This window comes from Stegodyphus dumicola, chromosome X1 (genome assembly GCF_044657685.1).
Source record: "Stegodyphus dumicola isolate Sdum_Otavi_A_Nest chromosome X1, ASM4465768v1".
In the NCBI taxonomy this organism is placed as follows: Eukaryota; Metazoa; Arthropoda; class Arachnida; order Araneae; family Eresidae; genus Stegodyphus; species Stegodyphus dumicola.
The window spans coordinates 120,296,944-120,409,458 of NC_140780.1; the positions used below are offsets into that span (position 1 = coordinate 120,296,944).

General features: G+C 32.8%; 1 protein-coding gene across 5 annotated transcripts; it reads left to right on the forward strand.

The window, feature by feature from the left end:
- Window positions 1-8,220: 8,220 nt before the first annotated feature.
- Oga (O-GlcNAcase) lies at window positions 8,221-110,718 on the forward strand. 5 transcript variants are annotated; one of them, XM_035360576.2, is made up of 15 exons: window positions 8,221-8,441; window positions 17,692-17,743; window positions 61,206-61,303; window positions 71,017-71,147; window positions 72,708-72,876; window positions 80,747-80,845; window positions 83,627-83,908; window positions 84,023-84,916; window positions 91,143-91,196; window positions 93,367-93,452; window positions 96,984-97,088; window positions 99,649-99,740; window positions 99,820-100,018; window positions 102,593-102,755; window positions 102,996-110,718. In XM_035360576.2, the coding sequence occupies exons 3-15, from the start codon at window positions 61,207-61,209 to the stop codon at window positions 103,130-103,132; spliced, it is 2,508 nt and encodes an 835-aa protein (XP_035216467.1). In that variant the 5' UTR covers window positions 8,221-8,441; window positions 17,692-17,743; window position 61,206; the 3' UTR covers window positions 103,133-110,718. The 5 variants fall into 5 exon arrangements, with proteins under 5 accessions (XP_035216467.1, XP_035216462.1, XP_035216464.1 ...); XM_035360571.2 differs by having other exon boundaries at window positions 8,223-8,562; XM_035360573.2 differs by having other exon boundaries at window positions 8,223-8,562; window positions 93,379-93,452.
- Window positions 110,719-112,515: the final 1,797 nt, after the last annotated feature.

Consider the following 112,515-nt stretch of genomic DNA (forward strand, 5'->3'; position numbering starts at 1 on the left):
TATTGTCTTACGGTCGAAAAATTACTTCACTTTTCAATTACATAAAATTGCAATTTTGTTAAAATAAAAACAGAGTAAAGAAAATATAAAATTTCTTCGGTTACATTAAAAAATATATTTGTTTGTCCTTCCGAAAACGGCAGTGCATTTATTCGGAGATTTCAAATACACTGCCCTCCAAAAGTTAAGGAACAGCATGTTTCTTGTTTCTAATTTGAGAACGAAGGAATATAGAAACCAGAAATTTAGAGGATGCCATTAAACTAAGCCATTCTTTAATGAATGCGACATAGAAAGTTTCTAAAGTTAAACATAAGCATGAATTACAACGAAAAAAAAATGCACTCTTGGCAGAGAAATCCAGTCTTGGAGAAACAGTATATTACTGTTTTTTTAGAAAAAATGGAGGGAGGGTAACATTACAAAATGGATTCTAATAAGGAATATGTTCACCCCTAACTGCAATACTTTGGCGCAGCGACATTTCATGCTGTCAATTAAGTTGTCAGTCAGTGAAATGTGAAACAACGACCAGACTCGGAGTAATCCTTGTTCAAGCTCATCTAACGACCTTAGAAGTGGACTTAAAAGCAGCAACCTGTTTCATAAGGTAGTCCCAAAGACGCTCTGTCGGATTCAGGTCTGGGGATTGAGCTGGCCATTCTATCCGCTCTATACCGTGACTCTCAAGATATTCTCCAGCAACATGAGCTCGGTACGGTCGCACATTGTCGTCCATCAGAAGAAATCCGGGACCTATAGCAGCAGCATATGGGCGGACATATTGATGAAGAATATCGTCTCGATATATTATACCGGTAAAAGTTCCTCCATGGAACACATGCAGGTCAGTGCGATCACCGAGAGAGATCCTAGACCAAACCATTATTCCACCACCTCTGTAACTGTGTTTTTCCAGAATGTGGGATTGTTGCATCTCGTGCGTTGTTCACCAGATGAACCAATGCGTTGTTCACCAGATGCATTCTGGAAACCAATCCACATCCACAATCTCAAGATTAGCTGATGACCTGAATCACTCGCTAATGTGAACCTGGACTCGTCTGTGAAGAGAGTAGACTGCCATTGTTGACTGGTTGAGGAGACGTGTTCCCTTGCCCATTATAAACAGGCACCTCTGTGTCATCGGATCAAGGGGACACAAACAACTGGTCGTCTGTAGAACGATAGACCTGTATTGTGCAGGCGTTTGCGCACTGTAGTAGCTAAGATTCTTGTTCCTGTTGTCACTAAATGATCTACCATGAGCTGAGGCACAGTAATGTTACTCCTTCTTCAGGCCGAAAGAGATAAATAACGGTCTTCCGCAGATGTTGTAACCTTATGTCTGCCTGGAATATGTCTTCTAGACACAGAATCATCGGATTCAAACTTATTCCATAGTCGGTGGACCACACTACGAGACACATTGAGACGTCTAGCAGCATCAGCTTGCGACATCCCCATTTCCAGCCGTCCGATCTACCGCCACCTCAACGAATCGGGCAAATGACTTCTCCTGATCATTGATAGAATCTCCTGGATATTGTCCACGAAATTGTAATAACAACTGAAGATCAACACTCGTGAACAAAAATTACAATATTTGCATTTCTTCTCCAACTTCTATATAAGTATTCATTTCTATAAAATAAAAGTTGTAGCTACATTGTTTTTGTATATATTTTCTTAAACTTCGTTACTGTTATGAGTATGAACTGTGAATTTTAACATTACTGACATTTCTGTAGTGGTGAGCTTTGAAAAACACGCTCTTCCTTAACGTTTGGAGGCAAGTGTACTTGGGCGGACTCTGCAGGAATAGGCTTTCTGTTGCTAACAAATTTCCAATAGAAAGTTTGTTTGTTTGAATGCGGCAAAAACTCAAGATCCATCCTAACATAAAGACTTCCATAAAATTATCTGTGGACTCAAATTCAGTTTGTCTTCCGCTGGATGGTGGCAGAGACTTCAATTTAACGAATCAGTGTTTTAAGTCTTGTAAATTCGCAAGCTACCGCAATGAAATTTTTAAATTTCTACAGGAAAGATTCGTTTCTTAGTTTCCCTAAGCTCTTTAAATGCTATTGCAGAAATTAGATTTCTTTCGTTGTCCAGTTCTGCAAATGATGCATCAAAGCTAAATGAAATTAGATTAGGTATTTAAAGCAGATATAATTAGATGGTTAATTTTTTTTTACATTTCTAAGTTTGCTGACGTGTCTTAAATATGCATTTTGATTTATAGTAGTTTCCATTACATTTTAAAAATTTTCTACAGTATGTTGAATTCTATTAAAATACAGTTTCAAATTCAAATTTTTTGGAAAATGTAGTAACTTGCATTTTGGGGCACAATTAGTGTTAGTTTACACTCCTTTATTGCAAATGAGATTTTAATTTCCTTCATGTCTAAGTATCGAAGAAATTTAATTTACTTATTTATATTGTTATGGCTTAAATAATTAGTGTATCCATTTAAACTTTTAATATCATAATTATATTCCCTCAATCTCTCAACTAAGAAATAATTTTGCATGGGTAGTTTTCGTAATTTTCCGAACACGTAACGTGAATACGAACCAGTTTTCTTAAAACGTCCTCCACAAAGTCACTCCTCATCTTAAACAGATGATAAAACAGACATTGTGTGTTTTGTCATATTCAAGTAACCTAACCTAAACCAAAGAATGTTTTAGTCTAAATCTCTAAACAAAGAAACTGTTTTACTTTGGCAATACAACATGTTATATATGAAAACATGACATAATTTGCGGAAAGAAAAGAATTAAGGCAATAAATTTTAGAAACCCCCTCCAGAAATTTGCATAAAAGAAGCACGTGAAAGTATGTTCAGCATTGAAAAGCAATTCTCCATTTGTTAAATAATAATAATTGCAAGCTCCAGTTACTAGGATTAAGCATATTATGGTGATACCTACTTTAAAGTTTAACGACTTTGTTAAAAAATTATCTCTGGAATCTAAATCTGTATTTACTGCTGGCATAACAGAGGACTTTCTACAACGTTTAGTGAGAATGATCACAGAATTATCTCGAGGTATTTATCTGACAACAATGTTCAACATTATCTTGTACACTGAGAAAAAAAAGAAAAAAAATGGGACAGTTCTATACCTCTCGTTCTACTGGGCCGATTAAAAAAATTCAAATTGTGTTTTTCATGTCTCGAAAGCGCGACTTAGGATATATATTAGATTTATATATAGAATTGTTCTACTGTAGGGATTTTGACACAAAACCGAACTTTTCTGATATGACATACCAATTTTTTCTATGACTCAAATATGCCTAAATACTAAATTGTGTAAAATTTGGTGCCAAATTTACGGAGAAATCCAAAAACTTAACTTGGTGCATTTTGTTCGGTGTGCACCAAGAATAATTCACTTGGCGAACTTCTTAATTTACAGCAGCCTATTTTTCTTTCCGTTTTTTCATTACAGACGAGCAGGAAAAAAAGGTCATCGTTCATATATTCAAATAATTTTAACAAACTTCGTAAACAACATTTGGCGTTATTATCGCTTATAAAAAATATGCAAAATTTAAAAATGCGCCAACGTATAATTTCAGGTATATCTTCGGAAATTTTGAATAAAAACTCTAATTTTTTGCAGGTATACTTAAAAATACATCTACTTTAAAATGATGGTAAAAATTGTATAGGTTATAATTCAAAATCCTTTTCGAAAAATATATAAAAATTATTTAAAAATACAAATTTTAAAAATGAATCATAAAAAATGGGTGAATTTTATTTGGAATGAACCTAAATTTTGAAATGTGAAGGGAAGAATCAAATAAGTTTAATAAAAAGAGAGAAATTAATAAATATATACCAGACTCAATAAATATTGAGCAGCTAAAATTTTGAGAGGTAATTTTTGAAAAACTACTCATGCGATTTTACAAAGCTTGGTAGTTTGGCATAATTTGAGTTGCAGAATCGAAATATGGAAAAAAATTAGCATGTCATATCAGAAAAAGTCGCGATTTTTTGTCAAAATACCTATATTAGAATAATTCTATATATCCTAAGTTGCGCTATCGAGCCATGAAGAATACAAGTTGAATTTCGTCAATTGGCCCATTAAAACGGGAAATATAGAATTGTCCACTTTTTTTCCCCACTGTACATCCTAAAAGGTCAGACCCATTTAAGGGCCCTAGTCTGGACACTGTCGAGATAGAAGAACGGGTCGCTTTTTGCGATCTACTCGACAGAGAGCGAGTCTGGTGTCATCGTCTCGATCATTACAGAAATCGACGCGTCGAAATTTTTCCGTCAGCTGGACAGCTGCCGTTTAAGTTTCTGACTGTCGTTTTAGAGCTAAACTGAGGACGGCGGAGGTCACGGATTGTTTTTGAAAGTGTACGTAATAAATATTTTAATTTCTTAAGATTTGTGAAAAACTCGAGTATTTCGCTATAGAAAATAACAAATTTGATGCTGACGATTCTACATTATTTATTTATTCTACATTACCAATGCCTTAATTAAATTTTAGTGAAAATAATATATTTGGTGTTTTCTTATTTCGCATATAAAGAAGGGGTGCATACTTTTAATTTAAAATTGTAATTTTTAAACTAATGTATATATCAATGTACTTAATTTCATGTTTTGATGAGTAATTTATAAATTTTGAAATTTTGTGTTTTAAATTATAATGTATTTCCCTCTACTTTTATTTGAATTTGTAGTGTATAAAAAAGTAATACATTAGGCATGCATTAAAGAATATGAAGTATATAATTCAAACTATGCACATCCTAAATTCAACATTTACATTAAATTGCTTTGAGTTAAAAAATTTATTTAAGTAGTTTTAACTGTACCGATATCGGTGTCAATTTCCAATAGTTTCTAGAATCTCGTATATAAAACAAGTTAAATTTCTGTACAATTTTCGGTTAAATTCTTGTCAATATTATAATGCAAGATTTATAATTAGTTATCAGATTTTTTAATGTGGTCTACTTTTAGATATTACATCAGTTTTGTGTATATTTATTCAGATCAAAAATGTCCTTAGTTTTGGTTTTATGTAATTAAGGCAAAGCCTCGAGGGCTATCTGCCTAAAGTGGGGGTTGCCTTCGTGGAGGACATTCTAAGGAAAACACATGGGGAAAACCACGAAAACGTCCATGCAATCAGCCCGTTCGCGGGATTCCAACCTTGGACCGAACTTCTAGTGTTCAGCAATTTTACCGGCCGTTGGTGCAATCGATTTAAAAAGGGTATAAATATATATTTACTGTAATTTCTTTCACTGCATCTGTTAATATATTTATACAGTTATATATATATAACTATTTAAAACAGATTTTCTGTGCCTTAAACTTCTATGCTTCTGGAAGTTGCCAATGATCTGTCATTAACAGATACATTGGTAACAACGCCATGAGTCCAGCCCGTTCGCGGGATTCGAACCTCGGACCGCACTACCAGTGTTCGGAGATTTTACCGCTCTGCCACTAGTGGGATCGACTTAAAAAGGGCATAAATAGGAATATGTACTGCAATTTCCTTTCACTGCATATATTAATATATTTATAATATATTTGTATATACATATAGTTATTTATTTAAAACAGGTTTTGTATGCCTTAATTTTTTATGCATTTGGAAATTACGAGAAATATGTTGATAATGACAGATATATTGGTTATCAGAGATATGTTGGTAATGCAACAAACCCGTTCGCAGTATTTGGACCTTGGACCGAAGTACCAGTGTTCAGCGATTTTACCACACGGTCACTGGTGGGATCGATTTAAAAAGGGTATAAATAGGAATATGTATTGGAATTTCCTTTCACTGCATATGTTAAAATATATATATATATATGTGTGTGTGTGCAAGATAATATGTTTTATGATTTAACCTAGTTATTTAGTTTTTTTTTATTTTTCTTCCTATTACTTTTGTTAAAAGTTTGTCATAGTTTTACTCACTCCTTATTGGTATCTACGATACATAGTATATTTGTAGCTACGTGATAGGTATAATTCCTGAATAAATAAAATTATTGATATAGTCATGGGTTGCTAAAAATTGAAATGTGCGGTGCTATATTTCAATGATTTGACTTATGACGTTGTTGTATAACCTTTTCAGACAAAATAATGTATTTTAATCATAAAATTCCTGTTAACAAATAGTTTACAAACATGTAACCTTTTAGAAATTTCCATTTTGCAATAGATCACACGTAAAATTATGTTTACGTTTCTTCACATACCTGAAGTTTCGAAAAGGCCATTTCTTTCTGCGTTTAAAATATCCATTAACGTTCCCCATTTCTTTGTTCCATACTCTTTACTAAATCCAGAAGCGTATTTTTTCGAAAAATTTCACCATTTACTCGAACTCGATTTTTTTTTCTACCGCCATCCTCAGTAATAAGCACGTGCGAAACAGCCTCTTTGACAACAAACTACCCCCTTCCCCTGAGCCTGGAGCAATGTAGATGGGAGATATACTGGTTGCTATGCAATAAACGTCACTTCCGCACGGAATTCCACTTCACTTTCCGCCGACGGAATTTGAAGGGGCCAGACTCGCTCTTCCTTCTGTCGAGTGGAAAGAGAATCCCGACAGTTTTTCCGACATCGATCTCGACCGGTATCCAGACTAGACCCTAAAATTGTGATTAGGGGTATTCCAGCTGATTGTACTTCGGACAAAATAAAGAACTAATTAGTGATGGATGTAGCATCCTCAAGGTAACACAGATGATAAAATTCAAAACACGTGTTCTCATGCTTATGTTCCAGGTCCAGCTCGTAAATTAACCTTGTGTGGAAAAGATGTAAGATATGGAAACCTATCTTTCTTCAAAGTCGCTCTCGAGTCATACAAATTTAAAGGCTGCGTGGCCCGGTGCCACAACTGCCAATATTTCTATCATTTCTCGAAACAATGTAACTGGCTCAAAGGTGTGTAAAATGTGCTCACCTACACAAAAGTTCGGATTGTCAAACAAAATGGATTGAAAAACTGACCTGATGCAACTTTGGCGACGAATATGCTGCCAGTTTTCCAGTTGCCCCAAAATCCAATGCACATACACAAAAAGCATTCTGAGAAAATTATTGACTCAAGCAAAAACAGCTCTGGACCAAGTGGCGAGGAGCAACGAGTAAGTAAACTGGCATGGAGACTATCGCCGAGGAAATTGCACTTCGTGGTATTAAGTGTAAATCTAGACCAGAAGAAAACAGAAATATTTCCAATAATATATTATTTTCCGCTAAAACTTCTGAGGGTAAGAAAGCCTTAGGAAAGAAAAATGCTAAAAGTTCAGATAGCACATCGGCTACTTTCCCGGATATGCTTAAAGTTTATATTAAGGCAATTTTTTACTTATTTTCGATTCTTTATGTAATCAAAATTACCATTAGTAGATTTAATGAAATAAGGGAAGCAACTTCTTCTGTTGATAAGATGTTTGTATTATTTAGTATACTTGAAGAAATCTTCAATGGAGGAACTTCGGGAATGTTTTATTTCATTTATTTCCTCCCTTACTATCGTTACTTCACGTGTGCTGAAGTTGTAAATGTTGTGTATTTGGTACTTATGCTTTTTTATTTTACATTTTTAATCCGTTTATGATTTTGCGTTATTTTTAAATTTGTTACGATGTCCTTAAGACTTGCACTGCCTTTACAGATTTAACTTTACTTTTATTTACATGCTCACCAGTTCGACGAAGAGTGCTATGTAATGGCGCTATTTTTATGCTTAGAACTTTTGCCATTTTTAGTGCTTATTCCTCAGCATTTAGATGCACCTCTGCTACTTTGTAGTAAATTCTAAAGTACTTGTTTACTCGATGGAGATAGGTCGTCTTAAACCAGGTACTCCGGTTCTTGCATCTCTCTAAGAAGCACTTGTTGATCACAATAAGCGACGGATTTTCAGTGATTTCGTGTACGAACGGATGGGCCTTCACCGATCCTACAGCAATATCCGTAGATAAGGTAATATTGCCCATAGATCAATGACAATATTTCATATGTAACGTGTATACGAGCCAGTTTCCTTAGACAGTCTTCCATGAAGGCATCCCTGCCCTTAGGCAGATAGTTTCTAGGCTTTGTCGAGGTTGACGGTTATCTCCAACACGGATCGTCAAGGGCCGGTTATCTGAAAACTGCCATCAAACTCATAAACATTGTGATATTTATCTGGCAATACTCTTGTCTGTGTAGTGTAGTGCAATACTCTTGTCTCGCAATACTCAAGTCTCTGTCGAGTGAAAAAACGAATGAAATTTTGCAGTTGTATGGAGAAAGTCGAAGATTGCATATGTTATTTGTGTACCCGAATACTGCTATCATACAAAGCAAGTGATAGCACTGAAGTTTCTTTGTATTGCAAGTCGTTTAAATCACTGGGGAGCGTTCGGTAAATATAAGTTTCTCCGTTTACTCTGCATTAGAAATGGCGGATGCATGCGATGTGGCAGATTCTAGTGTTGTGGAGGGTAAACATGATACCAGAGACTTTCTTTGTGGCGTGGTTGAAGGTACAAAATTCTGTTTATATTATTCCTGGGTGTATATGTTAGTATATATTATTTTTATAGGAGTATATTTACTGTTTCAAGATAACTGCGGTAACTTCAGTCGACGCAGATGACTGCGTTTATTTCAATTCTGTTTCAAATTCCTGGGTATATATGTTACAAACAAAATTCTATTTATATTATTCCTGGGTATATATGTTACAAACAAAATTTTGTTTATATTATTCCTGGGTACGTATGTTAGTATATATTATTTTTATAGGAGTGTATTTACTGTTTCAAGATAACTGCAGTAACTTCACTCGACACTTCTAGTTTCGTTAAAAACGGTAGTTGTGTAATAGTACATACGTATTATTCTTGTTAACACGCCTGGATGGATGCATTGCTCCTTCATTTTAGTGGTGCGTTTATATCCAAGCTATGCTTTTTATATGAAATATAAAACTGTCCAATATTTCATCGGCTTAGGCATGAATTAATTTGTAAATTTTTGTTTCATGCGTACAAACGTAAATATAAATTCGACTGGTGTTATGAAGACCCAATTGATAAATTTAAAAAAATGATCGAATGAAAATCGGCCTGGATTTTTTTATGAGCCATAACAACGAGAGTCGATTATATACATAAGGGACTGTTTCCAACGGGTTCTTTGAGAAAGGAAAAAAAAGCTATATATATATGCTATATATAATAAAGTAGTACTCATAATTTAGTTTTTATCTCTCTCATTAACTACAGATATTAGTGCAACTCTTGCATGTAAAGAATTTTTTTCCTTTTTAAGTTAATTTTATTTTATGCTTTTTAATTTACAACATAAAAGGTTAGATTTTATATTTATTAAGCCCATTCAACCGTGGAGTTGAAAATATTAATGCTCATAACAGTGTTTGTAGAAATTTTTTGGTAAAAGTTTACAATTCAGTGTCCCCTCTCCTTTTTTTTTTTTTTTTTCGATTCTTTTTTGATGCCAAGATCAGCACCAGGAAGGCACAATTTCAAGATGGCCACTACATAAAACTAAAAGAAGAAGTCAAAGAATTGCACTAATTCGGTGTCCATGTTCATATTGATATATTTTCACTTTAAAAAAAAATCTGAGAATTGCACAAACTAGGGATTGCGTGTTGCCTTAACTTTGCCCATGTGCACATCGATCTATGTTTACTTAGGAAAAAATCAAGGAGGTGAAAGAAAGTTAAAACTATCATGGTAACCAGGAATGGGGTTTCATTGCTGAAATTGAACAAAATTTGTCACTAATCGATGGTGCACCTAATTCTACACTAAAGCCAGTTTTAACAAGTACAAGTCTAGCAGTAAAGATTTAAGAGAGGAAGATGCTTTTTTGAGCATCCGGTGTATATCTATATTTTTAAACTCCCACCTTGTTCATTAAAGAAAACTGCAGGGAATGTGTATGTGTGTGAAGTAATATGCATTTTTCAGTTTTTCTGTAATATTTGTTTTAAGAGATGTAGATTATCTTTTATTCTTGGAAAGCACAAAAGTGACTTTTGCTTTAGTTGATCTCTGCTATTTTATGGATTAATCAGGGAAGACACGTGTGGGGTGTTTTGGCACCCCTCGCTCAAAAAAATTCGCTGACAATCTCCCCCTATAATCCAAAATGCTTAGGTCCATCAGTAGCTGACTTCAAGGTCATTTTCTATATGTCTCGAGAGGAAACTGCAAATTCCAAGTGTTTATTGTTTAAATAATAGTTTGGGGTGTGCCGACACCCCACGCGTGCTTTCGTGTTACTATTTTTCAGTGTGAGCCATGGCGTGTGCAAGTCTCGCTGTTCGGTCTTATCCTCATTTGACGTATGATCAAGAAATGAAAAGACTTCAAAATTTATTAAAGGGGTTTCATCGGATGAAGATTCGGAACTACTCTGATATGCGCCCTCAAGTTGCCAAATTTCTCGCCAAACATTTTTGGTGAGAAACTCCATGCTGCCATATTGCTATCTAAATTTTTTGTCTACATTTCGAACTTTAAGCCTAAAATGTCTCCAAAAACGAGGTTTTCGCGAACGCAAAAACCACGTTTTGAACACACAATTTAAGCTAAAAATCCGAAACAAAAACAAAAAATTTAGATAGCGAAACCGTAAAGTTTCTAACCAAAATTATTTGACAAGAGTCCATGTACACAGTGATATGTTTTAACTTAAAAAAAAAATCTACGAATGGCACAATCTAGGCAACGAACGAATCTACGAACTACGCACACCTCGCTTTAATACATTAACATAACAACAATAAATTTCAAAGGGTACCATGTACACAGTATCCTGTTTAAACTTAAAAAAAAATCTACGAATTGCACAATTCAGATAACAAATGAATCTACGAACTACGCACACCTCGCGTTAATACATTAACATAATAACAATAAATTTCAAAGGGTACCATGTACACAGCATCCTGTTTAAACTTAAAAAACATCTATGAATTGCACAATTTAGACAACAAACGGATCTACGAACTACGCATACCTCACTTTAATACATTAACATAACAACAACAATAAATTTCAAAGAAACCATGTATACTGCGTTCTGTTTCAACTTTAAAAAACATTTATGCATTGCACAATTTAGACTGTGCGCACTAATCAACAAAATAACTAAAATAAATTTTAAAAAAACAACAATGACAGAAATTCATACTAAAAAAACAAGGAACATAACATTCTACAAAATAAGAACAAGAATAAAATAAAATGCACTTACCATGAATTAATCCTTTTTCGAACAGCAGAAATACCAATTTCATACCGCCTTTAACATGCCGCCACGTAATCACTATCGTATTTATATGACAGCCAGACACACTATCCAGAAAATTCATACTATGGTTCACAAATAAATAAAATAACAAATAATCACAAATCCCTACTTCTATCACGCACAGCCACTAAAAATAATCTCCCAGATCCTCTTTCCACACCTCCAAAAACCCACTGCCCCTCAACAGAATGGCCACGACAATATTTCCTTTTGCCGAACTTCAATTTAACAACTTCCACCATTTTATCTTTCACTCCTAGCTTCTCAGACACAGAGCATGATGCAAACCAACGAACTTCACCAAAAGATTTTTCAACGTCAACAGGGTTGCCATACAACATGCAATCGTGCCCAAAACCAGCACAGAATACATATCGCCACATTTGGTGAAATTAGGGCGTATATCAGAGTTGTACCGAAGATTCTATAGAAGAAGAGTGCGACTCTTCAGAAGACAGTCCTTGTGATCAGACTATTTTATATGAAAGGATAAAAATTAGGGTTGATCTTTGGATTATGGTAACTTGGCGATTTTTTGGCGACCAACTCTGCTATAGCAACCGTCTATTTTTTTTTTTTTTGCCACCATTTTGTCTTCACGAAGTAAAGACATGTTTCTTTTCTTTTTATTTACTGAACACTTTTTCCAACAATCTACTAGCCGAATTACACTTATGCTAGAAATTTTATGCAACAAAACTGCTTAATCATGACAAATATTAACTGCAAAATTGGGAAAAAGTGCACAATCACAAACTCCTTGCGCGTTTTTCAGAATAGCGCATACACCTAAACCATTTACACGTCGACTTATTTTTACTTAAAAAAAAAAAAAAAAAAAAAAAAAAATCCCAGAATTGCACAAAAATGGCATTGCACACACTCTTAACTTTATCCATCTACACTGCTATTTTCTCATAAATTACAAAAATTTGCACGAAAATGCAAAAAAGTTCTGTGAATCTTTAAACTCGGTAAAAAGCACATATATGGAATTACCTGATCGAGAAAAAGTATATACCCTTTCCAAGGATGAACATTTCCTCATATAAAATAAATAAAATATCCAAAGACTTTTACCTCTAAATTATCTATTATGTTATAAACGTCACCAACGAATTCATACCGCAAACATTACAAATGGTTACAAATACTTAGTGTCAAATATTTAAATTACTTCCATGCACGTTTGCACGTTTACTTCATCTGAAACGTATACCAAATTCCTACAAACATAAAATTCACAAAATAACTATCATTTAATTAAAATATCGCTAAACCATGTACACGTCGACTTATTTTTACTCAAAAAAAATCCCAGAATTGCACAAAAATGGCATTGCGCACACTCTTCCTATATCCATGTACACTGCTTTTTTCTCATAAATTAGAAAAATTTCACGAAAATACATGAAAATTTTGTGAATCTTTAAATCCTTAAAAAGAACATATATGAAATTACCTGATTGCAAAAAGTATATACCCTTTCCAAAGATGAACATTTCCATGTATAAAATAAATAAAATATACAAAAACTTTTACCTCTAAATTATCTAATATATTATAAATGTCACCAACGAATTCATACCGCAAACATTACAAATGGTTACAAATACTTATTGTCAAATATTTAAATTACTTCCATGCACGTTTACTTCATCTGAAATGTATACCAAATTCCTACAAACATAAAATTCACAAAATAAGTATCATTTAATTAAAATATCGCTAAACCATGTACACGTTGACTTATTTTTACTTAAAAAAACATCCCAGAATTGCACAAAAATGGCATTGTGCACACTCTTCCTATATCCATGTACACTGCTTTTTTCTCATAAATTAGAAAAATTTCACGAAAATACATGAAAATTTTGTGAATCTTTAAATCCTTAAAAAGAACATATATGAAATTACCTGATTGCAAAAAGTATATACCCTTTCCAAAGATGAACATTTCCATGTATAAAATAAATAAAATATACAAAAACTTTTACCTCTAAATTATCTAATATATTATAAATGTCACCAACGAATTCATACCGCAAACATTACAAATGGTTACAAATACTTATTGTCAAATATTTAAATTACTTCCATGCACGTTTACTTCATCTGAAATGTATACCAAATTCCTACAAACATAAAATTCACAAAATAAGTATCATTTAATTAAAATATCGCTAAACCATGTACACGTTGACTTATTTTTACTTAAAAAAACATCCCAGAATTGCACAAAAATGGCATTGCGCACACTCTTCATTATATCCATGTACACTGCTTTTTTCTCATAAATTAGAAAAATTTCATGAAAATGCATGAAAATACTCAACGTATTCTACTCAAGCGTATTCCAAAATACTACAAACATATAACTCACAAAATTACGATCATTAAATTAAAATATAATTAAATTAAAAAACACTACTTAAAATATAAATAAGCACATACATTAAATTAATAAAAATTAGATTACAATCCTAATTACTTTAAACTAAATCATTGCTAATAACAATTTTCCAATAATACCATATTAATTTATTTACGCCTTACATTTAGAACAATGCATAAAAATAATATCCTCAAATGATTAAAAATACTAACTTACCTAATCTTCAGAATCTTCATTACGTGGCACGCACACTTCCCTACAGAAAGAGTTCCAATCGGCTGCAGTACTACTGCTAATTTCTAAATCCGAAATCCAGTAGTCAACTGGCAGTCTATTCACCTAGTAATAAGAAATTAATAAAATTTCACCCATACTCAAACTACTTTCAGCAAACCACGTAGCCTTCCTTGCACTCCGTTTCACAAAATGTCCATTTTCACCAGATTTCTTGCACCGCCATTCAAACTTATCTGTAATATCCTTACTTTCACACAATCTCAACTTATTATTATTATCACATAAACACATTAAAAATTTAGAATTCACTTTACATAGCGCCATGCAATCCGAAAATTAATCAGCACTATTTCACACAACACACAATGAAGCTTAATACAAAATAATATAGTACAGTCAAAAGTCGTTAATTCGGACACCCATAATCCGGAATGATCTATAATCCGGACCTCAAAGCTAAAAACTTTCTGCGCATGCGCCGCGTTGACACATGCGCATAGGCGTTTACGCGCATACCATATGCGTGTGCGCAAGTGCAGAATACATTTTCGCGTGCGCGTTTAATGTATAACGGACGGTGCAAGCTAAAATTATATAATTATCTATTTCAGTTAATGTTGATGATTGCGTTTCGAATTGGATGCGGCTTATTATTTTTTGCAGACTGTAAGAGCAATTTTATAAAAGTAAACTTGAACTTTCGATTATGTCAATTTCCGCTTCTGGAGCTCCCAAAGGATCTACAAAACGAAAGTATGTCTGGATGTCCGTCAAACAAAGTGGAATTGCTGCAAAAAATGGATGAAGATATGAAGAAGGTGACAGAGAGGTTAGTGAAAACGAAAAAATTTCGATTGACAAGTTAGTTGGTATTCTCGGCACAGCAATTACGGGACTTGTAACTGAACAAGAAATTATGTCTGTTTATAGAATTAAAGAGAAAGTATTATCACATAAAACGAAACAACTTACATTGAAAGAAATGTTTAATAAAGTAAACAAATAAATATTAAGCTTCTTTTTTTGTAAATTTTGATACCCTTTAGATCATAATTGTTCTTTATTTCATAAATTACGGTTTCATATTTTTAATTTTAGAATTTGTGCATGCCATCTTACGAGATTTAAACTGATGATCTATAATCCGGAATCGCCGAAGTCCCGACGAGTCCGGATTAACGACTTTTGACTGTACTACAGTTTTCCAAATTACTCCCTTTTCCGATTAAAGAACTGTAATTCGTCCATTAATGTCACATAACATATCTCGTGATCTCTCGTTTCCCTCGCACAAAATAATGCGTAATCGGAACTGAGTACTTTTCACATTATTACCAAAGTCCTAGGTAGTAACCTTTATCGCCTCCAAAATGTCGCCAAACTACCAGTTACCATATTCTAAAGATCAGCCCAAATTAGCTCCAATAAGAGACTTATTTGAAAATTTTGTCAAGAATTGACAGAAATTATATCATGTAGAGGAATACGTGACTTTGAACGAAAGGCTACAACGTTTTCGAAGGCGATGCTCCTTTTGGCAGTATATTCCTAAGAAACCTGCAAGATATGGTATAAAGATATTTGCTATGGTTGATTCTAGAACCATCTATGCTTTCAACATGGAGATTGACGCATGTCAGCAGCCAGATGGGCCGTGCAAGAAAGTCAGCAGTTCTAGTGAAATAGCAAAGCGCATCCTAGCTCCATTATACAAATCTGAAGAAACTTTACCACAGACAATTGGTATATCAGTTATGAACTGGCCGATTTCTTACAAAAAATAATTTGATGAACCACAAAAAAAGAAAAAAAAAAAGTATAATACAGGAGATGTTACATGTGCTCAAGAGAAAAAGACAGAAAATCAAAAACTATATGTGTGAAGTGTAAAAAACATATGTCAAGAGCATTGTGAAAGAGATGTTTTATGTATATATTGCAAAATATCTAATGCTTCTTGGGCCTAATTGATTTCAATATTAAGTATATAACTCGTTGTTCATGTAATAATTTGGATTATAATTACATTCACAAATAAAAACATTTCTCATAGAAATCAATGATTTCTAGACATCTGAAAAAAAATTATCTATTTGTTATTAATTTTAAAATTAGCATTAATTTAAGCTGTTTTATATAAAAAAATGTTGCAATTAATACAGAATGCATTCTTTTACTGAATTGTAATAATATATTTAATTTTTACGTTATTTAATTGCTTGGGGTGCGTTGACACCCCATGCGCGTTCTCGTGTTACATAATACAGCACGCTTCCTCCCGGGTTAAAGAAGAAACAAGCTAATGCTGATGTGATTGCACAATTTGAGGGGCAATTGTTGCTTGCCTAAGATGGCAGACGAGAGTGACTAGTGCCATCTTGCGATTTTTTTACATTTCCTCTGTTTTAGAAATTTAAGACAGTTATACCTTTAGTAACTGTTTGAATTTAAATGCATTAGATAATGCTAAATGGAAAATATTCATGATTTAATACAAAAAATTTTATGTTCTTAGTCCTACTACAGGAACTTCCAGTTATTAAAATGTTATAGAATGTATATTTTCCTTTGGGGAGGGGCAGTGACTTTAAATGAAGAAAATCTGTTTTACCTCTATTACATATAACGAATTCTAGCAATATTTCAGTGTTATTTGGCCCTGCAAAAGCAGTCATGGATTTTTGTGAATAGCCATTGCCATAATAAAGTTAAAAGAACAAGTGCTAGCACATTTATGTCTACTGCATCCAAAATGAACTGCCTTAGCTGATTATCCCTCTTTTAAAGCTGAAATACTATTTCACTCAATTATACTGTAATTAAGATTTTCTCGTATGTATGATGGAAAGACTGATATTTGTTATATGGACTATTCATGAACTTCTCAAATTCCATATTTAATATTCTTGGTTCAAAATAAAGAACATTTTGTGTATTCTTAGCTTGCAAATTAAAATTTGATGAGCTATATTGCAGTTAAAGTCTGCCAAAAAGTTTTATCAAATCAGTTGTTCTATGCGGTGTATATGCTGGTTTAAATATCGGCATTAAAAAGCTTTATGTAGGTTCCATTATGGAAGGGAAAAGTTAAAAAAATGTGAAAGGCATGACTAAAGAGAATTTAGTACAATTTTATAAAATTTGTGGTAATTTTGCATTTTTGAAAATCCTGTCACCACAGATGTCAGCATTGGAGAGGATTAAAAAATATGATACTTGAGTATTATCCTGTCGACCGACCAAGTAACGTGATTTAATAGCTATTGAACTTTTTCACAAACAAGCCCTGCAGTATCAGCTGTCAAAATACATAATAATTATGTGGGTTAAGTGTGAAGTTGACTTAAAAAAAAATTAAACCCTCCATTGGGAAAAAAAACTAATTTACTTATCCGAACAACCCAATAAATGGGGCAGTGCTTCAAAAGCACCTTGTAATTTGTTCCGAACTCTTAATTTTTGGTATTCACAGTTACTCCTTATAAATGTGTATGAAGCTATAGCGTGCTTTATTCTTTAATGTGTTGGTATATGATCTTATATTTCTTATAAGTTTTTGCTCCATAATTTGAGTCGGAAATATATTTTCCTGTATTTCTACTTATTACTTGTAACAGAATGCAAAACAACCTCATATTTTTTAGTTATCCTTTTTAATGATTGAACAGAAATTTATTAGAACTTCTTTTTCCAGGATTTTATGGGAGACCATGGACACCAGAGCAAAGGCGAGATTTATTTATAAAGTATGTGAAAAATTGTATGCATTTAATTTTTGTTCTTTTTTTATGTATAATTGTTTTGGGTGCTTGAAAGTTAAAATGATCACTGCATATATTTTGTTAAAATTTTGCGATATTTAAAATTAATTTGGCGAATATTAATAAACAACATGGCAACCTTCAAAAAATGAAAAGACCACAGTAAAGGAACATAATAAGTAGCATTTATTTAAAAATTAGTAACATTTATTCACATTTTACCTGAAATATTTTACGATATTTGCACATTATCTTGTCGACGGTTGGCAGAAATTTTGACAGCAGGCGACGGTCATTACTGAAAAATTCTAAAGGAAGTGGTCATATATAATTGGCACTGAAATGTACTACTTGGCTGGTCAGTAGTATAATACGTAAGTACTTAATTTATTTTTGGAGAAACAACGTTCGTTTACATTTGTTGAGGGCATAATTCAGCAACTGTTATAAAAGAATCAAATATTTTGTCTCATCTTGCCTACTGCGACCACATAAATTCTCCTAAAGATGAAACTTAGTGTTGGCAAGCCCTTCCTGTCTGCCTTTTGTTTCTCCATTTGGCCACAACTTATGAGTCAATAATTTGCTATTTTTACACTTTTCTCTGTATACAAAATTCAATGCTCATATAAGAAAAAGGCTGCCGTTTTGTCAGTTGAACATTTTGGAATCAAAATTAATAATGCATGCAAAAGAATGATCGATATCACAAACAACCCAATTCTTATTTTAAAATTGACAGAAAGCCACCATTTAAAAAAAAAAAATGAATGATAAAACAATATCAAGTAGTCAAATGTGAACATGAAAATAAAACGTGGCACATAAATGTGACAATTTTTTTTAAAAAATTGATTTACAAGTTTAAAATGCTAATTATTTTAGAGGAGTAAAGAATTACTAAATCATAAATCAGTGATATCATACAGACAGCACTGCAATCAAAACAGTCTGAAAATGAAGTCTATTGAAGCTTAAAAATCTGGGGATTATATTTATCAAACTTGGTGGCCTAATCTTCCAATTTTACAATTGACCGAGGTGTCCCTCTTTAATCGTGAAGTACCTGGTTTGTTGTGTAAAACCGTTCTTCAATAATTTAAATGGCGAAATAGTAAGTGAGGACATGAATATATTATTAATTTGGTATATGTTAAAATGCTTTCAATTCAGCCCTCTATAATATTTAATGATACTGTTTGGTTTCGAGGGCCGTAAAAATTCGCCAAACTATTGTTGATGCCAATGCTGCCAAAAATAATTGCGGCAAGAAAGGAAGTATAATAGTAAATAACTATCTTAAGATTGATGTTTTAATTTAGATGAAAGGTTAATTTCATAAAATACTTTTTTATTATTATAATTTATATGAAAAAGGCTAAACATGACTGAATAGAAGCATGAGAGTAACTATTTCAGATCATTATTATAATTTATATAAAAATTGCTAAACATAACTGAATGGATGCTTGCATCGTTATTTCGCTACCAACTTATCGCTAAAGCATAATTTCATCTCGTTGCTTGTTCAAACGTAATTTTCTATAATGGTGTGGTTAATTATGGCAAAGCACACTAGGGCTATCTGCCTAAGGGGAGGGATGCCTAAGGAGACGTGGAGGACTTTCTAAGGGAAACTGGCTTGTATACACGTTACACATGGGGAAAACCATAAAAACACCCATGCAGCCAGCCCGTTCGCGGGATTCAATCCTCGGACCAAACTACCAGTGTTCAGCGATTTTACCGCTCGGGGGCTTTTCTATAATGAATGATGCCTTTTCTTTGAAAATATTCTCGGTAAAGTGCAGAAACGCTTACTTATTTGTTTGCCACTTTTTACAAGGGTAAAAACAATTGAATTTTTGTCAATTTTACTTTTTAAGTGAAAATAGGTCGATATGTACATAAATAAAGTCAAGGGTGTGCACAGAGCCATTTTTGTGCAATTCTGGGATTTTTTTTTTAAGTGAAAATAGGTCGATGTGCACATGGATACCGAGTATGTGCAATTCTTAAAAACGTGTCAAACAGTGGGTGATTCTGCACTTTACCCAAAATTCTATTGCCCACTTTTCGTCGTGGGCAATTCCCAAATTGTTAAATCCATAGGATATTAAAAAAGGATTTAAAAATTAAACTAGTATTTCAATGGCGTCTTAAGAAGTATAGAACTATATAAGCTTATGCAATCTGAAATCAGCGCGTACGCTAGATTTGATGCGCTGTTTAAATAGGCGCGTTTGCGAATACATTTTTGCTACAATTTTTTACGGCGTCAAAACGGAATACAGTCAAAAGTCGTTAATCCGGACTTGTCGGGACTTCGGTGATTCCAGATTATCGATTTTTTGGATTATGGATCATCAGTTTAAATCTCGTAAGATGGCATGCAGAAATTCTAAAATTAAAAATATGAAACCGTAATTTATGAAATAAAGAACAGTTTTGATCTAAAGGGTATCAAAATTTACGAAAAAAGCTTAATATTTATTTGTTTACTTTATTAAACATTTCTTTCAATGTACGTTGTTTAAGTTGCTTCGTTTTATGTGATAATACTTTCTCTTTAATTCTATAAACAGACATAATTTCTTCTTCAGTTACCAAGTTCCGCTGTTCAAGTCCTGTAATTGCTGTGCTGAGAATACCGACTAACTTGTCAATCGAAATTTTTTCGTTTTCACTAACCTCTCTGTCGCCTTCTTCATGTCTTTATCCATTTTTTGCAGCAATTCCACTTTTTGCTTGATGGACATCGAAACATACTTTCGTTTGTAGATCCTTTGGGAGCTCCAGCATCAGAAATTCTATTGACATAATCGAAAGTTCAAGTTTACTTTTATAAAATTGCTCTTACAGTCTGCAAAAAATAATAAGCCGAATCCAATTTGAAGATTAAGGAACAATGCAATCATCAACATTAACTGAAATAAATAATTAGATAATTTTACCTTATACCGTTCGTTATAAATAAACGCGCATACGCATATGCGCAGTAGTAAAGGTCTTACGCGCACGCGTAAACACCTGTGCGCACGTTTCAACGTGGCGCATGCGCAGAAAGTTTTTAGCTTTGAGGTCCGGATTATAGGTGTCCGAATTAACGACTTTTGACTGTAGTACCTAATTTATTCATAACTATTAGCTGGGTTAGGTTAGGCATAATGTTCACGATAAATGGTGTACAAAAGACTAAAAACGCTTAAGATATACATTCAAAAGTCTTTAATCCGGACTTGTCGGGACTTCGTCGATTCCGGATTATCGATTTTTCCGGATTATAGATCATCACTTTAAATCTGGTAAGATGGCATGCAGAAATTATAAAATTAAAAATATGAAACCGTAATTTATGAAATAAAGAGCAATTATGATCTAAAGGGTATCAAAATTTACAAAAAAAAAAAGCTTAATATTTATTTATTTGTTTACTTTATTATTCTTTCAACGCTTTTACTTTGTTACTTTGTGTTACTTTGTTATTCTTTTTGTTTACTTTGTTATTCTTTCAACGCACGCATGCGTAAAGCGTACATTACGCATAGTCGAAATTAGAAAATTTCAACCAGCAAACTATTTGATTTGTTAAGACACAATAACACTCCGAATAAGTACTAATTCAGAAGTCAAACAACAAAAATCAGCGTAATTTTTCCTATCTTGTTCATTTGCGGTTTTGCAGCTGAGGATGGTGGTTCAGTAAAACCATCGAAACTAGTCCTGTGAAAATTTTGAAAATTAACGCTGATTTTTGTTGTTTGACTTCTGAATTAGTATTTGATTTGTATTCGTGATATTTATAATGACGAGGAATTTGATTTAAATCATATCAAAGACGGAGTACATTGAGATCAAATACTGCATTATAAGCCGAATAAAATAACATCTGCCCTGAAGATAAGGATAGTGCTGACAGATAAACTTCCAGTTCATTGCGAGCCACGACATCCCCCCCCCCCCGTGCAGAGCAGCGTGAAATTGATAAATAGATTTCGGAATGGTTAGAGAAACAAAGGAGCCTTTATCCATTTTTTGCAGCAATTCCACTTTTTGTTTGATTGCATTGAAACATGCTTTTCCTTTGTAGATCCAGCATCGGAAATTCTATTTGACATAATCGAAAGTTCCAACTTACTTTTATAAAATTGTTCTAACAGTCTGCAAAAAATAATAAGCTGGTTCCAATTCGAAGATTAAGGAACAACACAATCTGCAACGTTAACTGAAATAGATAATTTTATCTTAGCGTATACCATCCGTTATACATTAAACGCGCATGTGTAAAGGTATTATGCGCATGCGCAGAAAGTTTGTAGCTTTGAGGTCCGGATTATGGGTGTCCGGATTAACGACTTTTGACTGTATTTAGTTTAAAATGATGTAATTTATAACTGGTTGGGAAACATGCCTGTGTAAAATTTAGATTTGACCCCCTCACTCCAAAAAAATTTAAATGGCATAAATTTTGATTAAAACTTGATAATTTTTTAAGGTGAGCTTATTAGGTCTCACTTTTTTACTAAGAAATTGCTCCGAAAGTGTATTTAAAACCACTAAAGTACTAGTAGTTCAAACCCAGGTAAGAAGACTGAATGCATCGTTGGCTTTTATGGTTTTCCCATGTGGAACGTGATTACGAGCCAGTTTCCCTCCTTCATGGAAGTATCCATCCTCTTAGGCAGATAGCCTCCCAGTCTATTTTGCCATATGCAAAATAACCTAAATTAATCAAAATAGTATTTAACATGTAAGTTATAAATGCAGGTAATAAAGAAATTTTTGTTGCATTGGATTTAATTTTTCTTTGTATTACAAGATGAATTTAAAGTTATTTCCAAATACCGCCCAACTCCAAATAATGCAGTTTTCATTTAATGATAGCCCACCGGCGGCCGAGCGGTAAAGTCGCTGAACACTGGTAGTTCGGTCCGAGGTTCGAATCCTGCGAACAGGCTGGCTGCATGGGCGTTTTCGTGGTTTTCCCCATGTGTAACATATTATACGAGCCAGTTTACCTTAGAAAGTCCTCCACGAAGCATCCTTTCCCTTAGGCAGATAGCCCTCGAGGCTTTGCCATAATCACGTGCACACACACACACATATTTAATGATATCAGTCATTTGATACTTTTTCCAGCCTGAAATATTGGAAACCAGAATTAAATCATCTGTTGTTTAGTGATAGATTTCCTTAATGTAATAATGGCAATTTTGGCATCATACAGCGTGTGGCAGAAAGAACTCCCTGATTTGGGTAGAGCATAGATATGAGACAGGAGGGGGTACACTGATGAGAATGTATCATTGAGCAGTGACTTGCATGCCATTTCAATTTAGAGCTTGTCTTGGTCAGGAGAGCATCATCCTGTTGTAATACAGCAATTTATTCTCCTTGGCAGGTCTTCGATAGTGATGCAATATGCCTTTCGCATCTACTTCGTACTTAATCATCAAGACCTTGTTCTTGACCCCTGCAAAAAATATAGCTATGTATCCACTTTCAGAAAAACTAGTTCTGTACTGACATAGAAATCTAGTATATATTGGTTCACGACAGGACTGGCAAATGTGGCCATCATCAGAGCTTCAGTTCAGCAGTCCACACTGTGTTTTGCTCTGAAGCACATAGCTGCGCTGATATCTGAAGCAGGGTTACCGCGCTACCTAGAAAACCGGAAAAAGTCAGGGAAATTGAAAATTGATAAAAAAAATTCAGGGAAAAGTCGGGGAATTTCATACGGCGATCCCCCTAAAAAAGCGATCGTGCCAATGTTGGAAGCGATCACTTTCTTGGCGAATTGTTTATCACGTGAGCGTCATTCGGGCAGCTGGCATAGAGCCAATTTTCACAGCTCCAATTAGATTGTCTTTTAGAAAGGTAAAGTAAGTTTCCAGCGGCTTTGCTTTCGAGTAACCATGAGAATTGCATGTGGAGTGCATGTTGAACTAAACAAAATACTTACCTTATTTGACGACATATAAGATGCACTTTTTTTCCTAAATTTGGTCTCAAAAAAGTTACCTGCGTCTTATAAGTGAAGGACACAGTCTTATACGTGAAGGTAATTGCATTCAGTAATTGTTTATTTGGCTTTTATGAAACGTGAGAACTAAAAGAAACCACGCTATTAGAAATTTTTTCTCTTGTGTGTGGCCGTCTAAATAAGGGTGCGTCTTATATGCCGTCAAATACGGTATTCTCGTATAAAACAAAATATGTTTAATCCTAGTATAGGGTACCATGGAGGTTAGAATCAAAGAATATGCATTATTAAGAAGGAAAAACTTCTCTGCAACAGGAGTGTCTCCGTTCCAACATAGAGGGAAACAGCTGCGTGCAAAATATCTGTCTCCAAAGCTCAAAGCCCATATTGGAGTTCGAAGGTCACTTTATGAAGAGTTCGTAAAATGAATATCGTTTAATATTTCTTTAAAGGAAAAGAAAATATTTTTTCGTGCAAGTAAATTCATTAATGGATTAGTTTAAGGGCAAGAAAAACCCTACGAAAATCCGTGTTTAAATTATTGCGAAAAATCAAAAAAAGAAAAGTTTTGTCAAAAAACATTTCTTCTTAACAACAGTTCCTCAATTTCCTGTACACATCGCAGAGAGGAAAATTCTGGCCGCCAGGTTCCGTCGCCAAATCCTTTAGCGAATTTTCCCTCCGCTTTCTAGCGTCGTAATAGCATTATGTCTATGAACCTCTCCTTCTTCACATAGATGTTCTTTGGTTAGAATAACCTCCATGTATTCTGTTCTAACCTCCATGTACGGTACGCACGGGATTTGGCGACATTATGATGAGCAGTAAAACGGGTCATTTTGGTGTTGGCGACAATTTTCAAAATCATGCCCAAGGCCTTACCGTATACTAGAATTTTACCCCAAAATGTTTTAAAACTTTTTTTAATAAATGCCTTATTTGTCATTTTGCAGTAAAATAAAAAAATATTAATCAGTCATCTAGGCTAACCATTTAATATAACTATATTCGCTAAAATATCGTTGATTATTCTAATTCAATTTTTAAGTAATTATCTTTTATGTTAGTCGTATCATTTAGTGTTGCTTCTTCCCTCTAAATTTATTTATTGTTAGTAAATAATACTTTCAAATTTCAGAAAATTTTCTCTGGCATAATCCTGAAATTAATTCTAGCAGTATGATGATATACCATCACGAAATTTAATGCACATATTTTTTGCATATGTGTGCTGCTAAATAATTATAAAATACCTGAATTTATTAAAAAAATCATTAAATAGATTTCTTTCTTTTGTTTAGCTGCAAAATGTCTGCAAAAAAACAAAAAAAATTTAAATCCAGATTGGGCAGATTCTAATCTCAATCTTCAGTGGAGAAAACAACTCCTATTATAGTTATAATAGTAATGCTTTGGGAATTATATATATATATTATAAGTCATATGTAATTGGCAAATTTGTGTGTTTTCAAGTAATACCTTAATTAATTTACCTCTTAGCACAACCAATGTGCATTACATGGATAGACTGGAATTTTCTTGAAAACACGCCGGGAAGAGTCAGGGAATTTCATTCTCCTGTTTGAGTGGCAACCCTGCTGAAGATATATCTCAATAAAATGGTAATTGCAGAAGAATTCAATGAAAGAGTTCATAATACCTGTGCAAGTGTGTGTCATGACTTTCTAAATATTGAACTGACAGGTGCGATGTTCTTAGATGAGGTGCATTTTCTAATTTCAGGCGCAGCTAACAAAATTTAAGACCTTGCTGTGACATTAACTCTGGGGAACTTCACCAACTACTTTCTTTCAAAGTTAATATGTGGGGGGCAGTTCATAAATCTGAATTGTTTGTTGGGTGTATATTTTTTCAAAGAAAATGGTGCATTGATGCTGTGAGCAACAATTTGAATTGTGCCATGCTACAGAACTTTCTTCACCCTCATTTGGATGGTATTTTCACTGAACATGGTACAGAAAATATCTGGTTCTAGCAGGATAATGGAATATCCCATACAGCTCATTGTTCTTGTGGAATTCTTAAACAAGTGCTTTCTGGAAATGTTTCATAGCATGGTGGTTTTGAGTGACTGCTGTGTTTACCAGATTTGACACCCTTCAAATATTTTCTCTGGAGCTGCCTAAAAGCAAGGTGTACTAACATTATCCTCATACTTTGGAAGCTCTGAAGGAGGCATACAACGAGGCTCTAAACGGAGTTCTTTCTGTTGCATCCTTCCCAATGTCCTAGACAACTACCAAGAGATCAAGACTCAAACAACACACCATTTGCGTTTTCGCAGCTAAAGATGGTGGTTCGGTAAAACCATCGAAACAAGTCCTGTGAAAATTTGAAAATATAATGCTGATTTTTGTTGTTTGACTTCTGAATTACCAAGAGATATAGTTCAATGCATAAGCATAGGAGGCTGCCACATGAGCGATTCTTTTGTTTTTAGCGATGTAAAATGACATGTACTTTCAAAGAACAAACAGAAAATGTTCATATATTAATTGGTTTAGATTTTAATTAGCTTCTCGAATCAGGGAAGCTGTCTAATGCCCGTCCTGGATAAACCCTAAGTATATCTGGGAATTTATTCGGGACTCGTCAGTCTTGACTTCCTCAGCACTTGAGAAAAGCTAGACAAAATTTAGCAGAGTTGTCTTTACTCACCAATTTCATGCTATATCGGCATTAATGTATAGTGGACGCTTGTTAAACTTTATGATGAAATTTGCGAATTTGAAATTTACGGATATCACAAATGGAAATTTTTCCAGTTATAAAATTTATGGAGAAGTGCTCCAGTAATCAGTCAGTTATTGGATGACAAAATCTAACTAATGTATGACAAATGTAATATGGCTCTAAATCCAGGAAATATTGCCAACGATAGAGAAAAAAAATGACACAGTGTTTGTTGAGAACGAAACATTTTCTGCTCACAATTTAGTGGTAATTCTTGACACTGCATTTACAAGACTTGATCATTAGAACTTAATAACTGAACAAAAAAAATACGTCTAATAAAATTAAAGTATTAGCAAAAAAAATGAAGCAACTTGAACAATATATATGGAAATTTTTAACAAAGCAAATACTGAGCCTTTTTAGCCCAAAGGGGCAATTTTCCCAGAACAGCTATTAATATTGTTTTGGCATTTTGCGTTGATTTATTATAAACAGCAAATCTCTTTTTAAATTGTTAGGCCATCAAATATTAGAGCCCTGTATTATATGTAGAGAAATTAAATAAGGAAGAATCTGCGTAAATGTACGTTTCTCGCATTGTGATAAAACAACGCTACCTAGAGCCATAAAATTTTAGATAACATACATCTGCACCCAAATATGGGCATCTGGAAGCCCAAATTTGGAATTTGTTTTATTATCCGTTTCACATTTTGTAAAGCATTTATGAGTTTTTGATTAAGAAACTGTTTTCAAAGCGTGCAATAGCAACACTGTATGGAGAGAAAAAACATTTTTATCTCCAGCACGTGCGATTGCGTATCGGAAATTTTAAAGATATGCTCTTTTAAATAGTTTGATATTGGTGATGAATTGAATTTTATGGTTCAGGTGCAAAGAACATGATATTTAATAAATAAAGATAACACACAAAACATTAAAAAAAGCCCTATCGGGCATAATATAAACGTACGCCCAAAGGGGCTTTTTTCTTTTTTTAATTTTGCTTCAGTTATGGTCATAAATGCTTCATTATTTCATAAAAAAACTATTTTGTAATTTCTGTATCTTGGAGCTTTGATAGGCAGAAAAGTCCCAAATCTGAAATCATTGATATCAAGGTGAGTCCATATCTTGGACTTAGTGCTGTAGTAGGATTAAATAGCATAAAAATAACATTAAAAAAATTATCTAGCCTATGATATAAGTGATGAAGTTATCTGTAAGTTATTCTGTACTGGTATATAAATGAAACATAAATTTCAGTAGCAAAAAATTTAAATTAAGCTTATGCATGGAAAATATGATATTTGGACATTCATGTGCTTTCAACTGTATGGAAGGATGTTTAAGAAATTTCCGGCTTTCAAGAAAATAGTACTCATAAAACAAGAAGTGATAAACTGTTTCTATTCTCTAAAATTCAACTGGTAGTTTATTTCCTATGAAAGTCGGGCTGCTTTACACTGAATTTTGTTCCTTAGATATTCAACTTTTCCAATTATTTTACCATTTCTGATTTTTGAATTGGCCTTGGTATTTCAACATATTAGAAATGTTGATAAAAAATAAACTAACTAAGCAATAACAAAGTAAATATGAGAATGTATTTCAGTGGGCACTCAGGTAGGCAAGTGAAAAATTATCTACACTTTTGTCATAACTTTTCTTACATTGAACACTTTGTCTTCAGTCCTTGCATATTTGATTGTCATACTGTTGTGGTAATGCTGTGAAAATTTTATGTTAATTTCCTCCATTTTTCTTTGTGAAAATTTTATGTTAATTTCCTCCATTTTTCTTACTTCTGTTGCAGATATATCATTGCTGCTTTGTTAGATGTTTGCACCAAAGAGGTATAATGAACAGTGATCCGATTCCCCTGGTTGGAGGGCTTCAAAAGGTCAGACATGAATAGGTAAATCACTGTTGATGAGGTAGTATCTGCTTTGAATATCAGTCATGGCTCTGCTCGTCAAATCATCCATGACGAGCTCGGTTTTCATAAAGTCCATGCACAGTGGGTACCAAGAAAGCCTATTGCAGAACACAAGCTCAATCTTGTTAGAGTCTGTCAAAGCTTTGTCAAAACACAGTTTTACATGATAGTGCACTCTCCCATATTGCGATGAATGTCTGACCCTTTGACACCCTCCGACTGGAAGAATTGAATCACTGCTCGTTCTTCCTCTTTGGTGCAAACTTTTAATGGAGCAGCCATGATATATCTGCATCAGAACAAAGAAAAATGGAGTAATTAAGATCAAACTTTCACAGCATTACCACAACAGTATAACAGTAAAATATGCGAGGACAGGAGACAAAGTGCACAATTTAAGAAAAGTTATGACAAAAGTGTAGATAATTTTTTGACTAGCTCTCGTATATAGGGTGACTATTAAGGTTGTTCTAACTCATGACAGATTCACAATTATTTTTAAGACTACCATTTGATACCATTGATCACATCTATCATTATCCATCAAGACTGTGAAATAAAGATATATACCAGTAGCTTCAAAACATATATTGTTATTTGTAGAATTTATTTATTGTTTATAGAAAGTAAAATTAATTTTAACTGTGCCCAAAATTAAATATTTAAATTTCTGAAATACAGAAAATAAGTTTTATAGCATTACTTGTCGATAGCCTCTCAAACTACACCAGTGTGATTTAAAAATTATTATTTGAGTAATTTTATTTCAAACTTGATTTATAATGTCAAATTGAGATGTTTATACTTTTACACTTTATCAGATTTTATGTCAGTTTCTTGATTAGTCTACACATGAGCATATATTTCAGCATTGTAAACTTTTATGGAATCACCCTAACTGGGCAATGTGAAAAGCACTAAATACATTTTAGAAGTTTATATTATTATTTTAAAATGTATCGAATACATATAATTTCAAATAATTTATTATTTAACCTTTCATAATTGTAAATATTTGCATCATTATTGTAATTAATAAAAAGTTTTTAATACTGTATATTACCTAACTATGTTCAAAAGCTTTCTTTTTTAAATTACAGTTGAATTATGCTAATGCAATTAGCAAGATCTGTATAAAATTGCTGATGTTAGTCATGAAAATCTGAATCCTAGCCTGTTCAGAAAGTAAGCAGAGATGATGATTTGAAGTGAAAAATAGTCACATAAAATTAATGAACTTTGCTGGCTTGAGTTGTTAGTTTTCAGATAAGATGTAGTTTGTATTTTATACATACTTTCTATTGATTTAATTTTTTAGCCACTAATAATTATTGTTACTTCTGTTTGTTGGAAGTGGCAACAGAACAACTTATAAGAATTAACAAAAACTATGTCCATGTAGTTTATTAAAAGAATGTTTTGTTATTTACATGAGTAATGTATTTATTTAAGATCCAAACCTATTTTTAACAGTAAATGAATGTAACAATAAATTCAACAATAAATGAACATGTTTATTGGTATTTAGAGTCCATGATATGCTGGTAATGTAATAATTTATTTTTATGCTTAAGCAAACTCTTTTATGACTACTGTTGGAATGAATATACAGTTGACAAGCATTTTTTTTTTTTTTTAAAGAATATAAGGTGAAATGAACTCTTAAATTATACCGCTATTGAATCATTGTTTGCCCTTATCAGCAATCTGACATCATTGAAAGAGCGTGGTTTTGTATTGGTATTGCAAGCATTATTTACATTATTAAAGAAAGTAAGAAAATGAAATAATTTATAATCTAATATCTACCAAGTGACAAAAATATCATGACCAGATAAAGGCAGCCATGCCACTTTGTATTAAAAATTAAATTTGAAGCAAAGAATGAAGAGTTAAAAAAAATATCTGTATGTATTCCTCAAAGTTTCATAAACTTTAATTTTGTATGTTACGTTATTCTTTCATTACTTCATGATGTGAATATTGATTGTTAAAAATTCAGTGCAAGGATATTAAAAACGTGAAATGCACCTTTGGAAAGTGTTGCCGTGTAATATTTTATGGTGTCTTTAAAAATGAGTCATTTAAGTAAAGTGAGGGAAAATGAGGCTTTTTTAACAACTTTAGAGAGATCCATTTGCTTGATTGGGAAATAATGATCGTTGATTTTAGTAGTGTTCGTAGGATTAAAATAGTTCTTGATTAAATTCATGGCACTTTTTCACACAATCTTACAAGATATAAAAACATACAAGTTTTGATCCTGTTTTTTTCTCATTTGTTTCCATCAAAAATGAAGTTAAAAAATGACTAAATAATGATTTGAATAAAAGGTCAAGTACCTTTCAAAGTTAGAAAATGAAAGCTGTATGTTTCTTAGATTTTGTACTGCGACAGTTATTTATCTCTCATTGGCAGTTATGCTTAATTAAAAAGCTGTTTAGTTGTTTCATTGTCTCCATCACATATGTTTGCTGAGAGAAGGAAAGCTAATAGCATGCAAAATGACAGTTTAAAAGCTAGGTAGATTAACTGATGCCTATATGGAGTGAATGCTTGCCATGCTGCTTCAGATGATTTAATGGTTTGTACTCGTCCAGCGGTACTATTTTGTGGTGCTGAGAAACTATAGGGTTAAAGTCATGATAAACTTCAGGATATTTCTTCCCAGCCGTCAATTATGTTTTCTTCGGATATTAACTCGCTGTTCTAAATAAAGGAGCATTAGAATGTCTTGAAGTCAGACTTCAAGAATTCTGTTTTACATGTAATGAATTTAGGAATTACTTTATCTCACTTGAGTCAGACTTGCTTCTGCCCCCTCCCAAATTCTGTCATCATATTCAAGGATTAGCTGTAGGTAATCTCCTTAGTTCGGTACTTGCTGACGTTACATGAATTATATTGAGATCCATCAATAGCTTATTTAAACTCGTAGTAAAATAAAAACACTTTACAGAAGAAACCACATTGGACTGTATCATTAATTTATTATTTATTCAGAGAGCTGAATAATTCACACCTCTTCACGCTGTTTCACTCAAAACACACTCTAAAAACTTAAAAGAAGTGACAATGTGAAACTACAAAAACTAGCATCTGCAATACAGTCAAAAGTCGTTAATTCGGACACCCGTAATCCGGACCTCAAAGCTACAAACTTTCTGCGCGTGCGTCTCGTTGACGCATTACGGCAAGACCTTTACGGCTGCGAATATGCGTGTGCCCGTGTGCAAAATACGTTTACGAATGCGCGTTCAATGTATACCGGACGGTATAAGCCAAGGTAAAATTATCTAATTCAGTTAACCTTTTCCCGGGGGCTGGGACATATATGTCCCGCACGTTCACTACTTTAAATGTGTCTCAAGAAATTTCAGTAAACTATGGAGATTTAAAATTTACTCCTTAATATGGATTAGGAAGAGCAATACCCTGTCGATTTGTTTTTCTGTTCTTTTCAGTTAAAATAAGTGATAAATGGCCAAAATACATTCGAAATTGGACCCTATAGCCCACGGGAAAAGGTTAATGTTGCAGATTGCGTTGTACCTTAATCTTCGAATTGGATTCGGCTTGTTATTTTTTGCAGACTGTTAGAGCAATTTTATAAAAGTAAGCTTGAACTTTCGATTATGTCAATTAGAATTTCTGATATATATTTACTAATATGTAAAAGATCTACAAAGCGAAAGTATGTTTCGAAGTCCATTAAACAAAAAGTGGAATTGCTGCAAAAAATGGATAAAGGCATATCCTTTGTTTATCTAAACTTTGTTTATCTTTAACACCACGGCGCGCAATGAATTGGAATTTGATCTGTCAGCACTATCCTTATCTTCAGGGCAGATGTTTTTATTTTATTTGGCTTATAATTCCTTACTAAATGTAGTATTTCATCTCAATGTACTCCGTCTTTGATATGATTTAAATCAAATTCCTCGTCATTATAATTCGCTTCCGATAGCAAAGAAAGTAACAGAGGTTATTGAAAACGAAAAAATTTCAATTGACAAATTAGTCGGTATTCCCGACACAGCAATTGTAGGACTTGAACAGCGGAACTTTGTAACTGAACAAGAAATTGTCTTGTTTATAGAATTAAAGAGAATGTATTATCACATAAAAAATGAAGCAACTTAAACAACTAACATTGAAAGAAATGTTTAATAAAGTAAACAAATAAATATTAAGCTTTTTTTTTGTAAATTTTGGTACCCTTTATATCATAATTGTTCTTTATTTCATAAATTACGTTTTCATATTTTTAATTTTATAATTTCTGCATGCCATCTTACCAGATTTAAACTGATGATGTATAATCCGGAAAAAGCGATATTCCGGAATCGCCGAAGTCCCGACAAGTCCGGATTAACGACTTTTGACTGTATCTCTTGCCATGTTTAGAACATGAAAATTGCACATTTTTTCACAGGTGAGGTGCTTCTTATGTCAACATACCGCCAGGCTTTGAATGTTGCAGATATTCAATAATAAATTTGCAAACACAAGCTATATCACTAAATTGTATCGATTACAAACACTACATTAGAAAATAATAGTAATAATGATTGTACAATAATACAGTAATACTCAAAACTTGATAATTAACTATAAATAAAATAAGTAGCTGGAAGTTTTTCATTAACAATAGGCAAAGGTATAATCTTTATCAATGGCATTTTATAGGTTCCACTTTTATCTTCAAGTGTCGTAACTCGAATAATATTATCTTGACTTGGGTGGGTTTTAATAATTCTTGCCAAATGCCACTTAAAAGGGGAATAGCTATTAGAATCCTTCACCAAAACTACATATCCTTCCTGTATTTGCCACCTCTCGTTTATGCCATTTAGGTCTATTTGAAAGTTTAAATATTCAGGGCAATGCAATTAAAGATGAGTCAATAAGAAAGTGAGCAGGTGTCAATGCATCTTAGCATCATTTGAAATGGGACAAAGAGGGCAGGAATTAAGAACAGATTCAATTTGAACAATTAGAGTAAAAAATTCTTGAAAGGTTAAAAATGTTTTTCCCATTCCGTGTTTCAAGTGAAGGGATTTTACACTAGCTTACCATAAACCTCCAAAGTGAAAAGTAGAGGGAGAATTAAAATGCCAATTTATGCTTACAGTTGTTAAATAAATTTTGACTTCTTCCTCGTTCTCACCTTTAAATATAAAGATTTTAGAATTGTTCTTAATTCTTTATGTGCATTTATAAAATTTCTGCTGTTGTCAGTGAAAATATCTGAGGATTTGCCTTACCTGGCTATAAAGAGTTTTAAGTGCTGCTATAACTGCTGCACATGTGAATATCATTTACAATCGCCAAGTGCAAGGCCTACGTAGCGAAACAAAAATACATACAAATACCTTTCTTACCTGTTTACTTCTACGTCCAAAATTTTTTATCATAAAAGGATCACAGAAATCAAGTTCTGTACTACCAAAACACTGGATATTGTCACTCTCGCACCTGATAAATCAGCCATCTGTTGCTGCGCAGACTTACCTATTTACAAATCGTGAAATAAGTATAATTTTTCTAATTACCATAGTTTCTGGTGCATAACGCGCATCTATAATTTCAAACTATATTTAAAAATTTTTATGTATATTTGCCATATAACGTGCACCTAATTCTTTATGAAGAAACCTTGAAGATACATGTGTGGTGCTCTTATCTTTTGGGGTCACTTATTTGAAGATTTGTCCTAGCCTTTTTAGAATAGTAGTATACTGAACTGACAAATGATAAGGGGAACAATATGTGTGTGGGTTAAATGCTTAACACGTTGAGCGCGGCGCCAAATTTGCTGTCCTGTCCGTTTAGCCGGCAGCGAGCTAAGCTGTATTTTTGTTTAGAATGTTTCAATACATTTCATTAAAATTAAATTTGATCACATTTCACTGAGACCATATTTATTTTTTAACTTTAATACTGTTGGTCCTGCGGACCGACGGCAGCCAAACGAAAATTCAACGCCGGCCACACGGAAAGTTCACTGCCTGTTCCCAGGGCCCGCCGCTGCACTCAACGTGTTAAGGGAGTAAATATACCTGCAAAGAGGGTGCATTGTATTCAGTGCAAGTATCTATTGTGTTATTTAACTAATTAATCAACTTAAAACAAAAGATGCTTATCTTGTTCTCAGCGGAGTACGTGCTTGGTCGAGGGGTTGATCCTCCTACCATCTGCAATCCTTCAAGATTAATTAATCCAAAATGATCAATACTATTTTGCACAAAACACATTTAATGTGATGAAAAGGTGACGTAATATTAACAGATGCATAAAAAGGATTAAAATTCTGGCACGATGCAGCGCGCAACCTTTTCCTTCGAAGTTCTTGAGCAATCTGCCCACGAGTTCATAGTTCGTAATTATGTCACACAGCAGCAGTGGTTGAGTTGCAACATCCTCTGGCCCGGGAGGACAGTTGCTGCAATTGTCCTTATTACATTCCATTTCCACTGGATATAATAGTTGAACTGGTCTTGTAATCATATGGCCATTGGGCAAGTGTACAGCACAGGCTGTCACCTTGCCATCTCTTCCTGGAAAGATTTCCATTATGATACCCATCTTCCACATCAGCCTTGGAATTTTATCTTCATGCACTAATACAACAGTTTCCTTTTTCAAACAGGTGTCTGGTTTTGCCAGTTTGGAATGATGAGTAGATTTTAAATTCATCAAATAATCCTGTCTCCATTTTTTTTTTAAGATTCTCTATCAGTATTTGATGAGGTCCAAATCAACATGCAAGACTCTCCTTTGTTGAAGTTAATTTAGAGCTTTCCTGTGGCAATAATAGTAACCGCCTTCCTGTTGAGAAGTGACCAGGGGTCAAAGATTCTGGCTGTACTAGATCCGAGTATATAAATGTTAAAAGTCTGGAGTTCAGCATAGCTTCCACTTCTATTACCTGTATGACAGTCTTTAATTCCATAAATGTCAAGGATGATTTGTATATCATTTTCTTCATAAGACTTTTTGGGGACTGAACCATATGCTCCCAAAAGCCTCCCCACCAGGTCGCCCTCTCAATTATAAATTTCCATTTGATTCCTTGTTGTCTTGAACTTTGTTTTTCATCACCTGTTTCAATAACTAATTATTTTTTTGCTCTTTTAAATGTTTTGGCGTTGTTTGTATACACTATTCGCCACAAACCTCTTCTCGCTATGAATCGTCTAAATGCAAGCAAAAAACGTTTCTGTGGAAAGCTTAGCTGTAGGTTCTAAATGAACGCCTCTAGTTACAGCACAGGTAAACAGTAAAACTTGTGTTTTACATAATACTCTTCCATTTTTGATGTATGATGGGCAAGTGTAATCTATTCCTGAGTTTTCAAATGGGAAGGCTTCTTGTCATTTGTCTGGTGGGAGGGGTGCCATATCTTGCATGACAGCTTCCGTGTGAAATATTTTGCAGATATTGCAATTGTACAGAGCACTTTAAGTCTTCCTATGAGCCTTCAGCAAACAGAATTTGTCTCTCATTTGATTTAAAGTGTCTGCTTTTCCTCCAGGCCCTACCACCTGATGACCGTGAAGAATAAGTCAAATGATGTGTGTCAGGCAACATGATTGGATGTGCTTGTTTGTAATTAAAATTTCAATTTTGTAATCGTCCACCAACACACAAATTATGCCATTTTCCAAATGGATTGAGGAACTTCAGTTTTGATTCTGAATTTAATTGTTCATTGTTCCTTAAAGCATGTGTTTCTTTTGGGAAATTTTGCTCCTGAACATGTTTAATCCAATAAATTTCTACCATTTCCAATTTGCGAACCTTCAAATATCCAGACAGTTTCGAGGTATTTTTAACATTGTTAATGAACCTTTTAATCACCACACAGTAAACACGATGTAAATTGCTGTAATTTTGGGCTTTAACTCATTCACGACGAGCACCTCTGTTACCGAAGTGTTCTCTTGGGACGGCGCATTAACCGGATGCGTCGTCTTGTGGGGACGGCAATTTGCGCCGCTAAGCTTAACTTTGGAAAAAAATTCATATAAATTAAATTTGCCATCCAATTATTCCAATCTTTGGTACATTATGAGAAGAACATTCAGGTAGTTGTCAGAATTAATTTTAAACCTTTATTGTTATATTATCCTTAAAAATTTTATAAAATTCTCAATCTAGAATAATATAATTTTTCCTTTATCCCACAATTAAATATATATGGAAAAATATCCAAACAATCGCAGATTTTATTTAACACAACACATAATTAAAATTAAAAATTATTAAAACTGCCTTTCATAAAAAATCGATGTGCAAACAACGAAAAGGAAGCAGTACTTCAAAAAAGAGACAGTGTATGATATTCTTTGAAACATGGGTGTACGCGAAGTCCAACATTGCAAATGTCGCAGGATTTTCAGCAAATTTGACTCATTTAGCATTTGTGCATCTTCTACGGTCAGATAGCGCTTTCATTTTGCCATTTAAAAAATAGAATACGAGCAATAAAACATTAAAATAACTTTTCGCTAAGCCATACAAAATATTCGTCTTAATGCTGGAAAAATCCAAGAGTTATAAAAAAAGTCTCTAATGATAGAACATCTACTCCACTATACGGGGATATAAAAAAATAATTAAATAAAAAAGTATTCCAGATCATTGAGAACATGTTCACTTGTTCATATGAAATGATGCGGTAAGAGCCATCACGTTACTCAACACTAACGAATTAGCATTTGTGTATATTCTTCTATGTTCAGATAACTATATCGCAAAAATAAAAAGTACCTCGAAGCGTCGAGAACATGAACATTTGTTTATATCAAATGACGCAGTTAAAGAGAAGTTACATTGCACAACAGCCCCCCCCCCACGAATCTCTCTCTCATTCCAAAACAATACCAAAAATAAAAAAACATTGCATAGGAATGAAGGTACACATAACTTAACTTTCAATATATTTCCCCATAACAGACATACAGCTACATATAGTGGTAACAAAAAATACTAATTAAACGTTCTATCTAAAAAATCAAATGTGGTACGCCCGGCCATAGAGTCAATTAAATGGCGATTCAAATGTGACACACCCACACCCGGCCGTGAGGTAGTGTTCGCTGCTAATGCACATATGACACGCCCGTACTGAACGGGTTAACTAAATCTTTGGGCAGGTTCTATGACGCATGAATTTACGAATACTTCCTTCCACATTTTTCTCAGTTCCTTGTTGGAATCTTTGATGTTCATTGTGGAACACAAATTCAGTTTTGGCCAGTGTTCCATATCCTCTTTTAACTACATGGGCCCTTTCCACTTTATACTATTCTGCTTCCGATGTTTGACATTTTCACCTCTAGTAAGCAAGTCAGCTAGATTATCTTCACCAGGGTATTATATCTCCAGTTCAACACATCTGAATTCTATATTTCCTTTACTGTGTTCTGAATGAATGGCTTCCATCTTTTTACATGACTTCGAATCCAGTGGAATGTTATACTATAATCTGTCCACAAATATACAATTAAATCAGTGCCCTGAAGTTTCTTTTGGATGTATTTTGACAAGTGGGAGCCTATCAAAGCAGCCATCAATTCCAATCTGGGGAGTGGTAATTTTTTCAAAGGTACCACTTGTGATTTTGATGTAATGAAGCTTCTATGAATGACGAATGACTCCATTTTTCAAATAACAAATACAGAACAGCCCCATAGGCCTTTTGATTCATATCTGTGAAACAGTGTAACTGTAAAACATCCTTCATTCCTCTTTTCCCAGCGGCCTACAAACTGATGTCTTGGTATTTTAAAACTAGAAATATGAGCTAGTTCATCACGCAGCTTTGCCTTTCTGGTATTTCAGTGCCCCATGCTATCTTTTGTTCCCATAAATCCTGCAATAAAATCCTAGCTTGAATTATGTATGGATTTAAAAACCACAGTGGTTCAAAGAAACATTATATAAATCTCAAGATTTCTCTTTTTGTTGGTATGCCATCTATCCTTTTGGTATCTTTTACCAAATCTTCAATTTCTATCAAAAATCTATCATTTGACTTATTCTATGTATACCCTAATACTTTTGTTTTCCATCTTGGCAAGTTAAATCCGCCTTCATTTAGTATGTGTTTAATATGCTCTGATTCCTCGAGTGCTTCTGATTCTTCATCTGCTCCAGCGATTAAGTTGTCAACATACATATTTTCAGTTAACATTTAAAATGCATTTGGATACTGTGACTTGTATTTCTTAGCGTGTACATTAAAAGTTGCTCTAAGACAAATTGGATTAGATGTTGCTCCAAAAATTACCCCTGTCATACAAAGAGCTTTATTTTGGTTCCATTTAACTCACCATTGTTCCATGGAAACTTTATTGCATTTCTGTCTTCATCAGCAAGAGAAATCTGCAAGAATGCTTGCTTGATGTCAGCTGTAAATGCAATTTGATTTTGACAGAATTAAGGAGCAATTCTAGTATGTTTGGACACATCTTTGGACCTGAATGTAAATAATCATTTAATGATAAATAATTCTCTGCACATGACGAAGCGTCGAAAACCACACAGAGTTTTGTTTCTCATAGAACGGCTTGATGTGGCATAAAATACCACATCAATTGTAATTTCAATTAATTCAATGAAATGGTGTTATTTTAGTGTTAGCTTCTTCTGCAATTCCTTCTTTTAAATGTTTATCAATTACTTTGCAATAGCTGTCTAGAATTGTTGATTATTCTGAAATCTACAAGTTAAACTCTTAAATCTAATTTTAACAATCTTCAAATTATCTCCAAGTGTGTTTGAATTATGATTCCAGGAAAGGCTAGCAATATAATGATTGTTTTAAAATTTTGTAGACCTTTGGAAATTACCGAAAACTGAATTATCTTCTAATTCGAGTTCCTTATTTGAACCGTTATTTATTCCCATAGATTCGAGCTGCCAGGCATTCCTCGGTAAACTAGACATTGATTCATTCTGCATATTATCGTAATTATGAACCACAACCTTCATAGTATTCACTTCAATTAAAGAAACTCCATAAGCTCTTTCTGTTCCACAAACCCTCCGAGAGGCACAGGGTTTTAGATATGTCATGAAAACCAGTGTTTAAACAGCATTTATTAATATAGTTTGTATAATTACTATTTTAGTCTGTATTTTCATAAACTTATATTCATTAAGATAATATTTACATTATTAAAGAAAGTAAGAAAGCAAAATATCTTAAATTATAAGCTAATATATTACAAGTAGCAAAACTTCTGATGACTGGGTAAACCCGGTCATAACGCTCAGAGGGTTAATGATCCAAGCTAATTTTGTTTCAACCCCTACTAAGGAATTACACAGTCGAACCTTATCCGTAACTATTTTAGAGTAAAAATCTGCTCCTATCAGGAAAGAAATTTTTTATTTCTATTTGCTTGTTTTTCCCCATTCATCGGAAAGTCATTTTCCCTCATTTTCAATAAGATCAACTATTTCATTTCTAGGGAAATGAGTGTGTAATCCGTTGATGACTGGAGTAATTAAAGGTTCTATTTTGATTTCATATCGATACTTTGAATTATGCAAAATGAGACTGGTTCTTTTCACCTTCTGTGCTGTGGTCGTCGTGTACTGGAAAGAGATTTTTATTTTTTCCTCTCCAGTCACTGATAGTTTTAATTTCTATAGATGTCCTGTGTAATAAATGTTTACTGCGATCATAAATCTAACAGCGCATGAAGCTCTGCTGGTGCCGATTGCCTGTGTGTATAATTCAAGCTCTAGAAGAGTTATTTATTATTGCGCAATCAGAAACAGGAGAGACAACTGCTCCTCTGCTGCCTCTTGTCTGGTGAGTTCGTTTCATCTTCGTGTATCAATGTATGATGCTGTTGGTTACAAATGTGACAGGTTAGTTTCGATTTGCAGTCCTTAGCTAAATGGTACCTTTTAAGAGACACGAAACAATTCCCACTTTGCTTTAACGTTTCTTTTTTTTTCTGGTACAGTTTTTTGACATGATTCTGGAGTATGATTTTTCAGAACAGAAAAACAGCTATTTGAAAGAGATATGTTTAATGCTGCTGCTGAAAGAATTTTGCCACCCTTGTAATAATCCTGATTTCTTTCGTTGTCTCGAAAGCATTCTCAAAACTGTCGCTTGTTTTCAGAGTGAGATTTCCTTTCAGTAACTTCAGAATTGGTTGGTTTAATTAGAAATCTTGTGTGCTCTTGACTTTCTATTTCCTTTTTTAGAAAATTTAGCAAATTAGTAATTTTCGTCTGGTTATCATTTTCATATTTCCTATTAAATTCTAGGGCCAAATCATTCGGAATCACCTTTATTAATATTGGATACAATAAGTTATGATATGAATCTGGCAAAATATTACATGATTTTAATCCTCTAATTTGTATTTCACAACGGTCATATATTTTCGAAGTGCTGTCATGTCTAGGGTTGCCACCTCTTGGCTGTCAAAATCCAAGAGAGGGGGGGGGAATATCAATTTTCATAACGTTTATTTTATTTTGAACTTATATTTTGCATTTAATCGTATGGATTTTAAAATATCTGGTTTGGAACTAACAAATTTAAAAAACTCTGCAGTTCATTTAAAATAGAACATTAGGATTTCTACCTTGACATATTCATTTAAATGGTTTCTTTCCTTACTCCATATATTGAATACCATATTAATAATTGTTCTACATTCTTCTCCTTCTTCAATAAAATATGCCCGTAAAGCTGGCCAGTGAAAAAGCAAACACGCTATCGCTATTAAGGAAGATAGCCATTTGGTTGGCACACACACACGACACAAAATTTCGCAATACTCGATATTTAAAAATTTGTGGAAATGTTTGTTTAGCATATGCTGAAAATTCACTATAAACTTTATAGCCTAAGGCTTAAACATCAAATTTTATGCCTTTTAATGCAAATGTTGTGCAATTATGCAATATGTGGCATTTACAGTTTGCTTTTAAAATGTTTTCATTGTCGATCGTAAGTTTTTGAAATACAGAATTATTTATGTCATAATTGACAGAAGTGTTATCAACAGCAAACAAAGTTACATTCTTTATATCTAAATTATTTTTGACAAAAACTTGACAAATTTGGTTTTTAACCCTTAGACGGATTTTTCCATATTGAAAGATGGCTTTCCAAATTGTAACACATGTAATATTTTGCCAGCTTTTGATGGATCCGAAAGCGTTTCAAATGATGTTTTCTGCCTTACGTTTTCCGCCTCGAAATCGTTGAGGACAGAATATTCTGTACTGTGGTTCCCTCCGACCTCCTCTCGCACTTAATTAGTAATGGGGAGCCAACGATCGTTAGAGAAAGATGTTTCAATGGGAAGGTCATAAATAAAAACATCAAATCCAGCCGTACCATCTGCCAACCTGAGGGCGATTTTCATGTCGAAACTGGAAAATACTGGAAAAGCCTTCAACGCAAACCTTTGTGTATGCAAAAAATTTGCGAAACAAAATTTCTTCTGCAAAAGTAAATGTAATTTGCACAGAATCCATGAATAACTTTTAAAGAATTCAGCATCACCTAATTTACAAATAATTTCTTTTAGCATAGAATAAATACTTAAACAGGTATCTCGCAATGACTGCAGAAGCAGAGAAATTTGATATAATTTTTGTTTTAGCTGTGCGCATTGATTAAAAATACTGTATTCTTTAAAATTATTGTAACAGTTCACAAGAAGAGTTACTTCAATATATATTTTGAATAATTGTTCTGAAATAAAAATGAGATTTTTGAAAGAGTTCAAATCGTGCACTTCCATTTCAAACTAATGTGTCATTTATATGTTTGTATCGAAATTCATTTAGTTGTGTGAATGTAAAGTATGGACATTTTATTATTGAAATATGAGAACAAGATGCGTTTCCTTAAAGAAAAATGAGTGTTACTCTTCTGATTTCTCATCTGAAACGAATTACTGAGAAACTTGCTTGGCATGATATGAAAATCATTCGCAAATAGTATCGTATTTGATTAAATCGCTTTTTGGCGTTGATAAAATAAATTACTGAAAGTATATGAAATCGTATGATGCATTTTTTACCCTAAGCAAAATACTTCAGTTTTACTGAAAGTGTTATCGAATAAAAAGGTCCGAATGATATTTGATTATGAATATTTTACTGTTATGAAGATGTGTTTATTTCCAAAATTCAAAACGATTGGGACAAAAAATTCTCAGCAGGTAAGAGTAAATATTTATGAAAAATAGTTGTTAGTAGAAAAGAAGTGTAAATAGCTTTTTATAAAATCGCCACAAGCATTATACAAAGGTGGAAAAATTATGATGGTGATCTAGGTGATGCAAAAAATTTCGAAAAAGGAAATGAGAATTTCCAATTATTTGTCTATATCAAGATTTGAAATGAACACAATTAGATGCTCAGATAAAGATAGACAACTTTAACTTTCATGGAGGACTTTGGTTGGGAAAACAGTTTGTTATTTACGACTACGGTTAAATTAAACAAAGGGATGCCTTCTTGGAAGACTTTTGAAAGAAAAGTGGCTCGTATTCACGCTTCCAAGTGGGAAAACTCAATTCAAGGTCAAACTACTAGTGTTCAGTGACGTTACTGCTCGGCCGCTAGTGGATGTTATTTATGACTAAGGACTGATGAGCTATGTTAAATTAGGTACTGATTAGCATTTATTTTAAAATTCATTAGTTATTACTTATGATTGGGGTTTTACTAAAAAGGCCAGTATATGCATGTATTTCTTGAAATCAGTTTTCACATCTTATTAACAGTTTATGTGCAGTTTTTATGGCATCCTTCTTTCACGTCCACTCAGATAATTTCACAGCCTAAGAACAAAATAGAACTATTTAAAATTTAATATCTGTGCTTCATTTGAAATATTTCTCGTTGGTTTGGTTTACTTGAAAAAGCGCTTGAAGGCTATCTGCCAAAGGAGGGATGCCTTCATGGAGAACTGTCTAAGAGAAAATGGCTCCTATACATGTTACAAAATGGAAAAATCACGATGCAGCCAGCCCATTGGCTGGGATTTAAACCGAACTACCCGTGTTCAGCACTTTTACTGCTTGGCCATTGGTGGGCGTATCAACTTTTGAGATATAATTATCATAATATTATATGTTTTAATAGGCATCAATAACAATCAATGCTTACTATTGATGTTAATCTCGTAATTAATACTCTTGGCTCTCTGCCTAAGAGCAGTAAAGCTTCAACTGGGGACTTTGTAAGCGGAACTGGCTCATATTTCCGTAATTAATACAAATGTGGTAATATTATTCTTGTCACTGTCATTGATACCAATCATGTGATTTGGTATTCTCTTTCGGAGCAAAAATACATTAAGAAAGAAATCAATTTGTTGACAAATAAAAAAGAATTGATGAAATAAGTATAAAAAAGCAAAATTCTTTTATATCTGGGTCATTTGTTGCCATTTACTTTGTGTTTTTATCTTTTCATATTTTATTTCAGTATTGCTTTTTTAATTCTTAAATATTTTGTAAAATGTGAAAAATTTGTTAAATTCATGAATTCTTTCAATTCTAAATATAATTTTCTTTCCTAGTTCTAAAAATGTATTCTTGGTATTGTAGAGTAACAAAAAGTCGTAGTATTCACTAAATTAATATGCGATTATCTTTAATTAAAGTGCATTTTGGTAATAGATTCATGATGGTTGTAATGTACACATGCTTCAAAAAGATTGCACGACTGAACAATTTTTTTCACTGTTCTGGGCAGAATCATGGTTCCAATTTCACATAAATAGATAAAGAAATAAAAATAAAATAGGCTTTCGCATAACGATAGTTTTGACTCATTTTATTAGAAATGTATGAAGCACATATCTTTTGTTCTGCAAAAGAAGTAAATATGTCAATGAATAATATGTTTCTCAGTGTGCTATTAGAATAAGAAATCCATACTCGTCTGACGCAAATTAACTGATATATATTTTTAATCAAAATTTTGCAGCAGAGATTTCAAATATTACTTTCAAGCACTAATAACTACACAGAAGTTTCATTTTTAAGTTTTTAAACACAGTTTTCGATCGTTTCAGCATCTTTTATAAGTGCTACGAACCGTCTTATTTCTCTAAATTTTCTTTAGCAAGGTAAGGAACAACACATTCAGTGGCACTTTTTTCGAACAATCGCTTTGCAGACACTTAAATTTCACACATGTCTCTCATGCATTTGTAGACGAAATAGTCCATAATTGAAAGCCTAATTTTATTCATCTAATTTCTTACATTAAAATCATAACCGCTTGTACTCTTTTTAAGATGTTCCTGGAAAAATATGCATTATTCTAAAATAAAAATGAGAAAATCATTTGAGATATTTTTTCTTCTCAAAACAAACTATTTTGCCAAAATATAATCGAAAATAATTTTAGAGCTATGAAATAAATTCAAGAAGATGAATAAATATTTTTAAATTCATTCAGTTGTATAAGAAAGTAAATAACAGCAGCACAACATTATAAAGCATCATCATAATATCAGCTGAGAGCTGTAAAACTTTTCATTCCTACTAAATGGTGTATATAACTCTCCTTTTAAAAGCTCGAAAAAGAGAATATATATCATGTGCATTTGGTGAATTGACGTATTAAAGGCATTGTTCTATATAAAATAAATATTTGCATGTTATTTTATGAAATAGAGTATCTGGAACCAATAAAATACCCTGTAGAATTTTAACAAATTATTTTATAGGATACAAATATGCACATGCTTTTTATGAAATATGTAAACCTCATGCAAATATAATTCTGTGTTATTAAAATTAAGGATTATGAAATTTATTTTAATATAAATATATTACACTACATAAAGAAATCTGCAGGCATCTTTATTCCCATTATTTTTCTATTATCATCGCAAAAAAAAAAAAAATAAGTCTATCTTATAAGCTAATTAGATTAGTTTAAAAATATGACGTGTGAAACTTTTTATCCTCCTTGCTTCAGTTTTTCTTATGACAGTTACACACTTTCTTTAATTTGATATAAGATCCATTTATTTTAAATACTTTTCTAAAACATTTTATAAAAAATAAGAAAATAATGCTAGCATAATGCAAAATAATTGGTTGAAAAGGTATGTGAAACTGGGTTCATTACCCCTATAAATAAATAAATAAATAAAAACATTAGACTAGCGGGCAAGCCCGCCAGCTGAGCGGGCTGAAGCCCGCTTTTCATTGTTCGTTTTTAAAAGAATTCCCATGTTAAAATTCGCCGAATTCGTAAGTTGGATCGAACTACCAGTGTTCAGCGATTCTGCGCGATCTGCGCCCGCTTTATTCACATATGCATCCAGAAGAGAGTGCATACACGATACACATGCGTAATTTCACGAAAATACCCATGGAGCCACCCCGTACGTCGGGATTGGAAAGTTGGACCGAACCACCGGTGGTTTTGCGCGGGCTGCGCCCGCTTTATTCACTAATGCATCTAGAAGGTACTGCATACACAATTCATATGCGGAGAATCCTGAAAACACCCATGCAGCCAGTCCGTTTGCTGGGATTCGAAAGTTGGACCGAACTACCAGTGTTCAGTGGTGCGGGCAATCCCGCCAGCTGATCGGGCTGAAGCCCGCTACATGAGGGAAGGGATGCCTTCGTGAAGCGCTCGCTTTGTTTACGTTAGGTCACTTGATTCACGCATGCATTCACAAGATATACGCTAGCTCGCATGATTGCTAGCGGGCGATGCCCGCTTTAAGCGGGAAATCGGGCAAGCCCGCTTTCGTTGGCCCGCTTTATTCGAAAGTTGGACCGAACTACCATTGAAACCCGCATTCGTTCGACAGGATTCGAAATTTGGAGCAAACTACCAGTGTTCAGCGATTTTTTCAGTACTGCGCACGCTGTATTCAGGCATGCATCCACAATTTCTGGACAGTACGCTGGAATTCGAAAGTTGGATCGAACTATCATTATTCAGCGATTTTACCCGGGCTGCGCCTGCTTTATTGAAGTATGCATCCACAAGATACTGCCAACACCTTACACATGCGTAAAATCAAGAAACCACCCATGGAGTCAGCCCGTTTGCCGGGATCGAAAGTTGGACCGAACTACCAGTGTTAATCGGTTTTGCGCGGGCTGCTCCCGCTTTATTCACATATGCATCCAGAAGACACTGCACACACGATACACATGCGGAAAATCACGAAAACACAAATGCAGGCCTCCCGCGCGCCGGGATTGAAAGTTGGGCCCAACTACCAGTGTTCAGCGGTTTTGCGCGGGCTGTGCCCGCTTTATTCAGGTATGCATTCAGAAGCATACATTATGCACATGTGGAAAATAATGAAAACACCCTTGCAGCCAACCCGCCCGCCGGGATTCGAAATTTAGACCGAACTACCAGTGTTCAGCGTTTTTGCGGACGCTTTATTCACGTATGCACGCAGATACTGCATACGCGTTACACATACGGAAAATAATGAAAACACGCATACAGCCAGCCCATTCGCCGATGACCGAACTACGGGTGTTCTGTGACTTTACTACTCAGCCGCTAATGGGCCGTTGTAGAAGGTGTAATCGCGAAAATTTTTGGGTTTGTTATTGAAACAGTATATTCGTTATTAAAATTCCTTTACTTTTTATAACTTCAACATAATCACACACAAAATTATATCAATATGCATATTAATGCAATTAATAATTCATAATTATTTATAATAAGAAAATATTCCATATACCATCTCAAAGGAACACATATTCAATTTAAAACCCTGAAGAAAAAAAATTTTGTCAAAAATTAAATAAGTATTTTAAATAGTAATTTTTTTTTTTTTTTAAAATCTGTAAAGAAAATCTTTAATCTAAAAAAGAAACAAATCGAAAGTAAATTTAAAATATTGGAAAAAAATGTAGTTTTATCATTGATTGCAGTTTAATCCACTTATCAATGGGATAAATCAATATACAATCACTTAACGACAACTAAATGAAGAGAGTGTTTCTATTTACTATTTTATTTTATCACACGCAAAATTGTAAATGTATAAAATTTGGATGCAATTTTTAAAGGAACAGAAACAGAAATATATAACGCGAATGAATAGATCTTTAAAAAATAGGAAGCAAAATATTAAATATATCGCAAAAATCTAAATAGAAGCAAAGTTATTAATTTTTAAATAATTCTCCACGCGAAAATTAGCGTTTTCACAGTTTTTAATTAATATCTCAGCTGATTAAAGTCGCACGAAGATGAGAATGGTATCAATGCGTTCCCAGAATTTTTTGGAATCCGGCGACACCTTTCTCGAATTCCAACTCAGCGCCGTTCCAAAGTTATTTGAAAAAAAAAGAATTTGACACGTGACCTTTTCACCAACACAAATCTCGAGCGGAAGCAATATCCCCCTCCCCTGCGCTTTCGAAAAAGCAATTTTATCTTAGCTAATCCCGAGACTGTTGCCACTCCGAAAAATGAAATAACGTTTTCGCAGTTTTTAATTAATAACTCCGCCGATTATTGTCGTACGAAGATGGGACCGGTATCGATGGATTCGTTGATTTTTTTCGAATACGTGGATATGCGTTTCGAATTCCAACTCGGCGCCGTTCCGTAGATATTAGAGAAAAACGAATTTGGAGGGCAGCCAAATCCCTAAAACAGGGAAAACCCGTGAAAGAAAGTGCAAAACGTAGGGAAAAATTAGTTTTTAATTAATATCTCGACTAATTAAAGTCGCACGAAGATGCCGATGGACAAAATGACTTCCCACGGACATTCCGAATCCAACGGTACCTTCCGCTAAGCTCTGCACCCAGCCGTTCCCGAGGAGATGATGTTACACCCAAACACACACACAGACATAGGCACACAGATTTTAATAGTATAGATCCAAACGGGCAATTTGTTTCATTTTACAGATGCATATATGTTTCAAGAGCATTTGGGTTAATGCCACTTTGGACTAAAAATATTTAGAAACGGCATATAATTAGAATTTCCGATACACAGGCTCGCAAGCTGTAAACAAAAATGTTTTATTCCTTACAGTGTCGCCATTGCTCGCTTTGAAACTGTTGAGTTTTTCAATCAAAAATCCATTAAAGTTTTACAGAATATGAAACAGGCAATAAAAACATATTCCATATTCTAAATTCGGGCTTCCAAGTGTCCTTGTTCGGGTGGAGGACTATGTGATCCAAAATGTGATGACTATAGGTAACATTGTTTACAACAACATTGCAAAAAATATACATACGTTCATGTAGATTCTCATTATTTAGTTTCTTTAAATACAGGGAGATAATATTTGGTGGCAACAGTTTGACAAGTGATTCGACGCAAAACGCCGATTCGAAACTAATAGCCCTTCTGTACTAACACTCATTTGGACTTTAAAAAGGAATTATAAAATTAAAAACATTAAAATAAAATCCAGAAGCTTTCAGATTTTTATATTACACCCAAAGGTAGTTTTTTTGACACTTTGTGTGTTACCTTTATTTATTAAATACCATATTCATCACAATTAAAGCACATAAATTCCAATTCAACAGCAATATCATAAAATATTTAAAAACAGCATATGTTTAGAGTTTCCGATAAACAGTCTCGCACGCTGGAGATAAAAATATTTTATTCGTTACAATGTTACCACTGTTCACTTTGAAACTGTTGAGTTTCCTAATCAAAAATTTGTCAAAGTTTTACCAAATATGAAAGAGATAATAAATTAAATTCGAACTTAAAAATTCCAGTTTCCAGTGTGGATATTCGAGTGGAGGATTACATTATTCTTAATTTGATGGCTCTTGGTACTGTATTTTTAATAATGCAAGACATATATTCATGAAGATTCTTAATTACTTAATTTCTTTAAATATAATACACGGTGATTATATGTGGTGGCAACAATTTAAAAGTTGATTCATTGTTTATAGTGAAACATTATAAAATGTCGTTTTGAGACTAGTAGCCCATCTGTCGTAGCGCTCCTTTGGGGTTAAAAAAAATTCGACTTTGTAAAACGAATTTGTAAATATATGTATATATAAATATAAAATCCGTTTTTAAATTTTGTATTTATTATGCACATATTTATCATGAAATTGAAGCATTTGCAGAAGATTTTCCTACAAAATTGTACTCGCAGAAATGCGTTTTTACATTCGGTCGAACGTCTTTTTCTTACGATACTGTGAAAAGTTTAGCCTGTATTTCTAAAAACAGAACGAGTATTTTCAAATAAAGTGCTTGTTGAAAAGAAACGGTAATGTAAAACGACTAGAAGAAAGAATAGGATATGCGTTGAAAATTAGAGGAGGGACGATAAGAATGAAAGGCAATATGCGTTGTCATTCTACTTATTATATATGGCACCTTTGATGAAAAAGACTTCTTTTCCTGTAGCCAGGAAAGTCAGTACGCCCTGGACATATATAACTATTATCTGTTTCTGTTCATATAACTGTGCTCACACTGTAAAATTTAGAATGATGCGAAAGAAAATTATAAAGTGCAGTTTACATTTAAATTTTTCCAATATTGATATTATTTGCCAATTGCATTAAAATTAGCTAACTACAGAGCACAAGAAATATAGTAAAACTAGAATTATCTTATTGCAGGTGTTGATTGGGGTTTGATTAGTACTGTATGCGAATAAAATTTTTGAATTGGTTTTAGTTGAACCTTGCTAATAGCCGAATGATAAAACACTTGCCGATAATTTGATTTATGTTCGAACGTAGGTGAATGAGATGACTGCATCATAGGTGTTTTGAGCAAAGTTAGTTTCCCTTAGACCCTTCACGATGGCAGTGCTGGTATGTTTGCAATAAGTAGCTCTCCTATGTTCTGCAATATCCAAATAGTATAGTATAAACTATTTTTTATTGAAAATGAATAAATTAAGCATTTTGTAAAAAAAAAAAAAAAATCTCGTTGAATTTTAGTTTCTTAGAGGAAAGAAGGAAAAAGAGATTATATATTTATTTCTAACTGAGCCAGCCAGCCAGCCATGTGAACAGAACTTAATTTTTACTTTTTTTAGTTGAAGTAGAAATATATTGTGCATTTTGGTGAATAAAAAGGGTTTTACACTTCAGTTTTGCCTTAGAATGTCATTTTGTAATTTTTTTTATGGAAATTAAAATATTTAATTTTTTGTGTTGTAAACCCTAGATGGGGAAAACATTCTCTGTATTAATATTATTATGTAATAATAAATAAATATGAGCCTGTATTATGTAATAATAAATAAATATGAGCCTATAGGAAGCAAACCTGTTGCAAAGACTTTTTTAAATATTCAGATAGATTGTGATCATATTATTCCGGGTATTCATTGAAATTAGTTGAATTTCTGATGCAAAGCTTATTTCTACTTCAGTGCATGTTTTATATAATTTCTAATATTTACACTTTGAGCATGTATATTCTTGAACACATAAATATTCTTGAGAAAAAACAAACTGAAAGGTGAATCTAATCATGATCAGTTCTACACAATTTTAAAATTCGTTAGCATTTGCATTTTTTTGAGCACAAACATAATTTTTTTCTTTTCATATTTCAAAACTTTCACCATTTTCACCCTTTAAAAATAACTGCATATTATTATACCGAAAAATGGGAAATCTTAATTCATTATATCGAAAACCAAATTATAAATATTTATAAAACTTTGTTTCTGCATTAGGTAACTGCACTGAAAGTAATACTGATAGAAAATGTTTAGTAAAACTATGCATTGCCTCTATTTAACTATGATATTTTGAAAAAATTATTTTCAATTTTCCGACTGCACATACAAAACTTATATTCAGTAAAATGCATGAAGAGCGTTGGCCCATCAGCGAATGAGCAATAAAGTCTAAAGTCTCTGAACACTGAGAATTCGAGTTTTGGCGAACGAGCTCACTGCATAGGTGTTTTCTTTGTTTTCCCCACGTGCAACATGTATATGAGACGGTTTCCCTCAGAAATTCCTCCACGAAGACATCTCTACCCTTAGGCAGGTAACCTTTGAGTGCTTTGCCATAGTCAAATGAAATAAAATTTAAAAAATAAGTAAGCATCATGTGCATTAGACTAGAGTCTCTGTTTAATTCTCTCTCTCTATATAGAATATATTGAAAGAATATAGAATATATATTTCTCTCTCTCTCTCTCTATATAGAAATAATATAGAATATATATTTCTGTATATATAGAGAGAGAGAAAGAGAAAGAGTTAAAGCTTTAGATATTAATAAAACCATAAGAATCAATTTGTCAAGATCTGATGTCTTTTTTTTCATTAATGCTGTTATAATTTTTCAACGCAGGAATTTCTAAGAGCACCTGTTTATTTGCTCTTAGCCATTCCCCCCCAAAAAAATAAATAGTGGAATAGTAAAATATACTGATATTTTCTTAGATTTTAAAGAAAACAATATCATTATGGCATAATTAATAAACCTGTGGCTTTCCTTACTCATGGCTATACACAAAAGCAGAAAATTGAATGACAAAATCTTAGACGTCTGTAATTATGATTAGCAAATAAACAAGTTTTTTACTTCATGTTTAGTTAATTAGTTCTGTCATTATGTCAAGTAAATTGTGAAATATTATTTATATCCGTAGCTTCAAATAAACTCAGTGACAGGGTTGCAACGCTACCTGGAAAACCGGAAGAAGTCAGGGAATTCGGAAATTGACCAAAAAATTCAGGGAAAAGTCAGGGAATTTGTTTTAGTCAAAATCTGGAAAAGTCAGGGAATTTCATACAATGATCCCGCCAAAAAAGGTAAGTTTTGCGCCGACGTCGGAAGAGATCACTTTTTTGGCAAATTGTGTATCACGTGAGTGTCATTCGGGCAGCTGGCATAGAGCCAATTTTCGCAGCTCCAATTTGATTGTCTTTTTAGAAAGGCAAAGCAAGTTTCCCGCAACTTTTGGTTTCCAGTAACCTCGAGAATCGCATGTGCAGTGCATGAACTAAAGAAAGTACCTGTTCTGGTATAAAACAAAATGGGTTTAATCCTGGTATACGGTACCATGAAGGTTAGAATTAAAAAAAATATGTATCGTAAAGAAGGAAAACCTCTCTGCAACAGACGTGGCTCGGTTCCATCATAGCGGGAAACAGCTGTGCATGCGCGATATATCTGTTGCCAAAGCTCAAAACCGGTGTCGAAGTTCGAAAGTCATGTTATCAAGAGTTCATAAAATGAATATCGTTTAAAATGTCTTTAAAGGAAAAGAAAATATTTTTTGGCGCAAGTAAATTAATTCATGGATTAGTTATTTTGAGGGGAGGGGAAATCTACGAAAATCCGTTTTTAAAATTATTCCGAAAAATCCAAGAAAAAACGTTCTTTGATAAAACGTTTCTTCTTGGATTTTTCGCAATAATTTAAAAGCGGATTTTCGTAGTTTTCTTTTTTGTCAAAGAATGTTTCTTCTTAACACATGTTTTTCAATTTCCTGTGCACATCGAGGAGAGGGAAATTCTGGCCGTTCCGTCGTCAAATCCCTTGGCAAATTTTCCCTCCGCTTTTTACATGACGTTCTTTGATCAGAATAATCTCCATGTATGGTACAGCGGGATTTGGCAACATGATGATGAGCAGTAAACGGGTCATTTTGTTCTTGGCGACAATTTTCAAAATCATGCGAAGGCCGTATCGTATACTAGGATTTTACCGCAAAATCTTTTTTTTTTTTTCCTTTTCTTTTCTTTTTAATAAATACCTTGTCATTTTGGCAGTAAAATAAAAAAATAGTAATCAATCATCTAGGATAACCATGTAATATAACTATATTCGCTAAAATATCGTTGATTATTCTAATTAAATTTTTAAGTAATTATCTTTATTTTTATGTTATTCATATCATTTAATGTTGCTTCTTCTCTCTAAATTTATTTATCATTAGTAAATAATATTTCCAAATTTCAGGAAATTTTCTCTGGCATAATCCTGAAATTAATTCTAGTAGTATGATGACATCACGAAATTTAATGCACATATTTTTTCCTTTTGTATGCTGCGAAATAAATATAAAATACCTCAATTTAGTAAAAAAGTATCATTAAATAGATTTCTTTCTTTCGTTTAGCTGCAGAATGTCTGTAAAAAAAGCCTTATTTTATTCCAGATTGGGCAGATTCTAATCTCAATCTTCAGTGGAGAAAACAACTCCTATTATAATTATATTTGTGTTTTCAAGTGTTAAGGTGCCTTTTAAGAATACACCTCATACAAATTAAATTTACCTAAAATCTAACCTAACTTTTAGCATTTCGTTGTGACTTATAAGAACCGGATTAGCCTCGTGTTGAACTGGGGATGATCATGAGTAATAAATAAAACGTACAGTTGGTTATCCAATGTATATATCTTAAATTTTATTAAGTTTTTTAAGCGGAAAAGTAAAAATTATCAAACAAAGTGTACCAAGAACAATTAAGAATAAATGTCCTCTGGGATTTATTGAATAATTAAGTGAATTTGCTACACAGTACAAGTAATATCATAATTAATTTACCTCTTAGCACAGCCAACATTACGCTGATAGACTGAAATTTTCTCAAAACATATGTGGAAAACCTGGAAAAGTCAGGGAATTTCATTCTCCTGTTTGAGTGGCAACCCTGCAGTGAGGATTAGAAAATCTCTTATTTTATTTGCAATTTCGGGGTCAAAAATACCCAAAATTGCAAATAAAATAAGAGATTTTCTAAGTTAACAAGATATTTTACTTTTTTCTTTATTAAAAAAGTAAACTATCGAAAATCATATTTTTTTAGTGAGAAAATATTCCTTTTATCCTAGCAAGCAATCGTATATAAGAGGTAAATTCATTAACTAAAGTGAAGGGTATTAGAAACACAAAAATATTTTGATTCGTATGCACATTGATTTCCATAAAATTAAAAATATATATATACAGAAACACACACATGTATACGTACATAAAAATGGAGGTTTACGAATGGGGGGGGGGACTAAACATTTACATTTTTTTTTTCTTTTAAAGTCTTGATTTTCAATTTCCCTCAAAATTTTCATTTGATAAAAAAATCCATAGTATAAAGCGAAGTTACTGTTGCAAGGTTAGATTGCTTTTGAAGCATTCTATTTGAAAACTCCCGAAGGGCAAAGTTCTGACAGTGATTGATACTTTTACAGCCGACATTAATTAGTTCATCTGGATGGTTCTCCGCAGGTGTAGGGGGTAAAGAAAAACTGCTGAACACTTTCAGTGGATACAGTGTCAGAAACCTTCCATGCTTTTGAAGCACTTTTGTTGACAAAGCTGTTGACGTTTACAAAACAATACCTTATCTCTTTCAAAACCTTCGGAGGGTTAATCTCACCACTTTTTTCTTGAGGATCACTGTAAAAATCAAGCAGTCCATGTTTTATCCCACTTTCCTTATGAAAATACTGCATGACTACTGGAAACATTTTAACATTGCCTTTATTCAACGAATCTGTTGCGTGGTCACAAGGTAGTGCTAGAAAAATGAGCATCAGCATCATCTCTTGGCACATTTAGAACACAAAAAGTGCATATATTTTTACAGATATTGGCTGCTCTGGTATCAAGTGATAAAATTATTTAAAAATATTCCTTTTTAGTTCTGGATTTACTGTGTATATCAGGGATGGGCAAACTTTTTCAGTCACGGGCCAAAAATTGAAAAACAAAACTTTGCCGGGTCAAGATAAATTTTTCTAAAATTTTAAAAACAATATACAAGTATTGCAATTTAAATACGTTAATCAGATGAATGAAATTTCGATTTCATGTTTGAAAGTTCCCTATATTGAGGTTCGAAGTGTGAGATGTACTGAATTCTAAAGATCGCGCCTAATTGCCCATTTGTCAGTCTACTTCTGAAATAATTCTTTGTAAGGTTCATAGTTGAAACCACTTGTTCAAATATATAAGATGAAGCAAACATAGCACTGACTATCTGTGCATGAGATATTAAATTTGGGAAGCTTGCTTTCGAAAATGATTTGTAAAACTCTGGCATATTTAGAAACAACTGCTTGAGATAACTGTTAGATTGCAACTCAGTTAATTCAAGCTGCAAATCCGACCTCGCTGCTTTACAATTTACGTTGATAGGCATGATAAAAATATCCAATTCTGTTTGAGTGGCACTGAAATCTTGAAACCTACGTTTGAACTCAAAATGCAGTTTTTTTTAAGCCATCTTCACAATTCTTAAGCTTCTCTTCATTTACTGAGAGTATTAAATTTAACCTCAGGAAATGAGACAAGTCATTCTTAGCTAGCTGCCCAGCAAACAGATTAAGTTTCAGTTTAAAAGCTTCGAGCCCAGATATCGTCGATAAATTGATTTTTCCCTTTCATCTTGACATTCAAGTTGCTCATATGACAAGGAAGATCCTTGAAAAATGCTAAGTCCGAAAACCATACTGTATCTTCTAACATTTCACACTCCGCAGAACACTTTTTCTCATGGAAGAATGACACAATGTCGTGTTTCAGCTGCCAAGCTCTCTCATAAACACATCCTGCACTAAGGCTCCTTACTTTCGTGTAATACAGTACATCAGAGTATTCAGATTGCACGAACTGAAGAAAATCTTGAAATTGCCTGTGAGTAAGCCCACGATTTTGAATAGTATTTACAAGCTTCACAACTGCATCAAGCACAACTGCACAAGGTTTCATATTCAATTGCAGATTTACACAAAGCATCTTGATGTATAACACAGTGTAGAAAAACAGTGTTGTTCTCGGGATAGTTTTGATTAAAGAGTCCAAGAAATCCAAGTTTTTTCCCTGTCATATTTGTTGCTCCATCTGTCGTAATATTACATATATTTGTCATAGGCACTTTCAAAATTAAAAGCTCCTCTTCAAATTCAGAAAAAATATTGCATCCCGTTGTAGTTCTCTTTAAACAACGCATATACGCCAGTTCCTCGGCATGCATGCGTTCTCATCTACACATCTTATAAATAACACTAATTGAGCAGGATCATTTATATCAGTGCTTTCATCCATAGCTATGGAGCAAAATTTAAACTGGCCAATCTTTGAATGTAATTGTGATGTCAAATTTTTATCGATGTCTTCGATTCTAGAAGTCACCATTTTTTTTAGATAAGCTTACAGTCCCAAAATTATTTTTCGTGTCTGGACATAAAACTTGGAGCGTGCATTGTTTAACAAACTCCCCATCACTGAGAGCTTTATTATTTATAGCAATATTGTATGCTACAGTGTAACTTGCATGTATAGCTGCTTCTTGGATACTGTTTACCTTCTTGAAAAAATTTTGTCGGCCTGATAATTTTTTACAAAGACTTTCTGAATTTTGTTTTCTTTCATATTCGGACATTGCTTCATAACTAGAATTCTTATGCTTAGATGTGAAATGACGGGAAGTGTTATATTCTTTGAAAACTTCTACAGCTTCATTGCAGATAAGGCACATTGGTTTATGTTTTACCATGTGTAAAAAAATATTTTCAGGTCCATTCATCATTAAAAGCACGACACTCTGAATCAACTTTACGTTTTTCAGTAGCCATTTTGGGGTTTACATAATTTATGAATAACCAAAACAAGCACTATCTATGCTATACTTTTAATAATTTCACCAATATTCACAGTGATGCTGTATGTCCGCAATGTTTCCATATGCAATCAATAATATTAGAACTTGCACCAAAAGAAAAAGCCGCTGTCTGGAGCTTAAAATCCGCAGTCTGCCACATGTGAGGTCTAATTTACCTACATTGGATTCCCATTTGTCTGCTCCCCGAGAAAGAGATAACGCTTGTTGGCGACAATCTACAGCTTTAACTAACAAAGAACTTTAACACTTGACCAATTGCAAGCTGTCTGTGCTTGCTATCTCCATCGATTTATGTGTTGTAGAACAAAAATAGAGTAAGTAAAAAGATCACCAGTCCTTTGAAAAAAAGGAAGGAAAAAGTAATATTTAAACAATGTAGAAAAGTAGATGAATATATAAATATATATTTCTTTTAATTTGCCTCAGACCTACAAGTTTAAAATTCTATCTGCGGTCCGGATAGAACGTTCCGGCGAGTCGTACTTGGCCCGTGGGCTGTAATTTGCCCATCCCTGTTGTAGATTATGTTTTCATGCTTTTTTGGTGATAAGAAGAATCTGGGAAGATTTTATCTCTTCTGTTGATTTAAACCAGTTTCATTTTGAAGTAGAATCTAAATATTTTTTTCCTTGCCTTGCAATGCTAATTATTTGAAATGCATCTGATTTTAGTGCTACTATTTACTGTAAATCTGATTTCTTTTGATTCTTATAGTTACACACTGGCCAATGAATTAGAAACCCAAGATCAATATTTTATTGGACTACTTTTTGCATGAATAACTGCTATGATTCGTTTGGGCATCAAGTCTGCATGCTTCTGGAGTGCATTTACATCCAGAGCATACCATGAATTGGCTATGCAGCTGTTTAGATCTTGTAAACTAGATGGAAGAGGAGATTGCTGTTGGATGCACCTTTCCACCGTATCCCACACATTTTCTATGGGGTTAAGATTTGGTGGCCAGGGAAGGTATTGGAAGTCAGACTGATGCTCAACAAACCAATTTTGAACACTTCTGGCATGATGTATAGTTGCATTATCGTCCATGAAGTATCTGTTGCTATCAGGGTAAAAACGCAGCATTGCTGGGTGCACTTGATCTGCCAATATCTAGGTGGCTGTTTGCCCTCTAGAAACACCAGGGCACCACTTCCATGCCAGCAGAACATGCCCGATATCATGATACTCCTAACAGACCCTTGCACAGTATGAGTAAGGGAAGGGGGCTTCATGGGGTTCTCTCAAAGTTTGACTTCTTCCATCAGTGCAAAATGAGGTGTGGCGAGATTCATCCGACCACATAACCCGTTTCTAATCCTCAGATGTCCAGTGTCTTCTTTCCTGGCAGCACTGCAAACGATTCTTGCATGTCTGGCAGAAATGAGCGGTTTTCTGAAAGGCACCTGACTATGCATTCCTATCTTCTGCAATTCTCTGCCCATAGTTCGAGTTGAAATCTGTTGGGAAGTGTCTTGGTTGAAGATCTGTATCAGTTGAAGCACAGTAGAGTCCCTGTTCTGCCGTACGATTAGTCGGATACAACGCCAAAAACTCTCTTGGAAAACTGTGCTCAGACTGCAGTTACTTATTTTTTAGAGAAGGACTATGGGTTCTGATTCCAACTTTTGAAAATCTTTGATATGGCTGCTGTTGAGAACCCAGTGCGATTTGCTGTCTTCGAAATCGAGGCCCCCGCTAAATGGGCACCAACAATAAGCCCTTTCTCAAATGTAAAAAAACTGTCATTTTTCCCATTTTACTTCATTCATCGTGAAAAAGCACTCTTACACCTTACTTATACCATACTTATACTAGCATTCTAACAATGTGTAACCCATGTCATAAAAAAATTTGCTTGCATACTTCATCCCTAGCACACATTCAAATGAAAATCTAAAAGGTTTCTAATTCATTGGCCATTGTGTGTGTATTGGGCTCTCAAAGTTTGTTCTTCATACCTTTTGCTTTTTCAGGAACATAAGTTATTTGAAATCAATTGCAATTGACAGAGAATTTCACAGTCATAAACATCTTTCGATCAGTTACAGAATTGCTTAGGTTTTCCACATATTCAAATTTCACATCATTTTGCCATTAATTGGTAAAATTTACTGTTTGATTCTTAAAGATTCCATCTCTGCTTTTAATTCTTGTGGAGTTTATACAGTACAAAGTCCGTAATCCTGACTCGTGGGGACTTCGGCGATTCCGGATTAGGGGTTTTTCCGGATTATAGATCATCAATTTAAATCTGGTAAGATGGCATGCAGAAATTATACAATTAAAAATATGAAACCGTAATTTATGAAATAAAGAGCAATTATGATCTAAAGGGTATCAAAGTTTATAAAAAAAAGCTTAATATTTATTTGTTTACTTTAGTAAACATTTCTTTCAATGTAAGTTGTTTAAGTTGCTTTGTTTTTTGTGCTAATACTTTCTCTTTAATTTTATAAACAGACATAATTTCTTGTTCAGTTACAAAGTTCCACTGTTCGAGGTCCTGTAATTGCTGTGTCGAGAATACCGACTAACTTGTCAATTGAAATTTTTTCGTTTTCATTAACATTCTCTGTTACTTTCTTCACTATCGGAAGCACGCATGGATAAACACTTTACTGGCTTTACGTACATGCGTAGCGGACATGCTCATCAAACCCGCATGCGTAAATGCATTACGCGCATGCATAAGTTTGTGGCTTTGAGGTCCGAATTATAGATCATTCTGGATAATAGACGTCCAGATTACGGACTTTGTACTGTACCATATTTTGTCAGTGTGGTTTGCCATTCGCTATCCGAGCTAAAAGAGCAGTAAAATTTCATGCTAAGAAACATACATTTTATGTGTGAAAAGGAAAAATGAATACATATGTGATAACTAATCATATTGGGCATAAAAATAAAATAAATTTTGGTTGTATGAGAATTATCAATACAGCTTGTTTGATTGGTGAATTTGGACCTCATTGAAGCCTTTCAAATTCCCGTAAATTATCTTCTCCAGTTAATGATATTAATTCCAATCTAGTTCTTGACATTTTCAAAATCTTAATAATTTAGTTTTTTTTTAATGTTTTGCTTGGTAGATTACACTGTATTTAGTTATTTTCTTTGCAGACCCCATTTTTTTCATGCAGAATGTTTGTCACTGCTTCCATCGTTTCAGAAAAATTTTCGCCTGAAGAAGGACCTGTGTCCAAATGTCATCAAGATTCGTAGATTTTATTTAAAATCTGTGCCAACTTGAAATTACTTTTTTGTCAAATCTGAAATTTTACACTGACACGTTTCTTTTCTAATTTGAGCTTTATTTAATGTTTATTTAAAATGTTGCAGTTTCAGAGATTACAGCAGCTCTACCTATTTTCAGGTGCATATGAATAATCTCAGCATTTATGAATTATTCCAAATTGTATATGTACAAAGGTCTGATTATGCATGACAATAACAATTGCACGGACAAAAATTTTTCGTATTCCTTTTCACACTGTTTCTTAGGGCCCACTAGCAGCTGAACAGTAAAGTTGCTGAACACTGCTAATTCAGTCCAGAGTTTGAATCCTTGCAAATAAGCTGGCTGCATTAGCATTTTTTTGTTTTTCCCCATGTGTAATGCGTATGTGAGCCTTTTTCCATTAGAAAGTTCTCCATGAAGGCATCTGTAGGCTTAGGCAGATTGCCTTCAATTTCTTTGTCATAATCAAACAAACCAAACTAATTCAACGTTTCTTTCATTTCAGATCGTCCTTTGTAAATCATAGGATGTACATATTTTCTATAGTTATGTATTTTGTATAAACTTTTGAATAAAACAAAACAGGGTAATGTAATGTTATGTTTTTAAATATAAAACTTTGATTTTGATGAGCTTATCAGATGACTTATCAGGTTTATCCGGTCATCAGAAGTTTTGCTACTTGGTATATATTAGCTTATAATTTAAGATATCTTGCTTTCTTACTTTCTTTAATAATGTAAATATCATCTTAATGAATGTAAGTTTATGAAAATGCAGACTAAAATAAGTAATTATACAAACTAAATTAATAAAGGCTGTTAAAATACTGGCCTTCATGACAGATCTAAAATCCTGTGCCACTCAGAGGGTTAATAAACATTACAATGTCTTGTATTTTTCTCTGTCTTGATGACTATGTGTTTGATGTTTTATTTATGAAATCTTCATTTGAATTTTATGTAGGATGAAGAAGCTTGGTCTTAATACTTACATGTATGCTCCAAAAGATGATTTTAAGCATAGAGCTTATTGGAGGGAGTTATACTCAGTTGAAGAAGCAGGTGTGTTTCCTTTGTGTTTGTACTTTTTTTAAATATTACTAGTGTATTGATATTTTAATATTTTCTAGTACATTGATTGTTTATTTTTTAATTTATTCTAGCTGATATAAAAATTTACTGGTGTAAAAAATAGCAAAATATAATATTTAATAAAGTAATTTTTTGCTCTCATTCTTTGCAATGCTAGTACCTGACACTGACTAAATAGAAAAGACTGTTTATCGCTTGTAGTGGAATTTGGGTTTAGATTTGAGCAAATAGAATCGTTGCACTGCATTTTTTTGGGTTTTAGCCTGTGTGTATTGGGATCATGAATGAATTTCTCTTAGAAAATGCCCTGATTAGGCATGACTTTAAACAGGGAGCACTTATTGGATATGATCTGCTGTATGTAATCAAATTTTGTAACTCTAAATAGTACATAATTTTATTATAAAAACCTAAAACTAGCTCACACAGAAAACTTGGAAAGGGCATTAGTTATAACATTCTAAAGGAAACACTGAAATCTTGTTGCTTGATTTTTCTATTAGTGCACTGCTTCAGAAACATTAGTAACATATTAGAAAGTTCTTGAAGGGTTTACTAGATTGGAAGCAGTATCACAAATATGCATTCAGTAATAATATGATAAGAACAATAATACAAGTGTATTAATGTTCAATGTAAGTAATTAATGAGCTTTAAAAAACATGAACTTGGTAGTTTTCATTATTTTAAAGTATTTTTCTGGGAGGGACATAATTGGACAAGTCAGAAAATTAGAGCATAATTATTAGAATATTTTATTTCATAATTTAAATGTATTATGCATGAATGGCATGTTGATGGCATGCATGAATAATTATGAATTAAATAATTTGTAAATGCGTCAAATTTGACTCGATAATGAGGCCCACCAGCGGTTGAGCAGAAAAGTTGCTGAACACTGGTAGTTCGGTCCGAGGTTCAAATCCCACGAATGGGCTGGCTGCATGGGCGTTTTTGTGGTTTCCCCATGTGTAACACGTATATGAGTCAGTTTCCCTTAGAAAGTTCTCCACGAAGGCATCCCTCCCTTTAGGCAGATAGCCCTCGTATGCTTTGCCATAATTAAATAATCGAATCCAATCCATTATAAAAGAACAAATATAGCTCATTAGTTAAACTTTTCACTACAATAAAAGAAGATAAGTATAAAATAAAACTCTGCTTTTTAGATAAATATAAGATTATTGTAAAAGATTAAATATCTCTTTACGCTGCATTGTAGACCAAAGTTTCAGTTGAAAAAAATGAATCAAAAAGTAGTCTTTCGGGTTGATAGTTTGGTCATTTGGCATCTTTAGATCAGAAGTTCACAAAATTCAAAGGAAGGAAACATGGATGCTACGCAAACAAATAACATTCGTAGGAAAATCACAGCAAATGAAAACATACTTTTCAAATGTTAACTGTTTTACTTTCTTACCTGTTTCATATACTTTTCATGTAAACAACACGGACTGGCTGCAATAGGCAACTTCGTAATTATCTCCATGTGTAACATGTATACGAGCCAGTTTCCCTTAGAAAGTCCTCCACGAAGGCATCCCTCCCCCTAGGCAGATAGCCCTGGTGTGCTTTGCCGTAATCACACATACACATAATTGACTCGATAATGTTAACTAATATGGAATACTAAACTTTGAATTTGAACAAGTTCTTTCTTTCGTGGAGATTGGAAACAATATTTGAACAGTTGAAACTGCAGTGTGAAAGCAGCTTAGACCACAGGTCTCAAAATCAAAATTGCAGGCCTAGTGCATGGCTTGAAAGCAGCTGGCAGGCCAGAATTGTTTAACAAAATAAGACTAAGTTTTAAATAGCTAACAAAGTTTTAACTTGCTTCCAAATTTCGCATGCTAATTATTTATCAAAACATGCATAAACAACAACAATAATAAAGAAAAAAAATCAAATTTGTAATGTTTATTTCCCATCAGTAAGAAATTTATAGTGGTTAGATTTTGTAACTGAAATATACAGAAAGCTAAATATTACATTTTTGGAACAAATTCATAGAAAGTTTTTAAACTTCCCAATGGGGACTAGACTTCCGAATAAATAATCGCTACCTGTTGATCTTCTTTTATCTGTTACATTTTTCTTCGTAACATGCAGAAAAAAATGCATTGTTTGTAAATAATTATGCATTTCTCTCTTTTTTTAGTCCATTTTACTTTAGATTTTGTTAAAGTTTCAACCTCAGAGAAAAATTACTAGAAACCATCACGAATCATAAATGCTCAATTAGATGTTGGTATTTTATATGAACATTTTAAAATAATCATTCTTTATCAATAAGCAATCTTTCACGAGTTTGCTATCACTAAATGGTTTTGATCTTTTTTCAATGATGTGAACGAGAGCAAAACTTGCGTGAACTATTATTGCTTCACTGGATTTATTTGCTTATGCAAAAACATTTTGATGATGTAAACCAGATTTTTAGAAAGTGACTTTTCTTTTCTCTTTGTCTTCTTATATTTCACATTTTTCTTTGATTTGTTTCATATTGGTGACATAAGTTGTATTGCCTTAAGATTAATGAACCATTCAATTTTATTGTGCACACCACCACAAAAGAATATAATTTATCTTGTAAAGCATGTCTTCGTTCAATTTTATTTTACCCTTTGTTAAAGATTGCTCGTAAAATCACTGTTTTATTTTTATTTGCAAATTTAGTTAAAAAAAGATGAATTTTCATGTAAAAGCAACCCTCAAAATTTTCACGCACTATTTCAAATGATAGGTATTGGTGTAATGTAGATCTAACAGCAAGTACAAGTAAACATGATTTATAAGTCATACATTAGTTTTTCTTTGTATGTATAGCAATATTACCTGTATAGCTGCATATCCAGATTACCAACTAATGATTTATTGAAGAAAAGTACCAACTCAATTAGGGAAATATGGAAACACAGGAATACTAAAGTTCCACCAGCTGTTGGCTGGCAAATAAATCTATTGATTTTACCCACCTTAAAACACTCATGGCCTGCATATAAAGTCCAACTTGTTCATTCTATTTTAGTTCAGCAACATATAAATTCAGTCTGTATTACTTCATCTCTAATGTTGTTTATACATTAAATTGTCATTTTCTGAGATGGAAATGATTAACATACTTTTTCCCTCAATAATTTCTTTTGTGAGCCTATCAGAATGCTGTTATCTCAAATGCGTTTTATGTGTACATAGGCTATATGCTAGCTTTGATATCATTTGGAATACGATGACTGCTAAAATATTTCTAATGGTTTTCTAAAGTATCAATCACATTATGTTTAAGCTGCGTGGGACTTGACGTCAAAAGGGACAATTCTCAGCACCCGCACAATTCCAGGAAACCCACGTAGCTAGGTTACCATTTTCACTTACTACAAAGACTTGAAAGCCAAACACTAATTGATTATCACTCGGATTGGGATTACGTGAGGCTTCAGAAGCAGAACTTTTGTCTGATTGGTAAGTCTCTGCCCAGGACTGAGGTCTAGCTGAGGCATTTTCGATGAGGTTTGAAAAAAAATCCTGCATAGCCGCAACATTGTTTCCGTAGCTAGGCAGAACTTCAGTGCAGGCGGGGCTCTTTTTTTCTAGGAATCCTCCCATTTAAACCAGTGCTACCAGAATCTCATTACTAAAAAAAAGTCCTGTCTAGCAGGGACATAGCCATATGTGATAACCTCTTAATAAACACTATATTGCAGTCCACTACACGATGAATTTATGCTGTATCTAAATTTATGAGATTTACATAAACAAATGCATGACTGAAGTGTGTTGGCAGGCTTACCAGTTTGAGACTAGCTTAGACAGTAAAACTCTGATTTTTTTTTTTTTTTAATTGTCAAAAAGTGGAAGATTTGCTGGGTTATTAGGATAATTTTAACAAAAATTGCAGTCTTAACACTATTCTGTTATGTAATCAAAGTTCATGAGTACATTAAGTGGAAACAGTGTCAATTGTTTTGAATCTTCACATGCACGCAGACAAACGCATAAGTAATTGAAATATATAACTTAAAAAGGAAAGCATATATTATATTTTGCAAGAATTTTTTAATGAAATGAAATAAATGAATGATGAATGAAATATTATAAATTGGAATCAATGTTGAAAGAAGTAATTAATCATCAGAACAGTTCATTTTTCAGACATTCTTTACTTTCCGTCTCAAAGAAATTTCTCATTTGATATATACTTCTAGCTAGTAAATATATTTATTAGCTAGAAATGTATATATTTCTAGCTAGTAAAATGCCCCTAAGCAGAAATATATTCTTAAGGTTTGTGCAAGAAGCTTGCATTCTAATTCTCAAAACTACCAAAACATTTGACGCTCAAAATAATAAAGTGTATCTCCTCTATATCTAAATACCCATGGCTGCTGAGGGGGTATTAAAGCTGGTTTGAGAATATTTTAAATGACATTATAATACTGCCTTGTTAGATTTTGAAAAAAAAAAAAGAAACATTTAATCTAATTTGTATGGCACTTCTTGAGTGCAGGATAGGTTAAAATCCAGTGAGAAAAAGACATTGAAGTATGCTGAAATTGGTAATAGTTACTGAAAAAGTTTTGTATTGTCTGTGCAAAAGGGAAGGTTGCATTATCCTGTTTAGTACAAACAAGTATCATGGCATTCTTGAAGGAATGCAGATAGTACGTAATTGATAGAGCCATTACCAACCTAATGCTAATGAGGTGGATTCACAGCCTGTGTATTGTCTCCATGTTTTTAAAACATTATTTATTCAATTAGGCATACAGTACTAATGATCCATTGTCTTATTTTCTTTAAAACAGATAAAGCATGACCTGATGGCATGCTATCATAAATGGTACTCACTAATCTGCTACCAGCAATTCATGCAATTCATGTTGTATAGTACTGTAATGGAGTATGTGGTACTAGCATTAAACTGAAGTATGGTTTTGCACTTTACTTTCATTGGGTGATTATGTTCATTATCAGATAATGGTTCATCTCCTTTGGCACAATTAGTAAATATGTACCTTTCTCATCTCTCATTCAGCCTTTGGAATATTTCCGTTTTGCTATTTTGTCTTGGAAACTGAAGCATGTGTACCACTGTAGAAGCAAGTCATTCCATTCGTCTGCCATGTCAGTATTTACCCTGGGGTCAAGTAATATTAAATTATCAGTAGAGCTGCTAGCTGTTAAACCCCACTAAACAGGATTGCCAAGACTATTATGCCATGTATCTATTACAGTCAAAAGTCGTTAATCCGGACTCGTCGGGACTTCGGCGATTCTGGATTATCGATTTTTCCGGATTATAGATCATCAGTTTAAGTCTCGTAAGATGGCATGCAGAAATTCTAAAATTAAAAATATGAAACCGTAATTTATAAAATAATGAGCAATTATGATCTAAAGGGTATCAAAATTTACAAAAAAAAAAGCTTAATATTTATTTGTTTACTTTATTAAACATTTCTTTCAATGTAAGTTGTTTAAGTTGCTTCGTTTTATGTGATAATACTTTCTCTTTAATGCTATAAACAGACATAATTTCTTGTTCAGCTACCAAGCTCCGCTGTTCAAGTCCCGTTAATTGCTGTGCCGAGAATACCGTCTAACTTGTCAATCGAAATTTTTTCGTTTTCACTAACCTCTCTGTCACATTCTTCATGTCTTTATCCATTTTTTGCAGCAATTCCACTTTTTGTTTGTTAGACATCGAAACATACTTTCGTTTTGTAGATCCTTTGGAAGTTCCAGCATCAGAAATTCTATTTGACATAATCGAAAGTTCAAGTTTACTTTTATAAAATTGCTCTTACAGTCTGCAAAAAATAATAAGCGGGATCCAATTCGAAGTTTAAGGAACAACGCAATCATTAACATTAACTGAAATATATAATTAGATAATTTTAGCTTACACCGTCTGTTATACATTAAACACGCAGGCGAAAACGTATTCTGCACTTGCGCACACGCATATGCGCAGTAGTCAAGGTCTTACGCGCACGCGTAAAACGGCTGTGCGCATGTGCCAAAGCGGCGCATGCGCAGAAAGTTTTTAGCTTTGAGGTCCGGATTATAGATCATTCCGGATTATGGGTGTCCGAATTAACGACTTTTGACTGTATTCACTGTAATTATCTTGACTAGAAGAGTAACTGTGTCTAACTTTATGATACTTAAGTTTATACTTTATTATTAGTTTTTAAACAACTGGATTATAGTAGTCATCTCACGATCTGTGACTGCTTAATCCATGAATGCTTGTAATCTGTTTGCTCATCTTTGGATGAAAACAGACAAAGTTTTGAGTTTTAAAAAATTTAGTAATATTAATGGTAATTTATGATATAAATATGCAAATAAACTTCCTAACAAAGTTACAGTATGTTTATAATATATTTTGCGAGAAGCGAGTTTATTTTGTACTGAAGTTATTTAGAATTTGCTTTGTAGGTGTAGTCACTCTTTTTAATATTGGGAATTCTTGCTTTCATTTTAATTAAATCGTTACTTAAGGCTGTACATTTGTCTTTTAAAATTTTGAGTTCAAGTTTCAATACTTTATTTATCTACAACTTTGCAGGCATTGAATTGCATCTGGTTTGTATACATTCCCCACAAGCTTATTTACATCAGTTGTGAATAGTAGTAGATACTTAAAAATAGAATCTGTAGAGAATTTCTGTTGCTAGAAATAGAAATTATGGTAACAAGCAGTTAAAAATTTTCTTTTAAAAAAACAAAATTTCAATTTTTGTATGCTGCAGATAGTGTTCTTAAGCTAGTTAATTGTACATGGACAATACATAATAGTATAATTAGATATGAATTCAACTAGAGAAAACAAATAAATGCTTGAGATTTTGTAAACAGTGTGTTTATGCAATTATCAATTTTTCTTCTTGTTCAAAAGTGTAAAAACTACTTTGAAAGACATTTGTTTGGATGGGTATGCAATTTTTCAGTCAGTACTTTGATGCATACAGTAGAGTCCTGCAAACTCGACATAATGTGGACTGAGAGATTGTCGAGTTTCATGGAATATGAGGTGGATTTTTCAGTGTTTAACAGTAAATTACTTCTAGACATTTGTAGCACAATATTGTACATGGAAAAAGTACAACACATAATTAATTTAATGTTTTTTTTTTTTTTTTCATGTGAAGTTCTAGCACAATAGGAATCATAAAAAGAACAAATACCCTAGGTTAATTGAGTAAAAAAACTCGTGTACAAAAAAAAAAAAAAAAAAAAAAAAAAAAAAAAACTTATTAGTAAAGATTGGTAGAAAAGTATCATGGGATGGTAGATTGTCATTCACACTCATTCCGTCATCATGTAGCTTCAATGCATAGGCGCTGGAGGAACAAAATGTCCATACTAGATGCACCTTGCTTCTCCATGTAATGGTGCATTCTTTCATTGGCCTTCAGTCCTAAACTATGGGTCATCATTTTAGCTTTTCGGTTATTTTCAGTCTCTTTGTTTTTTATTCATCTTCATTTTTATCCACATTGTTTTTCACTGGTGCAACTATTTTTGCATGCCCTAAAATTTCACAATTTGTATCTTGTCCCATTCATTCTTCAACATTACCATCAGTAACTTCTTCGCAGCCTGGAACTTTCTTAAGTAAGTGAACTATTTCACAGTCTTCTGTCTCTTCTCATCTTTTTTGTGTAATTCGTTTTCTTAATGGTCTAGCAACTTTCTCCAGGAACAAATGAGGCTTGTCTGCTCGTTATCACTCCAAGAATGAGCTATCCATCCAACAACATCTAACATATTTATTTTTTTCAGTTTCTCCATTACATCACAACCTTCCTCCATGGGTAGGACAAGACATGAAAGAAGTTTACACCTGTATTTTTTTCTTCAGTCCCTTCAAAATGCCCTGGTCCATCAGCTGACACTCTGAATTTATGTTAGGAGGGATAAACATGTCTCATATCTTCATCTCATAACTGTTCTGCATCAGGAAGGGATAAGGCATTGTCTAGAATGAGAATCGAATAGAAATAGAATAGAAATAGATTTTTAGATTTAAAATAATTTCTGCCGATGGAACAAACTGCTGATGACACCAGTCGTTAAATATTGCTCCATTCATCCATGCGTTTGATAGGTTCCGGTACCAAACAGCAAGATCGTTGTCGATTTTGGTTCCATTAATGTACTTTTGTACATTTTTAAATGTCCGGGCATTTTTTGGTGCTAATTTTAGCTTATGGCTGCCTTTTTTTATTGCTGCATGCCAAAATTTTGACTCTTTTCTTGCTTTTTTTGTAGCCAGATGCAGATTTGTCATGCTAGGAAGCCAGCGCTTTCAAAGGTAGCATTCGAAAATTCATCCCGGTCGCATCTCGGTTATAAGTTTGATCTCCAGATGAACCTTCTTTTTCAATTATTTTGTGGAAATTATTCTTTAATATTGCAGCATTTTCCAAGTTAGCAGATAGCTTTTCCTCACAAACGTTTAACTGTCTGATACTGTACTGCTTTTTCCATTTGTCGAGTCAGCCAGCACTAGCAGTAAATCCAGGCTGTCCTTGAAATTCATCATAAAATTTTAGGTGTTTCTCTTGTAAAATTGCTCATGAAATGGGTGTTCCTTGGTGGCTTTGCTGCCTGAACCACAAACAAAGTGCCTCGCTCACTTTTTCGTATTCACCACCTTTCATACATTTTCTTTTTTTTAAACTATCCATACAAGCTCATTTTACACACGAAGACTCGATTTCGGACCTCTTTTCGCACTGTATCAAAGTAGTCCAACACCTAAATCCATTGTAATTTTGTTTACACTTTCCCCTTTGTCCAGTCTCTTTAAGGTGTATATAGTTTCATTTCCATTCCCAAGTTAGTTTTTCTTTTCAAACTGCATTTTCACTTCACAGAATTTCAAACGTTCCTTAAAATGTGTAACACTTATACATCTGGATGTGAACTGAGGAAGGAAACCCACAATGAACTGTTATGAGTTTAGTTTTTTGTAAGATGCAGTAACAAAACTTCAGACAAGTCTCGCAACATTTCACAACAATAGAAAGGAATGTGAGTCATGAGCCAGCTGGTACCTGACTTTCTTCATATCCTCGTATTAGGCAATTCCAAGAATTAATGGCACATTGAAAAAAAAAAAAAAGGGGGGGGGGCAAAATTTACAGAAAAAGAACACTCAAATATTTGAACACTGCTCTGTTTGGCCTAGAGATATCCTTAAAAAGTTGTAGTTATATGGAATGTTGAGATATCAGGTGCCGAATTTGCGGGACTCTACTGTATTTGCAGAATTCTTTGCAGCTTCAAAAAGCTTTTTCTTTAATTTTCCCTTTTTCTCTCCACTACATTTTCCTTTTGCATTGACATTTTCTTTGTAAAAGAATGTACAAAGTACATTGTTTGAAAGTTATAATAAATTTCTATTAAACAAATCTTGAAAATACTTAAAATTTAAGCTTGTGTTGCTTAGTTATTTCTGTGCAAGCAATCCAAATTTGAAATTAGTGCAGAAGAAATATAAACAAAACTTCAGTAGACATGACTTGTAATTCACAAAATGTACTAATACACACAACCCTTAGCATCACAGAAGATCAGGATTCTGTTTGTATGTATTTCATGCTACAAATTGAATGCTAAAATTTATTTTTCTGAAAATAATTTCTAAATTTACATTTTATTTGTAGAGCATTTGACATCACTTATCCAGGCTGCTGAAGAAAATGATATAATTTTCTTCTATGCTCTTTCACCTGGCTTAGATATAACATACTCAAATCCAAAGGAAATTACAGCTCTGAAACGTAAATTAGAACAGGTGAGTATTGAAACTTTTTGTATCTTCAATTTGATGTTTCGTGCCATAAATTTTTTAGATTATCAAGGTTAAAAATTGAACTTTAAATACTTTAAGTTTTGAAAAGTAAATTTTAGAGGATGTTGTGAGTAAATTTTAAACTTGTTTATACATAACGATATGTTGATTTAAATTTCTTTTATGCTCTGATCTATTCAGAACATTCCCAGACTTTTTTTGGGGACAGTCTTAGAATTAGTGTTGTCATTGAAGTACTTTTCTTCTTGATGGATGTGCTCCTCCAAGTGCCATAACTTGCCCTTGAAGCAAACCTGATAGACTTTTTTTGTGTATAGTAAATTTTCCTAGATATCAACAGTCATGTGAAACTTCCATCCTTAAAAGTGGGTTTGAACTTTGGAAGAAAAATGTCTTTGGAGATTTGGTGAGTAGGCATATTGGAAAAAATGTTTATCTCCATTTTGCTTCCTTAGTCGCAAATAAACAGCTGTTTGTATGTGTGGAAAGATTATTATGATCAAAAATCAAAGGTCTATTTATCAGCAGTTCAGTCTGGATGTTTTATTAGCAGATTACTGTTTGCACTGGTTTCTTAGGGACACCCCATCAATGTCAGAAAATGCAGTCAGTGTGATCTCGGATGTAGATTTTCTTCTTACCTGGGGGAATGGCTGAATGCCATTGTTGCTGCTTTAATGAGAGAGAATTATTTTTCTGTCGAAATTTTTATGTGGGTTCCATATCGCATCAGACTGGAAAATGTATGACTATGAATCGTATTTTTTGCTCATAATGATGATGTACTTGTTTTTATTTTCGCTGACCCAAATGGCTATTCCATATGTCATATGGGTATATATATACCATATGATTCTATGATTATGTAGTCAGTTGTGGTACATGTATTGAATAGTACTTTGTTTTGCATATTTTATGTATTACAATGACACATCATATTCCTTATGACATGTAATATGTTGTTAGACGAATTTTCAGATGATGTCGTGAAAAAAATAATAAATTACTCTCAATCTAACTTAACTGACATCATGTACTTCCACTAATAAAAAATATTTTAGTACCTACAGCTTGGAGTTTTCTTAGAACAGTAGGTATAGGTAGTAGCTGAGTTTGTCATGTTACAGCTTTGTATTTTATTTACTCTAAAATTCCTGTTCCGTATTTTTGTTTTTCCTGTATTTTTTTAATAATGTTTTATTTGACTAAGATAAATTTAAAATGAAGATTTCAGAAATATTGCTGTAGTTGTTTTGTACTTCATGTCTTTTTGAGTATCTGTTCATTTAGCCTAATTTCAATTTTTTAAAATTAAGAAAATAGTGGTTTTCATGCAGTGGCGTAAAAGTTAAAATTTTTATCTGAAGCCATTGTTGAAGTTTGAAACTGTCATCACTATATTTATGAACTAAAGCAAATTTAATAAAGCATAGGAAACAGGTGATCTGCAGTATTATGCTTCTGATATAAAATATTTTTTCAGCTTCTGTTAAGATTGTTATTTGTAAATTTTTGTAAATTTTTAAAACTATGTATTCGTAGGTTGGTCAGTTTGGTTGCACTGCATTTGCTCTTCTCTTTGATGACATAGAACCTGAGATCAGTGAGACTGACAAGGAAGTGTATCAGTCATTTGCTCATGCTCAAGTTGCTGTAGCAAATGAAATATACGAGTATTTATCTCATCCCAAATTTATTTTTTGTCCGACAGGTAATTATTAAAAATTTTTTCCTGAGTCTTGTAAATGAAAATGTGTGAAAATTTCAAGCATAAAAACATGTATACATTTGGTCAAAAAAAGTTTTTTAATTAGATAAAAAATAGATGTATATGTGATCTTTTAAAATTTCAAAAACTTTTAAGATATGCTTGCAAAATTTTTTTGCCATAAAAATATGTTAAATGTGCGACTGTTGAAAGTTGCTGAAACTTCATAAATGTATTTTTAACCAACAGCTAATTCTAGTAACTGGCTACCATTAGAAATTCATCGGAATTTTGAAATTTATGTATCCCTTACAAAATCTTTTATGGAAGTATCTTTTCTGAGGTAGACAGCCCTTATGCACCTTACTGTAAATAAATAGCATGTAGAGATCCTCATTTTTATCTATTCACTAAGTACTGAGGAACCTAGTGAACACATTAACCGAATAATCACTTAAATTCAGGAATAGAAACGTAAACTCAAGAAGGGTTAAATATCCTTTATTTCTCAAAATAAAGATTAACACATAGTTCCATTCTCAGGATGTACAATGAAGCCTCCACTTGGGCTTAAGCTCAAAATTATAAGAAATAAGAACTTAACTAATGACCAACTAAAGAGATTTAGCCGCTAACACAATTTCTAAACTAGTCGATTCGTAATATTAAATTAGCTAGTGAAGCTATAAAGAGCACTTAAATACAGCTAAGCATAGTAACAGCTTAAAGAGACATAGCCAAAAGGCAAATGCGCGCTATTCAAGAAATCTAACTCTGTCTGTCGAAGTCAGTGTAACTTCGACTTAAATATTCTGTACTACCCATTTGCATTTAAGGTGATTTTAAAAACTCATTCAAATAAGGAATTGTAACTGAAGCTAGAAGAGGCAGGAAAGGTGAATAAAACTAAAAATAAATTATAAACCTTACTAGCAAATTAACCAAATTTAATTTTCAATTGGGTAATTGTTAAATATTTCAGGTTTGTGAGGGTCATTTAATAAATTCTAAGCCTCAGTGTGATGTAATACTTGTGGGTTGATAAAATATGGTGAAATCGTTACATCATCCTCTGTAAGTATAAAAAACACACACACAGCAGGTTTTATTATTTTATGCTTGAGAGGCTGTTGATTATTCTTAGTCACTGATGTTTGTTAATATTGAAAATATCAAACATGATTTCATGATTGAGTTCTTAACTAAAAAGGCAAAACACTGACAAAATATTATGAATGTGTGATTGCAGTCTATGATAATACATGCCTTCATTATTTTTTATTGAATTCTTCAAAAAAGGCAGAGCATCAATAAATATTCATGAATGTGTCTTCGTACACACCACTGCTGTTTCCCTTGCATCTATTAAAAGGTGAGTTGTAATTTTTAAGCAGGGAGAGCAAAAAGTACTTGAAAATAATTTCAGATCAGGTTGCATTGTATAACTGATCACTAAAAAATGCTTGCTAAAATCAAGAATATGTGATTGAAATAAATGAGTGGCAGTTTCTTATAGACTGTTCTTACTGTGGAGATTATCATGAATATGTGTTAGTGTAGAGTCACTGAAAAAACAAAATTCTGCATATAGAGCTTAGGATGTTGAAAATTTGTGCCAGATATTGGAATATCGACACTAGAAATAGAGAAACACGGAACGCACTGCATGATAAATGCTAATAAAAGTGACAGAGGAAAATGGTTAACTTTTGTTACCAAAAAAAAAAAAAAAAAGATGTGTTGTGGAGATAATAGTGTACCCTTTTAACTTTAGAAGTTTAGAACCCAGAATTCTGCCAGGAAAAATTTGGGCACCATTTGGGGAATAAGCAGGATGTTAACTAAAGTCATTAGAATCTGAATGCTCATCACTAGAAATAGAAGAAATAGGATTAGTAAAAGAGTTATCGTGTATGGGATCAGTGGGTGTGTCCGTTAACTGCACTTCCAATGGAAAGACTCGCTGAATAGGACGAAGCAGCGTACCAGCTTGAGTCTTTAGTTCTACAGTTCTCACCTTGCCATCTTTCCCAGGAATTAGTCGAATGACCTTAGCTAAAGGCCAATGCATCCGTTTTTTGAGGTCATCTCCTATTAGGACAATTTCACGCAACCATAGCTCTGATGATGGACCCTTCGTATTTTGTACCAGAAGGCCTAAATATTCTTTCCTAAATCTATCCCTTAAATCATTAAGCAGTTTTTGGCGATGTCTAGCCCGTTTTCGAAGACCTTTCGAATTGCAGAAATCAACATCGGGAACACCTAAGCTATGATTCTCGATGAGAAACATGGCTGGGAAAAGTGGGATTAAATCATCCGAATTTTCAGACAGATAGGTAAGAGGTCTAGAGTTAATTATTGACTCACAGTCGCACAATACTGTGTACAACTCCTCGGTTATAAGAAGCGCATTACTGAGTATCCTTTCAACAGTTCCTTTACTACATGAACTAACTTCTACCAGCCGCTTGAAAGCATATCTGCTAGGTTTAAATCACCTGGAACATGGCGCCAACACTGAGAAGGAATCAGACTGTTTATTTCTTTTACTCTATTCACAACGAACAATTGACCAATCACCACGGTTTTTAATCCACTAGAGTGCTACCATAGAATCACTCCATGCAATAATTTTCAAATTAGGCAAATCTAAGGTGGCATATATCGAGTGAACCAGTGTCGCGCCAGTGCAACAGGCCATCAATTCTAACCGGGGTATTGTCAGAGATGTTAATGGCGCTACCCTGGATTTGGCTCTGATCAATCGAATTTTGACTCCCACGGGCGTTACAGTTCTAATGTAGACACATGCACCATAGGAGCTCTTACATGCATCAACGAATAGATGCAGCTCTGAATTCTCATTTATCTCTACATATCATGGAATCCTAATTTTCTCAAGATATTTAACTTCATCCTGCCATTTCTAAAAAGTTTTCTGAATGTTATCTGCAAGGGGTCATCCCATTTTAATTTCATAGTCCAAGCCTCTTGTAATAGTAACTTAGGTAACAAGGTAGTTGGACTCAAAAAACCTGTGGATCAAAAATTTTATGTAGCATAGCCAAAATATTATGTTTACTTATCTCATTATCCATTGAATAATTAAGATAACATTTTAATGTATCGTTATCCGAATCCCATAAGATTCCAAGAAGAGAAGTTATACCTGAACTATGGGAAATACAATGACCTGGAACATTACTTTCCCAACCCCATATGTTAAAACATCCCCGAGCCATTATTTCTGTCGCCTTAACTATAAAATTTTCTTGTATGTTTGATATCGTGAACCCCTGTGACACAATTGTCAACATAAAATGAATGCTTTAATTTTTGGTTCACATCGTCAAACTCGGCAGGGGAATTATCCAAGAGATGCTTTATCGATGTAGAGAGTTGGAACGGAGACAAACAAACTCCGAACACTACTCTGCAGTGTCTGTAAATCATAGGTTCTTCAAGAGTTGGAAGAAAAAAACCTCAAATAATCTTCTAATATCAATAATGTTCTGGGATAATACTCAGCTGAAGAAATGCTTTCTTTATATCTGATGATAAACCAACAGAATACAATCTATACCTGTCAATTATATCAGGTATGAGTTCAATTAAATTCGGCCCTCTATTTAAACAATCATTTAAGGATGGTTGATTTCTCTCTCGGGCTGAAGCGTCGAACACCGGCCTTACCTTCATTGTCTGGCTAGTATGCTTTATAACTGGTCTATGGAACAAATAATAACTCAAATTATCAATTTCAGTTTCAGGAACCTTTTCTATTATTTTTTGATCTTCCCATTGCTTAAAAACTACCTTATAGCCATCTAACTGATTTTCCTCATTAATTCATTGACACATCCTTTGATGTCTTTTAAGTCATAGACAATAGGCAGTTAGGTAACAGAATTTCAGATTTAAAGGGTAGTGACAATTTATATCAGCCATCAGGAAGAACATTTAAATTCTCTTTAAACTGCTTAACGGTGTCAGAGTGAGCAAGTTCACATTTAACATCTTCAGTTGGGTCTGTTATGCCAATGGCATCTAAATTCCAGAGTTCAGTTACGCTAAAATTGGCACAGTGCAACGAAACTACATTATTGTGCAAATTATTTTGTAGAAATGCTGGAATAATAGCTGAAGAAGCTTTACCAATCACAGTGTATCCGAATTTAGTCTCAACTACAGTTACACCCCAGTTCAGTTTCAGAGAGCTGCCAGTAATAATGTCCCCGATGGCATCTGCTCCTAAAAGCAAGTCAATGCCATATTCTTTAGCTTGTAAATCAGACAAGGTAATATTTCTTTCTTTTAATTCTTTCAGGGTATTGTGATCAACTACTTTTGGAACACATCCACATATTTTGTTTTGAGAAAGAACTTCAAAGTTATGGTCATAAGTGCCCTCAAAATTCCTTAAATTAATATCAAACACTAAATGGGAATGAGGACTTGTCTCTCTCTCTCTCCCCAAACAAACCGTGTATAATGGTTTGTTTTGATTTAGGACGCAGTTGCAAAAACGTTATGACTCTTTCTGAGAGATAAGATTTCTGAGAACCACTGTCCAAAATCGTGCGAACTGCAAGTTGTCTACCTTTGAATACTATTTTTAAAACAAGTGTTTGCAAATACACATTTTCATTAACAGTTGACTGATTAGACAATACATTACTTGAAATAACAGTAATGTCAGTTTCATTTGGATTTACAGGTTCGCCATTTGAGCACATAATGGTATAGTGAAATTTATAAGTTAAACATTTTACTTTATTTTTGCATGCTCGGGAACTATGTCCAAATCGTAGGCATCGAAAACAGGTGCGCTTTTGCACCAAAAGCTTTTGTTTATCTTCTAAAGATATTTTGTGAGCAGAAAAACATTCATCAGAATTGTGGGATTTCTCACAAAAAGTACAACAGGTAGGTGAAATACCTACTTGTATTGTCTTGAACATTTACCAAGGCCGCAGCCGTAGAGGAATCCACATCATCGGAATGTGGACGCGAATGTGCAGAACATGAAGCTCCCAGCCCAGTACGAGCAAGCTTAATCATTTCCTCACTTTGCACTTCGTTTCGAAGAAAGCACAAAAGTTTATCCAAAGAACGCACATTATCTTGCTGTGACGCAGTATCTTCCATCGAGCAGCTTCTTTCCCACGCACGAAGAACAGTCTCTAGTAAACAGGACTCAACAAGTGGTTCCAAAAATTCTGCAAATTTTTCCTTAGTTCTATCGAGGCTTTCGAGTGCCATGAGCTTGCTCTCAAGTAAATCTCATAAAGTTCAGCTAAATCTCCTTTGATTCTACCAGCAGCATTTTTCATTACTATGGAAAGTAGATCCCATACAAAAATCTGAACCAAATGTTCATCTCTCCCGAAGCGTTCTTAAGTTGTGCAATCACCTTTGAATAGTTTTCTTTAGTTGGCAGAAAACTTGTTACCAGTCTTGATGCTTTAGAATCTGCTGCCACACATTGTAACTCATATTGAAATTTGTCTTCATCCACAATAGAATAATCTTTGTGAATTTTTTCAAACTGGTACCAAATGGCAAGAAAGTCTTTCGGTTCTCCACTAAATTTCCTCAATTTGGTTTCAGAAGCTTGAATTTTCTTTTTTGCTCGGTTGTTGTTCCTTCCGTAACCGAATTTTTCTTCTTTGCATTTTCTAACAGCGAACAAATCAATCAGAACTTGACTTGGTATTCTTGGTATTCTTCTGCTTTCAAAAAATCTTTGGAATATTTGTCTTGAAGGGCATCATCACTTAGCAACAAATTCGAAACTTCTTGAGTTGTTTCCAAATGCGTGAATTTGTCCTGAATCTGTTTAAACAACGTACTGACTTCGTCACTTCCTAAATTTTTGTTTTCGATCTTCTGAGCTATATTGCTGCAGCATACCGTAAATGCTGTTCTCAAGGACTTTCGTTTTGCTTTCAAGACTTTTATATCCATATTTCATCAAAAATATAAAGTAGCGGATGCCAGATTTACTATGTTGCAACTCTCAGAGCTACAACGTGCAGGTTACAAATTTAATAATCTCAGCAGGGATTATTAATATAAAGATTATAATATGGATATCTCACACAAGTGGGAAAACATGACATTACTCTATCAAGTGCATACATATAACTGAGTGAAAAGGGAATTTCCCTGCTTAGTTCGCAGTTAAAGAAAAAATAAGAGTGATAAAAAATAGTCCAATGAAATGCAGCGCTCCTCCTGTCGATTTCGCACAGCCGTTACGTAATCGTCTGTCTGCAGCAGCCGTCTCCAACAAATTATTTGAAGGGTGATATTTAGAAATACATTGAAACAGTGTTTTCTGCATTAATCCAGTCCTTAACAGATTACTGTGCTGTATGCATTGACATTAAAACCATCTAAAAAACCAAGAAAGTAATTTTTAGATGTTTATCTTGCATAAGTGTATTAAGCTTTAATTTGTGTTGAAGCCCCTGTTAAGCTTAACCCTTTGCGGCGCACTATACGTTAGCGTTGGAATTTCAACAAAAATAAGTTGTATGCTGTCTATTTAGTCCTAAAGGAGAGTATACAGGTAAAATTTTGTAAAAATTGCATGTACCATTTTAATTCTGTGGGTGTTCCAAGAGGTGGAACACTGCGCCGCCAGAGCTTTTAAAAGTGCGACTAAGCGAGCATTACAGTGAAGCACGAAAATGAGTAGAAGTGTTTGTATAAGAATGAAAAAACTGTATTATGGCTGTATCCATGGTTTCCTGGATATACACAATATTCTTGAATATATACGGATAAATGAGATAAATATCTATATACACAACTCCTATATTAAAAAAAATATTTACAAATTTTCAGAAAGAGTTAGACCTCTCCGCTCCATTTATGGAAAATTAATGATAAAAAAATTAACTACAATTAATATTAACAATAAAGAAAAACAAGCCTATAATATATACATACACGAAAAATATCTACACAGTTATTGAAAATAAATGGGAATGAGACTAAAATGCGACAGCAAAAAATTCGCGCAGGTCTAAGTAAAGATGAGTCAAGGTACTAATAAAATTCCCGCCTAAAAACTACCAAAAAATTCGAGATGCCAATATTAGAGCTTTCATAACACAAAACACACCTCACCCCTCAATACTGCTTTGTTTGAATTCATTCCCCCCCTCAAAACAACGGAAACAGAAAACGTAAACGTGGTGTTCTCTCCTAAGCACAGATGTTCTGATTCGTAACAGCATGAGATCGCTAAAGGCGCAGTGTTCCCGCTAATGGTACACCCGGTTTCATTCAATGATTCTGCATAGGGTTTTTGTATGAAAGATTAAAAAAGAATATAGAACAAATAATTTGGAGTATGGCCAGCAAAATTATGCCTAATTTTTTTTCCAAATAAAATTTTTTATATCATTAAAGAAATAGAGAAAATTACTTGAAAAAAAGTGGATTTTAATAACACATAATAAATGAAAATTCTGTGTCTCCTTGTGATATGCTGCTATCTAATGTTCAAAAAGAAAAGTTCAAAGTATATTATAAAGGCATTTTTATCTATTTACAGTTGAATTTAAAGGTTTCAGAAGCGTTCAATTTGGGTGTTCCATGTAGTGGAACATTGAGCTGCAAAGGGTTAATCCTTATTGAAGGCCCCATTATCGGTGTAAGGAAGTGTTTTAGTGATAAACATAAGTAATTTAATAATGTATAATCAGACATGCATTGAATTGTTTATCATAAACGTCCTTGCTTTCAATTTGTTTGTAGCCACAATATTACTTTAATACTTGCATTAAATTATATTAATTAGATTTCAAAATTTTTTCTCACATCACTGTATGTACATTTTTCATTTCTTCATTTGCAGAATATTGTGCTGCCAGAGCAATTCCAAATGTTCAGAATTCTGAATACCTCAATACAATTGGACAAAAATTACACCTGAATATTGATGTCATGTGGACAGGTAAATTTTTGTCAAATGTATAACATTCTCTAGACAGTATATGTTGAAACACTATATTTAAAGATAATTTGAATGAAATAAGGGGAAGACAATAAAACTAAAAAAAAATAAACCTTGTAAAGGGAACAGCTTCTAAAATAAGACTTGGCATGTATTTAACCCTCTGACTGCTCTGATTTGTGGACCGAAAACGCTTCCAAAAAAAAATTTTTTTTTTTTTTGCATATTTTAAATCTATATATGTATAGGCGAATTGAAAAATGCACTTTTCTTTCTAGAAAATATTTTTTATATAGATTTTTATCATGAGAAACTTAAGTTGCCAGAAAAACCAATTTCAGATGTTATCACACACACAAAAAAAAACTTTTTAAAATAAATTTCAGTTGAATAACAGTTAATTTCTATTTATTGTATAATATAAAAAAGTAAAATTTAAGAAAATATAAAGCGCTGAGGGGAAAATACCTTAAAAATGCAGTTTAGTATGACCTTAAAAATGCAGTTTAGTAGTTTAAACTTCACAGTCTTTGCACCAGATTCAATAAATCTAATTAATAATCAATCTAATTATTAATCTAATCAATAATTCAATAATTTAATTAAATAATTAAGATAATCACTGAACATTTTCTAACAGCCATTTCTGTAAGGAAAAAGCGGCAAAAAGTGAAGTTTGAGCGCTAATACCACGTGCCTTCAAATGCCGCAATTTAGTGGACAACTGAGGATATCTGTTTGCCAAAACGTAAACTAAATACCTAATACTGTATGTAATTTCTTTCAATGGTTAAACTGGGAAAAAATGGGATGTGCTCCTCAATAAAGGAAGAAAAACATATGCCTGCGGAAATCGCAGGATGAGCAAATTTTGCTAGATTTGATTTGCCCGTGGAAATTGTGGGATGATCAGCCAGAGGGTTAATAGAAGTCTGGAAGTATTATCGCTATACAAAATATTATAGATATCATTAACATAACAAAACAAGATAAGCAAAAGAAAAAAGATGCTTTTCAACAATTGTAGAATATGGTCGTTCTGCTCAAAATAAGAGCAGATATGATGCCACTATGGAATGGTATCTTCTTTAATATTTTTGTATATTTAGCATCTTATGCAATGCCGTCCAACTAAGCATTTGAGGGTTTGGGGGGATTCTGTCCCATTCATCTGAGAGCAATTTTGAGTTCCTGTGTTAGAGAAGATCTCTATATTTGAGTGAATTCTTCTCAATGCATTTGAAGTATAAGTATATTGTATGTAATTGAAGCCCATAGAATATGCAGGCCATATCATGCATTTGATATTTTCCTATGCATGTGTGTTGAAAACTTCAGCTGTTCTATGCAGGTGGGCATTCTTATTCATAAATACTAAGTTTAGACCTACTGCATCATGGAAAAGATGGACATGACCCAAAAGAATTTTGGTGCAGTACCACTGTGCATCCATCAAAGATGTGAAAGTTCTTCTGTTGCTCATGATATCTACCCGCACAATATGCTGTTTGGTCATAGCAATAATTTTCATGGACATTCTGGTGATGGTAACATGTTCTCTATCTCCGCATTAATTTGCATCCAGAATCACTATTAATGGTAAAGCAGGATTCGTGAGATAACGTGATTTGGGACCACTGTTGCTGACTACAAGAAATATACTCCATACAGTAAATGTAGTTTTTCTCGACAGTAATGTCCTCATAGCAGAATGTATACAACAGACCTTTCATGTATATAAGCCAACATTGTTTAGTTGCAGAGAACTGAATTTTGCAGATATGCAAATGCAGTAGCAATTGGCAAGGTCTGTAGATGTCTCGTGAGGAGCAGCATTTCTATTATTTTTCACCACTATGTTTATGCATCTATACTCTTCAGATGTGGTGGTTCTGCTGTGGCCTCCAGCATACTTTCGCACAGCAAATCTAACTGTGGGCAGCCTTGTTTAACTGAGCTCACTAGGTGAGTGATAAAGCCACTGAACACTTGTAGTTTGACCTGGGTTTGATTCCAGCTGACATGCTGGCTCTTTGGCTGTTTTTGTGATTTTCCTATGTGTAATTTGAATGTGAGCCAGTTTACCTTAAAAAGTCCTCTATGAAGGCATCTCCCCTTAGATTATCTTCCCTTACATTGCAGTCCCTACTGCCTGTCAAAAATGAAAATTTACAGTAATATTTTCAAGAATTGTTGAAGTGATTTTTCTCTCAACCTTGGAAACATTGCAAGTGCACTCTTTTTCATGCAGATAAGAGGTCTTGCTTTGCATTACTCTTTACACTTACTTTTTTCTACTATTCTGTGGCTGTTGTATTTTACTGTTTAAAAACAGTTATGAAACAACCATGTCAGCACTTTTCTGGTATGTAAAATATAATTAAATTTCAGATTGTGCTCTAAATTGGAAGCTGTTATCATATGGAATGTATAAAATTTGTTGAGGTTCAAGGATGCATTTCAAAATCTTATAAAAAAAATATTTTTTTTTAAGTGAACTCCATAAATCCCAACAAAAATTTACTGTTTTAAAAAATGGCATTTTTACTCAAATGATGACATTATGAAAACTGAAGAGACTAACAGATTTTACCTTTAAAAAAAAATACTGAAAAGACTCTATGAGTGGAAATAGTTCAAGAAACGATGCTTAAGATCACTTATGTTAGTACTAAATGTTCTAGTAGTCAGCAGATTACAGTTAATTTTTATGCTTTTGTTTAGTGTTATATATGTGATTTAATTGCAAATAATGCCTATGAAATCCTCTTTTCCAAATAGGTCCAAAAGTTATATCAAAGGACATTACAATTGAATCGATCCAAGAATTATCTGAAGTATTGCACCGTCCACCACTAATATGGGACAATTTGCACGCAAATGATTATGACCAAAAAAGGCTGTTCTTAGGTCCATATTGTGGCAGATCTACAGAACTTATCCCTCGCTTGAGAGGTGTCCTCACAAATCCTAACTGTGAATATGAAACTAATTTTGTCCCTATTCACACCCTTTCTCAGTGGAGCAAGTGTACTGTAGATGGAAAAAGAGAATTAAACATCAGTAAGCAAATCTTTACTAATACTTAAATAATACTTAATACTTTACTAAATATTTTTGATATTTGAAATTATCTTAGTTCCAAGTATGAATTTCTTATTTTTTTTCACTTTGTAGGTGAATCTGTGAGTGCAGATATTAAACTTGAAACAGAAAATGAAAATGGTTCTGTTGAAGACATTCCTTCTCATCTAAGTCCAAATACATACCATCCTAAGAATGCTCTAAAACTTGCCATTGAGGACTGGTTGCCTGAATTTTACAAAGCTAAAAATGCATTTGGAAGATTAATAAGTGCACCTTTGGTACCCACACCTATACCTGCATGTCCACTCCCTGTCATTACTGCTTGTTTTTCTACAGCTACTCTTCCAACTCCAAGTGCTTCTGGTCGTGCCAGTCCTGTTTTAGATTCAGCCTTTCAGCCATTATCAAATGAACTAGTAAATTCATTGATAAGTCCGAAAGAAGTTGGTAATATGGAGCCAATGGATTGCAATCCCTTACCATCTTCTCCAAAACATGACCCATGCATTCCATCTAATGTTATCTTGCCTACATCTCCAAAATGTGAAGAAGAAACTGATTTGTTAAAAGAAGATACAGCAGAAGAAATGCAGACAGAGCCTATTGACTCCTCTTCCATTAATGGTGATACAGAAGGAAAGCAATTACTAGAAAGTGATGTTGTGTTATTAGTCGATTTATTTTACTTGCCTTTTGAACATGGTCGGCAAGGACTGAAAATTTTGCAAGAATTTCATTGGCTGAAATCTCATGGCTATCTTGTTTGCCAGAATCCAAGGAAGAAAGGAAGTGGATCTGATAATTCTGAAGTACAGGAATGGTTTAACAGAGCATCTAAATTTGATGCAATGACACAAGCAGTTGGAAAATTATTGATGCGGTTGACATTTTGTCCAAATCGTTCTTTACTTTATGATTTATATCCATACATCTGGGATATCAAAGGTGTAGTTTCCATGTTGAATTCGTATTTGAAATGGATAGGTAAGTTATCAAAAGTTCTGTATATACATATATATATAAATCGTATACATTTTTACATTTAATATATTTTCAGATATGATTGATATTTTTAAGCAATAGATAACTTAAGCAGGCTATTTTTTTATAGTTTTTTCTAACAAAGAATTTTATATTTAAATGGTTCTATAGATATGATGAAAGGTTCTACATCAGTCAATCTGTTAACCCTTTGTTGCTCAGTGTTCCACTACATAGAACACCAAACTTAAATCGCTTCTGAAACCATTAAATTCAATCGTAAAGGGATAAAAATGCCTTTATAATAAACTTTGAACTTCTCTTTTTTTAATAGTAGATGGCAGCATATCACAAGGAGACCCAGAATTTTCATTTATGATGTGTTATTAAAATTCATTTATTTTCTAGTAACTTTCTATATTTTTTTGTAATGCAAAAAATTTGTTTGAAAAAAAATTTCCATTTAATTTTGGTGGCTGTACTCTATATTATTTGTTATACATTTTTTTACATTTTTCATACAAAAAGCATGTGCAGAATCATTGAATAAAACAGGGTGTTCCATTAGTGGGAATGCTGCACCTGTAGCGATCACGTGCTGTTACGCATGAGAACATCTGTCTTAGGAGAAAACATCTTTTCCTATTTCCATTGTTTGGGGAGAATAAATTTAAACAAAGCAGTCTTGAGGGGTGAGGTGTGGTGTGGGCTGTGAAAGCCCTAATATGGGCATCTTGAAATTTTTGTGAGTAGTTTTCAGACGGGAATTTTATCAGTAGTTCGAGTCATCTTTACTTAGGGGAGAAGTGCGAATTTTTTGCTGTTGCTTTTTAGTCTCATTACCGTTTATTTACAATAATTGTGTAGGTATTTTTTGTGTATGTATATCTTATAGCTTATTTTTCTTTATTGTTGATATTAATTGCACTTAATTTTTTATTATTAATTTTCCATAAATGACATGTAGAGGTCTAACTCTTTCCGAAGCGCTAAAAGTGCTTCACGCATTACCCTCCGATTCTGAATCAGAGCATGAAGATAGCAGTGATACTGAGATATACATTCCTGAAGTGGTCATCACAGTAGCTTGTCAGATTAAACTCATTTATTTGATGAGAGGGTATATGATCCATCTCACTCAGGCCCCTTTACACAGCCTCAAGTTTTTACTTAAAATTCTAAATATATTGTTGCACGGAACAGAAGCCGCACAAAACAAGTTTTGGGTTCAAAACCTGCAAAGTTGGTTTGTGCTTCTATCAAAAATATGTGACATGCTTTGAAAATTTCACGAAGCTATGAAATCGAAAAACTTATAAATATTTTTGTATATAGGACTTGTGTATATACATATATTTATCTCATTTATCCATATATATTCAAGAAAGTTGTGTATATCCAGAAAACCATGTATACAGCTATAATAGTGTTTTATCATTACTATACAAAAACTTCTACTCATTTCCGTGCTTCACTGCAACGTTCACTTAGTCGCACTTTTAAGAGCTCTAGCGGCGCAGTGTTCCACCTCATGGGAACACCCACAGAATTGAAACGATAAATGCAATTTTTACAAAGTTTTATCTGTATACTCCTTTAAGCCTAGATAAACTGTATACAATTTTTTTGTTGAAATGCCGACTCTAAAGTATAGGGCACTACAAAGGGTTAACAGTAGATTGGTAACTGTATATGCATTTTATTTCCTCTTCAACCAATTTCACATTCTAGCAATGCCCTAGGTGGTCCCAAAACACACCTCTTGATTTTTGGTAATTGAATTAACATCATATGTTTTATTTATGTGCTTATATACTTTCCAGTAAATTCTTAACAGTATGTATAAATTCCCTGTATTTGTTACAAAAAATTATTTACTCTTGTATGGAATTCTTAGTGTGTTGCCGTTTTGTAAATGGGGCTGCCTTTCATACATTAGCATGGGAGAAAATTAAGTCACCGATGAGTTTGCAAATGCTCTCCAAACTCGCTAACAAATTCATGACTTTTCAGTGTGAGTGCAGATAATCAGAAAGTAACAAAAATACTAACTTACCATACACTTTCAAATGAAAATATTAATACACTTTGTTGAGCAAACAGGTGACAATTTCATAAAATCAAAATAAAATTGTTTTGCTTGTATTAACTATGCATTGTATGAAAAGTATGAATGTGTTTAAAGTCAGAAAAGAAATCAGAAACCATTTTTAATTGTGACTTTACGAAGACAGTGTATTTTAATATGAATTAAGTTTGTAGCTAAGAATATCAGTCCCACTGAGTTTTTTATTTCATATTAAACTGGTCAATGCATTATTTAATATGTATTCATTATTTAGAGATACACCAGTAAAATGAAATCCCCATCAAGAAACCCAAGAAATGTGATCACAAAGCGATGAATAAGAGAGTTCTGAAGAATAATGAAAGAGAAACCACATATTTTGCTTTTTTGGGTGGGGGGAATAACTTGAAAAGTTGCATGTGTTGTAGCTGCGTAACGAAAAGGATGAAGGCAGTACCTTTGCCAAATCAAGCTGTTAGAAAGATTCTCTTGTTACTTTTTTATATGCAATTTTCTTCCTCTTTGTTTTTTATAATAAGCTGAATATGTAGGAAAATAACTCAGCAATATGTGCCTTCTTTAATTTTATTTTTGCAGTTAAATTGATATATTACATTTAAGTTTATATTTTAAAGTTAGATATAATCATTTGTTGTAATATTTTAAAATGTATTAAAATTTTATGAAAACTTACAATACAAATTATGCACTTAAAATGTGTGTAGTTTGCTTCACTGTAGTCTTAGAAAAGCATCACCATTCTAGGCTTAAATCTTATGAGAGAGGTAATTTTTCAAGCTCTTCCATCACACATTATTAACATAACACTCTTACACAGGAATTGAGTGAATATGCTTTGCTAAATTAATGCAATATAACACATCAATTTAAAATATGGTAAAACTTTCATCCGAAAATTTTTCAACTGGATCACAATTTGAAGATCCCCCCGCTTTAATGTGGGCATAATGCTAATTGTAATAACTTACAAAAATATTTGCTTTCAGATGTTCCTAGTGGTTTCAGGTCATCTCTCTGCTGGCAAAGTTTATTTTGTTACTTTAGGCTTTATTTATCTGAATTTTGGGAATATGTTTTAAAAATAATGCGATGGTTCGAAATTTTAAAGCTCATTTTTTTATTACTGCAACTATACAAATTGGAAATACTTTTTTGTGTCAGTGCATTTTTATTAATTTTAACTGTGTATCTTAAGTACATTTTTAAGAGTTGCTCAGAAGTATTTTTCTGTATGACTTCTTTCCAATCAATTACTTTTTCTATATTTGACTTAAATGAAACTGTGGTAAGGAAGGTGGATAAGTTAAAAAAAAAATGCCCACTTAAAATAACCTGTATTGATGGTGTAACATAAGGAAACTGCTGAATGAACTGGACTGTGATTACTATGATGTTATTATCATTTGTAAAGCAGCATACTGTACCACACTTGTTATGGAATATCCTGCCTGAATGCAGCAGAATATCCCGGTGCAGTCTGGCAATTGTAGGGCTTGGTAAGCAAGTATGTTCAGCATTTCATAATGATGCAAGATAATGCCATCTCTCACAAAGTATGCAGCCCATTCTGTTTTGGTACCCTTCTGGATTTTGCCCCTTTGCTTTATTCTCACATTTTTCATTATTGTTCCTTAAAAACTTACATTTTGTGATAGCTGTTTTAGCAATACTGAACGACACTCATGGTATTGGGTAGGATAACTTTTTTTATGTTTTCCACAAGGGGTTTGATGATGCATGCTGTTATTAGTGATTATTCAGTTGATGGCTGATTTAAACTTATGACATTGTATTCCATCATTAGCCGCAACATTCCATAGAACTTTTCAGTGTCTTTAATAAAGTTTTAATCAAGTAGTGAACTGTTTATTATGTTTTTGTTGCACTTATCCTGCTGTACAGTAAATTTGTGCATGCTTAGTGCAAGTTTTTTCTTTGAGGATGAAAAGCCTTTATTTTTTTAGAAAGATTATTAAGAAATAAATTTGATAGCACTGGAAGTAAAATAGTGTATTCTGTATGGAATTTGAGTGGAAGCATTTAAAAGAAAATTAGTGCAGAAAAAACATAAACCTAATAATTTAGGAATATTCTTTGTTGTCCTGTAAGCATTAAAAAAATTGAATTCATTATTAAAAGTAGCTTTAAGGATGATCGCCATGCTAATTTAGTTTAACCATCAAATATTAAATTTCTGAAGAACATGATTCATTATCTTTAGATGTAAAAGTTAACTGCTGTTATTTGGGCTTTAAAAATTTCTTTCATGTTTAATAACTTTGTGCTTCAAATGTGTGATATATTATGTAATATAATAAGATTTTAGTATAGTGCTTGCAAGGAATTGTTGAGTATTCATCAACCTTTCAACCTAGAATTGTTGAGTTGCTTTGAAAAGAAATGTGATTCTTTTTACTCAAAAAATGATATTCCAATATTCTAATCAGTCCACGTAAGCACTTTAGAAAAGATTATTAAAACTTAGATTACCAGAGATAAACTTTTAGACAAGATTTTGTGTACTTTGGGTATTATGTACCTATAGCCTATACGTGTTTGCTGCTTCGTTTCCTCACAGCTGGTGAATGTGTATTAACAGACTGTTTCTGTATGCTCACATAAAAAAGCAAACTGTTCTTGCTGTTAGTTAATTATTTTTATGGCTCATCAAGCTTCTAGGACAGTTGTAACCCAGAGCTGTTGGGATCAGAATAAAATTTCGGGTAATCGATAATTAAACAAGGGAAGTTAAAATTAATTTTCATTTATACATTCCAATTTTTAATTCCACTTATTGAAAGTTTTTATTTGCCATAGCTTGAAAAATTGAATTTCTGTTGTGTCTATTAATTTTATCTTGTACTCATATTGACGGTCATGCCTTATTGCCATGCTACATAAACAAATGGAACATGGAAATACACCTACCACGTATGTTTTTGCACAAATGTGCTTTCAAAATTAGTTCATGTTGAATTTGTGTTTTGTATGTAGTTATTTCTAGTGTTAAATGTGGTACTTTGACTCAGTATGCCAAATGTAGTTGGTACGGAATAATTACTGTTCTGAGTGTCATATGTTTAGTTTGTAATCTGTGTATTGATTGTCACATGAAGTGTGAAATGTAATTTCATTATCAGGCAGTAAATGGATTTTTATAATTTTCTGCAGTCTCAAAGAATTTTTATTGATTTAATTACTTTTAAACTATTCATATGATTTTTTAATAGCAATAATATTGAACTCTCTTTTTATCTCCTCATTTATCATTTGATATAATCAATCTGAAATTGCACCTGGAATCTCATGAAACTGCACTTTGAAATTTTTGTAAAGGTGCAAAAAAGTCTTCCATTGAAAAATACTGTTTCTGTTTGATTTTTTTATATGCCTGTCTGCAATGATTCAATACTTGATTTCTTTTTATTATGATATATTTGTTAGAGGAGTGAGATTGTCTATATTTTTTTGTATCTGTGTTGCAAGGCCTTCCTTGGCTGTTCATTATGTGAGCGTATTGCATACTTAAAAGTATTCTTGTACAAGAGCACTTCCTAGATTCATAATTTTTTTTTAATTTTGGCATAGGTTTAAATAATTTTACATGTGTGTTTTATAATTTCCTTTTTGCGTAATTTTATCACTGTCACTTCTGAATACATTACTCCTTTTTATAAAAGGGAAGATTTAGCAGTTAATACATTCTAGTTTGTGCAGAGCATGACTTACTGTATTATATTTTATTGCTACAATTAATTAAGGGTAAAAGTTCTGATTTGGAAAGTACATTTTATGTAAGTGGTGTTTATCCATTTAAAAGTTTGAGAGATGAAATTTGGTAAATCTGCATATCCTTTTACTTGGGATGTTTCATGTGATGAAAATTCTTACCTTACTGCACAGTTAGTGATTGTGAAATTTTAAATCGTTACTTTTGTTTACCCCACCTAATTAATTACATTTTTTTAGATTTTAATTTTGCTATTAAATTTGTTTTCAGAATAAGCCTATCATTAATTTTTTTTTTACAATTGTATTTTAATATCCAGTCTTAACCAGATGACTTGAGTTGTTTAATATTGTATCTATCATCACTGTAGGTTTGCTAATAATAAATTTTGTTTCTTTTCATTTCTTTAGCTCTACGACGAGTTCCAATGCCTGTGACCAGTTTCATGTCTTCTCCATTCACATGTATGCATCAATGCTGCCTTTGAACTTTTCTGTACTTGTGTTCTGTATGGTAACAGTTTTTACCATTGAAGCAAACCATTTTTTTTTATTACACAGTTGCGCATATGCAAGTTATGGATTTGGATACCTGCGCTGCAAATTGCAAAATCTAACATTATTATACAAATTGAGTGTTCAATAGGGAAAGATTCGCTGCAGTTAATAAGCGTAGCTTTGCAAGCATTTTTTATGCAATGCGCTGCCTAAAGATGCGCTCACTAATATATCACTTGCACTCTTATATAGGTAGATATATATGCTGCTGGATCTGAACTGAGATATTTCATTTGTTCTGTTTAAAAAGCTATGAAAGTATTGAACTCATTCTTTTTCATGTGTTGATTATATATCTTAAGTTGTGAGTAAAACTACAGTTGTAAAATTCAAGCACATCTTTCAAATTTTTGTGAATATTGGTTTCTGCTTTCATGGCTTTATAAAAAGAACTCTTCTCTAATTTTTTCTGGAATTTTCAGATGGAGTTGGTTTTTTTAAGTTGCCCGTCATATATATATATAAACTCTTATTTCATTGACTAGGAAAGCACATTCGAGCAAATTTTGTGGTTAAGAATTAAATAAATCTATGTATTTTGTGCAATATTTTTAGTATATAGTTTAAATTCTAAGGAGCCAATATACATTAGCAGCCCATTATTTTTATCATTTACACATCAAACATTTTTACAGCATGCTGAACTTAATTATAACACCAAATAATAGTGGCCATACATTTTTTTTTGAATGATTAATGGCTAAATAAATGAACTTCATCCAAAGTATAAGACAGCAACCTGTGTGTGACCTTTTATTTGCAGAATTTAAAATATCCTAACTTATAATGGTAAATTTACTGTTTATCATCATTTTAGATTGAGATCGTGGAAATACGAGAAATTTTTCAGCATTACTTCACTTCCTGTGAATTTGGTTGCAGTTGATAATGCCTATGTATTGGAATTGAAATGTAAAGCTTAGGGTTATGAAGAAATTTACTTGCATATTATTTTTAAAAAGTAATTGAAGCAAATGATTGCACTTGTTAAATTTCAAGTATAGTTTGCAGCTTGAATGTAATGTCATTTCTTTTTAATGAATTGATAATTCTTGTGTTTTTCAGTTTTAACTAAATAGGAAGAAAAGATGTGTCTTAATACATTATCTCATATCTCTGGATATGCTTATTCCTCTTAACAGTGCTTGGAAATATTGTACTGCACAAAGAATCTAATGGATTAGAATTTAGAAAACCATTTGAATGAAAATCATTCATGGGCATATTAAAAACAAGGATTCATGTTGAATTCTTGAAAATAGCAAAAGAGGCTGTGTACTGAGTGATATCATCTATGCTTATCTTAAGTTAACATCGCGTATTGATTAAGGCCACATGAATAGGTATGTGGAACTACAAAATATTAAATATGTAAGCATGAATGGGCTATTAAAGCATTTTAAAAATGTAAAAATGCAAAAAGGTTGAACATTTATATTTTCAAAGTATGTACATGCCCTGGTGTTAATTTTACCGATACATATTTTCCTATGTTGGCAAATATTATCCTGAACTTCGAAGAACCTATTCTTCAAAAGTTTAGTTAATTTATGTATGTGCTAAAAAACTGTAGAGAACTGCGAAGAATGATGAAAATAACAACAGTTATTGTAGTGAAAGTGCTGGGAACATGCTGACATGTAATTCTTTTAAAGTTATTGGACAACTGATGACTTGTGTTTAATTTTTTTGTTTTGACATTTTTCAGTAAGCTTGTCAGAACCTATTCTTTGGAATGAGGGAAGTATTTTATGTACTCTAAATGCCACTTTTTGCAGCTTATGCTTTACAGGCGCTGTGTGCAGTTACAGTACTCTTATTGTAGGCAAATGTATAAAGTTTCTTTCTTTTTTCAATATTTGCTTTCAAACTGAAGTGCAGAAAATGCTAGATATTTTTATTGGCCCTGCCTGAGAACAATGTCTGCCCTAGTGTTAATCCGTATGTGTTTAGCTAGAATAGTTATGTTTTCAGATAAGTATTGATCCACAAAATGTACTGATTTTGATTTCCTAGTCAAATGAGATACTCATGTAAATTTTGCTAGACAAAGTGATATTTGATTTTTGACTAATAGGGTTTTCTAAAGGTTACAAAGAAGCATTCATGAGTGGTGATCAAGAACCATGGGCATTTTTAGGTGGCCTTACTGCAGAATTACAGGTACCTTATATATTGTTATTATTTATGTACTGTTGTCAGATATTTTGTAAATTTTTGTACGATTGCATTAAAAAAGATTATATTAATTATTGTATATGTATTTTACTTAAAAAAAGTAAGGTAAATGTTAAATTATTTGTTGTCATGGTGCCAAAATTTTTTCTAGCTTTAATTGTGTTTATATTGTTATTATTCATAATCATACTAAAATTTTGGCCCAATACTGTCTTCATGGTGCAAGAGATCAAATTATACAGTATTAACCTATTAATGTGCAAAATTCTCTCATCAGTGATTAATTGGATGAAGCTGCTAAACAGTATAACTTGCTTCTGGTAGTAATTTAACAGAAATTTATTGGTTCTTTAGAATTCTTCAGGATGTTCGGTAAAAATGCGAGTTTTGTGTAACATGTCTTATTGGAGGGGTTCTTTTAACATGAAAATTCTTTCATCTTTTCTGTTATTAATCATGACCTGTTTTGTGAAAAATCAAAGTGTGAAGCTTTAAAGTCTTTTTCCTAACTTCTTAGTGTATTGCTTGGTGAATTTTTTTAAGTGAGTTTTTTGACACATCGATGAATCTTCTACCATAAAGGTATATATATGAGATTCCATAACTCAAGATCTTTTTGGCTTGTGTTCAGAGAAAAGACAAGGTTTCATCTAATAAGTTCGTGGATTATCAAGGTTTTATCAAATATGTTAGTGGATTATCAAGGCTTTATTGTAGTTTTTAATTAGGGTTTGATTGAAATTTGTTACAAAAAATATAGTAAATTTTGGTGTGTTAGTTTTATTTACTGTGTTTGAATTCCCGTATGTAGCAAGAATGTTACTGTTTTATAGTATCAGAGTTGCCAACTCTCCCGATTTTCGACCGCTCTCCCGCCAACCCGATTTACAATATATTTCTCCCAACTTTTTTTTATTCTCACGATTTTTATGGAACTTGGCTTAAAACTTTGTTATATGAACAAAATAAGGGGGATTTTGGACATCTGAAAGCATTTGAATTTTCTCTAGATTATATCTAAAACAAAACCTTGCGAATCAGATAACTTCTGCTTTGTGAGTGAGAGCATATACGTATCCAGAAACATTGTTCTCCAGTTCTCCAATGGGCATCGAGCTTTACTGCGTGTCATCTGGCATATATTAGCCAATGAGGACAAAGCAAGCTCTTATTGGGATGTTCTTTAGTTATTTCATTCATTTGCCCTGAGTTGTGCGAGTACACGTGCCTTCGGAAAATAGTTTTGAAATTATCATCTTTTGTTATGTCTGCGAGAAATGTGAAATACTCGTGAACGTTTCAAAAATCATACACAGTTGACTTTACTTTCATAATTTCCTCAAGGAAATGTAATAAATTTGCGATGTGTACCGCTTGTCGTTGCGATTTTTCGATTTTGATGGTGGAAGGGCGGATGTTCTCAAACATGTGCGTACACAAAAACACAAGGACAACATGAGTTGTTTTGAAAAAAACAAAAAATTAAATTTTTCTTCGGAAACGAAGGACCAAAACGTTATTAATGCAGAATGTCTGTTCTCTGCCTTTTTACTGGAGCACAACCTGCCACTGAATGCATCGGATCACGCTGCAGCTTTATTTAGAAAAATGTTTCCCGATAGCCAAATCGCTAAGAAATACTCAAGTGTAAGGACCAAAATAGGTAAATTGTTAAAGAAATGGGCTTGAAAAATAAATCTTTAGTTATTGATTGCGTAAAAGCAGCTCTGTTCTGCCTCTTTACGGAGGGAAGCAATAATACCGATTCAAAACTGTATCCAATTGTTGTTTCTTTTTTTTTTAATCCAGAGTTTTCAGAAATGGAGTGAAGTTTACTTTCTGTCCCCACTTTAGAAGGACATTCGACAGGCTTTAATATAGCACAGCTAATTATTAAAACACATTGTTGATATTTATTATTATCTTGAAAGGAGTTCTAAAAGGAAGGAAAAATTGAAACAGTTCCAACAGCTGCATAACAGCAGTTTACAATTAGAAAACTTGCATGAAGTTATAAAATCAGCTAGGATTGACCCAGTGGAGTTTAATTGGAAAACTGAAAGGTGCTGATGGAATTGTAAAATATAATGAACTATCTAGAATTATGTTGGCCATCTTGACAGTTCCCCATAGTAATGCAGAGTGTGAGAGGATTTTCAGTGTTGTTGCGAAAACGAGGACTAAATTTAGATCTAATATTAGTGATGACACATTAGGAAAACTTTTATTGGCAAAAGCAGGCCTACGTGGCAATTGCTATCAACAAAACTATGAAGTTTCTTTCTTAAAGAAAGCAAAATCTGCCACTGTTTATAACATTTGTACGAAAACTGATTAAAGTGTCTTTTTGTTTTCTTAAACGATGCAAGTAATAAAATGTTTTTTATGTGTAAGGTATTTTTGTGTTGCTTGCATTTAAGAATTAGTTACCATTTAAAGTTAATTCATTATTAAAAACTATATTTTTATCATTTAAAAAGAGATACATTGAGAAAAATCTCCTGATTTCTTTAAAAAAATCTGCTTTTTGAGTGTCATAGGTTGGGAAGTATGTAGTATGCATTTATATTGATGTGTGTTAACTGTGGGTCATAACTGAATAAGTAGTGGACCAGGTCTGTGTTAGAACATAGTAGTCATTGTTTTGTTGAAGGACAAATTTAACTTGGCTTTATTTAGTTTGATAATGCACTTATAGCCATATCATGCTTTGTTGGTTTTGCTCAGGTATACCAAATACAGTCCAAATTTTATTTGTGCATCATGTAAAAAATGTCCATTCAGCTCCCATACTGTTTGGATAAGGAGTTTCTCAGAAAATACTTGTCACTCTTTGGCACAAACCTTTTGATATGTGAGCTGATGGATAGCGATGTCTTGCATAATAGATTCCAGTGTATTCGAAAATGTGTATGGAGTTCACTGATGACATGTCAGTCGCACTGGAGGATTTCAACCATGTTGAGAAGCAGATGATTCAGAATATTCTTAATTATGGTCATTGACCTTTCCATATTCGAACACCATAGTTATACTGTTAACTATTCCTTTATGTCTGCAACTCAAACTTTCATAATAGTCTGGTTAATTTCATGTGGGGATGTTTGTCTAGCATGCAGAAACCAAATGATAGCTATTACTTCACATCTGAACGAATTTATTTGCCCATTAATTTTTGCATGTATACACAATGCATATGAAGTTACTGCTGCACAATGCAATAGTAAGCGCAACCTATATTGTGATGATACTCAGACCATACACTGCAGCCTTGGCTGCTGCATTCTGACCCTTCTCCTGAAGCAGATTCTTTTTTCAGTGGACTTATGGCTTTGTAGAATAATGGCCTGAGTTATGTATTTTCAAAATAAGATTTGCCCAGCTTTTTAATACTAAATTGGTAATTCATTTTAGATAGCCCTCATATAAAAATGTCAGTGTTTGATGTGTTAAACATTTTCATACTATGTTTGTTTATATATGTCAGTTTTATTTTTAATTAATGCTTCTTTTCAGCACCTGTTGCCTCTTGAAAGTGTGAATGACTTGTTTCTGTATAAATCTCCAGAGACTCCTAATAACAGAATATATACTATCCGTCCTTACTTGCCTTCTGATGAGGTAAACTTTTTAAACTTCTTATCTTCTAAAAATATACTGTATTGTTCTTTTGAGCAATGAGTCATTCAATGCTTATAAGCTTTTTATCACTATGTGTTATGTACAAGTCTTCTTTTAATTGAAAATATGAAGTGTATGTGGCAATGTCTAATTTAATTAACACTTCTGAATTTTATGCACTAACCGGTCTGAAATTAGTTTAGGGTGAATTTGATTCTTTAGTGAAAATCTATATCTTCAGCTTACTGTGAAACCTAATGCAAGTGTCGATAGAAGTGGGCAGGAAATTCATCATTGGTCACACAGATAGTTCCACCACACTAACTATGCAGTTCTGCTCCATTTTTGATGAAAAACGACTTGAAAGACAGTCCAAAGGTCTTCCGCCCTACCACCAAATTCTTGAGATAACTTTTGGTGCTCTGTTTTTTTTAGGGCCATTTTGCTGCACAGATACTATATGCTTAGACATGCATGCCTTCTCCAAGAATTAAACCTCAGCCCATCAGTATGGTGGTCAGCATCACTAACCACTATACTGGCTAGATGACTGAAACCTGATGTAGATGTTGTATCGGCTCATTTTATCACTGTGGCAGTTGGTTCGTCCCCTTGCTGGTCAAGTATTTTATTGGTTAAGTGTTTAAATTATAAAAATTGTTGCTAGTTGCTATGAAGGTGGGAAGTTGCAATTGTTTATTGATGTACATGCTGTTATGTGACTAAGGCTTCCCATCCCTAAGCTGTTTTGTCTGTTAGGGAGCTAAGTTTAACTCAGAGAGTTCAAAATTTTCTTCTCCATTTATGCTTATAATTTTTTTTTATTACCGCAAGAGTTTTATGACTTTTGCAAATAATTCTTTTTGCATTATTATACTTAATTGCATTGAATGCAATAATAGAATAAAGAACTTGATGTTGCTGCATTAACATGAATTTATAGATGTAAAACTTTAGAAAATTAATGATGGTGTTTCATGTCTTACACACAACTTTATTTTGCATTTGTAACCAGGAAAATGTGTTTTTTTTTTTTTTTTTTTTAAATTCTGATGCCATTCATGGTTTTATGCTTTTTTACTGGCTCTAAATTCTGCATAACTGAATACTGGGCCAGTTGTTTCTAAGTGCTAAAATTCTGATGACTTGGAGTCAGACTCTTCAGTTAAAATACCTCCAACCTGTCCCTCCTCCAGAAATTTATTAAATAATGTGAATTGGAATCAAATAGCTAAAGCGTAAATGAAAAATTGCTCAATTTTTGATTTGTTCTGGCTCTGGTTAATGAACAGTATTTTCCATAAATAGATTTTCTTTCAAAATGAAATTAAACTTAAAATTATTAAAGAGAATTAATTATTAAAGAGAGAGATAATTAAAATGGTGCATTGCCAGCAGCAAAGTTTAAACTGAAGGTTTTACCATGCATCAGATGTATGCAGCAGGCAAAGACATCTCTTGTCAGGCAGATAATCTTCTTATGCTGTAATCAGTTAACCTAACCTAATTGTATGCCAATAGGAAGTGCATGTGAGATATAAATTAAAGACTAACTGAATTAGGGAAACCTGTCTTGTAACACGACCTTTTGCCTTGATGACGGTTGCAGTTCTTGACATGGACTTGACAAGACACTTGGAAGTTATGGAAAGCCATATGTATCCTTGACTCTGAACAACATCCTACATGTCACGAAGATTAGATGGGAGGTGGTCGGAGCATCGAACATCTTTCAATTGCATCTCAAATGTGTTAATCGGATTCAGGTCAGGTGACCTCGAAAGCCAGAAAGCACATGCAGATCTGTGGAATGCTCATCCAACCATTCAGGTACAATTCAGGCCCAATGGCATGATGCATTGTCTTGCTGAAAGATAATCTGTATAGTGAACCGTTGAAAATTAACAGAAGCAGATGGTCATCAAGAATATCTGGTAATATTCATTTGTGAGAGACAATGTCACGTGCACCAGGGGTCCCATGTCAGTCCATGTGAACACTGCCCAGACAAGAATATTACCTGCACCAGCTTGAAGAGTTCCTTGCTGGCAGGAAGGATACACCACTTCATGCGGTTTACGTTGTGCACCTACTCTGCCATCAAAATTTACCAACATGAATCTTAACTCATCACTGCAGGCAACAATTTTCTGTATCTCGATGATCCATTGTCAGTGTTCCCATGTCCATGCTAATCATTGTGCCATATTTTGTGCAGTCAGTAGAGGGACTCTCATAGGACAATAACTCCTGTATTCCATTGAGAAAAGGTTTTCTATGCTGTTATGCACTAGTGTTAAATTGATGGGTGACCTGTTGTACTGTGGCCGTCGATTAAAGCGGGCTAGCTGCCAACAACCTTTGTCATCCATATGCTGTTGTCCGTGGCAGTTGATACTGGCAGCAATGGTTTTTACCGGAATTGCGTCTTCACAGTTCCCCCTTGACACATGAATGGTGCATAAAATTCAAGTGTGTGTTATTTTTTAGTTGATAAGATTCCAATAAAAGTAGTGCATTTTAATTGTACAGCCTTTCTGGAAAATTATTTATTTTCTAGGCTCAAGTATATAATGTATGCCGAAGGACATGTGATGATGGCATGGATGGAAGTGAAGTTTTCCCTGAATATCCAAATCTAATTGGAGATAAGTATGTGTTTTGTTAAAATGGGAACTTTGCTTATGTATCTCTTATTTTATTCTCCTAATAATATTTTAAAATTTAACAGGTTAGTGGGACATTTTCTGTGCTTGAGCCCAGAATATTGTTTTGTTGTTGAAGATGACATGGGTATATGTGGATATGCATTAGCAGCTCTAGATGCACAGCAGTTGAAAAAGAAAGCAGAAATATGTTGGATACCTGAATTGCTTTTGAAATATCCTGCACCAAAGAAAGAGAATGGGGAAATGTTAACACCTGCAGAAGTAAGTCTGTCAGCATAACTTTTTTCTGATTTTTTAAAATTTATAACAGGAAGATACTTTGGTGTCATTCTGCAATTTTCACTCGAGCATAAATGGGAAAAGCTGATAAGAATCAGTCTTGTTTTTATTTCCTAATGTTGTATTTTATTGTATACTGTTATTACACTCAACACTTACCAAGTTTCATAACTGTTACATGAAAGAATTTTGATTTACTATGCATTTTAGTTCTCTGATTGGTCTCATAACTTAGATAATTATGTTTATTTCAATAAAATATAGATATCCTTCAAGTGTTTTTACTTTTTAAAAATGTGTGTCTGAAGATAAAAAATCTGCATATCTTTGGGGTAGAGATTGCACAGATATAAAAGCAGTGGTATGAAACTAAAAATCAGATTTCAACTAGAAAAAGCAATTTTTATGACATTTTTATTAAAAGGACAGCAAAATGTATAGAAAGAAAATAAGGATAAAAAAATTTATAAACTTGTTTTAGTATTTTTGAGCATGTAATTTCTGTAATTGTAATGTATGACTGTAATTTATATTAAAATTTTAGAATATTTTAGTATGAATTCCCCAAGTTACAGGTAGTATTTTCTGATTGATTATGGAGTTTTGTTCAAAAACATTTTAATATGTTATGTTCTTTGCATCTTCAGCAGCAAGACAGAAATTTTTTGTGCAGTATTTAAAATACACCATGATCTTACTCATGTTTGTCATCCACTCTGCAGTGTGTTCTTGGAATCTGTGCTGACTTTTTATCATATCATTTGTATAAAAAAAGCTGTGTTTTAGATATGTCTTTTATTGCATCTTATGTGCAGAAATTTCATCATCGCAGTCTATCACTAAAACTGGGTATTGTAGGTTATGTCACATATTGGTCAAGGTAGATTTGGAAACAAGTTTTTTATTCAAAAGTATTGCAATCTTTCTAACTGAATTTGACTATTTGTATCTGTCCAGGTGAATGGATTTTAAATATTGGTAGATTTGGAATCGGTGTATTTATAATCCTGTACTGTATTTCCATAAGTTTTCTAAGTTGTATTTGAGTCATAACCTTTGTTATTAAAAAACTTTCAAAACTTCTGCAGACTATGTAGAAAGAAGGAAAAGGATGAAGTTTTTGTATCCCTATTTTTTGCTTCCTAATCGACAAAATTTACATTTTTCTGGTGTCAAAATGTTGGACTAGGTTATGTAATACATGCTAACATTTAGGATCAGGAGAACAATTTGTAGGAATTTCGTTCTCCTGATGAGGAGGGACCTTTAGCTGCCCTCGAAATCGATTGAGTGTTGTAATATACTTACGCTAAATACAAGGTTGTTGTTGCGATTTTAATTGTCACATTGGCGTGTTTCTCTTCATTTCTATTAGGTGCTTTTCAAAAATTGTACGCAGATGATTTTCCGTGAATTATCTTTTGTCAAAGGAATTGCTTTTGTAAAGCATACAATTTAGTTTTTTTAGTTGTGCATGATAGAAGTGCTGATGTTTTTTAACATGTGTAAAGCATGAAAAGTTGTTATCAGGAAAAACAGAACTACACTACATAGCAATTGCTTTAGACAAAATTATAATACTTGGTTCCTAAAGAAAGGGAGGAGGGGAAACTGTGTTTTAAGTTGCATAAAAAAATTGTTCTGTAAAAGGTATATGTATGATGTAAATTTTTTGTTTTGGTTTTTCAGATTTTGCATGAAATTGGAAGAGAAACATGCACATGTAGAAATTAAAAATAATTCAAAAAAGCAATCTTTCACATATATTTCACATATATTTTGTATAAAACCTTATTGATTTCAAGAGTAGGCTACAGCTTCCTCTTTCCAGAAGATGTGCAGATCAGCTGCTGTGCCTCTCACTTCTACATTTGAATTATGTGGTGTCACCTCCTGTGAAATGGAGTATGTCGTCTTTCTCATCATTCTCTGTGCATCAAGCTGACCCATTCAACCTGCCATTTTTTGTGACGAATCATGTAGATAACCTCCATGTCTACCAAAATTGCAATTAGTCATAATCGCTAATTTTTCAAGTGTTAGGTCACAGATCTGTTATTTGTCCATAATATTCTCTTATGGTGAAGCAGTATGAAGTTTAAAGAAAAGCTGTACAAAATATTTTGCAAGTTCAGTGTACCTTATGTTTTCATTGTAAGTAAGCATTGTCATAGTCTTTGTTTGCAATTTAGTTGATTGCAAATGCTCTTTTTCTCCAAAGCAAATGACAAATCTTTTAAGTCGGAAATATTGTATCTTCTGACAACTGCCTATGACTGGCCTCCAGATGCACGACTGTTTGTTTAGTGGTCAGTAGTGGTTGCAGGTCTTTTCAGCTACATAACTTAGTCCGTGTTGATTATTGAGGCATAATCTTTTCTGTACTTTAGGTATTTGGATTTTGTTTGTTATCTGTATATTTTCTTTCAATTTGTAAACCATTAATTGAAGCATAACGTGGGAGTGCTTAGTTGCAAATCTTAAAAACTTTAATGCCTGTAATTAAAGTGCCTTATAAAGTGCAAGAAATATTTATATACTGTCATTTTTTTTCAGGAAATTATATCTGCATTCTATAGTCAGCAAAAAGTAGGACCACCTGATATTGTTTATCAGCATCATCCATCAACATTGCGCATGAATATTTTACCAACTGTTAATGATCCCAGTGTGCCAAAGCGTATGCTAACTTGCATTTTATCAACTTTAAAGGCTAATGGTGAGTTAATTTTCAGTGTAATGTCATGTAATTCAAAAATTAACAGAGATAAAAATTGTGTGACAAGTGCCTGATAGATGAAGTAAAACTAAGAAGATACAAAATGAAAAAATTTCCTTTTTTTCATTATCTATTTCTTAAATTCTTCATGCATTAACTTAAAATTTGTACATTTATAAGTGTATTTTTGAATTATGTAATTGATGAGACATTTTACATTGTCTAAATTTGTTTTCTTAGGTTCACATGGAGTGTTTGCGGAAGTCACCGTTGGAGATAAAAATATTGTAGATTTCTTTTCTAAACTTGGATTTTTAGAAATCGCACACCCAGGTTTTACTTGTGATGATGTTTTTTACATGGGAAGGACTTTTTAAAAATTTTTAGGAATTGGATTCCCCCCCCTGTCTGCCTGAAATTTACTGCCTTGTTTTTATTAATACAGGTCTAACTGTTTGTACTTGGTCCTGAGTTAGTTTGCAACAGTGACAATCGAGCGACATATGGGAAAATTAATATTACTCATGTTAATGCAAATTGAGTGGTTGGTAATGCTGAGGAGATTCACTCTAAATCATTTTCACCCAATCTCCTTCACAGTATCTCAACTGTAAAAATATTGCTTTTAGTTAGTATGAGTAAGGTTTGTAGTGTCACACGCTTAGACATTAATTTATTCTTTAGAGCTCTTAATTATTTTGTACTCATTTTCAAAATTAATTTCCTGTCTTTTCAAGCACACTATAAGTAATTTAGTATGGTTAAATTCAAACATTATTCTTGTAAATAATTCATTTTATGCAGAATTTAATTAAGTTTTAAATGCAGCACATGATCAATCTGAAGTTTTATGTTTCTTCATTTATATGTAAATAAGTTGTATTATGTACATTGAAAATATCTGTATGTATATAAAAATTATAGTGTGTATTTATATGAAGAGCTGTATATGTATGATTGAAAGTAACTTATAAAATCCTACAAATGCTGACAAATTGCATATGTGCAGTTAAAAACGAGCACAAAAAATATGTTATTTATTATGTAATATCTGAATTAGTACTCATTTAAGAAACTTTTTTTCTTTTGTTCGAGTGTTTGAATTGCTGTAGATCTGCTCATATTGATCCACATTTTGTATTAATATTCATTTTTATATTTTGTATTGAAATTTATATTTTTGTGAACTGTATTCAGTATACAAATGATTTATTTGTGATTGATTTTAATCTAAATATAATACACTGACTTCTGGAAATAAAAAGAACTGATAAAGTTTAAAAAGAGATTTCATGCCAGTAATGTCCAATTGATAATTGAAAATGAATTAGAAACTAGTGTAGCTAGTAATGAACTAACAATAAAACTCAGTTGTTCAAATCATATCATTTTCAATAATGGATTTTCTGCATTATCTGCAAATTGTTCAACTGAGTTTGGCTTAGAAAAAGAATGTGTTGAATAATTTTGTAGTACTAGAAGGAATGAAAATATTAATCATTTATTATTTGCAATTATGATTTTCTACAAATTGTTTGAGAACGTAAGTTACTATTCTACTACTGCAGACAATTAGGTACTTGCTATTCTTGACCTTTATTTAAAATTAAGCACTGTTATAAATTTATATGAACAGCTGTATATGTATAATTAAAAGTAACTTGGAAAATCCTCCAAATGCTGACGAATTGCATTCATGCAATTAAAAATAAACGAAAAATTCATAATTTATTATGTAATATCTGAATTACTAATTTAATAAATAATTGTTCGTATTTGAATTATCTCAGAACCGCTCATACTGATCCACATTAAGTAGTAATACTCATTTCTATATTTCGTATTGAAATTTATATATCTAATTACTACTCATTTAATAAATTACTGTTTGTATTTGAATTGCTTCAGATCCACTCATACTGATCCACATTATGTAGTACAGTCAAAAGTCATTAATTCGGACACCCATAATCCGGACGTTGCAGATTGCGTTGTTCCTTAATCTTCAAATTGGATCCGGCTTATTATTTTTTGCAGACTGTTAGAGCAATTTTATAAAAGTAAGCTTGAACTTTCGATTATGTCAAATAGAATTTCCGATGCTGGAGCTTCCAAAGGATCTACAAAGCGAAAGTATGTTTCGATGTCCATCAAACAAAAAGTGGAATTGCTGCAAAAAATGGATAAATTCATATCCTTTGTTTCTGTAACCATTCCGAAATCTGTTTATCAATTTCACGCTGCTCTGCGGGGGGAGGGGGACGCCGCAGCGCGCAATGAAGTGGAAGTTGATCTGTCAGCACAATCCTTATCTTCAGGGCAGATTTTTTATTTTATTTAGCTTATAATTCCTTACTAAATGTAGTATTTCATCTCGATGTACTCCGTCTTTGATATGATTTAAATCAAATTCCTCGTTATTATAATTCACTTCCGATAGTGAAGAAAGTGACAGAGGTTATTGAATACGAAAAAGTCGGTATTCTTGACTTAGCAATTATAGGACTTGAACAGCGGAACTTTGTAACTGAACAAGAAATTATGTATGTTTATAGAATTAAAGAGAAAGTATTATCACATAAAACAAAGCAACTTAAACAACTTACATTGAAAGAAATGTTTAATAAAGTAAATAAATAAATATTAATCTTTTTTTTTCTAAATTTTGATACCCTTTAGATCATATTTGTTCTTTATTTCATAAATTACGATTTCGTATTTTTAATTTTATAATTTCCGCATGCTATCTTACCAGATTTAAACTGATGATCTATAATATGGAAAAATCGATAATCTGGAATTGCCAAAGTCCCGACAAGTCCTGATTAACGACTTTTGACTGTAATACTCATTTCTATATTTTGTATTGAAATTTCTATATGTACTGTATTCAGTGTACAGATTCTGTACTGACTAATTTATGATTGATTTTTTAAGCCAAATATGATACATTGACTTCTGTGAATAGTAAGAACTGATGAAGTTTAAAAGGGACTTAATGCCAGTAATGTCTTAAGTTGATAATTGAAAATGAATTAGGAATTAGTGTAGGTAGTTAGAAACTTAACTATTAAAATCAGTGGTTCAAATCATATTTTCGAAAATCGTTTGCATTATCCACAATTTGTTTTCACCAAGTTTGATTTGGAAAAAAGTAGGTTGAGCAGTGCGATAAGGAATAAAAATATTGATCATATTTATTGTTTGATATTAAGATTTTTTAGTCATTTTATGAGAATTTAAATTACTTTCATTATTGCGTACAATTTCATGTTCACCATCTTAGCCTAACTGTTTATTTGTTAAAATATTTTCCTCATTTTTAATGTGAGTTTTTTTTTATATATTTTAAAGTTTTAGATTTATCTGTATTGTAAGTTATTAGACAAACAAGTGTCCATTTTTGTGTGTAAAATATGCTTGCTTGAGTCTCGATATGTGTTGAACTACTTAAGACTGGGGATGTGACATATTAAAAAAATTATCATGAATGGATTTTTAGTTTTGTGAATTAATTTATAATATCACTAGTTTAAACTTTAAATTTTAAATACTCTACCTCCCAAATTATGAATAATAGTTGATTTTAACTGAACTGAAAGAGCAGCAGATGTACTAGTCAGCATGTAAACTATAATCATGCAAGCTATGCACATCTTTTGATGTATCTGTGACAAGGATTTCATAAATTAATTAATTTTCACTTTATTGGTTATAGTTTCAGTTATATAGCTGGCATTATAGATGCATACTTATACTGGTTATATATGCATATACCAAATGAATACTGATACACTACTAATCTACCGGTATTTGAAAAGATAAAAATGTGAAAACTTATGTTCAGCAGGTTATACTTAAAATAACTGCAAAAGAAGCGTATGTTTATAATGAAATAAAACTATTAACAATAGAGCTTTCCTGGACCCGTGCCTGTCAAAGATTGCTAAATATGAATGAAAATGTCTGAAAACATAATTTTAATTCATACACTAACTTATACTGAAATCTAAATATTAGCTGAATATTCAGATTTTATTTTAAATTTATTTAATGGCAAACTGAGTTTCGGTAGACTCTTATCATTTGTAACTGATTTTTCTTTTTAATTCCTAATACTTTATCATTTTTTAGCTGTTCTGCAGTATATACAGTACAAAGTCAGATCCGGACTCTTCGGGACTTTGGCGATTCCAGATTTTTCAAGATATTAGATCATCAATTTAAATCTAGTAAGATGGCATGTGAAAATTATAAAATAAAAATATGAAATCATGATTTATGAAATAATAAAGCATTTATGAACTATAGGGTATCAAAATTTACAAAAAGGTTTAATATTTATTTGTTTACTTTATTAACATCTTTCAAAGTTAGTTGTTCAGGTTGCTTCATTTTTTGTACTAATATTTCCTCTTTTATTCTATAGACAGACATAATTTCTTGTTCACTTAGAAAGCTCCATTGCTCCTGTGCATTTGCTGTGTCAAAAATTCCAACTAACTTGTCAATCAAAATTTTTTCTTTTTCAAAAACCTTTTCTACTTTCATCACTATTGGTATGAATATTTTCTGGATCTAGAACTATACTAAAGATTTCACAATTTGTTAGTTGACTGATGATTTCGCATTGTCCTCACAATCAAAATTTCTGTTATATATCATCTTCATTTGTTAGCACTTCTCCACATTTCTTTACAAAAATTCATTAATCGGAAAATTTCACGTTTGATTTGGGATACCTGAAAACCTACAATTTCACTTGCGGCTATCATCTTCACCATGAAATATGGTAGCTGGTCATAAATTATGCCAAGTATTTTTTAAAGTATCTGGAGACACATATTCCCATGATCTTGCAATGCTCCATACAGCAGATTTTATGCTAAAATATTTCAAAAACTATTGAATAGTTTTGCTGCATGAGTAATTACTCAATGTGGTCATGTGGTGATGAAAGCAAAATATAATAAAAATTTGCCAGGTTGGCATCAGAGATATAAAACAGTAGTAGGTGTAAAATCAGCAATGTTTCTATGTAGAATGGTTTGGTTTGAGATGTAAGCCAAGCAGATATGCAGCTACAGAGCCAAATCATTGATCAAAATTTATGCTAAAATGATTGTTTCTTCAGTAACGAGGTATTTTGTATAGTGCCAAAGTAAAACTAAGAATTGGGACTCTCCACATGTTTTATTATGGTGTGGGGAATCAAATGCGCATGCGTAAAGCATACAAAAAAATTTCCTTAAAAAATCTGAAAGGTTTCAGATTTTAAACTACGTCCAAAACATTTTGTGTGTTACCTTTATTTTTAAATATGTTCTTCACACTCTACCATAAAAGTCAGTTCAAGAGCAAGATCATAAAATAATTTTAAATTGAGCATATCTTTAGAATTTCCGATATACAGTCTCACACACTGAAGATAAATGTGTTTTTTCTGTACATCGTTGCCATTGCTCGCTTTGAAATTCTTGAGTTTGTTAATAAAAATTCATTAAAGTATTACAAAATAGGAAATCTATAATAAAACATTCCAAACTTCAAATTTGGGTTTCCAGATGACCATATTTGTAGTAGGATTAAGTCATTCAAAATTCGATGGCTGTATGTAGAGTTGTTTTATCACAATGCGAGAAACATGCATACATTTATGCAGATTCTTCATTATTTATTTTCTTCAAATATGATACAGGTCGATAATATTTGGTGGCAACAGTTTGAAAAGTCAAACGGACATCCAGAGTGATTCGACGCAAAATCACAAAACAAAAACAGTAGTCTCTCTGAGACAAAGCCCCTTTTGGACTAAAAAAAAGGGTTGGTGGCTTTTAAGTCCAGATTTTAGATCATTCTGGATATTGGACATCCAGATCTAGGATTTTGTATCGTATAACTTAAGGAAAAGGCTACTTCTGGTAATTAGATGAGTACAGTTAATAAGAATTTATTAAATGGAGCCAGTGTAGTATAAAAATTAAATATGAAGAACAAAAGGAAAATGTAAATATAAAGTTACAACTTAACCAATGTATGTGTAATTAATGAGAAAAAATTTAAGTTTAAAATAAAACTTAATAAATAAACTTAATAATAAAGATTTTGGGGGAAAAACTAATATCAAATTTTTCAGGATACTCACTTTTTTCTATTCAAGTTTTCAGCTCGAAATTTAATTACTCTGAATTATGACTCATTATTAAAAATCTTCATTTTAATTTATAATGGCGTTAATAATAAAGATTTTGGGAAAAACTGATAATATCAAATTCCTTAGGATACTCAAGTTTCTGTATTCAAATTTTCAGGTCGAAATTTAATTACTCAGGATTATGTCTCATTATTGGAAAACTTCATTTTAATTTATAATGCCTTTATTACCTTTAAGGAAGAATTAGTTTGTCTGTACATTTCCTTTTTTGTGTGTATGTGTGCCAAACCTCCTCCTTGCGACCTTAAAAGAAATTAATCTGTATTTTTCAGATGTGGATTGTATGCAATTTAGTTATTAAAATATATGAATTCATCACAGCCTTACTATCTTCATTTCCATTGTGCTAAACAGTCAGCTTTATAGGTTTTTCAAAGATTTAAATGTGGATCTGCTGTCATTCATGTTGAAATGTATATTGTTTATTCTTTAGAAGCAGATCTTCATTCCATATTGTATTCATGCTTTTTTATGTAATTTTATTAGTTATTTAATTGTAGAAGTGAAGTATGCCATTTCTGAGGGTCTCGAAAAAATATCTGCACAAAAAAAATAAAGTATGAAAGCTTTCAGATTTTATATTATGCCTCAAAGGGGCTTCTTTTTAATGTTTTGTGTGTTACTTTTATTTATTAAATATCATGTTCTTAAGACTTGGACCATAAAATTCAATTCAACAGCAAATATAAAAAAATATTTAAAAGAGCATATCTTTAGAATTCCTGATACATAGTCTTGTGTGCTGGAGATAAAAATGTCCCCCCCCTTGTACAGTGTTGCCATTGCTTGCTTTAAAATCGTTGAGTTTCTTAATCAAGAACTCATAAATGCTTTAGAAAATATGAAATAGTTAATAAAACAAATTCCAAATTTGGACTTCCAGATGCCCGTATTTGGGTGGAGACTTAACATTATTCAAAATTTGATGGCTCTAGGTACGGTTTTATCACAATGGGAGAAACGTACATACATTTATATAGATTCTTCATTATTTAATTTCTTTAAATATAACACAGGTACCAATTTAAAAAGAAATTTGCCGTTTATAGTGAATCAACACAAAGTACCAAAATGAAATTAATAGCCCTTCTGGGTTAATGCCCATTGGGCTTAAAAAAAAGGGGGGATGCTCAAGCAAGCAGCATTTTTGTAATAAGTTAAAATATTTTGCATTTGTTATTTACTTTTTCTTAAAATCCCATTTTCATTCATAACTTAAAACCTTTTTTATTCTAATGTAATGTTTTTCATGAAAAAATAATTTGATTCTGTTTTGTAACTGCATGTAGTTTTTAATGCAAAAATGGTATTATTTATGTGATGAGCTGTCTTTTTTGTTTTGCTTTACTTTGATATTGTTAAAAATTATTTCAGATAAAATTGCCAAAACTGATGTTTATTTACATCAATATTTATAAGGCTCATTTCAGTAATTACAGTTTGAGATATATTTAGCACTTTTTTTTTTTTTTTTTTCTGTAATGATAAAAAATTAGTGTGTATAATTCCATAAGGATAATACTGAAATAATCAGGTGAATAAACTGCAGAACATTTTTAGAGCAGTATTTTATATGAAACAAATCGTAACTCTGAGTAAATTTAGTTTTTAAATGTGAATGTGCATTCTTCATGATGTACTTTGTTTTGTATGTATGTTTATATATGGGATTTTTGTGAATCATGGAGCTCTTACTCAAAGCTTAAAATGTATTTTTGGAAAGTGAATTAAAACAAAATATGAAGTCTTTGTGTTTTGAATATTTTTCTATTTGAATATTAATAATATTATAACCTGAAGTGTTTTTCATGTGTAGAGCAATTTCAAAAGTGAACTTGTAGATTTTTTTTTTTTAGTTTGGTTTATCATTTTAGTACGTTATAGAAGATCATTGATAAGTTTTAAATCTGGAGCTTAAGTCAAAAAATGCCTTGCAAATTTTGATCTGGTAGTTTTTACATTCTTACTTTTTTCTTCAGAAGCTACTTTGTACTGTAATGTTTATGTGAGATGCCACCTAATGAGAATATTAACACCTTGCATTTAAAACGGCACCTTCATTTCATCATAAAGGTACTGGTAGCATTATGATGTTATGAAGATACTTTGTCTTAAAGGTGCTGGAAACGAACTTAAAATTGACTCTGATGAAAGTGTCTTTCTGAAAAGTGTGGTAAAGAAAAGTTACATCATCTTTATGCAAATCATTTTCTAAGGGATTTTATTATATCTAAGGGATATTTATTTCATTTCTTAGAGGTGTATGCATTTTTATGTTTAGACACTATTGTTTCATATTTGTTTTAGCTGTGATTAGCAAAAGCAGATAGTAATTTCACTTCCTTAGCATCAACATCTGCATATTGGTAGTGATTTAATGAAGTTTGGTTTCTCATAGCAAAGCAGATATTAATTTTACTTCCTTAGCATCACCTCTGCATATTGGTACCAGTTGCTTTAATGTAGTTTGGTTTCTCAAGTTAGAAACGGATTAAGAATCCAAGCACCTATTTGGCAGCACTATGAAGCAGTCTTTTTTTAAAGCTGGATTTGTGTCTTTCTTTCATAGATTTTATTATATTTCAGAAAAGTATTTACCCAAGTGTAACTAGCAGAAATAAAAAGGATTACAGCTTATCTCATCGTGTAGCTTTTTTTTTTTTTTTTTTTCAAACCAGCATCAAAAAGAAACACTGCCAAGAAATCTCATCTTATTGCTTTGCAGCATTAATCATCTCCATAGATAAATGCATTTTTCCCATTGATGATGTCATGATTGCATGGCTGCAACAAATTTGTCTTTAGGGGTCCACTGAACACAGGAAAAACTTTGGTGCAATAGTAGAAGTAAGAAATTTGAGACTTCAGAAATTATTCCTTAACATTATAAAAGGTAAAAAACCACTATATATGAGGATATTCACTGTGAGTGGTTCCACACACACACACACACACAAAAAAAAAAAAAAAATTGCTCCTTTTGCCCAGTTATATGTGATCGAATGGTACATGGACAGAGCTATTTTAGATCACATTCCTTGTGGATTTTTGGTTTTTTTTAATTGTGGAAGTTTTGAATGCACATTTTTGATGGCTAATTTCGTCACTGCATTCTCATTTAGTTATGATTAATTTCAGTGGGGGATAAATTCCACACAGGTGGAGAAAATGGATAGCAGCCCAATATTCTTCAAATAAACCTTGCCGTTTTTAATGTTTCAGATGGTAATTTTAGTATTCAGTTTATTACACTGATAAGCAATATGCTGTTATAATTCAGAAAATAAATTAAATATCTTGTACTGCAGGGAATATCAGAAGCTTTCATAAATGGCAATATTCCAGTAATCTTGAGGGATTAATATAGTGGTGAGTAACACACCATATTATTGTGAGATAGGGTAGCAAAGTATCTGTGAATGGGATATTTCTGTCATTCTGGTTAACTTGATGAATGGTGGCATTTTTTAAAATAATGCTAATGTATCTTGCATGCTTTCATTTTGAAGGGAAAATTGTAGAATTAATTTAATTAAAATTTTATAA

Bases quoted from the DNA above. Each gene is read 5' to 3' on its own strand.
- Oga (XM_035360571.2), top strand. From the start codon at position 8,478: ATGGCGGATGCATGCGATGTGGCAGATTCTAGTGTTGTGGAGGGTAAA. The intron at 71,148-72,707 runs GTGAGTATTGAA...ATGTATTCGTAG, and splicing joins TGAAACGTAAATTAGAACAG to GTTGGTCAGTTTGGTTGCAC. The intron at 83,909-84,022 runs GTAAGCAAATCT...TTCACTTTGTAG, and splicing joins AAAAAGAGAATTAAACATCA to GTGAATCTGTGAGTGCAGAT.